This window comes from Acinonyx jubatus, chromosome X, assembly GCF_027475565.1.
Source record: "Acinonyx jubatus isolate Ajub_Pintada_27869175 chromosome X, VMU_Ajub_asm_v1.0, whole genome shotgun sequence".
In the NCBI taxonomy this organism is placed as follows: domain Eukaryota; kingdom Metazoa; phylum Chordata; class Mammalia; order Carnivora; family Felidae; genus Acinonyx; species Acinonyx jubatus.
The window spans coordinates 85,029,323-85,172,744 of NC_069389.1; the positions used below are offsets into that span (position 1 = coordinate 85,029,323).

The following is a 143,422-nucleotide window of genomic DNA, read 5'->3' on the forward strand; positions in this document are numbered from 1 at the left end:
GCCTGCTGTTGGTGCTTTTCACTGCAAAGGAACATACATGCAGGGTAGGCAGGGAGGATGCCAGCGGGGGGAGAGGGAGGAGGGAGGGCTCTCAGCCAGAGAGTTCCATCATGTCCACCTAGTGCCGTGTCAAGACCCCACCAGCCACCTGAGCGTGTTCTCCTTGGGCTGCAGGGGAGAAAGGCTGTGGCAGGGCCAAGAACAGGCTCTGAAGGCATGAGGAGGAAGGGGGGGCAGGTTGGTCCTTGGGATCAGAATAGCTCCCTCTGGCTAGGCTTAAAGTGTCCCCTCCCCCCTCCTGGACCACACAGGCCCAAGGCTTCCAAATGAGCTCACTGGGCCTTCCCAGAGGCCAGTGGATTATGGTGCCAGATGGGCCTGAAACAAACCACCCAGCAGAGTGCTGCTGGGGAAGAAAGGGGCCTCAGGTCAGGACCAGCACTGGGCCAGCCAGACGGGAGGTGACAGGGAGGGAGGCAGGTTCCCCGAAGCCTCTTCACTCTAAGAGGGAGGCCAGCATCTTCTCGGCTGAGCCCCTTCAAGTGAGGACTAGCAAAAGCCCTTGAATCAAGAAGAATGTGGATGAGACAGCTAAGCGGTTTCCCTCTCTGCCTCCCCCCTCCTCTCCAAATCCCAGAGCTGGAAGGAGCCAGACAGTGGAAGAAGGGGCGGGGAAAGAAAGCGTAGGGCTTGCCATCAATCTCCTGCCCCACAAGCTGCGTGGTCATGGGCATCGCTGGCTCCAGCTGACTCCCCTGGGTGGGAGGAGGGGGGGCAGGGAGCCAGGTGTGTGTCCTGGCCAGGAAGATCCCGGGGGGATGGAGACACAGGGCAGTGGCAGTCGGGTTCTGGGTCTTAGAGCCAGGACCAGGGCCAGGTCAGAAGGTTGGGATGCCCTTCCAGGGGTACCAAGAGACCCGTCAAACCAGGGAGAGTCCACCTCTGAATGGAAACTGGACAGGAGCCAGGCTTCGTAGAGTCCTCTCTATGGTTCCTCTGCTGCTTCTCTGGTTTCCCGGTGCCTGCTTCAGCAACTCCCCTCCAATGCTGGGACTTCTCACAGCTCAGTCCTCTCCCCAGAGGTGGGTGCAAATCCCAAAGGATATTGTTAACTAATTTCAAAGGCCAAAGATCTGGTCATGCCAAGATGCGAGGGTTATAAAGAGGAGGGAACCCCAGATCAGTTAGCTCGCAGTCAGAAATGCCTGCTTCCCAGTTCTTTGAACTCTCTTGGAAAGAACCACACAGCCTGGGAGAATGTTGCAATTTAGTCATGCCAGTGGTCTAAGCCAACCAAGTAATTTGGTGAGGGGGAAGGAAAGGGGAAGGCACCCTGCAATTGGAAGAGTTTCTGAGAAGTGCCATGGAGCTTGGGTTCCCCTGCTGGTGAGGCAGTTCTTTTTCAGGAATGTGATCTGGCTTGGGACTGGGTGGGTCTCTGCAGGGGCTTCACTGCAGGAACTTTTCAGTTGGGGTTTTCTTGGTGGGGGGAGGTGGGGAGGGGGGGTGGGGGGAGGCGGGGAAGATGGGGAATGCAGGAGAGAAGGTTGAGACAGAGAAGAGAGTTCCCAAACAAGCGTCTACCAGCCCTGGAGAAAGTTCCTGAACCAGATTCAATGTTTAGTCCCGCTCAGATGTAGTGGCTACTTAAATTTTGTTCAGTAGCTTAGAAAATCTACAGGCTCCTTCTAAATTTAATTGGTTTACTGGATTTTAAAAAAGTACCCTAGTTGTGTGTTCAGTAAGCAAAGAATCCGAATTCTGTGAGGGAAGGGGTTCAGCAGATTAACAAGTCTCATTCTGATTTAGAGTTTGTAGCCTGCTCAGTTCAAGCTCCTACCCCCGGGGGAGCCACGACCACTGCCAACAGGTAGCCCCTGGGACCTCAGGGTCTTTGAAAGCCTCTAAGCTGTTGTTCCAGTATGGAGGGCAGAGGTGGAGGGAGGAGTACAGAGGAAAGAGAACAATTCCTCCTTGATTGTATCTTGCTTAATGGTTTTCCCACCAAAGAGCACTCATTTGTCACATTTAGCTTCAGGAGGTATGACAGGATGATCCACCCCTCAGGCCGGGGCCTATAAAAACCAGGAATTGGCACCTGCAATCTACCATTCTCTACCTTTACCTTGTCTGGCTCCAGCTAAACTGCCCCTGAAATGCTGACTCCTGCTTTGTCCATGATGGAGTGAGCTTTTAACAGGGTAGCATGGTCTGTAAAGCTTCTTTTATTCAGAGCTGCATAAAATGTTGGAGGTAGTAGAGAGCTAGAAGGGCCAGTGGAGGAGGAGGGGGGAAGACACTGGTGGCTGTATGTGAGAAGAGCCCCATGAGTCGGCAATAGGCCGGAACCTTCCCTGGGTGCCATCTCCAGTCACACCCAAAGAATGGGCCTGGCCAGTCCAGATAGTTCTCAGATGTGGATCTCCAGTAATCAGCTGCATGGGTAACCATCTACCCATGTGGTGTGCTTTGAAAGCCTCCACAGCTCCCTTCCAACCACACAAGATGTCCTCCCTGCTTTGCCATCATCCCTGAAAATTATTAACTGTGTGTCAGGTCACTGTCCTCCGAAGACCCTTGTTAAGATGTACATTTGTTTTTTTTGTTTTTGTTTTTGTCTTTTTATGGTCTGAGAGAAGTTTTCATATATCAGATTCATTGGCTCCTACCTGTCAAAAGCAGGTTTACAAATAAACGGGATCCAGGGCAAACGACACCTGAAGGGAAGGGGAATGAGGATATGTTTGCAACAAGGTGGAGCATAATGAGCTGGGTTGGGAGTTATAATTGCTCAGCCAGGGAGAGAGGACTGGGTGGCCCAGGGAAGAAAGCAGACAACTGGCACCCGTTATCCCTGTAATCCGGGTGTCCATGTGTTCTCCCATGCCCTGAAGAGGGAAATAAGATTCCTTCAAGATCCATGCCCTTCCAGATCTCCGCATCCCTGGGGAAGGCTTCCCTTCTGGTTCCTCCAACCCTAGGCTGCAATCACCCAGTTCTCCTGAAGGAGTTCCATCTATACCAGTGGAACAACCTACACCTTGGTTGCTCATTCAGAATCACTTGGGGAGCTTTAGAAGCTTTGATGCCAGACCCTTCCACAAACTAGTGAGGGGAGGCCCCTGGGGCATCTCAGAGAATCTCGTGTGGTTCTAATAGACAGCCAGCATTAGGAGTGCTGGCTTAGACATTCCACTTGTTGCATCTTGTCATGCCAACCAAAATGTGGAGCTTGCCGTCTTCCTTAATTCTCCCTTCCCCCCACAAATAACCATTCTCCCAAGGAATTGTGGGTAGAAGGGCTTTAGGGGGACAAGGAGTTTGCTCACAGCAGCACAGACAATGTAAAATGTGAGGTCAGGGATCCCAGACCTAAGGAATCCTTGGTCATTTTCCCAGCCAGACTCTACCCTCTCATCCTGTTCCCGTTCCCCTCTCTTCCCTCTGTTTACTCCTCTCCTGTCTCTTCCCTCACAACCCAAAGTTCTGTTCATTTTCACCACACAGCGTTACGCTTTCTCCTCTGTTGCCTTGGCGCCTGCCTACCCAGGCTGTCAAGGCAAGCAGCTTATCAAAATCTTTCCCTAAAGACAGTCGCAGTTCTCCCCTTGGGAGGGATGCTAATGCCAGCTGGTGAGATGGTTGAAATTTCTCCCAAGATCCACATGGTTTTATCAAGGACCCCGGATGGCCTCATCTTTCTAGCTCCACGGGCTCAGAGAACCATCACAGAAGCAAGCTCTGCTATTTCCACCCAAAGAAGCAGGGCCCACATCTTGCAGGGGAGGCCAGAAGTTGGCAAAGCATTTGAAGAGTGGCTGTCTGTGTATCCACTTGAGGGAGTCTTTGTGTACTTGTGGGCGTCCAGCCCTTATGGCTAATATTCAAATTTGGCCCGTTTGCAGACTCACAGGACTTTCCCAAGTGCAGAGAAAAGCATCCCTGATGTATGACCTAAAAGAATATATACTGTCACTACAAAAGCACTTTGAGACAAACATGTGACATTTTATTCAGTGGACATTTACTGGACATCATTACCTGCCAGCCACTGGGCTTAGGTGCTTTGGATTTGGTGGTGACCTAAACCCATGTGCCTGGTACTTATAGTCTCGTGAGTTCTAGCAATTTCTTCTTTGAGCTCCTCTTTTTGAACTAAAAGGCAGTATTTAAATTTTTTTAAATGTTTATCTATCTTTGAGAGAGACAGACAGAGCACGAGCCAGGGAGGGGCAGAGAGGAGACACAGAATGCAAAGCAGGCTCCAGGCTCTGAGCTGTCAGTACAGAGCCTGATGTGGGGCTTGAATTTATGGACTGGGAGATCATGACCTGAGCCAAAGTCAATCAACTGAGCCACCCAGGCACCCCTAAAAGGCACTATTCAAAAAATAAACCAACAAACCAACCAAACACTAAGCTCTGAGTCAAGAGTTTCTATGCACTGGAAATTGTCCTCAGCAAACAGGTGGCTTTCTGTATATGGGTCTGAACACATTATTTCCTTTTTATGTATGTGATATGGTAATGTTTAAAAGGCACTTCGTGTGTGTGTAAGCCTTTTATAGGCCTGTCTGTGATTCCCAGACTAGACTGTGAGGGTACCTTGACTCCTGAAACTTTGCTTCCCAGGGCTTGGTCAAGTTCTCAGACACTGGATCACTAGCTAGCTGGCTAACACCTGTCAGTGCTTAGGATACCCCAGGCACCAAGCTCGTCATTTCACATGCATCATCTCATTCTGTCCTGACAATGGTGAGGTAACTAGAGTCCTCATCCCCATTTTGCAACTGGGAAGACTGCTGCTCACATCCGACTTGGTAGCAGAGCTGGAATTCAAACCCAGGACTGTTTGACCCCAAAGCCTTTCAAAACTCACTGCCTCCTGGTGCTAACCACTAAAGCAGGGAAAGCAAGCTCCCTCATCATTAATAATAACCTCATCATCATGATCATTGTCATCCTGTCATCATATCAGTGATCATTTTTCAAACACCTTCTTTGTGCCAAGCGCTGCTTTTAACAATAATAAAAAGAAACAATATTAACTGCAATTCGTAGTTATTGAGTTCTTGGGGCACCTGGGTGGCTCAGTCGGTTGAGCATCTGACTTTGGCTCAGGTCATGATCTTGAGGTCCATAAGTTCGAGCCCCACATCGGACTCTGTGCTATTGGCACATTTAATTTTTTTAATGTTTATTTTTGAGAGAGAGAGAGAGCAAGAGACAGAGCGTGAGTGGGGGAGGGGTAGAGAGAGAGGGAGACACAGAATCTGAAGCAGGTTCCAGGTTCTGAGCCATCAGCACAGAGCCCAACGAGGGGCTCGAACTCACAAGCCGTGAGATCATGTCCTGAGCCCAAGTCGGATGCCCAACTGACTAAGCCACCCAGGCACCTGCCTCCCCGCCACCCCAATTTTTAAAAAATAGCTATTGAGTTCTTATTATGTGTCAGGCACTGTCCTAACCATCTCCTAATCTTTTCTCGCCATATTGCAGTGAGATCGATCCCATTCTTAGCCCTATTTTAGAGAAGAGAAAACTGAGGTTTTTAAGCTAGTGTTGTAGCAGAGCAAGGGTGTAGGTACGCTGACTCTGTCTGATTACAGAACCTGAGCTCCTGTGCAGTACAGCCTCCCACGTCAGGGGGTGCCTGCCTTTCCTGTGTTTTCCAGTTTGGGAGCACTGTCTGCCACTGGCTTCTGATAATTGGAGAGCTCCCTCAGATCCATCTGCCAACTGGGGGGTAGGGACTCTTGGAGTAGCAGATCACTATGAGCATGAGCAGACGCCCTTCTACATGAGCCAACAACCCAGACCCTTCAATCAGGTAGCCAATGCCATGAGCATGAGAAATCTGCCCAGAGAGGGCCTCCCAGCCGAACACTTTGCACAGCAGAACTTTGGGGAAAATATGTAGCAGAGGTCTTTGTGTTTTCTCCTCCTCATTCTACCGGGTCTGATTTTACACAGTGTTTATTTTCTCCTCGTTGCACCTCCAGGGCAACCTGCCCACTAGCATCTCTTGTTGATGCCTCCTTCTTCCTCCTTGCCTCAGCTAACCCCTGAGTCCCTTACCTCCTGTCTACTCTCAGTGTTATTTTCTTATCACCCCATTTCATTCCCCTTTTGAAAATACCTTTCCCTCTCTGCTCCAAATCTCCCCGCTTTTCCCTGCTTTCATTTCAGCTCAAGCCACATTAAGGTTGTAAAGCATTTTGGAAAAGAGTGGGTATGGCAGGATGGCAAATAGAGCTTTATGGCATTTTGCTCTTGTTGAGCTCGGAGCCTGAAAACCAACAGCAATTCATAGCCCTGGCATTCCTTTGTCTGTGCAGGGCTATTAAGTAGCCCTAGATGAGGTCTATGGCCATGACCCACAATGTCTACTTCTCAGATGATGCAAAGTCACTCCAGGTAGAGCAGTATTAGTTTGAGCAGCACTTCTCAAATCGGCTGCCACAGTACCCTGCGTGTGAAGATTAATAGGTACCATGGAGAGAAAAAGGGTTTCCGAGTACAAATGAGTTTGACAAATGCTGGGTTTGATAAGCTAAACTTTACTACAGGGTTTCTCAGAGCCCTTAACATACTAGTGGGAATCACGAGTCCCCAAGAGGACATTTAGAATCTTGCCACCCAAAGTGTGGTCCAAGGATTGCAGCATCGGCATCACCTGGGAGCTTGCGGAAATGTACAGTCTCAGACCTCTGTCCCACACTTTCCAGGTTCCAATCGGCATCCTCAGATCACAATCCTTAAATTTTGAGAAGTGCTGATTCCGAGTACCCTCCATTTCTCAACTTTTTTTTTTTTGTCAGTAGAACACTTTTTGGGGCCTCTTCTGTGACTTGTGTTCCCCACAACATACTTTGAGGGAGAGACTAAGGCTAGAAAGGCCTTCATAGGAATTTCTCACTGTCTAGAGACTGCACAGAAAGACATTAGCCAAAACAGCATTTAGGAATTGGGGAGCTGATTCATTATATGGTACCCAAAGACTCATTTTACAGGAGTTTTCGGGTCTTCCAAGCCTTGTGTTACCAGAAAGTCTTCCCATGGCCCCAATTGACTCATTTCCCCAATTAACTCATTTCCTGGGGGCATTTTAAAGCAGTACCACAGTTCCGCTGGTTTGTTCTGTTCTCTGGCCCAGATCAACATGTTCGCTTCTGAAACCCAGCAGCTCAGGATCCGAACCTCTAAAGAATGCTGCATGGTTGGTCCCCTGCTATAGAACATTAGAAAGGCAATTGTATAAAAGCTGGGCAACTTTTTGGTCCGGTGTATTATGTTCACTTAAGCTGTCATCCTTTTTCTTTCAGGCATTTAAGCTGTTGTGCCGAACATTACAAAAACGCTAGCTATTTTGTATTCCAATCTGGCGACTCATTTGGGGGCATTGTTAATATTTTATAAGAAAACTCTCATTTTTTCTTCCATTCACATGTGTGATTTTCAAGTGTGTTCCTGCATGGCGTTCATAAACATGATTTTTATTAAGTCCGGGGCTCCATTTTTTTTTTCTCCTCGGAGAAACACATCTCCAATTTTATGTTAAAAGTTAAATGGAAAATAGTCTTTGATATGTGAAAATTTGATTTGCAAGAAATTTGTCCAGGAGGCAACCATACTGTAGAGCAAGGTGCTGCCATGCCCAAGCTCTGGTTGGTGGCCCCCAGGGCAAAGCTCCCAGCAGTTGGCAGTCGGCAATCAGCACCTTGTCAGTGGCCACTCTCCATGGCTGGCCAAGACTGTCTGCCCAGAGTGCAGGAAGAGGAGGTGACGTGAGCAGCAGGATGGCATGTAGGGATGTGTGGGAGTGGAGAAGACATACACCATTAGGCCCCTCAGGCTGGAGGGCCTGCTGACCCCAGAGGTTTTGCACTCTGGGTTTGGAACCATCACTCTGATCTCCCCCGCCCTCCTGCCCGGGGCAGAAGCAACAGAGTAAGAGGGAATGGACTCTGGAAACACCTTTCTATGCTGGTTCAGAAGATCCGAGGCTTCATCTGAATTTCCCAGTTGCTCAGTGATGCTGGGAGCGCTACTGTTTAGAGCCCCCATCAGTTTAAAGATAAATGCAGACCCACCCGGAAAAGGTACCCATTGATGCCAGTGTTCATCCCAACCTCCCTCACGTTACAAATGCCCATTTGTGGTGTTAAAAATGTAGGACACTCCCCACGATAGTGATTCTACTTGATTTTTTTTTCTCTTTACTGATGATCTATCATTGATATATTCAAGAATTTTCTTTGCAAGAAACCCATAGGCCTTTTAAGGAAAGGCACACAGATTGTTCTCTATACTTTATGCCTGGGTGTGAATGAATAATCGCAGCTACCATTTCCTGAGTGTTTACTACGTGCCAGGCACTCAGCTCAGCATTTTACATGCAGTATCTCATTTAATCCTCATAAAACCTTACTTCTCCATTAAAAAAAATCTTTTTGGGGGTGCCTTGGTAGCTCAGTCGGTTAAGCATCCGACTTCAGCTCAGGTCATGATTTCGTGGTTTGTCAGTTCGAGCCCCATGTCAGGCTCTGTGCTGACAATTCAGAGCCTGGAGCCTACTTCAGATTCTGTGTCTCCTTCTCTGTCTGCCCTTCCTCTGCTCATGCTCTGTCTCTGTCTCTCAAAAATAAATAAACGTTAAATTTTTTTTTTAAATAAAAATATATATATTTTTTATTTTAGAGAGAGAGCTATAGAGAGAGTATGCATGAGGGAGAGGTGCAGAGGGAAAGAGAAAGAGAATCTTTTTTATTTTTATTTGTTTATTAAAAAATGTTTTTTAAATGTTTATTTTTGAGAGAGAGACAGAGTTTGAGCAGGGGAGGGGCAGAGAGAGAGGGAGACACAGAATCCAGAGCAGGCTCCAGACTCTGAGCTGTCAGCACAGAGCCTGATGTGAGACTTGAACTCATGAACCTCGAAATCATGACCTGAGCCAAAGTCAGATGCTTAATTGACTGAGCCACCCAGTCGCCCTAAGAGAGAGAATCTTAAGTAGGCTTTGTGCTCAGCATGGAGCCTGATATGGGGCTCAATCCTATGACCCTAGGATCATGACCTGAGCTGAAATCAAGAGTTGGACGTTCAACCGACTGAGTTACCCAGGCACCCCTCCATTTTAAAAATAAGGCAATTGAGGCTTGGAGAAGTAGGTGACTTACCCAAAAAAAGTCACAGCTAGTAAGAGGTGGAACCATGAGGCCAGCCCAGATCTGGGGGCTCCCAAGTTGTGTTCTTTATTCCTCAGGCTGGGGGACTGGCTTTGATGGCAGGGAGTATTGGAAAGGCTTTGAATTCTGAGGGGGCAAATGGGCTTCTGCAGAAGCAAAAGGACCAGGGAGTTGAGGAGTGGCAGAATGTGCATTTGCCTCATAATTTTGCCTAGAGCTAGCCCTGCAAGCTGACCAAGGTTAAGGTGGCCCTCATAAACCACCCAGAGATCTAATGACAGAGCCCACTCCTGGATCCACCTCTACACACACAGCTATTCATTTGTATTCTCACAGACAAACTTCCAGCAGCACTGGACCTCCTTCACAGTCCTTGGTCACTCCAGACACACTCTGTCCCTGGGCCTTACACATGTTTTCCCTTGTGCCTAACAGACTCTTCCCCCAGATAGCTATAGAGCTCCCTCCCTCCCTTCCTTCAAGTCTTTGCTCGGTTGAAGAGCACTGAGGAGTCCCCTGATAACCCTCTTTAACATTGCAAACACTCATCCAGAAACTGTATCCCCTTACTTTCTTCATTTTTCTCCAAAGCACTTATCATTCCCTAAAATATTAATAATTTCACCTGTTTGTCCGTTTATTGTCATTGGAATACAGGCTCCATAAGGATGGGAATTTGTATCTATTTTGTTCACTACAGTATCCCTGGTGTCTAGAAACCATGTCTAGCACATAGTAGGAGCTCAATAAATATCTGTTGAATGAATGATGAAATATGCAGATAGCTTTAAACATGGCTCCCCACCTGTATTGATTCTACAGAGATACATAGGTTCTTTGAGATAAAACCAAAGGTGAGGTGCCTGGGTGGCACAGTCAGTTAAGCATCAGATTCTTGATTTCAGCTCAGGTCATGATCTCGGGGTCATGAGACTGAGCCCCATGTCGGGCTCCATGATGAACATATAGCCTGCTTGGGATTCTCTTCCTCCCTCTCCCTCTGCTGCTCCCCCCACTTCTTTCAAAAATAAAATTAAAAAGTTAAAAAATTAAAAAAATAATGAAATAAAATAAAACCAAAGGTGAACATATAAGAGAATGAGTACCTTTGTAGGGTGAGAGGACACAGGGAGTACTCCACGCACAAAATGCCCATGTTTCTCAATCTGGCTAAAATCAAGGAACCATATGGTGGACCTCTCTTGACATCAGTTTTACTTACTCTTTGTATCCATTGATTGAGAAACACAGAATGACCACAAACTAATATAAATGTATGATATTTTAAAATGGATTTTGTTAATCATTGTGACACCTGCCTAATGTTTGGAATATAGCAATACATACATGTGTGAGATGTTTTAGGATAGTGCTTAAATGTCTAGTCTCTGGCACCTGTCAGCCAGGGTTTGATTTCTGGTGTTGCCACTTATTACCTCTGTGATATTGAGCAAGTTGCTTAAGCCTTTGTTTTAGTGTCCTTGTCTGCAAAGCAGGGCTAGTGATATACCAAGTTCATAGAGTTATTACAAAGATTCAATGAGATACTGCATGTCAAGCTCATGTAAAGAGTCTGCCACATAGTAAATGCTCCTCAAATGGGAACTGTCATCATCATTGTCGTCGTCGTCATCATCATCATCATCATTATCATCATTGGCTATTGATTGACATAGCCACAGGCGATGCTTCATAGTGTACGGATATGCATCCCCCTTGCAGTGCTCTGCAGTCTCCAGGGTCCTGGATCCATAGTTCTGGGAGCCGGTATGGTAGACACTAAGTGGTTTTGACAGTCAAAGAAGAAGGGTTGACCACTGGGTGAATAGGGGCATAGGCATGGTGAGACTGGGAAGGTAGACAAGAGGGAGAGTGTGTATCTTGGAATGGTGGCTCAATGCACACATTCAGAGAGGAAGCCAGCAGCTGCACAGGAAGCCTTTCAACACTTCTGAAATCCCAACTTAGCTAAAGGTTGCTCAGGAAAACAGACAAAGATAGTTATTACCGAATAGCCCTGTAATTTTAAAGTGTTTTGTCATCTCTGAGTGTTAGCTCTTGGAGAGTGGTGAGGCTGCTCTGTTCTTCACCCTATTTGGCCTTGCATTCCACAGAATTCTGAGTTCCAGATAGTAGCCCATTAGTGGCAGATTGGGTCTAGGTGACCGGAGCCTTTTCTCTGTGATATTTCTCCGCTCATCCGCCACCCCCAGATGGGGACTCCAGAAAGCTGTTTCTGAGACAATCTTTGGGGCTGCAGCACTAACAGCAACCAACTGTGGGTAGCTGAGCTGAGAGCAGTGGTGGGTAACCAATGAGTACAGGTACTGTCCGCCATGGTGCTGGATTGCTATGCCCTACAGAGCTGGAAGCACAGGGCAGATTAATCAGGGGGTCCACTGAGACCTGGTGGTTCAAGGGATCAAAAAGAAGAAGGTCAGGGATGGAGCTCAATGTGGGGGGTGGGGTGAGGAGAAGTGGTCACCCCCTGAAGCTAAACATGATTAGACAGGAACCAGTCCACCCATGGAGAGAGCATGCAAGCTGTGCCCATAGGCTGACTGATTTGATGAGAGTTGAGTACCGTCTGTGATTTTTTGCTCAAAATGGGCAATTGAGCCAATTAAACCTTCCCAGGGAAGAATAGGGAACCCCAGCTTTCGGTTTTATTTTAGGAAGCTGATCTTTCTGGAAAGACAAAAAACCCCAGTGGCACTTGGCAACATGCCACAGGGAGGCCTCTTCTTCTTGACCTTCAGGTGGGAAGCTCCAATTCTTGTGCAAATCAGGAATTTTTGTTCTCAAACCAAGGATCTTAAAAAGGTAGCTCTGTCAGTCTTGTATGAATTGGCTGGGGCCCCTTTCTCATTTCTCCTGGAAGCCTTGACTTCATTCTTGTCATCATGCAAGTGGACAATTTGTACCTGTCCAGCCCTTTCCTGGACCTTATGGGGAGTTCTGCTTTGGGGTGTTATTTGCATAGACAAATGCAAACTGGCATCTGTCAGTTTAGCACCTCAAGCCAACGAGCCGGAGCGGCGATGGGCAACCTTCTGGGCAAATACCCTGGATATTGGATTAAAAAATGACAGTGTCAAATTGGGGCTAATTTGCATAGGCTTATCAAGTTAATTACTACAATGTCTCCAGGAACTTGAAAATCTTTGAATTCTTATGCAACCAGAATGCTCAGAGTCTGTTGCTATGAAACTTGGAGTGTAAATTACCATGAATACCATTAATCTGTTCACCAGGAGGTTAATTTGCAATTTGTTGGCAAATCACATGTGGGTCTTATAGCAAGAGTGTGGGTGGTGTTTTTGTGCCAACGTGTGGCCCTGTCTGTGTCTCTGGGGGTGTGTGCGCGTGTGCCTGTGTGTGTGCATGTGGCATTAGGACCGGCACTCTGTGGGAACGCACATCCTAGGTTTTCTCACTGCTTGCTAGGTCTCAATGGGCTCTTCTGGCACATCCTGGGTCCTAGGACATGCGCTTTCAGGGTTGGAGGGCTGTTGTGCCGAGCAGTCTTTGACCCAGTGCCAGCTTACAAAACATTACCTCCTCCTGAGACAGGATCGCAAAGGTATCCATTAATGCTTTAAAATCATCTGGCTTTTCTGAAAGATGCTCTTTCCCCTTAATGGCTCTCAAGTTGTTTTTGTGCGCAGGCAAGTTACTCCTGGCAAAGGAACTCAGATCATGTAGAGGCACCAGGGCAGGGATGTCGCACTGGGGTAGGACATGGTGACAGGGACCACACCGGGTGGGGGTGGAAGGAGAAGACTGCTGAGCAGAGCCAGGAGGTTTCCATGGCTGTGCCCAGTTACTGTGAATGGGGGGAGAGGCAGGGTGGATGATACAAAACTTACCCCAGTTGTACTGGCCGGCTCCCCCACGAAAGACCGGTACTTACAACAAAGTGAGAAAAATCCCCTCCTGACTTAGGCAACAGGCTGTGAGGTGTGACTGAAGGGGCGCTGGAATCCCTCTCACCTGGAAATACCTCCCAGCTAGCCTCCTGGGGCTGGAAATCCCCTTTGGACAGAGGCATCAGAGATTCAAATATGCTGCCTGGGAAGAAAGACCTAGTGGGACAGCAGGATGTGAAATATCTCAGTTTTGATGCTCAGGACGGATCTGCCCAGGAAGTGCCCAATGCTTTGGGGACACCCTGAACAGCCTTGGGGATGGAAGCCTGTGAGTCCATCACAGTGAGGGGCTATTCAAAGGAACAAGGGCATGCTGAAAGTTGGGGAAGGCTCTAAAAACAGCACATCCACTTACCCCACAGGTGAACCTTATAATAATCCTGGGGAGGGCATAGAGAATTTGTGATGTGGGTTTGAATAACTCGGTGGCTGGGGCGGGGGTGGGCGGTGCACACAGAAGCAGATTTAGGAGGTCTACAGGGAGCCAGAGAGCCCCAGAAAATGTGGCTGGGATGATGTCCTCTTGAAACTTTCACTTCCCAACATCCCCGTCAATCAGCATTTCCTGAGTACCTATACTTGTGCTGGACACTGGGAATACAGTGGGCAAGATATATGCCTTGCCCTGCCCCCCAGCAAGCTCACATTCTAAGGGAGGGTAGACTTTTAAATCAGCTCTGTCTGGGAAGGCAGATCAGGCTCAGAGAGGGTGTCCCAGAAAAGGTGACTTGAGCTGAGGCCAGAAAGATGTGTAAGCGGTTGCCAGGTAGACAAGGTGGTGGAGGGCATTCTGGGTAAAGAAAGAGCAAGTGTAGAACTATGAAAGCACTTTGTGCAGTCTCCACAAGCAGGGTAAGACTGCCTTCTCCCTAGAGAAGGAAATGCCATCTTCCTTAATAAAATGTCACCCATAACTTCCACGATTGGCCCTAGAAGGAGACCTTTTCAGCAGGGAAGAAGCATCCATAAGATTCACCTTCCCCTGTAACTTTGACCCATCACAGGGGTCTTTTAATACTCCACGGTATTGTTTAGACCAGGTTGAAACTTTTCAGACAAAACCATATATTAAATTTTTTAATGTTTATTTTTGAGAGAGACAGACAGACAGAGACAGAGTGCTAGTGGGGAAGGGGCAGAGAGAGAGAGGGAGACATAGAATCTGAAGCAGGCTCCAGGCTCTGAGCTGTCAGCACAGAACCCAACCTGGAGCTCAAACTGACAAGCTGTGAGAGTATAACCTGAGCTGAAGTCGGTTGTTCAACCGACTGAGCCACCCAGGTGCCCCCAAAACCATATATTAAAGGCTAGGGGATGACAAAAGGGATGCCAACTTTTGTTGAGCACTTTCTCTGAGCCAGGTGTTATTCTAAATGTATATGTACACATATACTCATTTAATCCTAATAATAACTCCACAAGGTAGGCATGGTACTATTATTACCATTATGCCCATTTCACAGATAAGGGCCAGAAAGCTAGTCTAGACAGTTTGCCCTAGAAAGTATCATTCAGTCATCTTTGACTGCCCGGGCCCCTGGACCTTCCTCTCAGCCAACCTCCATGGGCCAGAGGCCACCTACAAGTGCCCTCCCAAATAAGTGCCTGGCCTTCCCTCCTCTCACATTGAAGAGGCAGTGGAGAAGAATGGGGTGGAGGGATCATATGCTCAGATGCCTCCTGGGCCAGACACAAAGGAGTGAATGTATTCACTAGGGCAAGATCAGATGTGTGCCCAATAAATGTTTCGTTCTCCTCTTTATTATTCTGTTAATAAAAACAGTACCACAACCGGACAAGAATGATTTTGAATGGCAACTGACACCTGGCCCCCTGGCTAGGGTACGGAAGCAGTGGTGGGGACAGGGGTGACCTGGAGAGATCCCATCCCTCATCCAGAAGAGGCACTTCTACTTAGCTCCAGCTGATCATGGCCAGGTGGGACTTTAAAGGCCCAGGGATGCCAGATAGCCAGAAATCCAGATTCTTACATGGAATCTGATGATTTTTAAATGTTAGCAATGAATCAAAAAAATTTTTTGAAAACACCATGCAGGCCAAACAAAACACACTTGCGGCCAGGTGACCTTCTGGCAAGTAACTTGACCTCTGGGGCCTGGACTCTCTAATATATAAAATAGGGGTAATACCACTGCGTATGCCATGGGGTGAGTATGAAGATTAAGTGAGGTAATATAAGTGAAATACCTGTTGGGATGATTATTATTCCTTGGGAGTTCCAGTCTTTTACCTGAGGAATATCTCTTTCTAGGTGACAGGAAAGTCTCTGTCCTTCACCTCCAGAGAGGCTCCCTGCCTTACTCAGGGAATTTAGCTCCACCCTTGCTGGCAGAAGATTCTAAGGCTATGCTTAAAACACAGCGATTGGCCAACGTGTATACATATGGGGAGGGGGACGCATTTCTTTATTTCTACCCTTTAACACAGCATACTGGGTGCTGACTGATTTACCAAGCCATTCCAGGCCTGGGGAGGGGCTGAGAAGATGTATAGAATGATTTCCTTCAGGCAGAAAGGAAGCAACTGAGGCAGGGAAGCTAGGCCATTGTTCACATGCCAGCCTACCTTCAGTTCTTTCTGCGGATACCTCAGGTTCTTAAGAAAGCTCTTGGCTGCTAAAGCTTTTACAACCTCATCTTCCTTTCAAGCTGTGACTCTCCCCCTTGGATGCAAATTAGAAACACTTGAGCAGCTTTAAAAAAATTACTGATGCCGAGGCCTGACCTTCAGAGACTCTGTGACCCCTCACACAATCTTAAGCAAAACTGTATATGGGTGTGTGTGCACATGTGCACTTTTCTGGGGACTTGGTTGGGGCCTCAGAGGGCAGTGTCCACAATGAATGGCATAAACGTGTGGGGTACTATGGGGAACAGCCATGACCTTCTCAGCCATCACACAGTATCCATCCAGGTAGACTGGCCTTCTCACCTCTGGGAGCCCCAGTTTCTTCTCCAGTCCCAAGGGGCTCAGTAATCAACACCTTCTGTGTTTCCTCAGCGGTTGTGAGGATGTACCAAACCACTAAAGCATGTACAAGAAAGGCCTTTGAAAAAGCCTAACCCACTCTCCACAGGGGAGGGCCTGTTATTACAAGGTTAAGGAGGGTGTGGGTGGAGAGGTAACAGAGGCAGCGGGAAGCAGCAGTACACGTCGAGAAAAGGCCACACATTAACAAAGCAGCTCCAAATGCAAGCAAATTAATACAGGGCCCAGCAAGAACAGAACATTCGCACCGCAGGGACAGAGCACCCATTGGAGCAGCTAGGCCTTGGCAGGGGGAAGGAAGAAGAATGGCACAGGGAGGGGAGACAGGGGCCAAGTGAGGGGGGTTTTCAGTGGTAGGGAGGCTTGCTCTGGCTAAGAGAAGAGAAGGGGTCAGCCACGGAGGGGAAGAAAATGTGGTGAGTACCCCAAGTAGGCCTGGGGAGCAGGCAGGAGCATCTGAGAGTGTCTGGTGAAGGGAAACCAGTGACGGGTACAGAATCAGTGCCCCCTTCAGGTAATAGTAGGAGGAAGGGTCCCTCCAACCTCAATACATTTGGCTTCATCCTATGGTAACTGGATCCAAGACCACAAGGCAGAGAGGGTCACCAGGGAAGCTGCTACTAACTATAGGGCCAGACCCTCCACTTCTTGCTGCTTTTTCTTTCTTCTCTGGAACAACCAGGACCCACCTGACTCAGAGGCAAGGAGTGGAGCATATGTCAATTCAGGAAGCCCTTGACACATCTTCATAGAGAAATGGTCTGGAAAGGGGGAGGGACATTGGACTAGACCAAAATCCTGGCTGGGTGGCTTAGTCAGTTGAGCATCTGACTTTGGCTCAGGTCGTGATCTTGCGGTTCGTGGGTTCAAGCCCCACATCAGGCTCACCGCTGTCAGCCTGTCAGCGCAGATCCTGCTTCAGATAGTCTGTCTCCCTCTCTCTCTGACCCTCCCCCACTTGCGCACGCGTGCTCATTCACGTGCGCGCGCTCTCTCTCAAAATAAATAGTAATGAGAAAAATATTGTATTGCCTGTATGGCTCAGGCACTGACCAGGAAGGATGAACAGCCCCTAGAACTAGAGCAGCATTCTAGAGGGCCCCTACTAGCCAGGCATTAACCCTCTGGTTGCTGGATCAGAAGGAGGTGGGGACAGTTGGAAGGCACTGCGGGGGGTGGGGGGGAGAGTTGCGGGGGGCGGGGGTGGGGAGTTGAGGCAGCAGCTGTTTAATGATCATTAAGTCACGAATGTAAAATCTGAGTAAGTGTGATAGTGGTACAGGTGTTCACTGGTAATGTCAGCCCTGATCCTGGGGCAGCTGGAATCAGTCCTGGAGGTCATAGGGGATTAACATGCAGAGAGCTACTGCTGGGGATTTGAGGGTTCCTGTCTGCAAGCTGGGGTGGGGGCAGTGAACAAATTCTCCCTTTGTCCCCCGGCCAAGGTGGGTCAGACGCTGGCTGCATTGTTGAATAGCAGTGCCTGGGTCATGCCCATAGTGACAATCCTTCATACCTGTCTAGCTTCCATGCATACGCAATGCCATGCCCAATGTTCTCGAATGAGGGCCCATTCTAGAGGAAACATCAGTCTATTTCAGTGCTATTTAGCCTAGAATCTGAGCCTGACAGAATAGGAAGGGACACTACAAATCTGCTCTCCTTCAACTTAAGGAGAAAGTGAGATCTAGAGAGGGAAAGTGTAGGGCCATACATCTAATTAGCTCCAGAGCTGGGATGAGCAGCAAGATGTCCCTGCTCCCAGCCTGGTGTATTTTCTATTGCTTTCTTTGCTATTATTCCAAGTCTTCATTATCGTCAAGGGAAGATGCCAGAATATCCTCAGGGCCAACCATACCCATAGGTAAACATGATGTGATCAAATAGGTCTCCTCAATTGCCTGTCACTGTGCCTGAAATTTCACCATCGGTGATTCTTTCCTTTGGATCTTGAAGCTTTCCAGTCTTTCTGGGGGATATAGGTGTGGGATTTGTTGACAGTCCCGGAGAGAAAGACTTTGTAAATTGGACTCAGGTTATATAGCTTGGGGAGAGCAGCAGCAGGTGGCCGGGGGGAGGGGAGGAGGGAGAAGATGCAGGCTGAGGTAGACATGGGGACTCAGGGCGAGGATCTGAATCCAGGGCCCAGGCCACCCTGAGTGGGGCAGAGGAGTATTTGATACACCCACACCCAAAGCATCCATCAGCCTGGCTTGGGTGCCCAAGGAATCATTTTCCCGGGAGACAGTACTGTAACCCGAGGGGCCTGAATCACTGGCCCACTCTGGGGAGAAGGACAGGAGAGTAAGGATAACATCAGGCTGTCTGGAGTGGCCGCGGGGGGCACTTTATTAAGAGGAGCAGCCTGGGCAAGATGGATGTGACAAGGGAATCTATGAAGACATTGAGAGGAACCTCAGCTGCAAGAGGGATGGGCTCCAAGACTGCCAAGGGAAGTTAGGTGTGGAGACTGCCTGTTTGGCGCCTACCCCCCCGGGACCTGCTGAAGGTGCCCTGGCCCAAGGCTAGGCTCCTTTCTGTTGCTGCCTCTGACTTCCATTCTGGTTTGGCTCCAGAGCTGTGCAACGCAGCCCTAGGCTTGGCTGGCCATGGTGCCCATGTTCCCTATCAGTTGTAGCACTTAATTATCAAAGGGGCTTCAGGGTGACAGTCTGGTGGGAAGGCAGGAGAGGAAGGAAAGAGGCTAGCAGGTTTGTCTGGAAAGGGTTTGCCTGGCAATACCCTGTGTTTCTTTTAAGTATGTGTTTACTTGGGGGTAGCAAGAGGTAGGGAAAAGTGCTTCTGGAACTTTGGTAATTAGCATAGTGTTATAATTTAGATTGTAGGTCTATTTGGGGTGCGGGGCTTGTTGGGGTGTGCTGAGCCAGCTGAAGACCCTCCCAGAGACTTCACTAGTTCTGTTGTAGATCTCAGCCAGCCAGGCAAAGCCAGAACCCCTAACATCCCCCCAAAGAGAGTATCCGCCACCCTCAAGGCCACCTTCTGCTGTCTGATATAAGTCCCTTGCTTCCTAAAGGGGTGTTGCTGGAGGCCTCAAGTGGTTTCCACCCAGACATGTACAGTGCCGGGTTCGGTGGGCTCTGGTGGTGGGCGGGGGGAAGGGGGGATGCTAGGGTTGCCAGGAATTAGAGACCCAGAGCCAAGACTGTCCCCTGGGACCACTCAAGTCCCCCCAAACAATATGCCTGGCTTAAGGCCAGGCCATCACTAACCTGAGTGTCATGGGCACTGCTGAGGGAAGATGATATTTCACAGAGCAGAGACTCCTGCCCAGGTGAGGATCGGTGATTCAGGGAAGATGGAATTCAGTGCAATGAATTTGGGAAAGTCAGCCAGGAATTCTTCTAAGCTTTACTTCCCAGCAGCCCCCCTCCCACCTCGGAGATGGACTAATCCCTGACATTCGTCTGGTGGCTTTATACTTTTCAAAGCTCCTTCACATCCATTTTGTCCACTGAGCCTCACAAACACCCCCATGAATTAGGGCAGGAAGGTATTATTATCCCTGTTTGACCAACAAGAAAACTGAGGCCTCAAAAGGATACATGACTCATCCAGGGTCACACAGCTATTCAGCCAAAGGGCTGGGACTTAAAATACGTTTCCTAACTTGCAGTACTGTGTGCTTTCCACCTCCCATGTGTGCGGACGCCCCTACAGAATCATGGAAGTGCCCAGCACCCAGCATGGTGCCTGGCACATGATAGATGCTAATAAATATTTGCTGAACAAATGACTGAATGGATAAGCAGGAACAAGGCAGGGGGGAATACAAACTGCTCATTTTTTAATGATCAGAATGGAAGGGCAGGAATACTCGGTTGTTTCATCATTTTGACCAGAAAGGAAGGAGTAAGAGATCTTTCCCATTTCACAGATGTCATTGTCAAGGCAGGAAGATGAAGGTAGCTCCCATAGGGAAGCCACAAAGCTTAATCTCCCCACAGGCTGCTTTCTACTCGCACTTCATACATTTTTTTAATGTTTATTTATTTTTGAGAGAGACAGAAACAGAGCGCGAGTTGGGGAGGGGCAGAGTGAGAGGGAGACACAGAATCCCAAGCAGGCTCCAGGCTCCAAGAGCTGTCAGCACAGAGCTCCAACTCACCAACCCACCAACCGTGAGATCATGACCTGAGCCGAAGTCAGACGCTTAACCCTCTGAGCCACACAGGTGTCCTTCTACTTACAGTTTAAAGAGGAATGAGTGGTGTGGACCCTCACTCCAGGACCAGGAAGGAGTCAGATCAGCCCTATAGGAAGATCACCCTCCCCACCCTGTCCCTGTGAGCCTCTTCTCTCCCCGTGTCCCCGCCAGAGGCTCCCTGAGGTTCTGCTGTGGGAGGGGTCTCTGAGCTCCTTTAGGGCCTCTGCACCTCCCCCCACTTTGATCCTTCTAGCATAACGCAGACAGACCTCACAGGCTCGGTGCCTGCCTCCTGTATGGCACCTGGACCAAGACTAATTTTCTGTACCTTCTTGTGTGTCCCACAAGGCCTGGCACATAGTAGGTGAATGGTCTGGGGTAAAGAGGGATGGCCACTCCATGGCACTAGGCACTGCAGTCAGTATCCAGCCTCCTGAGGTCCCCATCTCCACCCTCATCAGCAAACTGGCCTGGAGTTGCCACTCGTCCCCAGTGCTGTCAGAGAAATGGGGACACGGGAGGTGGAGACGCGGGTATTCAAATGTTGCTTTGCAGCAGCACGAAGTGGCTCCTGAGGCTGGCAGCAGCGGAATCTGAGATCCCACTGGGGTCGAAGCCGGGCCCCACCACTTACTGCTTAGCCCGCGTATCTGGGATGATTTGCTTTGCTCCCCTGGACGTCGGTTTTAATTTCTGTCAGCTGGGGAGGATGCTGGGGTGAGAGAATGGATGTGAAGCCCGGGGACCGGCACCGAGCGCTCGCTGGATTATCCGCACGGCCCCTCCCTGGCTCCCCCGCGGGGCCCGGCCAGGGGGGACGGGAGGCGGGGGCTCCTCCGCGGCGGACTGTGGGGCGGGCGCGAGGCAGCAGACGCCGTGTTTACCAGCGGCCTCGCTAGTTCGCCACCTCAGCCGCGGCTCTGGGGCCGAGCCAGTCGCCTCCTTTTTTAAGATTCTGGTCACAGCAGGGGCTGGGTTTCTAAGGCAGTCGTGATCTTTCTCTTTCTACAGACACCGCTGTCGCTCTGGTCGGCGCGGGGCACAGCCGGGGGCAGCGCGAGGGGGAGACGGCGACGGGGTTCCCGGGGCCGGGCAGCAGCCCAGCCCCGGCCTGGAGAGGGCTCCGACAGTAAGTACGGCGCTCCGAGCGGCCGGGGGTCGGGCTCGCCTGGGAGGAGGCCAGAAAGCGGGGCACCTGGCCGCCGAGGCTGGAGTCTGGGGGATTTGGGAGGTCGGCAGCCGAGCGCCTGCCCCGCGCCCCCCCGGACCCCCGCTGCCGACCCCTCCGAGTGACTCCGGGCGGTGCGGGCACGGGCCCCTGGGCCTGGGCGCGCGCCCCCTCGGCGCAGTCGGTGGACGGAGTTGGCGCGTCGGGAGCCGACCTCCGTCCGCCCGGCCGGGAGCCCCGAGCCCCCAAGGAGCCATTCCGGGCGTCGGGCCGCCGCGGCCCCCTTCGCCGCACCGCCCGCGAGGGAACTGGAAGATGAGATGCGCGGGGTTGAGGGTTTGGACGCCGTGGAAAAGTGGCGGCGTGAGCGGGAAGTTTTCCGCTGGAGCGGGGGGAGCGAGGAGGGAGAGCAGGAGCAGGGAGAGCGGGAAGCCGGGAGGCAGTCGTTGGCGAGGGCAGACAGAGGTGACCCCTCCTGGGGCCCAGGCCCTGCCCTCCCCGCCGCCCGCTACGCCCATCCCCCACACCCTGGGCGAGGAGCCCCAGCTCCCGGGCTTCGAGACGCCTGCACCCCCTCGCACACACCCCCACCCCGGGCCCCAGCTTCCCCAGGGCCCAGCCGCCCTGGCTGGCCTGCCCTGCTGCCCTGGAATGGTCTCAGCGTTCACGCAGCATCGCGGGACTTAGAAACAAGACCACCCTATCAGGTGGTGCATTACTTGTAGAAACCTCAGCAAATCGGGAAATGCTGGGGCATACCTGTCACTTTCTTTTCCTGAGCTGTGTAAAATTCAAGGGCGGGGGGAGGGGGGGATGGCTGAGTTCATAAGTCACTTAGCCTCCTGCTCAGAAAAGACCCCCATCTCCCTTCTGCTCCTCTGCCCCCAGTCACTCTTCTTTGTTGAGAACACTGATGATCACAGTAGGCACATTGCTTTTGTGCCAAGCATTGGGCTAACAAGCTTTTAGGTAGCAGTAAGAGTCCGTGTTCAAGAAGAACAGTAGCTGGCACTCACTTGGGGCTTTCTGTGTGCCTAGCACATGTAGTATATTTAATCTTCACAACAAAGCTGTGAGGTAGATCCTCACATTAGCACCATTTTACAGATAAGGAAATTGAAGTGATGGAAACTGAGAGGTGGACAAGCCCAAGGTCCCACAGCAGGGGAGAAGCAGAGATGGGATCTCCACCCCCCCCTCCACTGTTAGCCATGAGAAATGTTGTGAGAAATTGGCTTTAATGAAGTTGTAGAATGGTTTGTTTTCCCTACAGAAAAAGTTTATTTATTCTGTAGATCGGAAGTTAGAGCCCAAGGTCCAAATGGATTTGAACCACCTTCATTACATTCTGTGGAGAAAGGCAAACCCAGTGGGCTGTAACAGGACAGTGGGTCCTGTTAGTAAGTGCCTAAATAGAACAAAGATCATAATCATTGCTAATAGCTATTATCGATGGAGCACTCACTTTGCATATTTAATCTTCACGGAGATACTTTTAAGTAGGTACTATCATGAGCCCCATTTTACAGATGAGGGAACTGAGACTCTGGAGGTTGAGTAACCTGTCACAGAATTGGGATTCCAGCCCACATCCCAGGCTGGAGCTAACCTTTGGCAGATTTGTGCAAGAGGCAGACGTTCCCCCATCACCTACCTGAGCTGGGCCCCTTGAGCTGTGCCCTCCCCAGCCAGTTGCCCAGAACTCTGCACCATTCCCTCCTTTCCTCAGCCCCTGTTTGCATGAACAAAGGGATCTTACAAGTTGTAGAAGAAAGGGCTTCCCAGAAAACATGCGGCATTCTGTGTGGATTTGGGTTTTGTTGTTGTACTAAGTGCCGTGCCTGCAACATCAAGAAGTTGTTCTGCTTTATAAATTTTATTAATTAGACAAGTGTCTGGTCTGCTGGCTTGGAATTGTTAATCCAACATTATGGCTCTATCTGAGTACCTCTGCTAGGAATTATTTTCTGAAAAGTTTTCAGAGCCTTGCTTGCAATGCTGAGCAAAGCCATCTTCCCACCTTCTGGGGAAGGAGAGGGGGCTTGTGTCTTGGCCAGGATTTCAGTAGTAGGAAATACTGCTAACGCTTGAGTAGTCTTATTGCTGTCCTACTGACAGTCAGCCCTCCTACCCCCAGGATGGTCCCTGTGGGGTGAACAGAATGTGGCCAGGTCCCAAGGGGAGGGGCTCTTCTGTGTCACATGTGGCCCTGCGGGGGGACTCCACCACTGGCCCTGGCCCTGGCCCAATAAATAGAGCTGGCTTCAGTGGGCCCTCTTCAGTATGGCCATACTAGGGCATGTGAGTTTTGTGACTTTGGTCTCCATTACTGTGGATGCATCTCAGTGCATCTGCTGGCAAGCTACCCTTCCCTTTTCTTTCTCTGTTGTGAGAGGGGGGCCTTCCATGTGTAGCTTTTGGGCAGTGCGTAGATGTATGGCTGGTAACCCCAGCGCTGGGGTGTGTCCCTAGTCATCAGTGTGGCCTCCCTGAGTGCCCCGCCACATCTCCGAGGCCACGTGAAAGGAGCCAGTAGGTAGCACAAGTCCTCTGCCCTCATTCCTGCAACCAGAAATTGAAGATTCCCTTCAGTTTTGCCTGAATTTGTTCCATTATTTCTTCTTTTCATTGCAGAGGCTTAAACACCTAGAGGTTTCCCCCGTTCCTATTATTCGTTTGCTGTCAAATTTGACATTCCTTTCCTGGAAGGTCCTTCGCCTTGACCATTTGCGGACTCCTATTCACCTTCACCACTCAGCTTAGTTGGGGGGACGGGGAGGGGCGTCTGCTGGAAGTCATGGGGGTGGTGAGGAATGGGCCCTCCTCCGGAGCTCTCATAACATCCTCTGCTGCCCCTTGTGTTTCCAAGTGACACATGGTTTTATGTTTGTTCACACACCTGGCTCCCACCTCAGACCACAGCCTCTCTGAAAGGGAGAGACGGGGCCTGTTTTATCTTCATATCGCCAGTACCCAGCACCATGTCTGGCACATAAGAGGTACTTGGTAAATTTTTGTTGCATATACGAATAAATGCATGAATGAATGCATCTAAACTCTGGTGGAGGGAGCCCGTGACTCAAGCAAGGGTCTCTGCTATTGTTCCCCTTACAAGCAAGGAGATAGGAGCGAACTAGCATCATTCTACAATCGAGTCCCAGCTCTGCAGATTTTAATCACTGAAAAAAATACAAATACACTGTAATGCCAAAACTTGAATGCTTGGGGAAGGGCTTTTATGGTTAATAGAATGTTCTGGGTAACTGAGGGTTAGGCAAAAAAGCTACACACACACACACACACACACACACACACACACACACACACGCCTTTTTTCCTTACACTTCTTGGTTCTTTCTAAAATGCCTGGGTCTGGTTTTCTACCTTAGTGAGTCAAGTCTGGGGTCCATCGTTGAATCCGTGTTGCTGAGGAGGGAGCCTGCAAGTTCTCAGGATCCCCTAGGATTCTGTCTCCCCCAAGTCTGGTTGGAGAGTAGGGTGCGATCTCCTTAGCACCCCCACCTCCACCCAGAGACAAGCCCACAGGCCCTTAGAAGTTTGCAAATTTACTGCCCTTCACCTCCAGGAAACAGACAGCACCCCCTTACCAGCTAACAACACAGGTGAGGTGCAGAGTGTTTGCGTGCTAACTCATGCTCTCTGATATAGTAACTCAGCACTTGCCCTTGCCCTTGGCTTTTATTCTTAGGTAGAGAGTTCACCAACCTCCCTCTCCCTTTTCTGATTCCATAAGAGCTTCCTTTTCTTTTTTTAATGTTTATTTATTTTTGAGAGAGAGAGAGAGAGAGAGAACACACACACACACACACACACACACACACACACACACACACGAGTGGGGGAGGGGCAGAGAGAGAGGGGGACAGAGGATCCGACTGCTGACAGCAGTGAGCCTGATGCAGGGCTCAAACTCATGAACTGTGAGATCACGACCCAAGCCAAAGTCGGATGCTCAACTGACTGAGCTACCCAGGTGCCCCAGGATTTTCCTTTTCTTTAGGAAAGACCTTATAATTTGTTCTTCTCTCTCAGCCGAAAGATGCAATCAGGCAGGAGAGAAGGGGTCTCGGCCTGAAGCTGTATTTGGCATCTCTGGACACCTCCAGACAGGGTGATATGAGTTTATCAGGCCTCTGCTCACATAGCCTCTTTTGTGGAGTTGCTCTTGGCCTGATTTCTGCACTGCCCCCACCTGGGTACTCCTGGATGGACATCTTGAAGATAGAGCACAGGGAGGAAGCCGAGGATTGCTCCTGTCTTCTCCCTCACCAAAGGTCAGCCTGGTGCCTGCTGGGCATGGTGCCTGAGCTTCAGGTTCCACCTGCATTGTGTCAGGCAAGGAGGGGGCAGATGGGCATCTAGGCAAAGCCATGGGATAGATATGCCTTTCTCTCTCCAGGAATGTCTAGACTGGCCTGCCCATCTCCTCCTAAGCTCCCCAAGGGGCCACTGGGGAGAAGACCTCTTGCCCCAGCAGAACCAGACATGAGAGAGAGGAAGAGAGAGAGTAAACCTCTCAACTTCCCGCTTCCTAGCTAACCTCTCCTGGCACCCCCCTCCCTCACTCAGGCTGTTATCTCCGTGCCCCTGCCATAGCCCCCCTGCTCCCTTCTGTCTCCAGGCCTGCTCTCAGTGCCCTCCCTCTGGACTGGCCCAAATATGGCCCCTCCTCTAGAAAACCTTCCCCTGCTGCTTCTGGAAGTCAGCAGAGGGTGGACAAGGGTGAAGTAAATAACTTCCAAGGTCCCTGCCAACTCTGAGATTCGGCTGTTTGACCAGAGTCAAGAGCTGGGGGCATCCTAGGCTGGTGGCCCAGGCTGTCAATGCCTGACAGCCTCACGGAGAGGAGGGAGACTACACAGCCAGCCAGCCGAGTAGGCCCTTGTTTGGCTTCAGGAGGCTTTGCTGGGAGCCCTGTATAGCCAGAGCCTGCCAGGCAGCCCCCAGAGGGGTGCTATTTGAGCCCTGGATCTTTGGCTGCTAGAGGCAGCTACTTGTTGGGATGTTCCCAGCAGCTCCTGCCCACACCTGCTCCCCCTATCCAGCCTCCAAGCCTTGTTTACAGTTCAGTCCTTGGCAGACTAGAGGCTAGGATCCAAGAAGAGAGAGAGATCTGGGTGGCCAGGGACCCTCTCCTGGCTTAGCATTCTGTGCCAGAGCGCTGAAACCCAGCCTGGCCTCCGAGAGATGTGTTCACTGAGGGGAAGAATTCAGGCCTGCTGCTCCCTTCCATGCCAACTCCACTTTTCCCATCATGACCATTCCCTCCCAGCTTAAAGAATTCTCTCCCCTCCCTATTTTCTCCTCTTGATCTCATTCTCTTTCCCAAGAATAATACAGCCTCTGGTCGCTGGGGGATCAACCCAGGTCAGGATGGCACCCCAGGTGTCTTCCTCAGGCTGTTTCAAATGTGCCCTTGCTCACCACGTCCCTATCTGTGAAATGGGGAGGGCCATCGTGGTGTCAGTATGGCATAACCACAGTGCCCCTTCCCAAAGAGCTTGAGCACCCCAAGTCCCATATCAGAAGGCTCTGATTGTCATGTGACCCTTTTGCAGCTGCAGGAGACTGAGGGCAGAGCTGGGAGTGGCCCAAGGGCATTTAGAGAGCAGGTGAGGCACTGGAGTGGCCCCCAAAGAGCCAATACAAGTTGGTGGCGTTGGTGGAGTTGGTGGCCATGGGTTCTCTGTTGGCCTCATCTTCCTCAAGCCTGCCCTTTGTCCTTCACTGTCTCTGAGGCCCTCCTCTTGTCTCACGTCTCTAATTCTGTGTTTTTCTCTGCCTCTTGTCATGCCCCCACCCCAGCTCTGTCTGGCCCCCTTTCCCACTCAGCTGGCTTCCCCTCAATTCCTCTCTCTCTTCCCCTCTGGCTCGATCTCTGCCTCTGCCTCCCTCGAGAAATACTTGGTGTGGTACATGGAAGGTGGGATCAGGGGTGCCCAGGGCTCTCTGGAGTGATGTGACCCCTCCTTTAAGCTTCCGTGAATATTTCCTTGCTCCTGTTCGCCCTCCCTGCCTCTGCCGGTGACAAGTGAGCAGGGGCTAAAATACAAGGATCTCCTCGCTAACTCCCACAGCTCAGTGGCAGCAGCTTCAGACCTTGTGACCCACAGTGCCATATGGCATCAGCCTCACATCTGGCACAGTCCTCACATCTGTCACTGGGCTAGCAGCCCCAGAAGGAAGGGTTTAGGAGCGTGTCTAGGCCCATTAGACAACATGTCTGAGTCTATTGGATGTGTAGCCCCTGAGGGGAGAAGTAAGGAGGATCAGGGGGGTGGCTTCCCAGAGGGTCCTCTGCAGCATCTGCTCAGAGGCATCATCTGAGCATTGGTCTTTTGTGAGGTGACTCCAGGCTTCCAGGTATTTGTGGAAGGACAGATAGCCTCTGGCTCTCTACCTTCCTCCTTGTGACCTGCTAGAATAGGTGACAGGTGTTCTCCATCCCAGCCCACTGGGGAACAGCAACTGTTTGGACAACCAGAAAATGAATCCAGACACAAGCAGGTTTTCTAGAAGATGCCTCTTCAGGCTCAGCTGAGGAGGAAGTTGCAGGGCCATGAAGAACTGGATGGTAATAGGGAGGCAGCCCTCAGAAAATAACCAGATCTAGGGTGCCTGGGTGGTTCAGTTGGTTAAGCATCTGACTTCGGCTCAGGTCATGATCTCAAGGCTCATGAGTTCGAGCCCCAGGTCGGGCTCCTCACTGGCAGCACTGAGCTCGGTTGGGATTCTCTCTCTCTCTCTCTCTCTCTCTCTCTGCACCTCCCCACTTCTGCTTTCTCTCAAATAAACTTAAAAAAAAACCGGATCTTCTACCCAGTAGGAGACTGCTAGGAGTGGGAAGGGCTATCCAAAGCCATCCTGTCCAACCTCCAGGCCTCTGGCCGTTCTGAAAGAATTATTTGTCCTTTAAAGAAACATTCTTTTCCTGAGAAGGAATAAGTGTTAGATTTCTCACCCTCATACCCCTAAAAGGACAGGAGCCATGCCAGCTTCCATTTCTTCTTAGATCGTAGCTCTCCTATACTTTTCCTTTCACTCCATTTGCTCCCCACCTTTGTATTTGGCCAGAGATGTTGAGGGGTTTCTCCCACCAGCCAGACTCCCCATCCAAAAACCTGTCTTTCACAGGCTGAGACAGAACCAGTAGGCATTTGATAATGAATTTCATGGAGTGGCCTAGGGATCATAATTTGTATGCCTCAGAATCACTCCTACCCAGGCATCCATCAATCCATTTAGAAAATATTTATTAATCACCTGCAATGTGCCAGGTACCATACTAGGTGGTAGAAACGCCATGTTGAACAAAAGGGACACAGTCAATACTCTTATGGAGTTTCTAGACAAATAATCACATAAATGAATATATATCATGATGAGACTCCTGAGGGAAATAAACAGGCTGTAGTGATGGGGATAACCAAGGCAGAGTTCTCAGGGAAGGCCTCTGGCCTCTGTGAGGAGGCGATACTTAAGTGGGGACCTGAAGGGTGAAAGATCAACCATGTGGAGAATGGGAAAAGAATTTTTCAAGCGAAAAAGGAATGCCAAGTGGGAGGGCCTTGAGGTGGTAGAGAACTTGATGTGTTCAGAAATGGAAAAAAACACCAGTGGGGCCAGATTGTACCAGGCAAGAGTAAGAATAGCTTAAGAAGGGTTTGGCAAGGAGGACAGGAGGAGATCACACAGGGTCTCTCGCAGGCCATGAAGGAAGAATTTGGATGTTATTCACTTGTAGTGGGAGACATGTGCAGGGTTTTGAGCAGGAGGAGAGCAGCAGGATCTGATTTGGACTTTGCATTATCTATACAGACCAGACTGAAGTGGGGGCAACCGTGGCCTCAGGGAGACCAGGACGGAGGCATCTGCAGCAATCCAGGGGACGGATGGTAGTCACTTGAACAGGGTGATAGCCGTGGAGATGGAGAGTGTTGGTCAGATTGAGAAGGAACAGCAACCAAGACTTACCAAGGGATTTGCTGTTGGGGGTGGGGGTGGGGGAGTGGTGGTGGAAAGGGAGGGACAGGACTCAAGAATGACTCCAAGGTTTCTGGCTTGAGTTATTAAAGAGATGATGGTACCATGTACTGAGATGAGGAAAGCTGAGAGAGGCCTAGACTGGGGGGCTTGAGTTATTAAAGAGATGATGGTGCCATGTACTGAGATGAGGAAAGCTGAGAGAGGCCTAGACTGGGCCTAGACTGAGTTCAGTTTTGGACATGTTAAGTTTGAGAACTCTGTGAGACATAAAAGCAGAGATGACAGAACAGATCGTTGGAATATAAGAATTTGGGAGCTCACAGAAGAGGTGTGAGTAGAATACAAATTTGGGATCGTGTGCATACAGGTTGTATTTAAAGCCAGGGGACTGAGGAGGGGCGCCTGTGTGGCTCAGTCAGTTAAGCATCTGACTTCGGTTCAGGTCATGATCTCGCAGTTCATGAGTTCAGGCCCCACATTGGGCTCTGTGCTGACAGCTTGGAGCCTGGAGCCTGCTTCAGATTCTGTGTCTCCCTCTCTCTCTGCCCCTCTACCGCTTGTACTCTGTCTCTCTCTCTCTCTCAAAAAAAAATAAAGATTAAAAAAAATTTTTTAAAAAGCCAGGGGACTGAGGAGACCACCTGGAAAGAGAGCAGAGAAGGGAAGGCCTGAGACTGAGTTGGGAAGAATGGCAATATCTAGTGATTCAGTAGCAGAGGAGAAGCCCACCAAAGAGACGAAGAAAAAAAAGTGGGCAGAGAGGTTGTTGGAGACTCAGGAGACCATCACAGAAGTCAAGAGAGAGTACTTCAAGGGAATGGCCAACTCTGTCCAAAGCCAGTGAGAGGTTGAGTAAGATAAAAACTGAGAGTTGACCTTGAAGGCCATTGATGACCCTAACAAGAGCAACTCTATGGAGTGATGGATGTGGAAGCCAGATTATAATGGATTGAGGAGCAAGGGGAAGATGTCAAAGTGGAGACAATATGTGTGGAAAACTCTTGAGCAGTTTTTATGTGATGGGGAGCAGGACAAAGGGACAGTGTAAGAGGACTGTGGCATGGAGGGAGGTGGTTTCAGTTTTTCCTCTTAAGGATGGGCTATTTCCATCAGCATGCTAGCATGATTCTAGAGAGGCGGAGAGATCGATGAGTTACGGAAGAGATTGAATGCCCAAAGGAGCAAAATCCTTGAGAAGATGAGAGGGGATGGTACCAGAGCATAAATGAAGAGATGTGCCATTAGTAGAAGAAAAGAAACATACTCCATTTTAATTGGAGGAGAAAAGGAATCCAGGGTACAGGTGTAGGCGGGGTGGAGTATAGACTCAGTGATGGTAAGATGAGGGAAGGAGCTCTCACTTGATGGTTTGTGTTTCTTCAATCACGTACGGACAAGGTCATCAGCCGAGGCATGTTGGGACCAATGGAGAGATGCAGAAGATTGAGAAAAGAGGAGGAATTATGAAATAATCACCTTAGAGAGTGAGAAAGTGGTGGCCAGACAGCACTGTGGGCCCACACCAGGTTTGAGACCGTGAATATAAAGTGAAAGCCTTGGACTCCACCATGTGTTTTTTTCTCCAGCTGCCTTCAGGTACTTGGATGCAGGCACAGAGAATGCATATGGTTGAGGTCATTGAGGAATGAGGTTTTGCATGGCAAGAATAGCAAAGGACAAGGAAATAAGGGAGTTAAAGGCAGGTGCAAGAGAATGGTCATAATGGTAGACCAGGAGCTCTAATTTGGACATGAAGGGAAACAAAGATAAGAAGGAGCTTCAAGGACAGTAAGAAAGTAAATACGGGAGGGGTGCCTGGGTGGCTTAGTCAGTTAAGCTCAGGTCATGATCTCGAGGGTTCATGGGTTCAAGCAGCGTGTCAGGCTCCATGCTGACAGTACAGAGCTGGCTTGGGATTCTCTGTCTCCCTCTCTCTCTGCCCCTCCCCGACTCTTGCTGTCTCTGTCTCTCTCAAAATAAATAAAGAAACTTAAGGAAAAAAAAGAAAGTAAATAGGAGAAAGGTTTCAGGAAGGCGTCTCTGAGGAGGTGACATTTAAGCTGAGACCTGAATGGAACACAAAGAATGGAAGAAGAGATTTCTAGGAAAAGGGAATCCCAAGTGGGAAGTGAATAAGTGATCATGACGCTCTAGTTATTTCTGCAGTGGGAGTCCCATGGGAGGTAAACTGCCAGGATAAATGGGATAGGAGCAAATGGCAGGTTGGCGAAGGAGACTGGGGAGGTGGTGCAGTATCTGATGACCACCCAAAGTCTAGGTGTGACGATAGAGCGAGTAACCGAGTGAAGTGGGGGAAGCAGTTGCTGAAGGCCTCCCCATAGCCATGTGCATGTTCAATTCACTAACAATGATATCAAGAGTATGCAGTGGGCACAGCCATTTGGATGGTGGTTATCAAAAAAGAAAAACAGAAAATAGTAACAAGCGTTGACAGGGATGTGGGGAAATCAGATTTTGCATTGTGGTTAAGAATGTAAAATGGTGCAAAGCACCTGGGTGGCTCAGGCATCTGACTCTTGATCTTGGCTCAGGTCATGACTTCATGGTTTGTGAGTTCAAGCCCCACATTGGGCTGTGCACTGGCAGCTTGGAGCCTGCTTGGGATTCTCTCCTCCCCTGCTCTCTGTCTCTCTCTCTCTCTCTCTCTCTCTCTCTCTCTCTCTCTCTCTCTCTGTCTGTGTGTGTGTGTGTGTGTGTGTCTTCAAAAATAAACATTAAAAAATCTTTTAAAAAAGAATGTAAAATGGTGCAGTCACTGTATAAAATGATAGAGCAATTCCTTTAAAAAAATTCAACATAGAATTACTATATGACCCAGCAATTCCACTTGTAGGTATATACCCAAAAGACAGGAAGGCAAGGACTCAAACAGATAACTATGCACTCATGCTCACTGGAAGCTTTATTCATAATAGCCAAAAGGTGGAAACAACCCAACTGTCCATTGACATATAAATAAGATGTACCACACACATACACATGGAGTATTATTTAAACTTTAAAAAGAAGAGAATTCCAACCCATGCTCTCATACAGATGAACTTTGAAGACATTATGCTAGGTGAGATAAGCCCATTAGAAAGGGCCAAATGTTGTAGGAGTCCACTTACATGGCTTCCTAGAATAGGCAAATCCATAGATATGGAAAGTAAAATGGTAGTTGCTAGGTTCTGATGGGGAGAGGGGAATGGGAAGTTGGTGTTTACTGGGTCCAGAGTTTCACTCTGGCATGATGAGAAAGTTCTGGAGATAGATGGTGGGGATAGTTGCACAACAATGTGATAAAATTGATGCCACTGAACTGTATGCTTAAAAATGATTAAAATGGTCAATTTCATGTTATGTATATCTTACCACAATAAAATAAGAATTGGAGTAGATGGGAAGATCACATGTGACCAGGAACCAAAGTCCTCAGTGAATGTGGGGGGACTACTCAGGAAGTTGTAGATAGCAATGGCGGGACAGAAAGGGTGGTAGGGGTGGGTGGCAGGCGTGTTCCTCAAAGGAGCAGGATTTTTTGCAAAAGGAAAGAGGAGTAGTGGCTCGAAGGTGGCATTGGCAAGCACGGAGAACACCTACCCCACGTGCAGGTCTTGAAGGTCTTGAGTTTTGAGCATGAAAAAAAAAACCAACTTCCATTTGAGAGGGCTGGTGGGCAAGTGATGTCCTCAAGGAATAAATCAGACCTTCGTTGGGAGAGGAGGTGAAGGGTACTTTCAGAGAAGAAATTGTCAACATCGGAGAATTTGCTGTGCTCCAGAGGGCAAAATGGAAGGGTTGGAAGGGACAAGAGTGGCATTAGTGTACAAATAGACCACTGTGGGGAGGAGAGTCTGGGTTCTGAGGGGTTACCAGAGGTGAGTGGACATCTTTCTGGTGATGACTGAAATTAACAGGCACATGGGGCCTTATGAGCTGAGTCTCCCTTAGGGGAGGGTGGACTCAGAGGTGTATGGGAAGTCAGTTCTGAGGACTGGGTCTCACAATGTGTCCCCTCTGATGAGGTGACTCAAGGGAGGCTGCTTTGACAAGACAACACAGGGACGCATCTCCATTCACTTGCATAGAAGCAGTCTGCTGAAGCCTCCCACCCCGTCTCCTCGTTGCCTGCTGGGCATCTGCTCAGTCCACAGGTTCTTGGCAGAAATGGTGTAGGAGGGGCACCTGGGTGGGTCAGTAGGTTGAGCGTCAGACTGTTGATTTCGGCTCAGGTCATGAACTCAAGTTTCATGGGTTTGAGCCCCCGTGTCAAATCCCACATCCCTGTTTGGGATTCTCTCTCTCCCTGTCTCTCTGACCCTTACCCACATGCATGTGCATGCTCTCTCTCTCTCTCAAAATAAATAAATAAACTTAAAAAAAAGAAAAGAAAAACGATGTAGGAAGATTAGCCCTGGAGTCCCACAGACGTGGGTTAACATTATGGTCCCACCACAGTGTGTACAGGTATATGTCCTGGAACAAGTTGCTTAATCTCTCCTCCTAAATCTCAGTTTCCTTGTCTGTAAAGTGGCAGTAATACTGCCTCCTTAGAGGTTGTTGGACAGTGCCTGGTGCATAGTGAGTCCTCAGTAAATGGCGGCTGTTGTTTTCTGCACTGTCCGCTCTTTCTTCGTGTTCCTCGCCTTAGTCCCAGATGTCTCGCGTACTCAGGCTGTCCTTCTGCTGACCAAACTCTTCAGTAGGGCTAAGTAGTGCCTAATCTATCCAGATCTTTCTCTCCTTTTCCCTAATGCAACCTTACTTGTCTTACTTCATATCCATTTAGAGCCTTCCCTATTTTCTTCTGGGATAAATTGGATTCAGCCAGTGAGTCCTTTGTTGGCATGACTTTATGTGTCCTTTTTCCAAGAAAGCATTTGTATTCTAACTGGGGCCTTCAATGACATAACCCAATGGAATAAAAGCACCTCAGTCCTCCCTCCTGATTGTGGCCTTCCCATTGTCTGAGAATAGTGATCTTTAAGATCCCTGTTTCTCCAAGTGTGGTCTGCGGACCGACAGCATGGGCACCACCCTGGAATTTGCTAGAATCTCAGACCCTACTCCAGACCTACTGCATCAGAATCATTCTAGCAATGCCCCTAGGTGATTCGTATGCACATTCGAATTTGAGCAGCATTGCTGGAGTAAGAAGCAGCTAGCCAAAGCAAGGGCTCCTTTATAAGAAGAGTTTGTGTCCAAGCTCCTTACAAGAGGACTCCCAGAACAGCTGCTTCAGAGCCCCAGGGATGGGGCTCCCATCCCCAACACCAGGAATAGATGGCATCTCCTGGGGGCCCAGCTGCCATGCTGGATCTCTGGAGCGTCTGGGAGAGTCAGGCTCCTGTGATTGGAATCAGACAGCTAATTGGCCCCACAAGGCTCCAAATCCTGCCAGTTGTGAGGGGAGGGACAAGACTCCCCAAGGAGCCAACCAAACATAAAGAAAAGGGAGCTAAAGGCAAGGAGGGATGGAGAACTAAAAGCTGATGCCTGGGAATCTAGCTGTTACATTTCTATCTTCCTGCCCAGAAGTGTCAGGGAAAGAGCATTAGCTCAGAATCAATCCATCTTCTCAGTTCTCTTGTCCTTTAGCCACGTCCTGCCTAGCAACAGTTGACAGTAGGAACTCCAGCTACCAGTCTCTCTCTGGATGGCAGGAGGGATCTGTTTAGCCCACAGAGGAACTGGTGTCAGGGCGTCCACAGAGAGCCAAGTCAGCTGATAGTTGGACCAGGAAAAGAGCTGCCTGGGAAATGAGGGGACAGAGTCCATCGTGGGGTGGCCTCTTGCCGGCAAGAAGTTGCTGGGGGAAGGGCCTGGGTTTGGTGTGAAGCTGGTGAAGTTTATCTGCAGCTCCCTTCCCCTTGCTCCTCCGGCCACCCCGAAAGAGGCTACCAGTAATATCACCACCTCTACATCTGCATGATGCGTTTAACCTTCCAAAGTGCTTCTGTAGCCATTATCTCATTTCATTCTCCCAGCAACGCTGAGTGAACAGGATCAGAGACATGTTAATTAGGACGTGGGCAGGCCTTCCAGACTCAACCAGGACATGGGGTGCTGCTGGCCACGGGCTTGGGCCAGCCCTGTGGTGAAGACTGAACAGGGAGAGGGTCCAGAACCCTGAGTGGCTGTGGGTGGGGGTGCCAGGATTGTGGGCCCCCTCCGAGAGATTTGGTTCCAGCTGGGCTGCTAATGTGCTTAGCCTCCATGGGTCACTTAGCCTGGAGGCTGGGAAGGAGGAGGAGCAGTCACCAAGCCTATTTGGCAGGATAGTTAGAGACTGGGAGGAGATAATGGATGTGAAAGCACCTTTTCTCAGATGAGGTAATGGGTGTAAAAATGAAAAGAACCACTTGACTATAAAGTGTCGTTATTGTTAGGCAGAAGAGAAAGGCGAGGCTTTTACCCAGGTCACTGGAGTGGGTGCAGGGACACGTTTAGAGGCCTTGGGCACAAAGGGATCAGAATAAAGGCATTGCATGTGCAGGGGCAAACAACAGAACATAGCAGGTCCCAGAAACAAAGCTGGGGCGGGGGAGGGCCACAAGCTCTGGCTGCTTCATCATTTTGCCCAGGGTTGCCCTGTTCGAGGGACCAAAACCCAAACATCTTTCAAAGGTAAATTGCCTTTTTCCCCCCAGGAGGGAAGTCACGTGCTCCGTGGACAGCTGAGCTCCCCTCTTCTGTCACTGGTTGCCTGCATTGTCACTCCCAAGTCTCCAGGCACTTAGCAAATTTCAGAGAGACTGAGCTCTAGTCACTGAAAGATGCAAACCCCAGGAGGGAAGGGACAACTTCCATTTGCATTGTAAAATGGCCTTCTGGGCTGTTAACGGAGGTGTGTCTTCCCTGACCAGAGACACTTGGGAAGGCGCAGGTGAGGAAAGGGCTGCTTGCAGATTCAGGGGAGGATCTAGTTAGGGACAGTTAGCTCAGCTCAGTTAGGGACAGGCCGGGGACGAATGTGTTTTAGACATACCCAGAGACACTTCTGCGGCTGTAGGAGAAGCCGTTGGGTTCCTTGGGGAAACATGGAGGCGCCTGTGGACAGAGCTCAGCATCTTGTCTCCCTTCCCATCACTGCCCTTTCCTGGCCATCCAGCACACTTCCTGCCTCCTCCATGGGGCTCTCTGTGGCTTCTCTACCCCCTTCTCTGAACACACAAGTTAGACCTTAATTATGGACTTTCTATGGTATTCTCAGTTACCACTCTAATTGTTCAGAGTTCATCTCTCTTTCCTCCCCACGCTAGATTGGAAGCTCTTTGAGGGCAGAAGAGACCTGTAACTCCTGTGTCCCTCGAAGCTCTGAGTAGGCACTCAATAAATACTTGTTGATGGATTCACATGAGTCAAAACAATAAAGCAAAAACACTTGTGTCACAAAAGGCTCTTAGCTTATTGGTTCCTCTGGTTCCAGGAGTGTTTATCTGCATCATTATTGGCTGTGCCTCTGGCCCAATGGGAGACTAAAGTATGCCCAGATTCAGAAAAAGAAAAAGGTAGCAAAACTGAGGCTGCAGTAGCCAGGGGGCCCTGAGCTCAGGACAGTGTACCGAGCACTTCCACTTGTGCCTGGATCTTTCTGGCAAGTGTCCCTGCTCCCCACCCCACAGGCTGCACAGCCCCATAGGCTCTCATCCTCTGGCCTGCCCTAGCTGTTGTTCATGTCAGAAATGAGCTGGTGTCACCCCTAAGAAGAAGCTCATTCAGTGCCAACGAGATTGGAGACAGGAAGCAAAGGGCTCATTTCGGAAGCAGCCCCGGGGGTGAGGCAAGATGGTAGCCACAGAAAGATGTTCTCTGGCTCCCTTCAAGGCCGAGCTCCTGCCTGCCACCAGGGGCAGAAATGAGAGAGGTACCAGCCTGAGGCCACCCTCATCAAGGCCCTGTCCTTCAGGGATGCCTATCTAGGATACCGGCCAGCCATGTTCCAGCTTCTGAATGACTTTCCATTGAAAAATGACCACTTGTCTTACCAGCAGGAGAGGGAAGGAGCCAGTTTCTGAATTTACCTTCAGGGGGCCTGACCTCATCCTGACCAGCCCCTTCTGCCTCCATAAGGGGTACCCCGACAGACACACCCCAAGCCAGCTTGGGTGCAGCCAGTGTTGATGTGACTGGACTTAAGTAAGCCATGGTCTGTCTTCCTTCCTGAGTTCTTCTATGAGAGAGACAAAGGTCCCAAGTCTGTGAATTTTCCTTTTGTGCAATTACTCAAAATCTCCCACCCCCTGATAAATAGTCCTCAAGTCTCATTATTGAATTTGTGTCCTGATAAACAACCAACTCACTTGAAACCATTTGCAACTGAGGAATTTGGTATTCCTAGCCTGCCAACAATCCCCCTCATGGTGTCAGAACCTCCCACTTCTTTTACAAACCTTATACTAGTTTGATTAATTGTCTCTTGCCCTTCTGTGTCTTGTTCAGAAGGGCCCTGCCGGGAATCTGAATTTTTGAGCATACACACAGTGGGACTAGTGAACTCAATCCCATTTGTTAGACCAGAAAGCCTGGGGGCTGAGCGGTGCCTAGGCAGGGAGGTAAGGTTTTGAGTCTCTTGACTCTGTTGTCTTCTATTCCACCTCCACCTGCCCTGCGTGTTGGCCATCCTTCCCCTTTTTACCTCCTTCCCTGCACCTGGCACCTAGTGCCCTCTCACAAGCTCCATGGTCCCCATGCCCTCACCCCTCAGGGCTCTTCACTCGAAGACTGTGCTCAGAACCATCTTTGCTTGCAGTCCACCTCACCCTGGCCCTTGCTGTAGAACCTTCCTGAAGTCCTTGTGAAATTTTCCTAAACTTCAACGACTTCATTTGTGGGCATCGGGAGAGCCATCTGCAGTCTCTCACAGGTATTGGGGCGGCGATTTTTCTTCTCCCGGCTCATTGGGGTTCAGGTCCTCTGGCAGCCACAATACACAGCTCCCCTGCTTGCCCATAGGAGCCATTTTCCAGTTGTCCCATTAACTGAAATAAGTTGGCATTACGTACAATTGTGTACAGTGATGGTCCTCAGCATTAGCTCATTTGTTTGTGTATGCCATCTAAATAGTTTATTCTTATATATGGTCTAAGGGATATTAAAGTTTATAATTGCACAAGGACTTCATGAAGGTGTATTCTGAAATGACTTTGCCTCCCTTCCCCACTTACTTGCCTGTTTGGTGGTCCCTTCCTCAAGGTTTTGGTTTCCCTTAGGGAGTTACTAGCCAACTTAGTGGGCAATGCTAGTTAACTTTCATAATAACATATTTGCATTTACGCTCCTTCTAGAGAGTCCCCATACGTTGGAGGAAAGGGCTGAATCTAATGTCAAGTTCTTGGCAACAGCTTTTTTCTGTGGGCTCTGGCCCTGTAGACAGTGGCTTTTCCTTTCTAGACGTATCTTTCTTCAGCCTGAGATATGAGGCCGCCATTGCCTCTGCTGGTTCCAGAGGACGCAGGAAGCTAAATGTGTGAACTCTCAGGTGCCATGGCCAGCACCCTAACCAGTGTCCCTCCCAGCTGGCTCTGAGGCTTAGTCGCCTTTGCATCTTGTTTTGCTCCCATCTTCCCCTTCCCTCAGTCATGTGATGCAGGAAGAGAGCGCAAATGATATGGAATGTGAGCAGCTGCCAGCAGAGACACTGCGACAAGTGACCATTCACCGAGACCCTATATATGGCTTTGGCTTCGTGGCTGGCAGTGAGCGGCCTGTGGTGGTGCGGTCTGTGAGGCCAGGTAGGTGTTCTTCAGAGTGTCCCCCTGGCCCTGGATCCTATCCCCCAGCACCCACTCATCTTCCCAAAGAACAGAGCTCCCCAGCTCACTGTTGTATTCCCCAGGAATTCACAAAGAGTGGGCAAAGGCTTGCCAACTAATAACCGTGTGAGGGAGCTGGGCTTTGAGAATGATTGACGCAAGCCATGGAGGCTGTCTGGGGCCTAGACAGAGGCCACAGTTTATGGTTTAGTAGGGTAGGACCTCATTCTTAATAAAGCCTCCCTTTGCATAGAACCTTCGTAAAAGAGCCAGACTGCCTTTGGATGAGAAATACCTATTCAAGTGAATTCAACAAGTATTTATAAATTGCCTACTCTAAGCACAGCAAGACTATAGGGAAAGTATAGGACACAGTTCATGTCCCCAAGAATCTAGCCATCAGGCTGTGGAGACTGCTACACAGTCATGAAAAAGGTCAGCCCTTGAAGACTGGAATCAGGATACAGGCCATAGGTGGGAGAGGAGGGGAGAGGAGAGCGAAATCTCCAAATACCACAGTGGCAGTAACAGCAGCCACCATTGATTAAGAACCCATTTTGTGCCTTCATCATCTTGCTTAATCCTCACAGCCAAGCCTGCAAGGTAAGTAGTCATTCCCATTTTGCAAATGAGGAAACTGAGGCATAGAGGAAAGGAAATGACCTGTCCAGGGGCACTCGCGGAGGAAACAGCAGAGTCAGGACTTGACCCTGGGCCTGTCTGATGCCACACGGGAGAAGCAGGGCTTGAATGGGACCATATGGGGCAGAACACGGGAAAGCCCCACCTGAACTGTGGAATCCTGCCATCATGAATGAGATGGGAAATGGCCCAAGCACTGTTTTGTTCCACATCTGCTAGGCATTGACAGAAAAGACAGACAGAAAAAAGCTTTATTCCTGGCTTGCTGGGCCTGAGGCTTTAGATGTTTACAACAGTTTCTCGCTCAGTCAAGAGGAGCAGCCGGAGTACAAACTGGTCTAGCAGAAATTTGATGAATTTTTCAATCCTCAAAGGAAAAGAAAAAGATTTTTGTAAGCTCCCTTTTCAACTAGAGGGCATAGAGAAAAAAATAAAAAATAAACAATTCAGTACAGGAGTTCGTGGCTGACCTAAGGCTCCCAAGTCAGTCATGCAGTTTGGTGGAAAGGCTTTTGAGTCTCTGATCAGAAATCAAATCTGTCCTGGGTAGGAGGAATCAGAAAAAAAAAAAAAAAAACTGAGTAACAGACCACCAGGAGCCCCTGCTTTTAACTTCAAAGGAGACAGGATTTACAGGGCCGAAGGAAGCCCCTAAGCCTAGAAAAGGCAGTCGGCTTCAAGCCGTATGAAAATGAAGAGGCAGAGTTGGAGGAGTGGAGAGAAGGAAAGCCACAGGCAGGAGCCACAGAAAGTCATGGGGTTGGCAGGCACAGTTCTCTAAAGATGTGGGCTGATTTAGAGAGCTGTTTCTGGCTCCGGTGGCTCTCACACACAGAGGACTTTTTGGTTCTGTACTTGAGATGATAAGATACAAGACAAGGAGCATCCTATAGAGAAACAATCGCTATTCAGCAAGCCAACAAACCATCCATAAGAGCAGTAGAGTTGAGTTCCATGAGGACCTCTTCCATTAAAAGGAAGGAAGGGAGGGAGGGAGGAATAAGTGGCCTCTACGAAAAGACTGGCATTTTGTCAGAAGTAGGTAGAAGGAATGAAATGAGTTGAAGGGATCGCCCCTTTGGAGGATAATAACTCCCATTTATCGAATTCTTACCAACATCGATCAACTGTTTTTTAAGCGCTGTACATTCATCATCTCCTTCATCCTCCCAACTGTTCTTGTGATGTGTAGTCACTGTTATTTTCCCATTTTACAAATGAGGAAAGAGAGACTCACAGAGATTAAATGTCTCGCGCAAGGTCACACAGCCAGTGAATTGCAGATTTGGAATTGGAGTTCAGATTGGGCTGGCTGCACCACCCCGTTCCCTGCTCTTGAAGCCACTGTGCCATCAGGAGACTTGGCCTAGTGGGTTGAGGGCCAGTGCAGCTGGAGTGGTGAGTTTGCTCGTCGAGCCACATAGCCACCCTCAGCACACAGGCCCCATGCTCCTGAGCCATTGGGCCATGCTCAAGTGACAGAGTTGTTTTGTATGTTCATGCTTCTGGAATTTGCACAGCACACTTCTTTGTAGAGAGAGGGAACAGTTGGGATCCTGCCCTTTGCAGCAGACACAAACAAGAGTCAAGGCTGGTTTGAGAGTGGGACACATCAGTAAATATTTCTTTTGGGTTTGAGTGGGGCTGGGCCTGACTTCTCATTCCAGCTGAATCTCTGAAAAGCTTTTCTCCTTGATCTTGGCTAAACACCAGAGGCAATGCACCCTGTGGCACCTCTCTACCCCCACCCTTTACTCCAACCAAGGAGGTAGGGCCCTCAGACAAGTCTGCCTTCTTAACCTCGGCAGTAGAGATGGGAAGGAGAGAAAGCAAATTTCTGACTACCTGTGATTTAGGGTCTGTGCTTGTTCCCTTATTTACTAAAGAGCAGCATCTCTCAGAGATGAAGGAAAATAAACCCTTTGGGGGTCTTTTAGTCCATCCCCCTGTCTTCAGGCAGGTGAATGCCTAAATCATTCCAGACCAGTGAGTATGAATGTTGCTCAGGTAAGAAGATTCCTTCTCACACCTCCCTTCATCTATACCAGCGTCGGTAGCCTGGACGTCATTCCTCAGGCCTCAGCTGATCCCTCCTGGTGAAAGGGAAATCCGTGTCCCTCTTTAGAACCAGGCCAAGAAAGCACATTTATTAACCTTGTCTGAGGGCCAGGCCTGGGCTTGGGACCTTCTGGTAGCACACCACTCCCAGCCACAGGAGGTCCACGCTATACTTGTTCTTCAGTCTTCTGCCCTGTGTCTGGCACAGGCAGCAGTGGCATGAACAATAATTCTACCACCAGCCCATGCATCACATACTGTTTCCTACATACTTCAGGACTCGCTTCAGCTCCCTCAGGCACTGGCAACTCCCACCCAGACCTGCGCTTTCCCAGCAGTGGCTCCAAGCCCTCATGCCTCTCTCCTCTCCTCTGCAGGAGGCCCCTCTGAGGACAAGCTCCTGGCTGGTGACCAGATTGTGGCTATTAATGAGGAGGACGTGAGTGAAGCCCCCAGGGAGAGGTTCATAGAACTCATCAGGTAACAGGGGCCTCTTGGGCCTTGGCAGGTAGCTGAGCACTGACCCCTCCCCTGTCCCACCGGTGGAATATGGGCTCCCACAGTCCTCTGGCCCTGAGAGGGAAGCCCTTCAGGCAGAGAAGCCCTAGCCAGGGCTCCTGGCTACCCAGGACTTCAGGGGCCAGCCCTTCCAGGGCTTCAGGGTCCCTCACACTCTCTGGCGTAGCCTTCTCCAGCGATGTGAACAAAGAATAGCTTCCTGCAAGAGCTCACCTCACCTCCCTCCACCTTACCACAGCCCTCACCCAAACCCCTTGGTGTTTGATTTACTGTGCAGTGGGACAGACCAGTTGAGCAATGAGAACCAAACAACCCATTAAAAGAACATTCTGAGATAAGCCCAGTGTGAGCAAGACATTGTTTCTCACTTCTCCATGCCCTCCCCAAAGGAAAAGAAAATCTGAATCTCTGGCCGATGGATTTGGGAAGGGAACCTGGCATTGTGTATTTTGCTCACTGTGTGTGTGACCTGTTAGTGCCTTCCACAGATGGGGGCAAGTGAGAGAGAGAAAAGAGTACCAGGGGGACCACAACCATCTGTACATGGAGGTAATCATGTTGGCGTTTCCCCTTCCTCACCCCTACACGTACCATACATGCATACCATGCATACCACACCACACATGCACACACACACACACACACACACACACATACACACACACAAACCATGAACACTACATACCATATACACATACCCTACACAAACCATGCATACCACATGCCACACACACCATGCACACCACATACCATGCACACACACCATGCATAACACATACCATACACACACACCCTACACCACCATGCACACCACATATCACACACACACCCTACACAAACCATGGACTCTACATACCGCACACATACCATGCACATTATATACCACATACCACACACACAAACCATGCACACTACATACGACACACATGCTGTGCATACCACATACCACAGACACACCATACATAACACATACCACACACACAAGCCATGCCTACCACATCACACACACACACACACACACACACCAGGCACACCATGTACCACACACACAAACCATGCACACTACATACAACACACACACGGTGCATACCACATACCACACACACATCCCACACAGAAACCATGCATACCACATAACACACACACACATACACACACTGTACACACTCCCCTACCTCATACTCCCACCACATGCACACATACACACCACCCACATGCCCCCTTGCATAGATGTATTGATAAGGAATAAAAGGATAGAGGTGCTCTAAAGGATACCTTAAAGGATAAAGGCTCTAAATTGCATGGGTTGTCTTCATTTTTGGTGACCTTGGCTGTCTCCTCCCAAATGGAACCATGTGCCTCCCCCCACCTCTCTCTGTGCCTTGTGTAGTCTACTCTATGTCTGCCTCCATCTCCTTCAAGCCCTCCTGGTTTAGAATGTTTTTCATCCCACTCATCTTTCTTGTTCACCAGCGCCCCTCCCTCCCCTTCAAAGGCGGACCTAGCACTTGTATATGGGACAGCACCCTCTCACAAGCTCTGGAGGCACTTGGAATACCCCCTCCTGAAGTCCAGAGCAGGCCTTCCTTGACAGGCTCCCCTCCAGCTCATATCTTGGAATACATCTGGTCTCTAATGACATTTAGTTTGTCTCTTCTCCAAGTTCAGTTGTCCATTGCATCCCCCCCGCCCCATTCCACCCTTCACCCTCCACCACCACACCAAAATTGAGTAAGTCCTTTCAACCCCATGAGGGCATGTTGGGGTTCTTTCAACCTGGCCCTCCAGAAGTCCTTACTTTGCTTCCAATGAATATCTTTGCACCCTAGAACATGCAGCCCCATTTTGTGAAGGAGTCTAGAGCTCCTTCGGGATCAAGACAGAGCTCATTTATTTGATGACCTTGGGGGCTAGCAGATTTTTATTATTTCATTCCTTCAATGAATATTTGTTAACAAGTGTCTGCTCTGCGCCAGGCACTGTTCCAGGCACTGAATACACAGCAATGAATAAGATAAAAATCCCATTGGAGTTTACACGCTAGTGGAAGGAGATATACCTTAACAATAAACATGATAAATATGTAATTGTACAGTATGCTGGAAATTGATGAAGGTTATTGAAAAGTAGAAAGTGGATCAGGGCAAACAGGATCCGGGAGTGCTGGGCACAGGGATGCTGATGCCTGGCCAGGGGGCACCTGGGTGGCCCAGTTGGTTAAGCGTCCAACTTCCACTCAGGTCATGATCTCACAGTTTGTGGGTTCAAGCACCCTGTCGGGCTGTCTGCTGTCAGCTCAGAGCCTGGAGCCTGCTTCAGATTCTGTGTCTCCCTCTCTCTCTACCCCTCCCCCACGTGCGCTCTCTCTCTCTCTCTCTCTCTCTCTCTCTCTTTCTCAAAAATAAATAAACATTTAAAAGAATTAAAAATTAAATAGCCTTGCCAGTGAGAAGGTAAAAACTGAAGAAAGATTTTAAGGAGTGAGGGTGTCAGAGAGAAAAGAGCCAGTGCAAAGGCCCTGAGGCAGGAGTGTATCTGGTGTGTTTGGGGGACAGGGGAGAAGCCACTATAGGAAGTGGGGTAAAGAGGGGTAGAGTTGTAGCCACTGTAAGGACTTTGGCTTTGTTCCCCCATGAAATGGGGAAATGTGGCAGGGGCTGGGGCAGACTCATCACATAATCCGACTTACACTCTGCCCTACCCTGGTCAAGAGACCAATTTTTCTGTGGTGTTTTCTGGAACACAACTCCTTCCTTCTCCCCGGAGCTCCTCAGACCCTGGAGTTGATTCATCCCTGGACTCTGCCTCTCCAAGTTCCAAGTCCGTGCATGGGGAGGGGGGCTTGGCCTTTCTTGAATACCTAGAACCAAGTGGTCTTGACTCTGCTTCTTGAATACCTTTTTTCCCCAGAAACATGAAAAAGCCCAGCAAGGAGAGGGGACATTCCTTCAAGGCAAACTCTTTCCATTTCTTCCAGCTATTTTGAAGGATTATGTATTCCCGGGAGAGAATGTTCATACCTCATGGCCTGTCTGATCATTGGCATAAGGAAGAGTTTCAAATTCTTCACCCTTTTGAATATTTGCTATCTGGAGAGTCTTGGTTCCATCTGTTGCTCCCTAGCTCTTAGTTTTTGGTCCTTCAATTAAAACAAATCTGCTGAGTATGAGTCATGATAGCCAAATGACCTCCTTTGGGGTTTTCCTTTGAATTTCTCCTCTTGCTTAAATACCAAAATGCCAATAATCATGGTACATGGTTCCCGGGACTCAGACTGTGCCCTTTGAGTGCCATAATTCAGGCCTTTAGTTTTCCTTGAGAATTTTCTCTTCTACAGCTAAAATTGCTCCTAAGGTTTGGGGATTTCTACAGAGAGAATATGAGAAGGAATATAAAAAGAAGGCCTGAAAAATGAAAGCCCCAGAGATAATGGTAATACCATCTACAGATGCCTGCGTGAGCCTATATGGATGCTTTACGCCGGCCACCACAAATGATGGGAGGCAAGGCAGCCAGGCAGATACTCAGAGCGCCCTCTGGCCTAATCCATATCCCTGAATGCAGCCCAGGGGAAAATTCTGGTGTTGCTTCTTGTGCCAGATGAATACCTGGTGCATGATACACTGCTCTCCTGTTCCTTCTTCTCTCTGTAGGAGCGCTAAGGAATTCATCGTTCTTACAGTTCTGCACACTCATCAGGTGAGTGAGCCTCTTTGCCATCTGCCCTTCCTCCTGATCAAGATGAGAGAATCCCATATTGGAAAGTGACAGTGATGCGAGGGCGGGTGGAGGGACATCCCAGAATCAACATGTTGTGAGCCGGAGATTTAGGAGTGACCTGAAAGCATACCTTCTGAACATCTTATCTACTTTCACATTCAAGGCTTGAATTCTGAAAGGTCACACAGTGCTATGTTCTGCCCTGTGCCTTGTGCTTTACCTCACTTAGGCCGCTCACTGCCCCCCTGTCCCAGACAGATTTTCTCCCTCTTTTTTGGCTGTGTCCCATCAAAATTTACCTGTCCAGTGTCCAACCCCCATGAAGTCCTTGCCGATGGTGGGTGCTAGCTAGCTAGCTTCATCCATTCATCCATCCACCTACCCACCCACCCATCCATCCATCCATCCATCCATCCCCGTATTTACTAAACGGCCTACAATGTATGAGACTCAGCACTGAATGTGGGGAATTAAATATGAAGTTGGTAGAAAGTACAGTTGGACAAACAGGTTCATCTTTGTCCTGGCACAGTCACTAACTGGCTGTGTGACCTTGGGTGGGTCAGTTTCCTTTTCTGAACCTGTTTCCCCATCTACAGATTGAGGGGTTTAGACTAGAATAGTGTGTTCCAAACTCGACTGATCATAATAGTCACAGGAGTGCTTATTAAAAGTAAAAATCCCAAGCCCCTCTCCTCAAGAGTTGGATGTAGAAGGCCCAGTGTCCATTCCTAGGTTACATTCTTATAGTAATCTTAACTTAAATGCACAGACCCGGGTGTAAAACTCTTATATGCAAAACTCAGAACCTTTCTTCCACCTCCAGGCCTAGTTGTCCCTTCTCAGTCCCCCAACACTCCCCTGCCCTCCAGCACTGATATCCCACCCCAATGGCCACAGGAGAGGTCACACCTGTTGGGGTGGGGGGCATGAAATCAGGAGAGCCTTCACAGAGGAAGCTGCATCTGATATGGACCTCTAGAGATTGGGGCAGGATTCCCCCGGAAGAGACAGAGGGAAAGAGTTTCCAGAGACAACGTTTCTGTGCAAAGACAGAGATGGTGCGCAGGTGCAGAGCATGGGCTCATGTGTTGGGGACAGAGTTCAAATCAAGCTCTGGCTCTAACTGCCTCTCCCCATGGCCCCCAGCCATCTTCTGTGTCAGTGTGAACTTCACACACACACATTTATGCATGCACGTTCATATTCTCTTTCTCTCTCCCCTGCCCCATATATGCTCCCTGGCAAATAGGCCTTTCTCAATTGCCTTTCTCAATTGCAATTCTCCTGTATCTCTGGGCAGACATGTTCCACCCCTCAGTGGATGTAACTGGTAGAACCCTTCCTCCCTACCTTACTGCACAGGTACAATTGCCTAGTGGGCAGTGGGCAGTCATTCCCCACTCCCCAGTCTCCTGTCATGAAATGGCTACCAGTTCTCCCCAAAAACTATGCTTGTTGTGTTTTATCTCTCTGGTTAGGGACTCATTGTGGGTTACTTTGTTAGTCTGATCTCCTCAAATGCCATCTCCTTATAGAAGCCTTCCTTGACTACCCTTTTTAAGGTAGCATTGACCTGTGACTATCTGCTGATACTGCATAATTTTTTTCATCAGTACTAAAATATTATATTTTTTAACTCTTTATTTGGGAATAATTATAGATTCACAGGAAGTCATGAAGCCAGTACAGACATCCCTGTGTACCTTTGACCCTATTTCTCCCAAGGGTTGCATCTTACATAACTAAAGTACCATATCAAAACCGGGACATTGACACCAATACAATGTGTGTGTATGGTTCAGTGTCAGTCTGTCTGTTGGTTCATGTATCCACCAGCACAGTCAAGATACTGGACATTCCTATCACTAAAAAGACCCCTCACATTGCCCTTTTACAGCCAAACTCACCCCCCCCCCACCAACCCCAATCCCCGTCAACCACTAATCTGTTCTCCATGTCTGTAATTATATCATTTCAAAAATACTATATAGGGGTGCCTGGGTGGCTCAGTCGGTTTAGCGTCTGGCTCTTGATTTCAACTAAGGTCATGATCTCACAGTCATAAGATCAAGTCTCGCGTCGGGCTCTGCACTGGGTGTGGAGCCTGCTTAAGATCCTCTTTCTCTCTCTCTCTCTGTCTCTGTCTCTCCCTCTCTCTCTCTCTCTCTCTCTCTCTCTCTGCCCCTCTGCCCCTCTGCCCCTCTCCCCCACTCACACTCTCCTCTCTAAAATAAAATGAAAATTAAAAATGTTATATAAGTGGGATAATATAGTATGTAATCATTGGGATTGGCTTTTTTAACTCAGCACAATGCCCTTGAGATTCATCCAAATTGTTGCCAGTGTCAGTAGTGTGTTCCTTTTTATTGCTGAGTAGTAGTCCATGGTGTGGATGTCCCACAGATTGTTTAGTCCTCCATCCAATGAAGGACATCTGGGCTATTTCCAGTTTGCAGCTAATACTAATAAAGCTGCTATAAACATCCGTGTACAGGTTTTTTTGTGAGCATAAGTTTTTATTTCTCTGGGATAGATGCCCAAAAGTGTGACTGCTGGGTTGATACATTAAGTGTATGTTTGTTAGTAAGCTGCCAAACTATTTTCTGGAGTGGCTGTACCATTTTACATTCCCATTAAATATCATATATATATATGTGTGTGTGTGTGTGTGTGTGTGTGTGTGTGTGTGTGTATGTATATATATGTATGAGATATATATCTTGTTAGAATGTCGGCTATGATATATATATATATGTGTGTGTGTGTATGTATATATATGTATGAGATATATATCTTGTTAGAATGTCGGCTCCTCAAGGATAGGGACTGTGTTTTGTTCACTGCCATATCCCCCAGCACCCGGAACCTGCCAAAGAAGGAATAAGGGAAACCCAGCTTCCAGCCATCACAGCAGCCTAAACTAAACTCAAGTGTCCAACCTTTGGTGCCGAATGAAGAGCCTAACACTCCCTCCACCTCTGTTCCATCTCTCATCCCAGTGCTCCTAACACCCCTTTGCCCTCTAGATCTCATGTCCCCACTGTCCTATCCCATGGCCTCTTTGCTATGACCAGGCTGCTTTCCTTCTCCTCCTGGTACATATCTTAGTTCTTACTACCCTGCAGGCTTCTGTCCTCGTACTAGTCCACACCTCTTCTAGTACATGTCTGTTTCCTTTAAGACCTTGCTTGAGACCTTTCCAAACACCTTTGCCTTACTAACCTCAATAAGAGTCTCATTTGTTCATCCATTCAGCAAGCATTTATTGAATGTCTACTGTTCCAGGTGCTCTTCTAAACTGGGAACATAGCAGTACATGGGAGAAACGTGGTTCCTACCCTCATAGAGCTTACACTCTAGTATTGGCCTCGTGCTTTCTAAACCCTTGGAGCAGAGACATGAGCACGTACACACAGGGGTGATAGTCAAAACAATTAACCTGTACAGTAGGAGCCATTCGATCAGAATGTAAGCCAGCCAGAGTCTTGGAGACCTCCTACTGTGCCAGGCATTAACTGTTCAGTTGACCATTTGTAAAGAGGTCCCAGGGGAGAGGTCAGGTGGCACCCAGGAAGCTTAGGGCAGTGGCTACTTACCAATCAGTGTGAAAGAAACCCTGAATATTTTACAACAGGTATGGCCATACCAGTGTATCCCAACTGAAGGTCAGCCTTACGTATGTGTACAATCAACCCTCATTATTTGCAGATTCTGTATCTGCAAATTCACCTACTCCTTCTAATGTATTTGTAACCCTAGAATCAATACCCACGGTGCTTTCCTGGTCATTTGCAGACGTGTGAAGAACATGAAAACATTTGAGTCTCCCAATGTACACATTTCCAGTTGAGGTCAAATAAGGCAACGCACTGCCATCTTGTTTCAGCTGTCACACAGAGGTATCCAGAATATAGAGATGGCAGGGAGCAGTGCAGTGTAGTGCAAGAAGCTCAGTCTGTAGAACAGTTGGATGGGATTTGAATCCTAACTCTGGCACCTGTTAGTGGGGCGGCCTCAGGCAAGTCACTTAACACTTCAGAACCTCATTTTCTCCTAGTGAAATAAAGAAAATAGAAGCTACCAGGATGAGTTGTTTTTAGAATTATAAATCATAATCTATGTGAGGTACACACACACACACACACACACACACACACACACACACACACACATGCATATTTCCCCTAAGGAGCAACTGTTCAGTATTCATTAGTTCAGTGTTCGAGGTGAGTTTATAAAACGTAACTACCATGAGTCACAAAAATGGACTGAGAAAGAGAATCTTTTCTCTCAAGTTATAATGAAAGTTTATTGACAACTCCCAGCATATGTTCAGCGTGGTAGCCCTGCATCACAGAACATAGTACTGAGTCCACAGTACTCAACGTCTTATGGTTGCATGGAGACTGCCGCCTCTTACCAAACTCTCATCTTGTTCAAGCTTGATTCCCACTTCTTCTAGGAGACGGTTTCCCAGTAGGTCCAGCATGTGGCCCAGGAATCTTTATACCTCTAAGGCTCTTCCAACTTGTACATTCCTTGGCTGATAAGGGTGGTTCTTGACCCTGGCTATACATTAGAACCACCTGAGAGGCTTTTAAAACTATTGATGCTCAGCTTGTAGCTCTTACCAATTGAATTAGAAGCTTTGGGGATGGGACCCAGGTTTTTGTCTTTTGAAAAGGCTTCTGAAATGATTCTTATGTAGCCAAGGTACATATCAAGAACTACTGATGTAATATGAACTCTTTCAGATGACATTTTTCTTTTAATGAAGTGACTTTTATGATGGCAGACCATGGGGGTATTTGAGGGGAGTGGTCACAGCAGTCCATTCCCAGGGCCCCTCAAACCATACTGCATTAGATAGCCACTTATTAAGCCTATATGTATTTAAGGGTGTTCCTTAATCTTCAAGTGACCAACTATCCCCATGATTGACTAAATATGTATTAATTTTGGTACCCTTAGACCTTGGCACATGGTGTGTCCTCAATAAATATTTTAAAAGTACTTTGTTGTGACCTAGATAAAGAAAGTAGACAGTCCCTTCAAATGAAACTCTAGTGTTATGGTACTGAAGACTTCCCTGTACCCAACAAGCCAGGATCCCGTTTCTTGGGGCCACATGCCCAGAAAAAAAGGCCAAAATAATGGGCACCTACTGCAGAAGAACTGGTTTTCCACAGAGCTTCTTGAGGTATAATGCTTAGCAGATGGTAGGTCCTCAAACCATATTTGCTAAAATTGATGAACTAATTCATTATGAACCTTAGCAGTCAACTACTAGCTCTTATTCTGTGCCTACTCTATGCTTGGTGCTAGGAGTAGACATAGTAATATAAAATGCCATCTCTTCTTTTACAACCTGGCTGAGGAGGTGAACGCTGGCAGTATGGATTACCAAGGAGTACTATAGGAAATCCAGGGAGGGGACTGGAGGAATCGGGGAAGAATTCAAGACCAAGACAGAATTTGAGCTGGGCTTTAGAGATGGCATTTAGCTAAGCAGGGGGGATGCTAAAGGGCAGGCAAAAGTGGGAAACAGCACAATGTGCCCAGGGAACTGGGGGCAGAACCACCTGACAAGGCCATCGATGGGGAATAAGGGTCATGTGTGGCTTGCAGGGGGCTTTGGAAGCCAGAGAAAGGCCATGTTCACCTCCAGGCACCAAGTGCAGGAAGGAAGACCCTGGGTCCCTTATCAGTAGTCAAGTGAAACCAGTATGGCCCTCCATTGTCCCAGACTCCCACAGTGCTATGGGAAGTGCTTCTAAGTGGGCTCAGGTGAAAGGAGCCAATGAGCCAGCAGAAAGGAGAATCGGGAGGCTGTCAGACCTTCGGGAACCTCTCAAAATCAAAGTAGGGCCCTATCGTACACCAAGATGTTGGGCCATATACCTGACTTTGAACACAACCCTGAAATCTGTATTAATAGAGCCACCAAATTAAAACATAGTCAAAGTGTCACCAGCTGCTGAATGAAGTCCTGGGGGAGAGGCAGACTCTCTCCTCTATTGCTTATTCCACCGAGCTGCTGGCTCCATATTTGCTTCGAGGGGCTTCACAGTGGCCCCGGAGGTGCTTAGTAATTCCAGTCCCATGTTTCAAGCCAAAATTCATTTTAACCAGCAAGGGTGCCTGTTGCAAAATGAGACTTCCAACTGCTTGAAGGAAAAATGGGATCAGTGAAGAGCTCAGATGTCCCAGCTTTAAGGTACTCAATTAATCTATGCTTAATGGGTTAGGACATTTTCAACAATATAAATTCTGTGCCTTATGTTCCTAGAGATTCCGACTTTTTAAGTCTGGTGTGGGCCTAGAAATCTGTGGTTTAGCAAGCACTCCCCAGTGATTCTTATCATCAGGAAAGTTTTAGAAACAGTGGGTGAGTGCATGCTAATGAGTTAGCGCAGGAGTCAGCAAACTTTCTGTAAAGGGCTGTATAGTAAATATTGTAACTTTGTAGACCATACATGATAGTTGCAAAAGCAACCACAGACAGTAATACATAAGTGAAGATCACAGCTGTATTCCAATAAAGTTTTATTTACAAAAACAGGTGGTGGGCAGGATTTGGCCCATGCAGGCTGTAGTCTGCTGACCCCTGAATTATGTTCATTACTCCTCCCTGGTACCACATTGGCATTTTGATCAGGGCCTTCCCAATTCTCAATATTTTCTTAAGTTTTTATTTATTTATTTTGAGAGAGAGGGAGAGAGCCAGCAGGGGAGGGACAGAGAGGGAGAGAGAATCCCAAGTAGGCTCCACACTGTCAGCACAGAGCCCAATGTGGGGCTCATACTCACAAACCATGAGATCATGACCTGGGCCGAAATCAAGAGTTGGACGCCCAACCAACTGAGCCACCTAGGCACCCCCCTAACTCTTAATATTTAAATTCAAAGGAGTGACCCTAGCATTAAGAGCCTCAGTCCCCGTAGCTGAGCTTCGAAGATGCTTTGGAGCAGGGAGACCTTTGAGAGCACCTGCAAGGTGTATCACACTGCAAGGCAGACATCACCTGTGTTGAAGCATAAGGCTAGCTATGACTCCGTGACGTGTAGCAGAGCCCAGCTGGCAATGAGTGAGTCACCATCAGTGATCAAGGCTGAAGACTGAGAATAGGATGGATTCTTAGAGACTGACAGGACAAGGGTCAATAAGGAATGAGGCACGAACAAGCTGAAAATAGCTCTACCACGGACACCGGAAATGATTATAATCCCTGAAAATAATGGGCCATTCCACTTCCTCCTTCATGATTTTGCTCCTATAAATATATAAGTCCTTTGTTTATAGTGGTATCTGTAGGACAGGATCCAATCTGGGACTTTTGGTAAGGACCTCAAGGAGTCATTCCCTCACCATAGGTGAAGACACAGAAGGGTACCAGTTGCGGTTCTTCATATGCTCAAAGGTCAAACCAGAGCCACTGGATGAAAGATCCTGCAGTAGCTCTGGAAAACAGTGTGGAGGTTCCTCAAAAAACTAAAAATAGAACTACCCTATGACCCAGCAATTGCACTACTAGGAGTTTACCCCAGGGATACAGGAGTGCTGATGCATAGGAGCACGTGTACCCCAATGTTTAGAGCAGCACTTTCAACAATAGCCAAATTATGGAAAGAGCCTAAATGTCCATCAGCTGATGAATGGTTAAACAAATTGTGGTTTATATATACAGTGGAATACTACTTGGCAACGAGAAAGAATGAAATCATGCCATTTGCAGCAATGTGGATGGAACTGGAAGGTATGCTGAGTGAAATAAGTCAGAGAAGGACAGCTATCATATGTTTTCACTCGTATGTGGATCTTGACAAACATAACAGAAGACCATGGGGGAAGGGAAAGGGAAAAAATAGTTACAGAGAGGGAGGTAGGCAAACCACAAGAGACTCTTAAATACAGAGAACAAACTGAGGGTGTATGGTGGGGGTGGAGGAGAGGGGAAAATGGGTGAATGGCATTGAGGAAGGCACTTGTTGGGCTGGGTGTTGTATGTAACCCAATTTGACAATAAATTATATTCATTAAAAAAAAGGAAAGGATACCCAGCTTCAGCTGGCTGTGAGGAATAATCGCCAACCCAAGACTCAGGAAACCTGGGTTCTAGTTTCAGCTCTACTACCAAATTATTTTGGTACTTGCAGTAAACCATATCCTCTTCCCAGGACTCCGCTTCATGTGTGAAAATGAAGGGTGGATCACATGGCCCATTCGGGCCTCTGGAGATGCCTCGTTCCACACTGCACAAAGGCATGCCATCACAGATGATTATAGAGAAAGGAGGACGTGACTGTCGGGTAGAAACAAAAATTTCACCTGCCTCCCGTCTGTGGCACCTCAGGTGGAAATTTGGACTGCTGTGGAGTCTCCCTGAACATAGCCACAGATCTTTCTTTCTTGCCCCTTCTCTTTTGCTCCTGCTGCAGCCTGCAGCCCCTGCCCAGGATTTAAGCACTAAGCTATGCAACACACAAAGGCATTTCTTGACTCCCATGAACAATCAATACTGTAATCACCCTCTGCAACGATCTCCAGCCCTGGATTTTGTTGTGCTACATCATCTGCTGCCAACAAACTATCTCTGTGCCTCAGGACGGGAAGCCTAAGGTTCCTTTAGCTCAGTGGTTTGTGCAACCTTAGCTGCATTTTGAAATCATTGGAAATTAAAAAAAAAAGTTACCAATACCTGGACCTCATCCCCAGGAATTTGATGTCATTGGTCTAGGGTGGGGCCCGGGCATTAGGGGTTTTTAAAGCCATTCCACTATTTCTGCCACACAGCCAGGACCAAGACCCACTGCCTGAGGTCCTACTGGACTTGGGTTGAACAGGTGGCTTTCTGCAAACTGCCCTCTGTGGGGGATGAGATTGCTGGCTCAGGACGAGAACACAGCTGAGACCAGGGCCCAAGACCTGATGAGGACATTTGTTTCTGGTGTGTCTTTATCTTAGGGTCCGGCCCTCCTGTGGCTGCTCTGGTAAATGAAATTCAAATGCAGTGTAAATGGCAGAAAATAGCTTCATGTATTGCCTTACCAGCTGGCAGGGCCCTTCAGGGCCTTAATTCAAAGGGATTCTTGATTGTGGGATGCACAGGCTCCATGACCGAGCTGGTAGGGGAGGTGGTTTGAAGGAGCCCCAAACCTGATTCCCACCGTGGTCTTCCTCATCTTAGTAAGTGGCAACTCCATTCTTCTAGTTGATTCCTTTCTTTTTTCTCACCTCCCACATCCAATCCGTCAACATATCGTCTTGGTTCTATCTTCAGAATCTATCCAAAATTGACTCACTTTTCATAAGCTCCATTATTACTACCCTAGCCCTAGCCTCCATCCCATTTTAGCTGTATTATTACAGGACACTCTGAACTAGTCTCACTACTTTGGGTGTAACCCTCCAGTGGAGTGAAATCCAAAGTTCTCGCCATGGCTGACCAGGCCCTACATTGACCCAATGCTCAACTGCCTCTCTGAGCATACCCCTCCACCTCCACCCCGATCATTCTGCTCCAGCCACACTGGGCTCCCTTGCTGTTCCTCATGCACCCCAATCCCACCTCTGAGCCTGTAATATTCTTTCTGCCCAGGAGGCTTTTTCTCCACATATCCTTATGGCTGGCTCTTTTTCTCCACATATTCTCATGGCTGGCTCTCCCTCATTTGCTTCGGGTCTCTGCTTCAACATCACCTCCTGTGCGAGGTCTTCCCTGCACATCCTGACTAAAATAACACCCCCATCACTCCTACCATCACTCATACAGTCTCTTGTATAGTCCCTCACCCTGCTTGATTTTTCCTCACAGTCCTTATTTGCTACCTAAAAGATATTTATTTGTTTATTGTCAGTCTGTTCCTACTTATATGGCCTTTGAGGCCAGGGAGCTTTGTGTTGTTCACTGCTGAACCCCTCATCACCTGGAACAGTGCCTGGCACATAGTCGGTCCTCCCTAAACTTGTCACATGAATGATTAAAGGCTCCCGAAGACATGAGGGTTCCCCTCATCTAGACTTTCCTTGAATTTCCTTGAATCATTTTCTATAATCTCCTTCCTAGGGGCAGGGCATATCTGGGAGATGAATAAGGTCATTTCTGTAAATCCTTCAAGATGCTTGTATGCAGATGTAATAAAAACCACCATTTAGGTATATCTCACGTTAAGCAAACCAAACATATAATAATTCAGTGGATGTTATTGCTAAAGGATTTTGGCAAACTCCACTAGGCCCAGAGTGTTAATAATGGGATTCAATCTACCCAAATTCAATTCATGCCCAGCTTTTTCAGAACACACCAATCATAGAAGGAAGCACTTAGCACATCGCCTTGCACCTAGTAGGGAATCAATACGTATTTATTGACTTATTGATCAGTAAGGCAAAGCATGCCCGTACTGAGACATCTTAACTCCAGTGTGGCAAAGGTCAGGTTTTTCCCAGGGATAGAGAACTCATCAGCCCTCTGTTCTTTTTCCAGTCCCCCAAATCTGCCTTCATCAGCGCTGCGAAGAAGGCCAGGCTGAGATCGAATCCTGTGAAGGTCCGATTTTCTGAGCAGGTGGCAGTTGGAGAAACAGATGCAGTAAGTGCAGCTTTTCCGCTCCCTGTCCTTGGCCCTTGGCTAGAATCAGCCTGACCACGGAGGTCTGGCTTTGGAGCAGGTGCTTGAGAGTGGGCAGCATTACGAAAGGGCTGGAGGGGAGAGGGAGGACCACAGGGCTCCAGGCTGGTTGTAAGATAGGAGAACGCGGCATCCAGAAGAGCCCTGGGCACTGTGGGGCGAAGGAACCTGTATCACTTCACTCAGGCCCCTCGTGGTGCTTAGAGAAATTGCTGTCCCTGGCACGATAGCATCCACTCAGAACAAGTGCTCCACAAACATCTTCGGGCTATTTTATAGAAGCAGGAAAGAGGTGGTGGTTTTCTGAAGATCTGGAGCAAGAGTGGCTGGTGTAATTGAGCTGTCTTCGCATTAAAGTAATCCTGCCACGGCACGTCTTGACTAGTGAAGCAGCCTACGGGAAATGATACAGACTCTCATTGTCACGAAGCTTTTTTTTTTTTTTAAGATTTATTTATTTTTGAGAGAGAAAGCATGCAAGCAGGGAAGGGCAGAGTGGGAGGGACAGAGATCTGATGCGGGCTCTGGGCTGACAGCCCCTGGCCGACACAAGATCATGCCCTGAGCTGAAGTCGGATGCTCAGCTGACTGAGCCACCCATGTGCCCCCCATCACAAAACTTTTATTAGGCACCTTCTGTGTTCCCAGTACCACATGGCATGGAAAATGAACACCTGTTCCCTGCCACTGGATACCACTGGGTAATGTTGGGGCAGGGCGGGGGACAAGTAGTTCAGATTGAGATACATAGAATCCCCCATTGGGTGGTATGGTTTCAAGGAACAGGTGATGCTTGACAGCCCATGCTATGTAGCTGCCCAACTGGGAGAGTCTTGGCCAGCCTGCAGTCTTTCTCACTGCTGTATGGGGTTTACATGAGCCGAGCTGTCTGCTCCAGATAAGCAAATGAGAAGAGGTGGATGGAGAGCAGAGAGATATGTGTTAAGCAGTCATGGATTATGGCCACAGCCACCCAGGAGTCTGCAGAAGTCGGTGATATCCAGGTGCGGGTGGAGAGAGCCAGAGCTAACAGGCATTTGTGTGCTTTTGCAAGCTTTTGCAGGCAGGGCTCTCAGGGGGCCTGTGGCATTTATGTACGGAGGCACAGCTACACTTGAGAAAAGCCAGCAGGCCCAGCCTGAGTGGGGAAATCAGTGGGGCACCAGGCACTTCTGTAGTTCTTTGAAGCAGTGCCACTCAGAAGATGGGATAGAGGACACAGGTGTCTTCCATGTCCTTTTCCCCAACACTCATCCCCAGACTCAGCCTAGGCCCTCTTCCATCCCTGTTCGAGGAAGGCTGAAAAGCCTGGGAGCCTACAGAGTCCCACTGGGTAAGCCGTCAAGTAATTGGAGGCTGGGCTCCATATGAGTCCTAGCAGAAGAGGTTAAAGAGAAGTGGGGGGTGGTGAGCAGAGAGACGAGGCAACAGTATCGAGTCCCTACAGATCACAATGAATAACACCCTTAGGTCCGAGCCACAAAGGAGACATTTGTGCCCTGAACCCTTGAAAACCCAGAGCCAATGCAAATTGGATTTAGAAAGCACAGACTATCCCATCTCAGCATTACAGAGTAATCAATCAAGACCTGGCTACCCAATGAAAACCTCCCTACCACCTCCCCCTTTTTCCTCCCATCTCTTCCTCTCCCTTCCACTCTCCCCTCCCCACTCTCCCCTTGCTCCACTATGACCCCCCTCTCCATAAGTCTCAGCTATCCACAGGTAGGATCAAGCCCCCACTCCAGACCAACCTGAAAGCAAAGGCCCTGGAGTAGCTAGGACCCGCCCAGGGTTACTTCTGTCGCTCCTGGACCGACCACCAGGCACAGTTTGGGGCTCTTGTCTGAGAGAGAGAGAGAGAGAGAGAGAGAGAGAGAGAGAGAGAGAGAGAGAGAGACATCAATCTTCCCACTCTGCTGTACTCAGGAAATTACCTGATGTCACAACAACCCCTACCTCCCACGCCACCAGTATGGACACTAGCAGCCTCACCATTGGTTGGGACCTAGGGAACTCCAGGCCCAGGTGACTCTGGGCTGTCCTATCATCCCTTTGCCTTGGTGTTCCAGGGCTTTAGTAAGCAGCCAGAGCAAAAATAAATCCCGTGGGCGTTCCTTGCCAACTCTATTTTTAAGCAAAATCAATTAAGTAATTATCTGAGTCCAACCCCAGTGTGCTAAATAAAACCTGCCACTGCCAACTGTCATCAGCCTGGGGATCCAGGGCCTCAGGGCTTGGTAGGAGCAAGGCATCTCAGGATCAGTGAGAGAACCAGGGAGTCACACTTTCCCAACTTTATACCCCATCACTTCCTACCACGATTTGACTCCTGGCTCCCCACCACCACCAATCATACCCTGACCCAGGAGGGCTTGCTTGCTCATTTTTCCATGCTGTCCATGACGGTCCCTAGGTCTGGACTGTCCCTCTGCTAGCCTCTCTTAATAGTCTACACCTACCATCTCCTTTGAAATCAAAATCTAAGTCACCTCACCTAGGAAACCTTAACTATCTTATACCTGTTGGTTTGTTTTCGGTCTTACAATTGTTCTCTAGTGGATTCGTGTGGGTGTTCACAAGAGTGTAAGACCAGACCCAGCCCTCTATTTCTGTCTGGGCCTCATGGGGCTTAGCATAGTGCTGGGCATATACTAGAGGCTAAATGAATGCCCACTGAATTAAGGAATCTAGCCATCTCATGCAGCTTTTCAGTTCCTATAGAACTGGTGATGGCCCCGGGAAATGGTTGGGTTCTCCTGATGATTCTAATCATTCAAGTAAGCACATATTAAGCACCTATTACTCATATATTCAGCAGCCATTCATTGAGCACCAACTGTATGCCAGGAACTCTGCTCAATGTCAGAATTACAAAGATTGAATAGGACATGGATGTGCTCTAAGTTCACCATTTGTGAGAGACCAACATTCTTCAAAAATATGCTAAGAACATTGAGAGAAGTATGTATACGTTGCTGTAGGAACACGTGGGAATACCAGGTCCAAGCACCTGAAGAGTTGGGACAAGACTTTACAGAATTTGTATTTAAGCCAGGTTTTGAAGGATGAGTAGGAGTTTGCCAAGGAGGGAAAGAGAAAGGCAGAGAGAACAGTCTTTATTTAACAAATATTGAGGGGCGCTTGAGTGGCTCAGTTGGTTAAGCTTCTGACTTAGGCTCAGGTCACGATATCACAGTTCATGGGTTCGAGCCCTGCATCAGGCTCTGCGCTGGCAGCTTGGAGCCTGCTTGGGATTCTTTCTCTCTATACCTCTCTCTCTGCCCTTCTGCTGCTCACGCACACTCTCCATCTCAAAATAAATAAACTTTAAAAATAAACAAAAAAAACCACCACAAATATTTATTTACCTTTTAGCACTCTACAAATAAACACCCGGGCCAAGAATAATTTTGCTAAGAAGATATCAGCTGTTCAGAAATGGGCTTTGGGGCACCTGGTGGGTCAGTTGCTTGAGCATCTGACTTTGGCTCAGGTCATGATCCATGGTTCATGAGTTCAAGCCCCACATTGGGTTCACTGCTGTCAGTCTGTCAGCACAGAGCCCACTTCAGATCCTGTGTCCCCTTCTCTCTGCCTCTCTCCCACTTGCACTGCCCCCAAAATAAATAAATATTTAAAACAAAGCGGCTTTACCAGAGGTTCTCAATCAAGGTCAATACTGCCCACTCTCAGAGAGCTTTTGGAAATGTCTAAGGATGTTTTGGGTTATCCTGACGATTTGGCATGCTATTGGCATTTAGTGTCTCATGATCAGAGATACTAAGTACCCTGCGGGGAGTGACACAGTCCCTGAACGATGAATTGTCAGAGGTAAGGAGGGGTGAAAGAGCAGGATGGGTACCTGCACCAGTGAGACATGACTCTGGAGAAATAGGTAGGGCCAGGTCAGAAAGGACATAGGAGATCATGGGGGACAGGGAAGGGCAGAAAACAAAGGCATGGATGTTGAAGTGACCTCAGTGTGTGAAGAGTCTGGCGGAAAGGGAAGTGTCAGGATATAAGAGCAGGCCAGTGAGGGGGGCTCCTAAGGAGGCCTTCCATCTGGTCTTTAGTGATGGTCTCTATGGACCAAGCACCACTCAAAGCTGTGGAACTTGGAGCCATGGTAGAATGGGGTGGGCTGTGACATCAAATGAAGGGTGAACTTTTGATATGGCCCAATGTCTTCTTGGAGCATTTGGTTCTGATCTGCATGTGATGTGATCATCGGTCTGTTCTCTCCTCTGTCCCTCCGTCCTTCCATATCTTTGGCTCCCCGTCTCCTTCTCTCCCTTCTCTTCCTACTTATACCCCTCCTCTGGCTTCCCTCTGCCTTCTAAATGAGCCCCTCTCCTTGACCTTTCCCTGCCTATTCACAGAAAATGATGAAGAAAGAAGCTCTTCTCCTCATCCCCAACGTCCTGAAGGTTTTCTTAGAAAATGGGCAGATCAAATCATTCACGTTTGATGGCCGGACCACTGTTAAGGTAATTACAGAGTGTCCTGTCTTGGGTCAACATTTGCCCTCTCTGGAGCATACAGAGCTGCTGGTTCCTGGGTTTATCTGAGTCTGCACAGAGTTGCGTCTGGAGCAAGGTGGCCTTTGAGCTTCAGCTTCTGGGAGCACCAGTCTGCAAGAACACACAGCCCTCAGATGAGGGTGTTGGGGGAGGGGAGAATTTGAGTGCCCAGCTGTGTGTGTGTGTGTGCGCGCGCGCGTGCACGCACATATGCGCAGAAGCATGGGTGCATGTGTGTGTACACACCTACTAGTGGATTGCTTTGTGTCCATGTTACACCAGGTCCTTCAAGACTCTTAGGAGCTAAGAAGTTTGAAGATTATTAAACCATTTATAAAGCGAAAGTGATTTATATTGCTACAATAACATCTACACACATTTACACACAGAAATCAACAAACACAATCTCTTGGGAGATTAGCTTAGCCATGCTTTGCTTTTTAAATAAGAACCAGATCTTAAACACTAAACCAAGATTTGAAACGTCCAGCCACAGTCCCGTTGGCTCTTCCTTTCATAGGAAGAACAATTACTGAGCTGTGATTCTAAGAGCTCAGCCAGCCTCAGCCAGCCGTCTAAAAGTTGTAGCGATTCCCTTAGTGCTGAGGAGCAAAGGCAATGAAACGATTAACCCCCAGGTTCAATTCTTATCTGGGACAGAAATAACCACTTCCGGTTTTTTCTGGACTCCTTCCAGAAAGAGAATGCCATCCCCAGAATGAATTTGCATACAACCAATGGAATAGCATCTGCCCAGAAAACCCACCTTGGCTCACAGGTGTCCCGAGGTCCCCATGCTGAGGCCAAGACAATTCTATAAACAAAGAAACCTCAGGGCCAAGAAACTTCCCTGAGAGGAATTATCAGGTGGTCAGAATTGGCACTTCTCTCCCAGACAGCTTTTGGCAATGTCTGAGGGGATGTGGGGTCATCCCATGATTTGGCGTGCTGCTGGCATTGAGTGTCTCTGGGCAGAGATGCTAAGTGTCTTGCAGGGAGTGAGGCAGTCCCTAAAGATGAAGAATTGTCCTGCCCAAAGTGCCGGCAGCACCCAAGTCACAAAACACTGGGCCTAACCCGTGTTGATGGAACTGGAGTTTCTTTGGAAGGCTTCGGCCTGGTTGGTTCCCTGGAGGCATAGGACTGAAATATACTTCTTAGGGTCTCCTGGGATGGTCTCTTGCCCATTGAAGATCTCGCCTATGGGAGGGACATTGAAATATAACTAGGCCACTGAGGGGTGTCCAGATGCCCCACTTCCAGATGTGGATATGTCTCTGTGTTGGAATCCTTCTTGGTGTTCATTCATGGGTAGGTATGCCCTTTGGAGACCTGCCTCTGCACTGAACAATTACTCCTCTTTTATCCCCCTTGGAGGCTTCTTCGAGCATTCTCCTACCTCACAATGACACCGCTGTTGTTGCTTCCAGGTAGTCCCAGCCTTCCAGGCCAGCAGTGTCCCCTGGCTTGTGATCTCACCCTGACCTCAGGGAAGGTACACTGGCTATTCATTGGAACTTGGACAGGCTGCCAAGCCATTTATCCCTGAGAGGTACCTGGGTGAATTAACAGCCTGGAATGTGAGCTGTTACACTTCTAATACCAGTTGGCAGTCTCCAGCTTGGCCATCCACAATCCCAAATGCAGCCAAACTGCAAAGAAAACCCCATTTGTCCCTGCCAGAGCTCCAGCAACACTGGCGCCTCTGTGACTGCTTGGATGATACAAAGAGATACTCTCAAGTACCCACCAGTTTCCAGCCTAACATCTGAATAGCTAAGCGTCATTTCCTGTTCACTGAGGGGCTTGTTTGGCAACCCCAGCTGTAAGGGAGCTTCACGTTCCCAAGCCTGCTTCCTTCTGGCCTTGGGGAGCTGAGCTGTGCTGACTCCACGAACATGCATACTGAAGCCCTGTGTGTGCTGAAGTCCCAGCAAATAGATGGCAGAAGTCTCAAAACTGACATTTGGGCGGCCCCCAAGGATATGTTTCCAGACATCCTAATATTAAAAGTAGGGCAGCAGAGCAGACAGAGCCCAGAAGGAGTCAGATTTATGACTGTACACAAGACACGTGACAGTTTCTCTGCATGGACACATTTCTCAAGTTGCCAAATTGATCGTCTCTGAAAGCCAGCAACAATCAAAAATGAACATCCTGCCAGTAACTCGAGTCATTCAATTTAGATTATGAATCCAGAAATATTCTTTTTAATCACATAATTGTGGCTCTCGGTCTTGTTAATTCTTAAGTAAAGAGTTGATAAACAAACTACAGTGAACATTCTGACTTATGTAAGGTGAGGGAACAACCAGCACAGTGTCTTCCTTATTCATTGACTTGCTTAGTAAGCACTCAGAAAATGTGTTGTTGAATGGAAGGAGAAAAGGAGGGAGGGAGGGACATGACCTTCTTTTGTCATATGCCTGGCTGGGCCAAGTTCAAAAACACCTTCCTCTACCCCCTGCACCTTTTGGTGTTCCCCAGGGCCCAAGTACTCATGGGTCACTCTCCTTATCCTGGAGAATGCATGGGCCACTATAAAGGCCTGTGTCTCTGGCCACTCCCTAGCCTCAGCCCCCTCCCCAGGACCATCTTTCTTGGTGCTCCATCTCCCTCTTCCATGTTTGGTGCTGAGAGTGGCTTAGAAATGGAATGTATCTCCCTCTCAAGGCTCTTCTTTTCTCTTCCACAGGATGTGATTGTAACATTACAGGACCGTCTTTCCCTGAGGTACATTGAGCACTTTGCTCTTGTCCTTGAGTATGCCGGGCCAGAACAGAACCACAAGTTCCTGCTTCTCCAGGACAAGCAACCCCTGGCTTATGTAAGTAACTCCTTTAGCCTGGCTCAAGAACTTTGCATGTGGCCTCTACTAGAGAAGAGGACTCCAGGCACTCTCTTTCTGGAAAATTCAAAACAATTTGCTCAGCCGGATCCCAGAAGTTATGGTTCACAGTGAGGTCTATACTAACCACATCCAGCAGGCTTTCAATGATATTCCTCATGACATAAGAAGGGCATGAAGATTGTTAGTCCTGTTCTCTAGTGGGGAAGGTGTGGGGTGATGGGTCACTGCATGGCTCCCGGAATGCTAACATGAACAGCAGTGTCAACCATCCTGTGTCCTGGAAGCCCTGCCTCAGAGGAAATGTGGCCTTCAGATGAAGGCTTTAATATGAAAATGTCAACAAGTGGAGCGTACTGAGACCACTGAGGGCAGGACAAGTGTGGGCTGAGAATGGGCTGAGTGGGGCCCAGAATGGGCAGCATGTCACCCACATCAACTTCCAAGGCAGAGTAGGAGAGAGAGAGAGAGAGACTGGGGAAGCTGGCTAGCATTTCACCAACGGCAAATCACCAAGAAGAGTCAGAGAGGCCAACCAGGGCCAACCAGTGTTCCCAGAGAGGAGGGGAAGGAATTGGAGAGGGACCGTTGGGGAGGAAATGCCTACATGGAAGCATAGTAAAAATCAAAATCAGACACACACAAAAATGAAAGGATGTTATGAAAGAGAAATTCTTCAAGTTTAGCTCTCAGCCAAATGCAGTCCAGAGACTCCTCCTACGTTCCCACCTGTGAAGGGAAGATTAGTAGCTTGGAAGGGGGGCCTAAGCACCTCCAGCCTCTCAAGAGGCCTTTTGAATCCAATTGGTCTCTTTTGCCAAATGGGATTTTAAACTTTTTTATTACAAAAAAAAATCTCAAACATACACAGAAGTAGAAGGAATTGTATAATGAATCCTCGTTACCCAAGGCAGCTTCAGCAATTACCAATATATTACCAACTTGTTTCACCTGTACCTCCAAATGGGATTTTAAATCTTTGGTTTGGCTTTTAATCAGCAACGTACCCTGCTTGCAGCTGAGCCGCTCTGCAAGGTAAAGGCATTGGCCCCACAGTGAGAAAAGAGTCAGAGAAGTTCCCAGGAACCCTCTCTTCCCACCTCTTGTCTTGGGCCTTAGACCCAATTGTTGATGAAGGCCATGTCCTGGTTAAGTGATTCAAAAATTCTAGTCCCCTTGGACCAGAAGGGCAGGCAAGACCTTTCCTCTGAGGATAATTGGAAAGGGCCAGGTGGGAGACCATGATAAGTAGCACCCTACCTCCACCCCAAGCCCCACGTTGAGGGGTCACCCTGCTGGCTCTCTTTGCTACAGCTACTGATTCCCAGGTGTCTTTTCCTCCCACCTCTCATCCTGGTGTTCAGGTCGTACAGCGGACACACTATCAAGGAATGAAATGCCTCTTCCGAATAAGCTTCTTTCCCAAAGACCCCGTGGAACTGTTGCGCCGGGATCCTGCTGCTTTTGAGTACCTGTACATCCAGGTAGAGTCTGATTGGGGATAAACAGACAGACAGACCAGTGGACTAGCAAGCAGTCAGGCTGTTCTGCCATCACTGTGAAGTCGCTATGTAAGTTATTCCAACCTCCAGGTAGCCCTGAAAGCCCTTTCCTTTTCTGCTACCATCGTAGGCCATGGCCAAGTTGTTTAGCCTGGTGACTGGAGCCGGCTGTGGCTCAAGTCCTGTCTCTCTGTCTAGACAGATCTCATCAGTTTTTCAGGAGCAAGCAACCCAAGGAATTCTGTCAATATCACCGGATCCCAAGGTTTACTGAGCCCACTTGGGTAATAGGGTGACTCAACCCCCAATGCCTAGCTCCATTAAGGAGATGATTCCGAATTCAGTTCATCCAGAAACATTTGCTGAACACTGACTCTGGAGCAGGCCCTGTGCTAGGTGCTGCCAATCAAGGTAAACAATAAATTGTCCTAGCTCTCTGGATCTCATAGACAGACATACGCACAAATAAATCTAAAACAGTGGGACAGTCCTGTAATGATGGCAGGGTACAGTGTCAGTCGGAGCAGCCAAGAGGAGGCAGTTTGCCAACTCTTCTTGGATGGAGGATAGTGGAGGCTTCACAGAGGAAGCAATACATGCACACTCTTAGCCTTGAAGGACGAGTAGAAGTTTGCTGTGTACAGACATGGAGTGGAGGGGGCACATTCTAGGCAAAGGGACTTGCAGCTACAAAGTCTTGGTGGCATGAAACAGCATGCTCTGATGAGACAACTATGAGTAACTTATTTACCTGGAGTTCAGAATGTGAGGTAAGGAGCAATAAGAAATGAAATGGGAGAGACGGGAAGCAGGTGGTGAGGGGCTTGACACGTCATGACAGGCACAGGCTTCAAAGTGATTTAGACCTGTGTTTTAACAAGCTCTCCAAGGGATTCTGATGCCCATTGGAGTTTGGGAACCACTGTTTTAGGGCAGTGGGTCTTCACTGTAGCTGCACATTAGAATTATCTGGGAAGGTTTGGGAAAAAAAAAGTTCTGCTCCACCCAAGACCAAATCAAAACATTAATATTTTCTAAATCCCTCAAGCGATTTGAATGTGTAGCCAGGGTAAAGAAATTCTGCTGTAGGGTGGGGGTACAGAAATGTTGAAGGGAGAGTAACCTAGTCAGATGAGCAAATTTGAAAGGTTACATAGTGCCGAGGAAGTACACCAGCTAGGGAGCTGTTACGGTTATCCAGAGGAGAGATGATGGGGACCAGAACCAGGGCAGTGATAGATGGGGTGGGGTGGGATTCAAGATATAATTAAAAGGGAAAATCAATGGTCTTAGATTCAATGAGTGTCTAGTGGAGGTGGTATCATTCTCCAAGTTAAGGAATACAAGTAGAGTGGGTTTGGGAAAAAGATGAGTTCATTTTGGGGATGTATTGAGTTTTAGGTGCCCATGGAACATACAGAGTGCTTGAGGAGAAGAGAAAAATAGGCTCAAAACTCATCTCTGATGATGTCTGCGATAGCGACACCTGAAGATGTGCTGTGAAACATCATGGTTGCCCTTCTAGCTATCTAAAATGTTGGGAACATTTCTCAAACAACCTTGGGCTCCCAAACCAGTGCTCTAGGGGGCAATGAATTGTGGTTCCTCTATGAATTTTATAAGGTTAGTTCTCATTTCTTTTGGCCTTAAATTTCTTCTCCTGGGAGTCATTTTTAATTCCAATGATTTTGGAATCTAGTGTCAAGACCATGTCCACCCTCTCTCTCCCCTTTGTGATAATATGGACTTCACCTGTAATTCCTTCTTTTTTATATTGAACAGCCTTATGGAGGTCTCATTGATACACAAACTGCACATATTTTAAAAACATTTTTTAATGTTTATTTATTTTTGAGACAGAGAGAGACAGAGCATGAGCGGAGGAGGGGTAGAGAGAGAGGGAGAAACACAGAATCCGAAGCAGACTCCAGGCTCTGAGCTGTCAGCACAGAGCCCGACGTGGGGCTCGAACTCACGAGCTGTGAGATCATGACCTGAGCCGAAGTCAGACACCCAACCGACTGAGCCACCCAGGCTCCCCTAAACTGCACATATTTAAAATAACAACTTGATAGGTTTTGACATATGTTTATACCTATGAAGCCATCACCACAATCAAAATACTTAACATATCTGTTGCCCCCAAAAGTTTGCTCAGGCTTTTGTGTAATTCACCACCCCCCCATTCCCAGGCAATCACTGACCTGCTTTCTGTCACTATAGATTGGCTTGCATTTTCTAGAGTTTTATATAAATGATATCATACAGTCTGTACATTTATTTTGGTCTGGCTTCTTTCACCAAGTATGATTTTGAGACCTATCCTTGTTTTTGTGTGTACCATGACCCCATTCCTGTTCATTGTTGAGTGGTATTCCACAGTATGGATGTACCAAAATGTTTTTATCAGTTTACCTGCTGGTGGACTTTGGGGTTGTTTCCAGGTTTTGGCTACTACAAACAAAGCTTCTACAAACATTCATGCACAAGTCTTTGTATGGCACATGCTCCCTTTTTTCTTGGGCAAATACCTAAGAATGGAATGGTTTGATTGTACAGCAGATCTCTCTTTAATTTTTTTTTAAAAGAAACTCCAATACTGTTTTCCCAAGTGGTGGTACCATTTTCTACATTCCCACCAGCCATGTATGAGAGTTCCAGTTTCTCCACATCCTCATCAGCACTTGGTATTGTTGGTATTGTTTTTAGGCATTTAAAAAAAATTTTTAAGTTTATTAATTATTGAGAGACAGAGCATGAGCAGGGGAGGGGCAGATAGAGGAGGAGACACAGAATCCGAAGCAGGCTCCAGGCTCTGAGCTGTCAGCACAGAGCCCGACGCGGGGCTCAAACTCACAAACTGTGAGATCATGACCTGAGCTGAAGTCGGACACTTAACTGACTGAGCCGCCCAGGTGCCCCAGTTTTTAGGCATTTTAATAGTATGCAGTGGCATCTCGGTGGTATCTCACTTGCACTTTCCCAATGACTAATGATGTTGAACATCTTTTTGTGTGCTTGTTTGCCAACACGCATCTTTTTTACTGAAGTGTCTTTCCAAATCTTTTGCCTGCTTTTTTACTGGAGTTGTCTTCTTATTAGTGAGTTATGAGACTTCCTCATATATCCTGGATACGAGTTGCTTGTTGGATATGTTATTTCTCCCAGTCTGTGGCTTCTCTTTTCAGTCTCTAAACAGTGTCTTTCACAGAGCAAGTGTTTGTATTTTGATGAAGTCCAATTTCTCAATTTGTTCTCCGACAGATAATGCTTTTATGGATCATGTTCATGATGTCATATCTATAAAATCTCAAGGTCACAGAGATTTTCTCCTATTTTTTTTTCTAGAGTTTTATCATTTTAGTTTTTACATTTAGGTCTGTGATCCATGTTGACATAAAGTTTTTAGGCAGTAGAAGTTAGTGATCAAATTTCTTTTTTTTTTTTTTTGTATTATGGATATATCCAGCTGTGCCTGGACCATTTGTTAAAAAGACTGTTATTTTTCCACTGTAGTACCTTTGCACCTTTGTCAAAAAGCACTTGTCTATATACGTGTGGGTCTGTTTCAGAACTTTTTATTGATCTACTTGTCTATTTTTATGTCGACATCACACTCTTGATTATTGTAGCTTTATGAATCTTAAAATCAGGTAGTGTTTATCTTTTAGCTTTGTTCTCAAATAAGAACACTCTTTGGTAATTCTTGGTCCTTTGCATTGAATTTTAGAATTAACTTGTCAATTTCTACCAAAAATCTGCTGTGATTTTAATTGAGATTGTGTTGAATCTATAGATCAGACTGGGGAGAATTGACATCTTACTGGGTCTTCTGACCCATGAACACAGTATATTTCTATATTTATTTGGGTCTTCTTTAATTTTTCTCATCAGTATTTTCTAGTTTTCAGTGTACAGGCCTTTCACTTATTTTTACAGATTTATCCCTAATTATATATTTTTGATGCTACTGTAAATGGTTTTGACTTTTAATTTGAATTTCCAATTGTTTGTCATAAGCATGTAGAAATGCAATTGGTTTATATATGTTGCTCTTATATCCTGCAACCTTGCTAACTTGTTAGTTTTAATAGGTATTTTATAGATACCATTGGATTTTCTACATAAATGATCATGGATGAAGCATTCCTTTTCCACTCTCTCCTATGCTGTAGTGATACCACTGTGGCTCCCTAGTACCTTAGTTCATCCTGGTTTAACCTCAACAAAATGAGCAACTGATCTAACCAAGGCTGAATCAATAGCTAGGACTCTAATTCTCAGGGTTTGAGGGCTGTCATACCCTTGGCAAGTAGCTCCAGGGGACCCCCTTTAGGATAACATAGGGAAGAGTGACTCATTTTTGCTTTTAACCTTCAGACCCCAAGGAGCAGAATATCTGTCCCATCCCTGCAATCCATATCTCATCCTGGGCTTTTGGGTTAGAGCCCTATGGAGAACTCTTCCCAGGGTCTCTCTTTATTACCATCTGAGCTAGTAGAGGATCCCTGTATGACTGGGGAATGCATTTAGGCCTCCAAGAAAAGGCAGGAAGGCCTCTTATAACAGGAGGAAGGAAATAGAGTGGTGCCATGTGTCACTTTTGCAGTGACCTAGATGTTCTGCCCATTTGTGCCTAGCCATTGTATGTATCTATCATTGAGAAGCCTGTCCAGTATCTGGTGGATGAAGCAAATAGTGTCCCTGAGACTTAAGTTCCCTCTGTTGCCTTTCCCCCAAGGGCAGAAACCTCCTCCTCCCCTTTACCTAGGATGTCTTACTTGACACCATGATTTTTTTCTGGGACTCAAGGGAGTAGATCAGGGGCGAGGTGGGGGGGGAAGGGAACATCTTTTTAAACTGATAGGTTTGGACTGCCCTCTCCTGCAGAGTCGGAATGATGTTATCCGAGAACGCTTTGGAATGGACCCCAAGCCGGAGATGCTTTTGGGTCTTGCTGCCCTCCACATCTATATCACCGTCTCAGCCACTCGACCTAGTCAGAAGATCTCGCTCAAGAATGTGGAGTGAGTTCTGCCAGGGCCCTTCAGGAAGGCGGCAAATCACTGTAGAGGGAGAAAGTGCAATGGTTGAGCTATGCTATGCTTTTCTGGAACAGAGGGCCTGGGGTGGGAGTGAGAATTGGAATTCCTTACACCTAGACTGTGATGCCTTTGAGCTATAGCTTCTGCTAGAGAACTATGGCCAATGTGATTCTCCTGCCCCCATCTCTCTTTTTCTCGCAGGCTCCTTCCCTTCCTCTGACTCTCAGATCCAATTCCTGCCTTGCTATCTTGCTTTCTCTGCCCCACTTTATGTCTCTCTCACTAATTTCTTGCTTTTCTTCTGATTTTAGGAAGGAATGGGGCCTGGAACCCTTTCTTCCCCCCTCCCTCCTACAGGGCATCAAAGAGAAGAACCTCCGGAAATCTCTCTCTCAGCAACTGAAGGCCCACCAAACACATCCTTCCAGCGGCACCAAGGTACCCATTGTCATCCATTGGGTGCCCTCCTCAGGCCCTAGTGAATGTGGGGGTCTCCTGTGTGGTTTCCCAGCAGGCCTGGCCTCCTGGGGACCCTCCCCACTGTTTTTCAGTTGGGTACACAGACAGCTTGGCTGGATATGGGCGATGATTATGGAGAGGGATTTTTCCCAAACCTGAGCCACCTCCAGAGACAGCTCAGAGGCAAGTCACTGAGAGAGCCCAGGATCCTCAAGGCAAAGGGACCAGGATGCAGGAGGAGGCAATTCTTGGATCATTCCACCCATTTAGTCAGTGCTGATTGAGCACCTGCTGTGTGGACAGCACTGGACACTGGGGAGGCATGTTTTCCACGGAAATGACTGCTCCATTCCTCATTAGCTTTCTAATTCATCAGTCCTGCCATAGGGAATTCTGGGAGATAGAAGCACAGCTTGGTACAGCAAGGCCTGGCCTGGAGAATGGGTAACTGGGCAGCCTATGGAAGGCTCACGTCACTGCCCTGCTCTCCTACACATTCTCAAATGCCCTCTGAGGGACTCCCACCCCCTGCCCCTCTAGACCTGAAGGTCCCAGGCCCTTCCCAGTCTGCTGGTGCTTCCTGCCCAGGAGGCTGGAGGGTGGTGAAAGGCACTAGAATCAGCACACAGATGTAGACACAGGACACAGTCGCCCCCATATATTCTACCCATTCTGGATTCCTTGTATCACCAACTAGCTTTTCTTTCAAGATGCAAATTTCCCCAGAGAGTTAAGCCATTCCTACCTTGCTGTACATATTTAATCAAATCGTTTTTTTCTTCCCAGAGGGAGAACATCAGTGCTCCCAGCCATCTCCTCAGCAAACATTTTTTTTTTAGGACCCCCACTACTTGGGCTGGAGACAGAAAGATGAAGAAGGCCTGCCTGCTCTCTGCCCTCAAATCAGGCACAGGCTAGTGGGGAAACACGACAGTCACAGCACACTGCGACAGTCAGTCACAACATGATGCAACAGGCATGGGGGCCCTGGAAACACGGAGGAGGAGGAACACCCAGCCCAGCCTTTGGGAGGTAGAAAAGGCCAGAAATGGGTGCATTTGATGCCAGAGCTGGGTCTTGACAGACAGGAGTTTGTCTAGATGAGGGGGAGGTAGCGGGGGAGGAAGACTTTCCCAAGCAGGCAGATAGATCCATCTGTACAAAGCCCCAGGGATATAAGAGAACATTGTGCATGGAAAGAAATGCAAATAGTTCAGCAATAAGCAAGTACAGAGAGTGCAAGGAAACATGCCTGGGGAAGGGGACAAGAGAGAAGGCCAGAGAAGCTGGCAGGAGCCAGTTGTGTGTTGGAGCACCTTGTGTGCCATGGGGAAGGGCTGTACTTCATCTTGGGGTCATCAGGGAGCCACTGAAGGATTTAAGCAGGCAGCTGATCTGATGACACTTATGTTTTAGGCTTCTGCCCTTAACAGCAGTGTGGAGGGGTCGAGTGATTGGAGTATGGATAGTCTGGAAAGGAAGTTAGGAGGCACAATCAAGGTGATGGCTGGTGGACCTGAGGTGATAGGACGAGGGAGGAGCCCAGTGTGACACAAGTTTCTGGCTCTAATGCCTGGAGGAAGCTGGTACCACTGATAGAGACTTTTCTATGAGGGAATGGCAGAGGAAAGAACCCTGGCTGGGGATGGCCCGTACCAAGGTGGCAATAGGGGATCTCAGGACAGAGATGTAGATGAGGCAGGGTGTCAAGAGTTAGGGAAAGGTGTTAGGATTATCCCAAGAACAAAACGAGTAAGCTGGGTTTTGAAGGCCCAAGGATCAGGAGGTAGGAGAAAGGTTTAGAAAGGGAGACAGGATACTAGAGTTGTCCAAACTGGAACCTTCCAGCAGTTTTTCTGAGGGTGTCCTCACACTCCCAGTGTGGCTTGCTGACTAGTCTGAGTGGTGCCTGTCCTAAGATGTTGACTCTCCTTCCTGAGAACACAAGTTTACTTTTCCTGTGCAACTCAGGCTTCTTATGTTTCTGGATGGGTTGTTTCCACAGGGCTCTGCAATTCAGGCAAAGCTCCAGTATCTTCGAATTCTGAATGAACTTCCGACCTTCACAGGCGTTTTGTTCAACACTGTGGGCCTGGTCAGTGAGGGCAGTTGTCGGGAGGGAACCCCTCGTGTGCACTTGGGCTTGGGTGGGGGGCAGGAGAGACTCCACTACAGCTTTAGGGTGGCATTCTCTGTCAGCAAATACTTCCAAAGACTTTCCTGCCTCTTCCTCCTCTTTCTCCCTCTCCCTTCCCGTGGTGTTCTGGTCCTGCCTCTGGTAAAATGGTAAAGTAGGAGGCCATATTTGTTTACGATATCCCTCCATGACCCTTCTGCATCCCCTTTCCTCAATTTCAGGGGTCAGCAAACCTCCTGCATAAAGAGCTAGTTAGTACCTATTTTAGGCTTTGCAGGCCACCCAGGTCTCTGTGGCAACTATTTAGCCACCATTGTAGTGCAAATAGAGCCATAGACAGTGCATAAACAAATGAGCATGGCTGTATTCCAATATCTCTTTATGGGCACTGAAATTTGATTTTCATGTGATTTTCACATGGCACCAAACATGGTTCTTTTGAGTTTTTTCCAACCATTTAAAAATGTAAAACGCATTCTTAGTTTCTGGACCATACAAACACTGGCGGTGGGCCTGATGTGGCCCCCCACCCCAGGCTTTCTGAGTCTGTGTACTTCCCCCTACCTGCCCAGGGCCCCCACTGCAGTAACATCCCTCTCTATAGCGGGGCACAGCTGGTACCCCCCCAACCTGTGCCCCAGGCTAATTCACCCTAGTGAGCTGTGGTGAAAGGAAATTCAAATCATTTTGCGGACTGCATCCAGGTGCTTGTCATGCTCTGGGGAACACGCTGTCATGTTCGTGGGGCACACTGATGGAAAACCGCTTATCAAAGTGTCTAGAGCAGACGTAAAGAGGTTTTTTGGGGTGATGCTAATTCCAGGGAATGGGCCAGCAGAGGGCCGAGGCTTGATGGTGCCCAGCAGCCTGTCAGGACCACTTAAGGGAATCCAGCCCACCAGGTGCAGAGGTAGACATTTACATACTTGGATTTGCAGATCCCTGAAAGCCTACTGCCCCCTCCCTCTACACCCCCCACCCCTGCACATCCCCTCTGCCACTGGGGCCATTCCGCCATTCCTTTGGGTTAAGACTGCTGGAGTGCCAGTTAAAAGGCAAATAGCTTCTTAAGGAAGGAGATGCCCCCCACACTCTCCATCCCAACCCTGCTATTAAGCACCCAATCAACTCCTTAACACCTTAGAGTGAATGGCAGTTTTGCTTTTGGCACTAGGTGGGAAGCGCGAGTTTAAGTGGCTCTTGGGTAGGGAGGTAAAGAGGAAAACAGGATGCCACCTATTCAGGTAGAGCACTGGGTGGGGTGGGGGGGTTGCGAGTGACCTGTAGCAGCAAATGGAAAATCCCTGGAGATTGGTAGGAAGAAGATGCTGCAGAGCTTTAAAAACAAAGCTCACAATTTTGCTAGAGCCAGCCTTGCCACTGACCACCTCACTCAGCCTATTGTGGAGGCTAAGATGTCCATTTAGACCAGTGACCTGGGGCCCTGCCCTGGGAACAGAAACATCCCAGACCATTTTCCCCTTGAGGTTGTCCTCCTGTCCTGGCACTAAGCCTCAGATGTTTCCAGACGTCCCAGCAGAACCAGTTCAATGCCTGTTTTCTATTTCCTCCCCCCTCATCGGCCACCTCCTCTGCCCTCCTTTCGGTGAATGCTGCCCTCCACGCTTGGGTACCAGGATGAGAAGCAGTCAGCCACCACTCTTCTGGTGGGACCCCGTCACGGCATCAGCCATGTTATCGACCTCAAAACCAACCTCACCACTGTGCTGTCCGAATTCAGCAAGATCAGTAAGATCCAGCTGTTCCGGGAGAACCAGGGCGTGGCCCGGGTGGAGACCAGCATCATGGATGCCAAGGTAAGCCCAGCTTTGAGGAGCTACTTCTCTCCAGGGACAGGCCTTAGGAACACAGGAAGAAGTAAAGAGCACTTGAGCCTTTTCAGTGAGAGCTGGTGATTCTGAAGTGGTTCAGATCCAGGGTCCCTTTAGGCTCATCTTTCTTTCGTTTCTCAACCCTGTGGGACATGCTATCTTGACCACACATTAGGGTCAGCCAGTGCTGGAGAAGGCTGGGAAGTGTCAGATCAACCCACAAGAGGTCTTCAGCAGAAGGCAGGGGAATTGAACTCAGAGCTACCCCCAGGCTGTAGCTTCCCAATCTTTCTTGTGTCACAGCACACATAGAAAATGACATTCATGTGGAACAGTGGGATAAATAGTCCATCCCACAGACTCTGGCCTCTCTGGGCCCTGCCTGGCCTCCCCAGAGACTGAAGAGATATGCACACACCAGTTGGGGAGCCCTGCCATAGGCATACACACTTGCAATCGTGGAGGAGGAGGTATATGAATATATGGACAGACCCAAGGAAGCCTGGGAAGATGGGGAACAGGCCGAGCCTCACCCACATCTTACCTCCCAAAGTCCAGCTCTTCTGGAATCTTAGAACTTTTCTCATAGATCAGCTCCTTCAGACTGGCAAGGAACTGTTGTTACCTGTGCAGAGTCTGGCCGCTGTGGTCAGCCACCCCCTCCATGGCTCTCATGTTGAACACCCAGTAACCAGTTGCGGGGCGGGGGGGGGGGGGGGCAGGCCTGCCTGCCAGCTGGTGGAAGCTATTAGAAGAGGTGCAATTTTCCTTTCTTAAAGGATTTCCCACAGGGAGATGTTGTTAGCAGATTAAGAGATGGAGTGTTTGCTGTTTCTAAAAGAGCAAATTACTTATTTTTGTCTTTGTGAAATCCAGAAAACTTTACTATGTTAATTTTTCCACCTGTGATTCCTAGTATTCCCATTGGTTTAGGAACCTGCCTGGAGCTGATATCTAATTGGCTTGTGGCCACTTCCTCAACCAATGATCTTGCCCTCCTCCGATGTTGTTAGGTAAAAAGCCAAATGGACAGATAGGGAAGGGACAGGAAGGAGCAGAAGACATGCAGGGTAGATGTGGCTTCCTGAGAAATTTAAGGACTTTAAAAGAGAGAAATAGCTTTCCAAATGAGTCGTCTTCTATGTTGTAAAAGTGATTGTCAGCATTGGCTGCACAATTGAATTTCCTTGAGAGCTTTTTAAAAATGCAGATGCCTGAGTCCTGTTTCCAGAGACTGTGATTGAATTAATCAGGGTGCAGCCTGGGCATCAGGATTTATCTACTTTTCAGTTCCCCAAGTGATTCTGTAGGATAGCTGGATTTGAGAACCACTGACTTCTGGGTCCAAAGCTCTGGGGGGCGCCAGGCTGAGCAGGGCCAGATATTGCCTGAGTGAGAAGCACTATTCTCATTTCCAGGAGCGATCCAGCCACAGGTCTGGGCCTGAATGCTGCCCAGGAGAGACCACACTCTTACTGGGGAGACTAGACTCACAAAGACACATGACCTGCCTTAATAACACAACATCAGAACATGTGTGGAGCTCTGGAATCAGACAGACCAGGTTCAAATCCCAGCTCTACAGCTACCAAGCTGTGTGGCCTTCAAAAAGTGTCTTAACCTCTCTGAACACTGATTTCCTCAACTGCAACATGGAATGCCTATCTCCAAAGGCTGTCGTTCAGGAGTAAGCGAGAAAACGTAGGTAAAAAGTCTTAGCACATTACCTGATACACAGTAAGTACTCAACCTGTTATTTTTTTCAAAAGCAAAACAGCAATGAAGAAAAGTTAATAGGAAGTAAATTTTGCAGGTAAGTATGGTGTGGAGCATAGAACAAAAGAATAGGAAGGGGTTAACCAGAACTGGCTTCCCACAAGAGAGTGTTTTAAGCTGGATCTTGAAGTGATAGGCATGGATTAGCAGAGAGAAGTGGGATGTGTTCACAGGCAGAGAGCAAGCATGGAAATAAGCAAGCCATATGTGCAGGTGGATAAGCATAGTTGCTTGGCTGGAGAGGAAGATAATGAGAAAAAAGATTGGCGAGATTGGGGGTGGGCAGACCAAACTGGTTAAAAGCTTCGAAAAGGCAAGGCTAGTGTGAAGCCAGGGAGGTGAGGAGGGGATCGTGGCACTAGTGCCGGGGCAAAGTGATAAGGTCAGGGCCTGAGCTGGAGGGACAGCAATGAAAAAGAGTGAATGTGAAACATACAGAATCACTAAGCGTGTGCATCCGTATGCCTACACATGTTCCTCTCTTGCATATGCAATGCACCTGTCTTATTATACCTAACCCTTATTGCCTGCTCCCTGTATCCTGAGTACACTGAAGACCGGGGCTATGCACATGGCATGCAGCACACAGAGGGTCCAAATCATGGGTGAAAGGAGAGGTGAGAGACCACATTATGGGATAAACGGGGCATCACGTTGGTGAATGGAGAGGGGCTAGGAGAAGGTTGCACTTTGCTGAGTGGGAAACAGCAAATGGATAGGTAGATGAGGCAAGCACCAGGTGTTGGATAGTTCAGCTATGCCCTCCTTTAAGCAGGTAGATACAATGCATATGAAAAAACCACGGGAGAATTATCCATTTTGCATTGGAATGTTTCTGCTAGGCAGAACAACAGCCCCCTCCTAAACATGCCCATGCCGTAATCCCCAGAACCTGTGAATATGCCTTGTTATATTGGGGGGGGGGGAAATTAGGGTTGCAGGTGGAATTAATCATCTGACCTCAAGAGAGGGAGATTAGTCTGGATTATCCAGGTGGGCCCAGTGTAATCACAAGGGTCCTTATAAGTAGAAGAGGGAGGTAGAAGAGAAGGTCAGAGTGATGTGGTGTGATATGATGTGATGTGATGTGATATGATGTGATGTGATGTGATGTGATGATGTGATGATGTGATGATGTGATGAGATGATATGATGTGATGTGATGATGTGATGATGTGATGATGTGATGATGTGATGTGATGTGATGTGATGTGAGAAGGGCTCAGCCCAACCTTGTTGTCCTTGAAGATGGATGAGATGGCCATGAGCCAAGGAATGTGGGTGGCCTCCAGAAGCTAGAAAAGGCAAGGAAACTCATTCCCTCCTAGAGCCTCCAGAAGGGATGCAGCCCTGTCTACCCTTGATTTTAACCCCGTGACCCTCGAGTCTGATTTCTGACCTCCAGAACTTTAAGAGAACAGATATGTATTGTTTAAGCCACTGAGTTTGGGTTGATTTGTTACAGAAGCAACAGGAAACTAACATAAAGGTGAGATTCCTTCAAGTAGGGAACCCTCATACCCTGCATTAAAGATACAGTTTGACTGATAAATGTTCTGCCCACACCCAAGTTTTGTTACATAAGATCAGATGCATCTGTAATCAGAGATGTCTGCTATGTGTATCACTACAGTAGGTCAGTGCCCTATGAAATAGACAGGATGGTATTTATACTTTTCACAGATAAATCAGCAGAGGTATGGTCGACAATATGGTGATGGGAGAAAAAGAGGAAGATTGAGGGAGAAAAAAAGATCCAGGCTTCCATTTGACAGTCATTTAGTAAGAACTTACCTTTGCTAAGAAGCTTGCTAAACCCAATAGGAGATACAAACATGAAATGAAAAGAAAAACATGGCTTCTTGCCCTCAAGAATCTTTCTGTGCTGTAGGAGAGAAAGAAGTGTGCTAATACGTGGCTTACCAAAGAAGGTACCATTAGAAGAGGTACCAAGAGTGTATCAGAGTACAGAGGAGGGCAAAATTAAATCTGGCTCAGGGATTAAGGAAGCTTCCTGGAGGCACTCCATATCAGCAATACCTATGGTTACTGAGTGGTGCCTCTCTCCATATATGTGCACAAAGGGCAGGATTTGGGGGGACAGGGTCTGGGAAGCTTCCTACTGGAGAATGGCTTCCCTGGGCTCAGTAGGAGTCTATCCTTAGGGTCACTGTCATGATGGAGCCAGCTCAAACAGGTGTATCCCTCCCAACACTGCATTCAGTAACATCACATCGATAAATTGGAAGTGGCCATGGCTTAAATATATACACTAGGGAAACAGGCCAACACTACAAATCAGGACTTCACAGAACTGGTTGTTTAACGTTTACCAGTACGCCACTGCATAAGGTATACTGAAGAATATGGAAGTTAGAAACCAGACTTGGCTCGTTTCCTCCTAGATATACTGCTCTGTTCTGGGAATATTCTTGAAGGGCCCAGTGAAACTAAGATTATTCACTCAAAGCAGTGGTTCTCAGCTCTGACTGCATGTTAGAATCATGTATGGAGATTTAAAAACCACTGGTGCCTGGGTCCTTCCTCTCAGACCATTTAAACCAGAATTTGGGGGGGGGGGGTGAGGCTGGGGTATATAGGTTTTTCAAGCTTCCCAGGTAATTGTAGTGTGTGCCTGCTTGAGAACCACTGCCTTAAAGTGATATTCTGCCTAGGGGCACCTGCGTATCTCAGTCGGTTAAGCGTCCGACTCTTGGTTTCAGCTCAGGTCATGATCTCATGGTTTGTGAGTTTGAGCCTGGCATTGGGCTCTGTGCTGATAGTATGGAACCTGCTTGGGATTCTCTCTCTCTGCCTGTCCCTTTCTCTCTCTCTCTCTCTCTCTCTGTCAAAAATAAACTTTTTAAAAAAGTGATAGTCTGCCTTGTCTCCAAATTGGCTGGTGATGCCCAATTAGCCTTCCCCAGGGCCAGGGAGGCAAGAACCCTAATGTACTAGTCCCTTGGGATCCAAGGACCATCACCTCATTCCCTTGCCCTTCTGTATCACCGGATTCCCATCTTTTTCCTGTTTTCATAGATGCTACAGTGAGCTGAGGCCACCCCAAGGTCAGTCCCCTCCCTAGTCAGCATCCTGAAGTGGTCTTCGAGCTCCCAGCACACCCTGAGCACCCGAGGAAGAAGATGGGGCTGGAACATATCAAATTAAACCCTGTTCTACCTTCTCCTGGCTGGCCATGCCTCCAACTCCATCCTCCTTTTCCCCTTTAGCATTTGAAGATGGCCTGGGCACATTTTGTTAGCTCTCACTCTGCTTACTTGCTCTTAGTGGGGTGAACAAGAGGCAGTATGCAAATATCTTTCTCCAAAAGACAGTAGTCTGGGACTGAGGCACCACTGGGCCATTACCATACCCCATTACCACAAAAGCACATAAGGGGGAAAGAAACCATCAAAGGAATGTCTCAAGGGATCTGTCGTGGCCCAGTGTGTCTCCCATTCTCGTGTTTGAACTTTATGGCTCTAGCGCTGTCTGTAGGGACAAGTATTACATTAGACGTCATGATCATTAAAATCCTATTTAAAACAAAATGTTTTTGAAGGTTTCTAAGAAAACTCATCCAACCTTTTTGCTTGCCTGCCTTTGATTTGATTTTTACCCCTGCTGGCAAAAAGCGCATCTGTGCTCCTTTGACAAGCTGCCTTTGGCCCATGCTGGGGCCCAGTTGGCTTGTGTGGGCACACAGAGGACTGACTCCTGATGTGCGGTGCTGAGCCAGCTAGGGATGCGCTTGGACCTCTCTGTGCATAGGGTTGTGCCTTCGTGCTGTTTCATTACCCACACCAGGCTATATTTGGGGTGAGAAATAGGGAGGGAAACTGAAATGAAGCCAGACAGGTAAGTCAGTCAGCCAGTTAGTCACTCTGTCTCTGATATGTCCATTAGCCAGGCAGCCGGGCAGCTAACCAGTCAGGATGTCAGACATTCTGCCTGTCTTGCATCCAGTTTGTCAGCCAGGGCATCAGTGAGTCAGACTGCTCTGCAGCCAGCTCGACTGTCTGTCTGTCCATCAGTCAGTCAAGCCCATCAGCCTGTACTTTGGTCAAATGGAATGTCATCCTCTCCTCAAAGAAGCTCTCTCCAGCTTCAGAAGCCAAATGAGTCACACGAGCACACGTTCACACCCACCCACCCACAACACACACCGATCCAGGACATTCTCTGTTCTGATAACTGTCTGTACTTTTCCTTCAAAACGCTCACCACACCTTCCAATCCTATTCATCTGTATGGTTATTTGGTTTGTGTCTTATTTCCTGTTAGATTATAAGCTCCATGAGGGCAGGACTTGTGTGGGCCCTGTGCTGGCATGAATGGCTGCATCTATCCATGAGTCGTGAGTCATCATGGCCGTCCATGAGTCATCCAACCAGCAGGTAGCAGTTTGCTGGGTAGGCAGAGTGGGCCATGGGGGCATTTCAGCCAGAGAGAACAGCATGGGTTAAGATATGAAAGTGGTAAAAGAACATGGCATCTCTGGAAAACTGTAAATAATGTGTCATTGCTGGAGCATAAGGAAAAGGACAGGGATGGGAGGAGGGCACAGGCAGAGCTAGTGGGAGATATGCTTGGAGCTGTAGATTGAGTCCAAGTCCTAAAGGGTTTTGTGTAACACTAGAAGGCAGTAGGTTTTATGTGAAGAGATACTGAAAATTTTAAGGGAGAGTCATGTTTTAAGTTTATTTATTTATTTTGAGAGAGAGAGAGAAAGCACAAGCAGGGTTACAGAGAATCCCAACCAGGCTGCACACTGTCAGCAGGGAGCTTAGGCAGGGCTCGAACCCACAAACTGTGAGATCTTGACCTGAGCCAAAACCAAGAGTCAGATGCTTACCCAACTGAGCCACCCAGGCACTCCGGGAGAGTCGTGTTTTAGAAACCCCGGGCAGTGATATGGAGGTGAAGTAGAGTGAAGTGGGTAGAGACTGGAGGCAGGAAGGCCAATCAGGAGGCTACTGGAAGCCCTGAGGTTAGTGTGTCCCCACCTTTTCCATATCATGAGAAGTGCCACAATTTGTATGGCCCACTAGAACAAACTGATGAAGCAGCTTGTGGCCAGAGGCAGCAGGACCCAGAGGCCGAGGGGCTCAGGATCCCAGCACACTTGTCACCTATTCACAGATATCTCGAGAAGTTTTGGTATTAGAGGAAAATGATGCAGGCTTGAAATAAAGCTGTGCAGCAAGAGTGGCCATGATGTCTGTGAACATTCTTGAGGCAAGCCTAGTGAGTCTTGGGCCCTCATAGCAATGTTGGTAGCAGCTGTCCACACCCAGACCTCTGTGTATCCTTTTGTCATTAGTGGCAGGGGACAAGGCACTCTCCCCCACACCCATTCCATTCCCCTTCTGTCTCTTCTTTGTTGTACACAAGGCTGACCATTCTGTTGTGACCGAGAAATGTCCATTAACTAGAAATACAAACACTCCTTCTGTCCCTTCTTAATAATGACTTGAAGGGTATGTTAACTAACTGGAGTTAAAATAAAAACTTTTAAAAAAATGACCCAAAGGTAACATCTTATGCCTGGTCCCTTTCTCACTGGAGAAAGGAGTCAGTTGCTCCTCAGGGTACAGGTGGTTCCTTTTCTTCCTGATGGCATTGAGTGATCTCTCTAGGAGCATCATTAACTCATTGCCTGTTGGGGTAAAATCCAAATGCCTTATCATGGCATGCAGTGTAATTGGATGTAAAATAACTAAACAATTCAAGATAGGGTTCGACTCAGCACAAGACTGTGTAATACAGACATAGCAGTGTAGGAGCAGTGAGATAGGAAAAGAGTTCAAGAGGGAAATAGGCTGGAGATGGTGATCTGGGGGAGGCTGTACAAGAAGAGCAAGCCAAAGAGAGAGATGGAGATGGTCAGCAGTTACAGAACCAGAACCCAGCATCACAGAAGCAGAAACGGAGGGAATTTCCAAAGGAGAAGGGGATCACTGCTGGCAAATGAAATAGGAGGTGTGAAAATTAAAATGAACAATTGTATTTAGCTAGAAAGAAGCTTCACTCCTACATCAAACTAAACATGACCCACTATTCGTTTCTGTACATAAAGTTTTCTTAGGACCCTGTCACACCCACTGTTTAGCTCATGGATTATCTATGGCTATTTTCACACTATAATAGCCAAGTTAATGCAACAGAGTATATGGCCTACAAGGCCTAAAGTATCTTATATATTTGCTGTCTAGCCCTTTACAGAAAAAAATTGCCAACCGCTGGTCTGCATAAACTAAAAAATATTCAACTTAAGCTCTATGTCAGGATCCTGAGAGACAGCAAAGAAAACTTGTGCAACTTTATTTAAGAGGTGAGCTGGTTTGGATTCAGAATTGTGCCCCAAATGATAATCCAGGCAAAGAAGGCTATTCCAGTTGTGACCAAGTTCAAATAAGTCTTCTATGATTTTCCTTTTTATGGCCACCTAATCACCTCTCATCTGGACTGTTGCTGTAGCTACCTTACTGGTCAGAGAAGGGATTCACTCCATCCTAATTCTCTTAGCTCTTAATGCCTGGTCTGGGAACCCCCAAAAATTAAGGTGAGTCATGGCCCCATGGCTCCCTCTCCAGCCAGTCTTTCTCCCCTATCCCAGCAGAATGCCCCTATGACTGACTTCAGTCTGACCCAAACTTATTTTCAAGCCACACTTTCAAAATCATAATACAGATATTGGGAAGGTTTCTTAAAAAGGTATTATTTTTTTTTTGGTTATGTCTCTCTTTTTTTGATATTTCAGTGCAAAGTCTCTGAAACAATCAACCAGTTAGCCCCAGGATTAATTTGACTGATTGAAGGACAAAAACAAAAGTCAACAGAGTATGCTAGTATTTCCCAAAATAGGTTAAAAAAAAAAAACAAAAAACTACAACCCCACCACCATGAGATCTTCTATGAAAATAGATGGTTTTGGTCAAATAATTTGGAAATGTTGGAATCCTAAAACCCCCCTGTTGACGTTTTGCAGTGCATGTTCCTATTTGAAAGGGCCTGAGCTCTCTGCATAGCTTTGTTTGACCCAGTGTTTCACACACGTGCTTAACCAAGGAACTGTTTTAGGGAACACCAACTAGCATCTTGAGGACACCTTAGGAAAGAGGGGAGAAGGGCACCTGGGTGACTCAGTTGGTTTAGCATCAGATTCAATTTCTGCTCAGCTCAGGATCTCACAGTCATGAGATAAGGCTCCACCCTGAGCATGGAGCCTGCTTGAGATTCTCTCTGCCCCTCTCCCCTGTGTGATCTCTCTCTCATGTGTGCTTTCTCTCTAAAATTTAAAAAAAATAAAGAGGGAAGAGAAAGGAGGTCTGAGCAGGGCTGCAAACCAGAAAGGCCTGAGCCCCGAAGGTACAGTGAAGACTTTGCTGCACAGAATGTCCCTGTCTGGAAAATTATTCTGGGCAGAGAGGGTTATAGAGATGAGCTAGAGATAGTTTGTGCATTCAGGAACTTTCTATCAGGGATGTTCCCCAGTCTAGCCAGGACTCCCAGGTTCACCCCACCTCCCCTAGCCGGCCCACATATCTCCCAAGCCCCAACAAACACAAATATAGCCACGCGGCAGACACATGATATTGGATAATTTTAGTTTTTTTTTCAGTAAAGGTAGTTCATTAAATGTGTAATTAAAGGCTGATTTAATTTTGATACCTGGGTATGAGTTTAGTATAAATAGATTCTCAAATCAGAAGAAATGATCTGTCAGTCCACACACCTTGATTTTGGGCTCAGAAAGTAGGATTCCCATACCTCTGCCAGTCATCTTTTCTTCACTGTTATCCTCCCAGACCTGCATCTGCCCCGCTCCTTCCCACACCCTCATGTTACTTCTTATCTCTCCTGCAGCCTCTGGTGCTGCTGATGGAGTGGCCTGAAGCCACCAACTTTGCCTGCCTGATTGCGGGGTACTGCCGTCTCCTGCTGGACTCCAGGAAGATGGTCTTCTCCAAGCCTGCCAGCCAGCCTCTTCCACCTCCAATGATCAAGGCAGGTAGGGTTCAGCCTCAGTTTTCAGTATGTCAGAGGCCCTTTGCACCCTGGACACATGGAGGGAGGAGCTTTGCTGCCTTAGGGCTCACCCCATTCCATCAGCACCCAGTTTCCCAGGAGCCAGCGCTATACCACTGGATCCCCCCTGGCACAAGCCAGTGGGAAAGACAGCTGGCCTTCAGATGGGCCTGTCCCACAAAGGATGCCCATGACAACACATTGCGATTGAGTCAGTGAATGAATGTAAGATAAAAATAGCGAATAAGGAATAAACAGGACCAATCAGAGAATCACACTGGATCTAAGGCACAGCTTTAGAGGTACAGTGATCTAGGGAGAGATGCATGGGTGTTCTGGTTTAGGGAAAGTGGAGGTTGAAAGTGAAGATAAAATCTTTCTTTTGTTCACCATAGCAGGGGTCGACAGAGCTGCCCAAAGTTAAGAGGCCATGGAAGACTGGGGTAGGAAATTCCATGCAGGTGCAGAGTACAGTCCAGCAGGAGGCTTAGAGATATGAGGGGATGACCATTAAGAACAAGGTCAAGTACGGCCTCCAAACACAAGGCTTCCCAGTTAGGCAACTCACTGCAGCCACCCCTCGTACCTGTCCTGGGGATACCACAAGCAGGGGCCTTGGGAAAGATCAGCCCAGTCCAGATAATTCTGCCCAGAACCAAAGTGGCAGGAGAAACAGGTGCTTCACATATTAGACCTAGGGCTCACGTACACGCAGTAGGCACTCCCCCAACCCTGGCACCCAAACGTCATGGTGGAAGCTGAGACTGACCACCTAGCAGTCACCCTCCTCACATGCCAAAGCCTCTCCATCCACTTGCCTTGCAGTTGGCCATTTCTTCTCTGCCCAGAACTGCAGTGTTCTCACATCTCATCTAGATGGAGGAGTTTTAGGGAGTATAAGCCCACTCCCCATGGATGCCCCAGCTCCCAGAGAGCTGTGTAACCCCCCACACCATGTCACCTCATCGTTTCTTCCTCGCAAACATCATGACAGGCCCTTGTTGACATCTTATAACATCATCCACGGGACTTAGAAGGCAATCCCCCAAACATAGACTGGGGAAAGGATGGGTGACCCCAAGGCATAGAAGGAGGCTCCACATGGAGAAGCAAAGGGACTGACTAGGAATGAGAAGGAGCCAGGAGGCCATGTTGCAGCATGTCCCCAGGGAGAATAGCTCCGAAGTGGACAGCTATATGTATCACCAAGCCTGTGGATGGCCAAGTGATGGCAAAACCAGTGTTAGCATTGTCCATGTCACCTGGCATCACTCCCAAGTAAATTATACCTTTGGCTGAGCTTGTTAGGGGGAGAGAGAGGGAGAAGGGAAGGCAGAAGAAGGGGCCCTTTGGGGGATCAACTTTCAGAAGGCCCCAGAGATGACTCTGTAGTCCCACCTGCCTTCCAGAGGGTTCTGTCACTCCATCAGCCAACACTGTCCTTCAGTATTTCTCTTTCCACAGGGATAGTGGCACCAAGTGAGGGCACAGGGTTCCTGTTCCCCCCTCAGTCTCACTGAACATACCCTGGGATGCATCCCTGTGGCTTTGCCAAAGGCCAGTCAATTTCATTGGATTCTCTGGAAGGTGTTGCAGCCTGGAAAGAAGGCTTCTACAAGTGCTATGCATGGCTTTAGAGCCCCTCCCTGATTCCTGAGCATCCCCCTTGTGGCCTGCAGCATGATGGCGGCTCAGCTACCTCTAGCACAGTGCCTTTCGCCATGCAGGAGCTGGATGGACCACCATAGTATTCCCTTGTTTGTACTGCTTCACCTCCCCAGGGGTGTGGGTCCATGCCTGGGCCCAGTACTTGGCCTTTGGAACTGTTACGTGCTGGGTTGATGACAACCACCAAGTACTCTGCTTGTAGAGGGCTGGTGTGCGCATCTGACCCCGTGGCCCCAAGAAAGGGAAAGGGGGGACTGTGAGGGCACACTGGGGAGCCCTCCACCCAGGTTACAGTGCCAGGCCATCAGTCCATCAGTTCCTGGTACAACGTTGAGATATGTTTCCTCCCTGGGCCCTCACTTTCACCCCAGAAAAGAAGCCCCAGTGCCCAGTTGTCATTTAGCAAAGGGCTATAGGAAACAGGCACCCTTGCCAGCCTCATCTGGGCTTTTTCCTCAGGGCCAAAGCCCCAGCCCACTAAGGGCCTGATCTCTCTGTCCAGATATATTCTTGGCCCACTGCTGGATAGGCTTAAAGGATGCTTGTTTAACCAGCAACTCGAAAGAGAAAGCATCACTTCTCACTTGGAGGCCCAGAAAAAAAGGAACATGGGGACATGGAAGGGAAGGGATTACTTCTTGGGCTTTATCAGTAGTTTCCCCAAAGTACGTATTTCACTCATTCATCCAAAGTCTATTTCTCAGTTACTCATTATATACCAGGTCCTTGCCCTCACAGAGCTTACAGTCTAGTGGGGGGAATACAGACGGATGATTAAACTGATATTATCAATACAGTAAGTGCCTTTGGATTTACATAGGGGAAACTCCACAGCCACAACAGAAGAGCACCTGGGCTTAAAGACACAGCTTAGAGAAAGTCTCAGGCAAATGCCAGTTCTCACCTGTATTGGGCCGTTGGGAGATCCAGAGGCAACCATCTCTCTCCAGCCTTGAGCTCCCCCGTATCATGGGGAAATCCAGGAAAATAAGGCTTCGGGGCCCCCGTTGGAGCCACAGTCATAGATTTTCCCCCCATGGTTAGAAAGCAGTGTGGTCTGGTATAGTAAATGTTCTGAAACAGACCCACACATATATAGATAAGTGCTTTTTGACAAAGGTGCAAAGGTAGTACAGTGGAGAAAGGACAGTCAAAGCTGGTTGACTCAGTGTTGCACTGACTCTATGCATGTATGCATGCGTATACACACACTGCATATATTTGTGTGTATGTGTATGTGTGTATACACACTGCATATATTTTTTAACATAGCTCCAGTTGGATCACCATCCTGTTCTTTGCAAGCATTTTTTTTAAAGTCAATCTTCTGAGTGGCTGAGTACAGAGAGCTAGACTAGGACATCCCCCTTGGGGAAAGCTGATGAGCAATTTACAGCAGATTTGCAATCTGAGAGGCATGCTGTTCTAGCCATCAGCCAAGCGCACCTGGCTCTGCTTGCATTTCTAACCTTCTGTCTGGAGGAGGTCTGGGCTTTTCCAGACATATTTTCTCCTCCGCATGGCCCTGTGCTGCTCCTTGGATCTGGAAATCACAGTCGTTGTCAGCCTGGTGTTGGGAGATGTGTTAGACCTACAGCCTTTGTCAGAGAGGAGCCACCACCTGCTTATTGGACATGCCCCTGGGAGCCACCTCTGATGTCAGCTTATTGCCAGGCTGGCTATGCTGACTGTTCAGCTGGCTCATAGGAAGTTAGCACCTGGTGCATGGCCAGGACCTGTGGACAGTGCCTGAGAGTAGAAACCACCTGAACTGCTACTTCATGCTAGTGGCTTAGCACTGCCCTAGAGCGCTTCTTCACCAAGGCTCAGAGGGTCATTACATATTATTCCCCCAGCCGATCCAGAGTTCCCTGGATATAGCCACTAGGGCCTGAATTGAACCCACTCAACATAATTACATTGACTCTATATTTAAAGGGGCAAGATGGTCTATGGAAATCAGAAAGGGCTTAGAACCTGAAGGTATAGAGACTTGGGTTCTAGCCCCCGCTCTGCTATATCTTAGCTGTGTGACCATGAACAAATTCCATAAACGGAGTCTGTTTCTTCATCTGCAACCTGAAGATAACAGTACCTAACTCAGTAGAGATTTGACAGGAGTATGTGAGAGAAGACTCACAAATTTCTTTTAAGCACAGAGCATATTTTTGGCTCTTTTTATAACAATTGAGAGTTCACTTTGTGCCCAGCACTGTGCTTTTTTTTTAAAGAATATAAACAGCTTCATTGAGAAATAATTTCCAAGCCAGAAAATTCACCCATTTAAACTTCACAACTCAGTGTTTTTGAGTATGTTTAATATACTTACAGGGCTTTGTACCCATTGCCACAATTTAATTTTAGAACTTTTGACCCCTCCTAAAACAAACTCTGTACCCATAACACTCATCCCCTAGTCCCTTCCTAATCACCACCCAGCCTTAAGCAGCCATGCATGAACTGTTTTTCTGGGTCTATAGCTTTGCCTATCATGGACATTTTGGATAAAAAGAATCCTACAATATATAGTCTTCATGTGGTTTGCTTTTTTCATTTAGCATAATGTTTTCAAGGGTCATCCGTGTTGTAGAATATATCAGTACTTGTTTCTTTTTACAGCCAAATATTCCATTGTGCAGATAGACCACATTATGTGTATCCATTCATCAGTTGGTGGGCATTTGGGTTTCCTTCATTGTGGCTATTATGAATAATAATGTTATAAACCTTTATGCATGAGTTTTTATGGAGGCATATGTTCTTGTTTCTCTTTGGCACACAACTAGGAGTGGAATTGCTTGTCAAATGGTAACTCTATGTTTAACTTTGAGAAACTGCCAAAGTGTTTCCCAAAAGGACTGCACCATTTTACATTACCATCCACAGTGTTGGCAGATACAATTTCACCATATCCTCACCAACATTTGTTATTGTCCATCTTTTTTTTTTATATCCATTGTAGTGGATGTGAAAAGGTATCTCATGGTTTTGATTTGCATTATCATAGCTGATGGTGTTGAACATCTTTTCATGTATTTATTAGCCATTTGTATATCTTCTTTCATGAGCTATCTATTCACATCCTTTGCTCATTTTTAAATTGGCCTATTTGACCATAAACATGAGGGTTTATTTCTAGACTCACAATTCTATTCCATTGATCTACGAGTTTATTCTTAAGTCAGTACCACTCTGTCTTGATTACCATTGCTTTGTATTAAGTTTTGAAATCAGGAAGTGTGGGTCTGCCTACCTTGTTCTTTCTTAATATTGTTTTAGTTATTCCGTGTCCTTTGTGATTCCATATGAACTTTTGAATTACCTTGTCAATTACTACAAAAAGTCCATTGGGATTCTTATAAGGGGCTGTGTTGAATCTGTAGATCAGTTTGGGAAGTACTTTCATGTTCACAATATTGAGTCTTCCAATCCATGAATATAGACTGTCTTTTAATTTATTTAAACCTTCTTTATTTTCTTTCAGAAATGTTTGCAGTTTCCATTGTACAAGTCTTGCACTTCTTTTGTTAAATTTATACCTATTTTATTCTTTTTGGTGCTGTTATAAATAGAATTGTTTCCTAATTTCATTACCAGATTGTTCATTGCTACTATATAACAATACAGTTAATTTTTGTTCTGTCCTTTATCATGCAACCTTGCTGAGCTTATTAGCTCTAATAATTTGTGGATTCCTTGGGATTTTTTCTACAGAAGATCATGTCATCTGCATATAGAGATAGTTTTACTTTTCCTTTCTGATCTGGATGCCTCACATTTCATTTTATTGTCTAATTATCCTGGCTAAGCCTTCTAGTACAGTGTTGAATAGAAGGGTTAAAACAGAAGTCCTGGACTTTTTATGATGTTAGGGGGAAAGCTTTCAGTGTTTTACCACCAGGTATGATGTTTGCCATGGGTTTTTCGTAGATAATCTTTATCATGTTGAGGAAGTTCCCTTTTATTTCTAGCTTTTTGAGTTTTCTCATGAAAGGGTGGTAGCTTTTGCCAAATTATTTTTCTGAGTCTATTGAGATGATCATGTAGTTTTTGTCCTCTATTCTATTAACATGATGTATCACATTAATTGATTTTTGGATGTTAAACCAACCTTGAATTCGTGCAATAAATCCCATTTTGTCATGGTGTATAATGCTTTTTATATGTTGCTGGATTCAGATTGCTAGTATTTTGTTGAGGAACTTTGTATCTGTATTTACAAGAAATATTGCTCTGTAGTTTTCTTGTGATGTTTTGTCTGGTTTTGATACCAGGGTAATATTGATGTTATAGAATGAGTTGTGAAGTGTTCCCCCCTCTTCTGTGGTGTGTGTGTGTGTGTGTGTGTGTGTGTGTGTGTGTGTGTGTGTGTGTTTTGGAAGGGTTTTGAAGAATTTGTAGAAATTCTTTGAGCATTTGGGAAAATTTGCCAGTGAAGCCACTTGGGCCTGAGTTTTATTTTTAGTAGGGGTGGGATGAATACCTTGTTTTCAAGTTTAATTTATTTATTTTGAGAGAGAGTATGGGCAGAAGATGGGCAGAGAAAGAGGGAGAATATCAAGCAGGCTCTGGGCTGTCAGCACAGAGCCCATATGGAGCTCAAACTCATGGAACTGTGAGATCATAACCTGAGCTGAAATCAGGAGTCAGACACTTAACTGACTGAGCCACCCAGGCACCCTAGGGTGGATACTTTTAATTACTAACTCAATTTCTTTTCTTGTTATTGGTCTATTCTGGTTTCCTGTCTTCCTGAGTCAGTTTTGATCATATATTTCTAGGTATTTGTCCATTTCATTTAGGTTATCTAATGTTTTTGGTATAAGCTTACTTAAAATATTCTTTTATAATTAAGTCCATATCTGTAGAATCAGCAGTGATGGTCCTCTTATTCCTGATTTTAGTAATTTGAATCTTCTCTTTTTTTGCTTGGTCTCTACAGCTAAATGTTTGTCAATTTTATTGATCTTTTCAAAGAACCAACTTTTAGTTTCATCGATTTTCACAATTGTTTTTCTGTCCTCTAAACTTTACTGTTTCTTTCCTTCTGCTTGCTTTGGGTTTGGTTTGTTTCTCATTTGCAAGTTTCTTAAGGTGGAAGGTTAGGCTATGGATGTGAAATCTCTTCCTTTTTAATGTATGTGTTTATAACTATAAATGTGTCTCCAAACAGTAATTCAGCTAGATCCCATAAGTTTGGGTATGTTGTATCTTCATTTTCATTCATCTCAAAATAGTTTCCAATTTACCTTGTGATTTCTTCTTTGACCCATTGTTTATTTAGGGATGTTTTATTTAATGTCCACATATTTGTGAGTTTCCCAAAGTGCATTCTATTATTGATTTCTAATTCCCTCATGCCCCCCCAACACATACTTTGTATGATTTCCTTTCTTTTAAATTTATTGAGGCTTATTTTGTGACCTAACATATGGCCTGTCTTGGAGAATGTTCCAGGTGCACTTGAGAAGAATGTATATTCTGCTGTTGTTAGGTGGCATGTTCTATAGATCTTTTTTTGCTATGTCTACTTAGTTTATAGTTTTCTGGGTCCATTACTTCCTTGTCGATCTTCTGTTTAGTTGTTCTACTCATTATTGAAGGTGAGGTATTGAAGTGTCCAGTTATTGCTGTTGAATTTCTCATTTCGATTCAGTCAGGTTTCGCTTCATGTGTTTTGGGGCTCTGTTGTGAGATGCCAGCACCACACTTTTGTGATGGTTGTGAACTCTAGTAAACAGCAACACTGACGCACTGACCCTGTCAAACTGGAAATGGAAAGGCATTTTGAAGGTTTGTTTTCTAGCATCTCAACCACCACAATGAAGGATAGGGCAATGGTTAAAACCATGGGCTGTTTAGTCCCGCAGACCTGGGCTCAAATCCAGGCTGCATTTAGGACTCAGGTGACCTTGGATAAGTCACATAACCAAATGGATCAGTTTCTTGCTCTATAAACTGGGGATAGTGACAGCACCTGCCTTGCTGGCTTGCTGTGAGGATTAAATGGAATCGTGTGTGATAATTTTATCCGAAGTTAGTGCTTGCTTGCCATTTGCCTCTCTATCTGCCGATGACAAAATGAATTGGCATTGTCTGAGTACATCCTCACAGATAACATGGGGAAGGGCCCCCAAAACAGTCTGAGAGAAAGAAGCCATTTAGAGAAAAAGCATTCACCATGGATAATTCTCGGATGTGCACACCTACCATCATTAAAAGCTGTTGACTAGAACATTTTACCCCACATATGTGTAGCAAGCAGGCTGGCCCTGCGTGAATACAGAGAAGTAATGTGTTTGGAGGAATTGTAAGAATGCTCCCCCCACCCTGCTCCCACAGACGCACATCCCCACATATTTCCCAAATACTTCACACGTTCAGAGATGGCCCAGAACGCTACTAGTAGAGCTTTATTCTTTTCGGGTCCTTCCTTGACAGTCCTCTTTGAAATGCAAATTTCAGGCATTGTGTAAGGGCCAGTTCTGCATCTTCCCACTAAGGCAGTAGTAACTTGTCAGATGTATTTCCTTCCTGCTAGAAGAGATCCAACATAACACAGGAGGAACAGAACACTGGGTTGGCAGGGGCACGGGGGGAGGAAGGGGTGGAAAGGCTCTGGGAAAGGTGGGGACGGGGGCAGAGACACTTCTGGGGGGAGGGACATAAAACAAATTACACTTCTTTAAGTACAGTTACAGCTGACTTTCAGACCAGACATACCCATGTTAAGTAAGAGTCCAGCAGGACCCAGATACCAAGGTGCTCAGCCCTTCCCCGGTCACCCCATGCCAGTTTCCATTTCAGAGGCGATGGGGCTGTTAGCAGCCCAGGCCATTCGATTCTACTCACTCTACTCTCAGGGGCGGCAGCAATGTGGCTTCCCCTTTCCCTAATCTCTAGCAGCCAAGTAATGCTCTCTGTCACTGCCTGCCATCCAGTTGCACACCAAAAAACACCAAGGGAGCTCAGCCACCGTCCTCAGCACCACGGCTCATCTGTTGATTCTCTTTCTGGGTTTAGATTACATGCACAGCGCCCACCGCCCTGTCACTGGGGGCCACCTGGGGAAAAAGGAGAGTAGTTATGTGGGCAGCGTGGGCACCAACCCCAGGAAGTCGAGCCGCTGCACGCCCCCACCTGCCGACTCTGAGCTTGTCAGCTTTTGCTACCTCCACATGCGGGAACAAAGGAAGGAGCAGGAAAGCCGGACGGATGTCAATGAGAACTTAATTTTCTTTGAGGAGAGCAGGCCCCGGACCAAGTCTGACCCCACATCCAAAAGCTCTGGCCAAGGTTACGAAGTAATCCCTGATGACTTTGATGCCGCCAGCCTAGACCATGAGCCTTGTGCCAGCAGGGCCCGGTCCTATACCTTGGACAATTCCCTTGGGGCTGAAGCCCTGAATTTCTACTGTGACTCTTGCAAAGCCAAACTCCAGGAGCAGCTGGACCCTCCCAAAGGTGGGAGGCCTGGCTCCTCTCGTGACAATATGGTAGACTTGATGTCCCTTCCACCCCCCGGGAGTGAGGAGGAAGAGGAGGAGGAAGATGAGAGCACTTTGCTGTTGCCTGCCATTGCTGCCCCACCTCCTGGTTTCAGAGACAACAGTTCTGATGAGGATGACCCCAAGCGCCGGGCAGTCCAGAGCCAGGAGCAAGGACGCCACCTGCGTGGGCTCCTGTACGATGAGATTCCAGTGACACTGATTGACAGCGTGCAGACCCGGACAGTCCGAGATCATGCCCAGGAGCTAGATGATGCCCTGGTGTCCACTTTGCAGGCTCTGGAAGCCCTGGCAGCCTCAGAGGATGGACCACACCCCCCACCCCCACAGACTGCAGGTAATAGCCCGTTCCTCCTCCCTCTTGCCTCCCTTTCCTTCTCCTGACCAAGCAGGGCCAGCAGGTGATATTGCTTCTTCCCAAGCAGAGGTTAAAGCCATCGTGGTGTGCCAGGGCAGTGGATGGCCAGAGGTAGCACAGATAGGGTCAGGTGATCAACAATGCTGCGTCAGGGGCCGGCTGCTCAGCTCCAGCTAGAGCTCTGGCTCTCACCATTCCATCTCTGGAAATGTCTTGCAGATGACCCCAGGGATTGGAGCCGTGATAGCTACGGAGCCAGGCCAGGATAGAGGATCAGAGCAAAATTGTGAGAGATCTAGAAGATAGTTCCCTCGCACATGACTGGAAGAAAAACAAAATGACCAACTAATCACCTAGTGACCTGGGATCAGGGGAGCCAGGAGCCATCACTGCTCAGGGCTGAGGTCTTGATCTTGCCTAAGAGCATGAGCTCCCAGTCAGATGCACCCAAGTTCTGGCTTCTTCACTCACTTTCAGTGTGACCTTCAGCAAGGCACCTTACCCTCTCTGAGCCTCACTTTTGTCATTTCAAATGGGCTTGGTAACAACAGCCATATCATGTAGGGTTCGTTGTGGGCATTAAATGAGATCATTCGTGCAAAGCACTGCCTAGCATATAAGCATCAATCCATAAGTAGTAGCTGTTATTAGCAATTATTTGGTGGGAGAGCCATGCGACACGCATGCCAGTCCTTCTTATGGACACACGTACAATGCGTCTTGTAGACCAGCATGCGTGTCAGACATGCACCCATATTCACAATGCACACCTCCATACACACACACCTTCAAAAAAAAAAAAAAACAGGTAAATGCCACAGCGACAGAAAAGGCCCAGGGAGGAATAAGGCACAAGAGAAGGCATGTGAAGCGGGGGGAGGTGTGCACAGAGAAGACAAAGAGATTGGGGTCAAAGGCAGCCTGGCTGACCAGGGAGAGTACCAACCCCTACCTTTTCTGTATGTAAGGGCATCATCCTTGGTGTTGGCAGCCCCCATGTGTTTAGCCCCCCCGGGGCCAGCATGTCTCTTGGCTCCTGAGTCTGGTGATCCAAGCCCTCACTGCTACTAGACTAGCCCCTGTGGTCGCCAGAGAGAGGACAAGTGCAGGCCAAAGGGCCTCAGCTGCAAGGCCTGGCCAAATGACGAGGGCCAGATAGAGAGGGACGTGACTTTGCCAGCCCTCTTCAGGACAATTAACAAACATTTCCTAGCTATTGAATCTAAAAATAGTGATGATTAGCATGTTGTTCTGCATGTGATGTGCATGTTAATTTGCCTTTAGACTGCCCAGCAGATATTCTCGGTGCCCCTTTTGTTGCTTTTTCGGATTCCGGCCCTTCATAAGCTCTCTCCCAGCTTGCCTCCCTTTGCCCCTCCTCTCTACTCCTCCCACCCTTGGCCCAGTACCGTCCCCCCACTGCCTCCTCCCTGCCCCCTGCCACCTCCCCCAGGTCTGACTGGCTTTCCCCAGCTTGAGATGCTGCTGGCTGCCCTTGGCCCCCACAGACTTTCTACATATGGCTGGAAAAAAGACTCGATTGGACTAAGTGCAGCAAGCCCTCTCCCTGTCCCTCCAGGTCTGATTGTGCTGGCCACAATCACCCCTGAATCATCGCTGGACTCAGGCCATGAAACCAACTCTTCGGAGCTCACAGACATGTCGGAGATGATGTCGGCCATGAAGCAGCACCAGAACACCACCTACTTCCTGGCCCAGCACCTCAACAAGGATAGCCTCCTGGCTCGCAAGGACCTGCCCTTCCGGATCCAGAGCTGTTCAGCGCAGGCTGTACTCACGGCACCTTACTCTCTCGGGCGCCCAGATCCCAACCCATCCCTGCAGCCAGCGGTGACAGGCCAGAGTCCGGGCCCCCCTGGCGCTCGGAGGAAGCTGCCCCAGGTGGAGTCGCAACCACAGCGAGAGCGAACCTACACCCTGGCAGTGCACCCAACATTGTCCCCACAGCTTGGTGAGCAGAAGAATCTGAGCCTGCTGTCCCCAGTTCCTGAAGACAAAGGGCCTGGCCACACTAGGGCAGGCCTGGAGATGTCACTGAGGGCTGCCACGCCATCCCTCAGTGACGAGCAAGTCTCTGAGCTAAGGGAGAATCTTCCCAAAGAAGTCAGGTTGAGCCCCAAGCTTATCCTCGACCCAAAGGGCAGCGTGACCCCAGCTATCATCTCAGCTGCCCTACAGCAGGTGGTTCACACTAAGAGCCTCCCTGCCCCTGGCGGGGCCCTGGGGAACCCTCCCAGCAGTGGGGAGAGAAGGCTGGAGGCCAGCATGGGGAGGCCAGAAGTTAGCATGATGAGCGGTAGTGCCAGTAAGAATCTGAAGTTCAAAATGAGCCCCAGTGCTCCAGAGACGTCACGGAATTCCCAGCAGCAGCTGAGCCCAGAGGTCTCCTCTGGCTCCAGGGTGCCTGCAGGCAGCCGGGGTGACAGCCTGCATCTCTCCCCACAAGAGGACAGGCTGCCTGTTCAGAGTGTCCCGCCTAAAAGCTACCTTTCCCGAGCGAGTCGAGAGTCACTGAGCAACCCATGCATAGGGGAGGTGGCAGGCAAGGCTGGGCCCGAGGGTGCTAAGCCTGCCCTGCACAAGCTGGGCACCGTCTCCAGCCAGGGGGAGAAGGGGCAGCTGGAGAGCATGCCCCAAAGCAGCAAGATTGAGGAGACCAGCCTGGTGCCCCGAGCCGGCTATGCCATGGCTCTACAGAGCCCCAGCTGCCAGCCGCGAGGCCACAGCCCCAGCAGCCAGTCCCGAGGCCAGAGCCCCAGCTGCCACCCTCGAGGCCAGAGCCCACTGAGGCCCCAGGCTGCCAGCCGGCAGGTGAGCACCATGCCCTCCAGGAAGCTCGAAACAACCCTGGATGGAGCCCACTCAGCCCCCGAGGGCCCCGCAAAGCCCAAATCATCCCGAGGGCCCTTCCGGCTCCGCAGTTTATTCTCTGCCACCTTTCCAACTCGCCAGAAGAAGGAGACCGACGAGCGGCAGGCCCAGCTGCAGAAGGTGAAGCAGTATGAGCTAGAGTTCCTCGAGGAACTCCTAAAGCCGCCGAGCCAGGGGGAGCTGCCAGGCACCGAGTACCTGCAACCCCCAGCCCCAGGCCGCTGCAGCTGCCAGCTGCGCAGCAGCCCAGTGCAGCAGGGGCCTGGCATGTCCCGTGAGCAGAGGCGCAGCTGTGACTGCAAGCGCATCTGCCGGGGGGGCCGGCCCCAGGCCCCCCAGACGCCAGTGCCCGGCCTCCGGGGGAGGGACAGGGACAGGGTCACCCCGACCCAGAGGCAGCCAGAGGCTGGCCCAGGCCTGAGCCTCAACAGCCCCACCACTGTCGGGCGCATCCGCTCCACCAGCCTGGAATCCCGAGAGTGCCGATCGGACCCCGAGAGTGGTGTGTCCTGCCTGACCACATGTGCCTCGGGGGGTGAGTGCCTGGGAGCTCCCAACTACAGGAAACTGATGCGCCGCTACAGTATCAGTGAACTGGACCAGGGTGACAGGGCCTCTCTGACCTCGGACATCTATCCACACCCACCCCTGGGCATGCTGCCCAGGGAGGCCAAGGAGGTAGAAGCAGGCCTCCCCTTAGGCCTGGGTCCCAAAAACAAGTCACTGGAGTCACTGACCCTGGGAGACCCCTCATACGTCCAGGTCGCCCCTGAGACCAAAGGCCCCAGACAGATGGCAGTGTTCTCGCTGCCAGAAGAGGTGTACCGGAAGCCTGCCGATCTGGACGAGGACAGTGAGGGCAGCAAGTGCTGCTCTATCCGCTACTGCTTCTATTACCGCAAGTGCGATATGGCAGATGATGCCAGTGATGGCAAGGACGAACTCTCCTACTCCATCCCAATGAAGATTCTGCCTGGCATGAAGCTGGACGAGCAGGTGGTGCCCGTGGTGAGCAGGACCCTGCAGGTGCTAGATGCCGCCACCTGCAGCAGCAGCAGCCCTGAGGCCGCCCACACCCAAGAGATTGACCTCCGGGTGTCCACCTTCGAGGGGAGCCTGGCCAAGATCAATGCCCTGCGGGCCCATGCCTATGGCCTGCCTGATGGTTTCCTGGCTGCCCGACTGGACACCAACGAGCTGCTAACGGTCCTGCGGCAGTGCGTGGCCAGCCCCGAGGCCCGCGCCCCTAAGCCCTATGTCTCTCAGATCTCTGAGTACAAGCTCGAGCTGGCTCTCAAGTTCAAGGAGCTCCGGGCCTCCTGCCGCCGCGTGGCCAATGTGGACAAGAGCCCAACCCACATGCTGGCAGCCATCACGGGCAGCTTCCAGGTGCTGAGCAGCCTCATCGAGACCTTTGTGCGGCTGGTGTTCATCGTGCGCTCTGAGGCCCAGCGCCAAGAGCTGCTGGCCAAGGTCGAAGAGGTAGTGAGGAACTACACCTTCCTACTGCGTGCCGCTGAGGAGTCCACCACCCGGAACCTTAACCAGCAGCAGCAGCAGCAACAGCAGCAGCAGCAGCAGCAGCAGCAGCAGCAGCAGGCAGCAGCTATAGGGGCGGCCACAGGGCACCCACCGGGCTCCCCAACGTCAGCGACTGTTATGAGCACATTCACCCGCTCCTTAAAAACCCTTATCAAGTAGGGCATCCGCCCAGGCCTGCCCCTCCTTTCCCCAACCACAGCCCCAGGTTTAAGCTTTGTGGTCTTTGCATCTTGTGGTGAGTGTATGTGTCTGCTGGGCCAGTCAGGGTCTGAGAGCCTTCAGTCTTTGGGGAGCGGAAACTCCCCGGATTGAGGCTGTCTCTGAGGGCTCCGGGCAGCCGCCACCCTGGGTATCCTCACCCCTTCCCTGGCCTCTGGTCGTCACTGTGAGGGCCAAGGCCCCTCGTCACTATGCCTGCCTGCCGCAGAGCTGTATTTTATCTCTTCTTTAGGGCTGACAGGTGACATCAGGCTCACCTTCCTGCTCCATTTTGGGGCCCCGGGGAGCCAGGGCCTGAAGCAGGCAGGCCCACAGGCCTTGAGCTCCTCCTTGCATCTGCTCCCCTCTGGGGAGCAGTGGCAGTAGCACCAGGGCACAGCGCCCAGCGGAGGGGAAAGGGCACTCGGCCCAGATGTGCCCGCCCACCCTGGGCTCACACTCACTCGGCAGAAGCCACCCTAGAGGGCCTGTGCCCAGGTGGCAGGTCTGCAGAAAACAGCTACGCGGGCTGTTTGTAGCCAGCCCAAGAGGCTGGCAGGCTTGGGAGCCCTCGCCCCCAGGCCCAGTAGCTCCACACCAGCCATCCCCAAAGTGCCCTGTCCCTCACTAATGGGCAGGGTGGCTCAGTCCACTAGGGAGCAAGCATCTGGGTTCACCCCACTTGTTCTGGGTAAGGTACCTGGTGAAAATGTCTGCCCTGGGGAGACCCAGCGCAGGCCTCGGAGCCCGCCCGGCCCAGCCCGGCCCAGCGCAGAGGCTGTTGCCACAGGCGTGCGGTTCCTCTCTCAACATCTACCAGACGGACTGTCCTTAGGAGTTTGACTTAGCTACGGATTGGGGATGGGGGGTGGGGGGAGGGGGGTGGGGGGAGGGGTGGGGGGGTGTCGATGACTATATCTTAAACTTCTGGAAGCTAGCGTGATATGTTAATCCCGAGTATATGCTTTTGGCTGTGTATTGACCCTGTGGATTTGTCTCTCTAAGAAAAGAAGCTGAGCGCCTTACCCGGTGCAGTCCTGCACCTCTCTCTCTCTCTCTCTCTCTGTCTGTCTGTCTCTCTCTCTGTCTCTCTCTCTGTCTCTCCGGAGTCATCTGGAAGGGAATTCACACTGTTTAGCATCCTCCTTGACACACATCTACTGCTGGCGCCACCCACCGCCCCCTCCCCCACAACCTACCTGGGAGTGAAGACACGGAGTCCCTACCAAAGGTCCCCCTGTAGGGAACAAAGAAAGCCAATGTTTCTTCTGTATAGATTGCTTCTTGTCCACCTCTCCATACCTCCCGTTTGCCACACACTCGTGCCCTGTGTCTGCCTCTCTTTCATCGTTACGTGAGAGGTTGGTGTGAAATCTCTCATTCTTACGTGAGTTTTATAAAGATGTACACTGTGCTTAACCCCTGCCCAGCGCAATAAAGCCCCCTCCCCCCCCACCACCGAGTGGTAATTTCTCCTGGCAAGGATTAGGGGAGCTCCTTCTGCAGGAGCCAGCACCCCCCTTCCTTGTTTTTCCTCCCACAGGACCAAGTTGTTTAATGGGCCAGAGATGCAGCCAGTGGGGAACCCCTTTCCCTCCGTGACCACTGCAAGCCTGAGCGCTGTCGTGGTCTTCCTCTTCTCCCAACTTCTTGATCCTGCACCTTTGCCACTCAGGCCCTGCCTGTGTCATTTCACCGCCATCCTTTACCTCTCCCTCAGCCTCACGGAGAGGACACATTTTCTAATGTCTGTATATAGTATATATACTACATAAAATATATAAATTATATATATATATACTAATTTATGTCTTGTTTTTCAAACAAGAATGATTAAATCTATTCATCTTACTATCCCACTACGTCTTTGCAGTGCCTCTTTGTGGGTGTCCTTGTGTCATTGAATTCCTTGTTGGTGGCGCACCCCCACTCACTGAGAGCTCTCTCTAGCTTCTGCTCCCTTCTACCTGAGCCCCAGTGAGCGATGAGAGCTTAGGACCTTGCTTAGAAGCCTCCTGTCGGTGGTCACTAGAATTGAAATACTGTGTACTCCTTTCTCTTGACCCTGGCCATGACCTCAGAGATGAAGGAGGCAGGGGGCGGGGTTGGGGGGGCGCAGAAACACAGTGCACTCTGTGCATAGCACACCTGGGAGTATGCCTGGGAGTTAAGGAACAGACAGAAGGGTTTCTGGCCAGCTCTCAGGGTGGAACTGGGAAATGGGGCTTCTTCCTCTGAAATGTGTCCAGTTGCCTCAGAGTGTAGCTTGACCGCCTTATTATTGTTGTGAATCCCTTGTGATGCCCACTGGCAATTTATCGGAGGGGTGGAGGTGTTTCAAAAGGATAGGAACAACAGGACCCTAACCAGGGATGGCCTCTCCGGCTTTTCAGAGAGTTATGTGATGGAGAGAAATGATTTTGCTTCTCCTGCTCTCTTACTTTCTTCTGGTAATCACAGGTCCCCACTAGCCTATGAGGCACGTTTGTGCCAACTAGATAAATGTTTGCCCTGCCATACACATCCCCATGTTGAATTAGAAAGAAAATCATCCTCTGGGTGATGCTAGCCCTGTGGGCACATGGCTTCATCATCTCAGCTCCATCCAGCCCCACCAGCCTTGTTGGCCGGGTACACAAATGATACAACCGTGTACTGCGGCCCTGAATAATCACTTCCAAAGACTAGACACAGGCCCTCTTCTCACGTCTGCACAGGTCATGGCCCAAGTGATTTGGGAGTGGAGCACAGAGGAGAAGTCAGAAAAAATGCAGCGAGAGCTCCCCTCTGCATGCAGAAGGCCCTAGGGGGGACAGGCCTAGCCACAGTGACAGAGCTCCTCTGGGAGTTCCCCACCAGGTATACTATCCCACAACCCCAAGGCCGGGACTCAGTGGAAGGCAGTGCCAATGTAAAGTGAGACTCACTACTACTTAAAATTACCTAACTTGACAGTCCAGAAATTTGGGGTCTCCCTCACCCTGCACCACACTGGTAGCTCCTTCTGGTTCTATACCCTGGGAACCCATCTACACAGTACCCTGCACATAGGGCTTCAATAATGATTTGCAGAATGAGTGAGTGTTGCATGAGATGACCGTCACGAGAGAGCCTTCCCAGACCTCTGTACCTCGTGAAAAGGGCCCTCTGCCCCCTGGAAATAGCTAATCCAGACCAGTGCAGCTGGATGAGGCTGGACAGCCTGGCCTCCTATCAAAGAAGACGTCAGGTCAGTCATCCAGTGTCCCATTAACTCAGTGGACTTTCACAAACTACTTTCCGGAAGCTTTGGAAACTCTCCTGAGGTGACCAGTGGTCTCCTTTTCTGTGGACCCAGGACCTCTGTGCAGTATCCGGAAGCACTGGGGGAGGCCATCTTTCCACCAGGGTCTACTTGCCATCTTCGGCCTGAGCCAGAGCCTGATGCTGGTGCTCTTCAGCCACCCCCTACCAGACCTGAGTCCCCAGAGCCCAACTCCTGTTTTCTGGCTTCAGTCAATTAAAGGAAAATGGGGGCGCCTGGGTGGCTCAGTCGGTTACGTGTCTGACTCTTGATTTTGCTCAGGTTACACATGATCTTAACAGTTCGTGGGATCAATCCCTGCATGAGGCTCTGTGCTGACAGCGTGGAGCTTGCTTGGGATACTCTCTCCCTCTCCCTCTCTGCCCCTCCCCAGTTCATGCTCATGCATGCACACTCTCTCTCTAAATAATTTTTTTTATAAAAAGGAAAATGGGTTCATGCTGTTGCCATGGACCCAGGATGACCATGGTCCTGGCAGAGACACATTTTTTTCAAGCTGTTGTCAAAGCACTATGGATAATAGGCAGTTTCATCAGAAATGAATTGAAAGCTTGCTCTCTCTCTCTCTCTCTCAAAATAAATTTAAAAAGGTGGGGGGGGGGGTGTTGTGCCTGGGTGGCTCAGTTAAGCTGAGCAACCAATTCTTGATTTTGGCTCAGGTCATGATCTCACAGTTCATGAGATCAAGCTCCACAATGGGCTCTGTACTGACAGCGTGGAGCCTGCTTGGGATTCTCTCTCTCTCCCTTTTTCTCTGCCTCTCCCCTCTCACTCACTCACATGCTCTTTCTTGCTCTCTCTGTCAAAATCAATTTAAAAACGTAAAAACAAAAGAAATTAATTGAAAGGACCTGCCTCAACCAGAACTCCTTCTGCCAAAGGGGCATGGGGAGATCAGCCACCAGCAGTGGGAAAAGGCATCAGTGTATATCTTAGGCTCAAATTCCTGCAAACAGCAGCTAAGATGAGAGGAAGAACTATGTCCCATTCCCCATCCTGTAGGCTGGACGCCAGACTGTGGGTGTGCATCTGGAGCAAGGAAGAGGTCCTCCATGGAGTCAGAGGAGGAAATAAACCAAGGGTTCAGTTCTGGGCCCTAGAAAAATGGGTTGAATTCCAAGCAGGTCTCTTCCAACAACCTGACCTGCTGCAAGCCACTGTTAGGAGAATTATGGAGGCCAGTCTTCTCACCCATGTCACCAAGTCTTTGCGTGTTTCCCATACTCCCAATATTATGGGGGCATGCTCTGACATTTCCAGCTGTAGGTTCTGGACCCACCACGTAGGAAGGAGTTTAGTTTTAGCTCCCCAGCCCTCCTATCTGTGATGTCTGTCTTTCTCTCTGGGTGTTGACCCCTCATTCTTGTTTTCATGGCTTCAGCTAAAAGGAATCGGAGTCTGCACTATGTGGAGAGCCTTCTACAACACCGAAAAGATGATCCCTGCCCTTAAATATGCAAAAACAACTGTGTGATCACTTGCCATATGCCAGGCACTGTGCTAAGTACTTTACATGCACGATCTCATTTAATTTCCCTAGCAATCCTTTGAGAGAGGGACTATAAGGAGCGGCTGGCTGACTCAGTTGATGGAGCATGCGACTTTTGATCTCAGGGCCGTGTCCTCACCCCGAGGACAGTGTAGAGCTTACTTAAAAATATACATATATTTTTAAAAAGCTTAAAAGACAGAGACTATGATCATATCTCAGAGGAGAAAACCAAGGCCTACAGAGGTTAAATCACGAGCCCAAGGTCACAGAGCTGGTAAGTGGTGAGCCGGTCAGTGTTCAAACCTATTCAGGCTTTCAACTGCTACCCTATAGAACTCAGCCCAGCCCCATCTTTGGGGCAGTTCCCCTGAAAACAGAGGCACAGATGCAGCCACATTCATCAAATGATGGCCTGTAAAAATGCTGTTCGGCATCCAGGCAGCATGTGGGTAACAAACAGGTCATTGGTAACTTTCAGGAGTGAGGTGTGGGATACCACAAGCCCACCTGCTCCCCTCACCTCTCTTTGCCAGGCTGTCCTAGTGTCCCATGCCTCTCAGAACCTGAGGGTTGGAGTGGTATTTATGCATAGAAATTTGTGTGTAGAGCAGTGGGTCCAAAAAACTACCATCAAAATTATGGAACACCCCCCCCACCACCATTCTCCTCAAACTACAATCTGATTCTCCCAGAGATTTGGCCCATATTCCATATGCATGTGCATTTTTCTCAAAGATTTCAGAGGAAATTGGGGCACCTGGGTGGCTCAGTCAGTTAAGTATCCAACTCTTGATCTGGGCTCAGGTCATGATCTCATGGTTGGTGAGATTGGGTCCTGTGCCAGACTCTGGTGTGACAGTGTGGAGCCTGCTTGGGATTCTCTCTCTCCCTCTCTCTGCCCTTCCCCTGTTAGTGCTCTATCTCTCTCCCTCTCTCAAAATAAATAAATAAACTTTTAAAAAATATGGAGAGGAATGCAAAAGTTGCATGCCTCGTAAAGAAAACATATTTCAGAGACACTTGAGACTTGTGTCTGATACTTCTGGCTACATTCCCGTGCCCACCTACACAGTGTTCACTATCCTCTACCACTAGACATGCTTTGGTGGAAATGTTGGACACACTCAAGGCCCATCAGGTGAGCTAACTGCTGGCATGGGCCCTGAGGGTAGGACATCCAGGACTGGCCTCTGTGAATCTGGGCACACAGGTAGGGATCAGGCACTTTTTCAGGAATAAGAGACCTGGCATGACACAGTGCCAGGATGGGTTGCCAGGACAAAGTGGGGTCAGCCTCCCTCCCTCCTAGCCCCTGCCTCCAATGTTGCCTGTTATACCCTTTAGCAGAGGGTCAGCCCCAAAAATAGATAGGGGAGCCAGATTGCCTACAAGCCTGAGATTTTGGCACCTGCAATGAGCAAGGAATTCAGGGAGGCCATGTGGGCTAAGTGGAGTGGTTCCCCAGAATAAGCACTCAGTGCTATTTTCAGCACCGCCACTGACTTGCCATATGATGGGGTCCAAGTCATTTTACCTCGTTGTGCCTCTTCTCTAAAATGAAGATGACTGAGTCTTCAGCCTCTCTCTACGGCTCGGAGGACTAATGAGGTGGTGCTGAAAAACCAGCTATAAAAATCCTGCATCCTAGCTGTATGAGCTTAATGAGAGCAAATGGAACTGCCCCCTTTGCAACTGATTCGGAAACTAATTAAGCTTGCACCAAGAGCCTGGAACCAGAAGCCCGGTTGCCTGTTTCCTTCAAATCGTGGTTTTTCTTGGTCAAAGCCATCTGCCGGTCAGTCCCCATCAAAAGGGATATGCAGGAGCCCCATCTCCCTTGGACCTTTGTTTTCAAATTGGGAAGCCCACCCGCTACTTCAGTGCAGAAGCCCTGTCCTGCAGGGACACGCAGGTGGACCCAAGGCTGTTCTTGGCCTTTGGCCAATTCCCTGGTTCATTTCTCTGACATCCTCCTATCCCGTCTTTGTTCTCCTCCTTGCTAGAAGCAGCTATAATTGAAGGAGGCTTGAACTTCTGATTTTTCTTCAACATTGAGGCTTAGCTCATAGGAAAGGGCTTTCAACTCCAAACTCTTAGCCAGCTACCCAGTGGCAGCTTGGAGTTCTATCTGCTGTGCCCAGTGTTTAGTTCTTGTGTGTCCCACTGCTGCCCTAGCTGTGTGCCAACTTATGGCATCATGCCAACAGCAACAAGAGAAATGAATTTCAAAGACTCCCAGGGGAGGGGGACGGTTCAGCTACCAGGATCATGGAAAAATGGCTTAGGAGGCAAAGTTGGCCTTACTTCTTACCCCTTGGTGGCCCTCCCTACCCCTTTCTCACCAGGACATCCTGGGTCCTCATGTGTTCCTCTGGTTTCTCAATGCTCTACTTGCTGACGACCCACCTACCCTCCCTTCAAATTGACCTCTTCCCTCACTCCCTCTCCCCAAGCAAAAACCATTATTATGAGCATATGTTAGGTTGTAAGCCATCTGATTAACAAATACAGCAATTTGTGTTATGCCTAAGGGTTTCCTGCAATGTTACATATAGTCATATCCAATAGGGATGCAATGAGTCTGATCTTTTAATTGGTATGCATGCTGTGTGACCTTGGTAACATGGCTGTTGGAAATCCCTTCTCTCAATTATGGGATTATGACAGTGGGGTGTGTCCAAGCCACTGAGGTAACACCGTTCTCTTTGCCTTCTCTAGAACCCAAATCACTCAATTCCTCAGCTTGCCCACTTCTAAACAAAGGAGCCCATCTGCCCCTCCCTGAGGATAAATCTGCAGTATGGGCTAGCTGGTTTGCAGTTTCTTAGGAGTGGCTATTAATTCCTGCTTTCTAGTATGATTTATAGGCAAAAAAAAAAAAATGTTCTAGGACAGTTGCAGGACTCTTGGCCACCAACGACAGAGGAATTGGTAGGAAAGTGAGAGCAAGGACCAACATTCTTGACCCTTTCCAAACCTGGCATGGCAGGAATGACTATTCGTACAATGACCCCAGGGACCTGAAAAAAATTCAAAGAACCAAGTAGAAAATGGACTGATGTTCCCCCTGCTGAACACCAGACACTAAGACTTAGATTTGACTTGCAGTTTTCACAGCCCCAAGCCCATGCTTCCTGGTCTGTCACAGAGCTGCAAGCAAGAGCCGTACACCAGGAGCCAGAAGACTTTGGTTCTACTGGAAGCTCTTCCAAGAACTAGCTGTGTGACCTTGGACATTCACTTCCTCTGAGTATCAGGTTCCTGCTAAGTAAATCCAGTGGGTTGAACTAGAGGGCCCATCAGCTTTTCAAAAACACATTTTTTCTACATTCTTTTATGTAAGCATTTCTTTTAAAAAACAAAGGCAAGTGTTTCTAGCATCACCCAAACATTTCCCAAATCAGTAATTAAACCGGGAGGACGTCGAAACTCATAGCAGTTAAACACCAGAGCAAACCACAGAGCCCACTTGCCCCTGCTGGTTTTTATCCAGTGCCATTCTGCCAAGGGATGGTTGAGGGGTCGGGGGGTGCTAACGTCTCCCATCTCTTAAATCTGTAGATGATTCTAGCTTCCAGGGATACTGACTTTGAACAATCAAGGCTGCATTAGCAGGAAACCTTTAAAGGTGACCTTTAAAGCCCTCTTCTGTGTTTATAAATGAGACACCCACCTGCCATGAAAACCCTAGGAGAAAATGCATTTAAAGGGTCCGACCAAATCCTACTTAAGGTGAACCAGCAGATTTGCTTTATGAGATAAATCTTCTGAAACAGGACTAGTTTTAAGATAGACTTTTGTTGGGGCACCTGAGTGGCTCAGTGGGTTAAGCAACTGACTCTTGATCTCGGCTCAAGTCATGATCTCACGGTTTGTGAGTTCCAGCCCCACATCAGGCTCGCTGCTGTCAGCACAGAGCCCACTTCAGATCTTCTGTCTCCTCTCCTCCTCCACCCCCATCTCTCTGCCCCTTCTCCACTTGCACTCTCTTTCTCTCAAAAATGAATAAACCTTAGGGGCGGCTGTGTGGCTCAATCAGTTAAGCAACCCACTTTGGCTCAGGTCATGATCTTGCAGTTCATGGGTTCAAGCCCTGCGTCAAGCTCTGTACTGACAGCTTAGAGCCTGGAGCCTGCTTCAAATTCTGTGTCTCCCTCTCTCTCTGCTCCTCCCCTGCTTGCTCTCTGCCTCTCTCTCTTTCTCTCAAAAATAAACATTAAAAAAATATTTTTAATGAATAAATCTTAAAAACAGGTAGACTTTTGTAATAAAATCATGATTTACATATATATCCTTTCCTCTTTCAAAGGACTCCTACATCAAATCCTTTTGAAAAGCCATGAATACTCACCTCCTAATTGATCTTCAGTGCCAATCCAGATCTTCAGTTCAAGTCCTTGAGTGTTTAAAATGCATCCACTCCAGGGCAACTGGATGGATCAGCCGGTTAAGTGTCCCACTTCGACTCTGGTCATGATCTCACAGTTTGTAAGTTCGAGCCCCATATCGGGCTCTGTACTGACAGCTCAGAGCCTGGAACCTGCTTCAGATTCTGTGTCTCCCTCTCTCTCTGCCCCTCTCCCACTTGCACTCTGTGTCTCTCAAAAATAAATAAACACTAAAAAATATCTCAAAAATAAATAAATAAAATAAAATGCATCCACTCCAAGGGTCTATGCTAGGGGCTATGGGAGATACATGGTCTCTGCCCTCAAAGAGCTTGCATGCTCACTGAAGACACAGAGAATGTGAGTCCAGGAGTTCAGGACCCAATGGAAGGGCCAACTGGTGAACTCAGTGGGGCTACAGCACACTGGGAATTCTCTACAGATGCTATGCGCTTTGCAGTGGCCTTTAAAGCCCTCTGCTGTGCTTATAAGTGAGACACCCACCTGCCATCACTTTGGCATTGAATGAGGAGTTGGCTGAAAAAGTGAAGGCGGGGTATGAACGATGAGGACGGGTCACACTAGCCTCCCAAGGGAAAACTCAGAACATAGGCCAGAGACAGAAAAGAGAAAAATCTTTTGAAAGAACTGCTAATGTCTAGCAACAGCAGGAAAGGTTGCTTGAAGAAGACAAGGAAGCTCGTCGAAACTGAGGCAGGAAATCCCATGTGCTGAGATTGAAGTGGCAGGCCCCGGAAAGGAAGGTTTTGTTGCCACTATTTTCTTGAAGTCCTGCAGGGTTTGGGAGGAGGGAATGAAGTCTTCTTTCTCTGTCTGCTACTCAGGTAGTCATTTTTAAGTCTTTAAAACTCTATGAGGAGAAGGGCTGTGCTTTATTCATTTCTGTAATCCAAAGGCTGAGTGCTGTACTTTGCCCATAGTTGCTGCACAAGAAAAATGCCTGTAGAAGAAATGACTGAGCAAACATATGGATGAATTTAGATTCTCCTATAATGGCTGGGGTCTCAGAAGGAGGCAAAACCAGACCTGCCCTACAGGGTGGGGGAGGGAGGGGGCCCTTTCGGTGAGGAGGGTGTTTGAGCTTTAATCTAATGGGTCCAGAGTTCTGTGGTCTTTTATCTGGGGAGAGGATCCCTAGTGTTCATAAAATTCTTGAAGGGGCCCGTGATCTCCAAAAGGTTGAGATTCACAAACAACGTTTCTCCAAACTCTCTTGTTAAACCCTATAACTAGTGGCCCAATTGAGGACATTCCTAACTTACCCTCCCAACCTCGTTTGCCTGCCTCCAATCTCTTCCCTATTATTCATCCTATACAGATAAATTTACTTAAAGTACAATTATGATCATGTCATTCCCTTAATCCCGAAAGATAGCTCCCCCATCACTTGCAGAATGAAGTCTCAACATAGTGCCTCAACAATAAAGTCTCAACAAGCAGGGGAGGGGCAGAGAACGAAGGTGACAGGGAATCCCAAGCAGGCTCCACAGCCATCAGAGCAGCCTGATGTGGGGCTCAAACTCATGAACCATGAGATCATGACCTGAGCCAGAGTCGATGCTCAACTGACTGAGCCACCCACGTACCCCTACTTCCCTTTCCTTAAAACCTTTCTCTGCTTCCTCACTTGTGCTTCAAGCCTGGAGAGCCTCTTCCCAAAACCCTCCCCATTCCTCAGCCTAACTCATGTACTTCCACCATGCAGCGGTGATACTGTTTACCACTGAGTCCACGTATCACTTTGTTTGGGTCTTACGGCTGATGTCTAGTTATACCTCCAAAATCCATTTTCCTCTTCTGCCTGGGTGCAAAGCCACCTAACAAGATATTTCCTAGTCTTTCTTGCAGTTAGGTGTAACTTGCAACTAAGCTTTTGCCATGTGACAAACCTCTTGTCAAAAGGATATGACAGAAAGTGAAATGGACAAATTCCACCTGACTTGCTTAAAAGGAAATCCCTTCCCTGGACCTCTTTCTTCCTTCACATGAGCTGGAATGTGGATGTGCTTATGACCTTGCATGGAGCATAACTCTCCCACTGGCCTAGAGTGGCCAGCATGTGATGTAAGAGAGAAGTTATCCTTCTTATTTGAACCACTGCATTTTAGGCACCCCTTAAGTACCCCTAAGCCACAGCAGAGGCTTCTCTATGGTAGTGTATTAAATTGTACTGTGGCTTATAGTTATTTATATAAATGTCTCATTTTCTCTACTAAGAAACCAACCCCTTGTTGGTTTCCCTGCTTCCTATCTTTCCCCCTACACTCTATTCTCAGCTGAGGTGATTTATTTATTTATTTATTTATTTAAAGTTTTTATTCATTTATTTTTCAAAAGACAGAGGTAGCATGAGCAGGAGAGAGGCAGAGAGAAAGGGAGACAGAATCCCAAGCAGGCTCCATGCTGCCAGCACAGAGCCCAGTGCAGGGCTTGAATTCACAAAACCATGAGATCATGACCTGATCTGAAGCCAAGGGTCAGATGCTTAACCATCTGAGCCACCCAGGCGCCCCTGAGGTGATCCTTTTAAAGGGGAAGTCAGATCATGTCAAAACACACACACACACACACACACACACACACCAAAAACAAAAACACCTTACTCAGTAAATGCAGAAATCTTTAAAATGGCCTACAAGGTCCTACAAGGTCCATGATCGGCAGCCCCTCACTAATCGCCCTTATCTCACAGGCCTTATTTTCCATATTTTCTCTTACAGGTGTGCCCCACTTCCACCGACCCAACAGTCACTCTGCATCAGACACACCAACCATTTTACTATTCCACAAACAAGTTAGACACTCTCCTGCCTTGGGGTCTTTGCACCTGCTTTTCCCTCAGCTTGTCCCAGATATCAACATGGCTCATTCCTTTATCTCCTTCAGGTTTTGCTTCAAATGTTATCTTCCCAGATAGGGTTTCTCTGACTATCCCACTTAAAATTATACTCTCCCTCTCCCCTACTACAATCCTGGCACATTATCCCACTTCCTTGCCTGATTTTCCTCTACAGCACTTATCACCATTTGACATATTATATATTGTCTTTATTTACACATTTATTGTTCAAGAATATAAGCTCCATGAGAGCAGGATTTATTTAAAAATTTTTTAATGTTTATTTATTTTTGAGAGAGAGTCAGAGGATGAGCAGGGGAGGAGCAGAGAGAGAAGGAGACACAGAATCCGAAGCAGGCTCCAGGTTCTGAGCTGTCAGCACAGAGCTCAATGTGGGGCTCGAACCCATGAACCATGAGATCATGACCTGAGCTGAAGTCAGACACTTAACCAACTGAGCCACCCAGGAACCTGAAGAGCAGGGATTTTTGATTGCTTACTGCCATATTCTCAGTGCCCAGGACAGTATTAAAAGTATTCAACTGGGGCACCTGGGTGGCTCAGTCGGTTCAGCGTCTGACTTTGGCTCAAGACATGATATCAAGGTTCACGAGTTCGAGCTCTTTATCGGGTCCTGTCCCCCACTCTCTCTGCCTCTCCCCCACTCGCATGCATGCACATACACCTTCAAAAATAAACATAAAATTTTTTTAAGTATTCAATATGTATTGAATGGATGAATTCCTTGGGCCCTAATAACTTCTAGTCCCCTCAATGCCTAGCACAGTGCTTTGCATGCCATAAAGCACTCAGTAAATATTTGATGAATGAACTATGATGGAAGACTACTAATATTCTGCCTTGAAGTTTGCTTCCTTCTCCAAGTACCCCTATACACCTGGACCTACATTAAATTCCTGAACTCTTAAAAGTATGACAAAGTGTCAGTAGGAGAGGTCCTCCATGGACACTGCTGAAAACGGCAATAACAAAGCTAGAATGCTGCTTTGAGTATTTTCTGCCTTTGCCACTTGGACAAATCCCTTTGCATCTCTGGGTCTTAGTTTCACCATATGTAGGATGAAGCTAGGAGACTAGATGATTTCTGAAGTCCGTTCTATTTTTACAGCTTGTAGTTATGGTGCTCATAACTAAAATTGTATGATTCTAAAATTGTATAATTTTTCTCTTCCAACCTGTGATTGGAATATGCTTACTGAAAATGTGGTGTCAGAATAAAGGCCCTCTTTGGTCCAATTAGCAAGCATCATCATAAAAATAATAAAACGTGGTGTAAAAGTCCATATTAGCAACATGCAGACATGACAGTGAGGCTCCCATGAGGCAGATAAGACCAAAAACTAGGTATTCTGATTCCTTCAGGGTTCTTTATCTCAAGTCCCATACATATATTTAATTTCCTCTCCTTTCCAAGGGTTAGATAAATCAGATCTTTATCGGCAAGATATTTTGGAAAATCCACACTCCTTTACTTGTTTGAACACACTTGGTCTCAGCATCCGAGACAAAACACAACTTTCTCTTGCCGTGTCTCTGGATGATTGAGGTGACATGTCCTCAGTCACTTTCCCCTTGGGACTTGTCTTCCAGGCAAAGGCAACACAGTACAGTTGCAAAAGGTAAGCATGCCCTTTTAATGCACCTGTGGTACGGGTGTCTCTCTGTGATGTAAACGTGCTTTAATTCAGCCCTATCCTTATAAGGAGATAAAAATCACGTTCAGAAATATGCAAACTCTTGTTCAGAAACCTCCCCTTCATTCTGACAAACTGGCTGCCATCCTGATAAACAGATTTTCTTAAAAGGAACTGTAAACCAGAGCCAAACTTAATTTCTGGCACTGAAGGAAAAAAAAAAAGCGTGTCTGATTTCCCGCTTGCGAGAAAGATCTGGCACTATGCGTCACCAGCATCCCTGCACTCCCCAATCAAACGTGGTTTCCTTTGGCGCTCCTGAGCCAGCTCTCGCCCACTGCCTGGCTACGGGGGCGGGGCTATACCTTAGCCTCGCCCCTTTCGTGGCCTCCAGCCAATACCTGAGACAACTGGAGGCAGGCAAGAGCCACAGTGAGGACCCGCCCCTCGCTCCCGTTCAGCTAATCAGGGCGGACGGGGTGTGGATTTCTTTGCTGACCCCGCCTTCCTGGCGGTGGGCAATTTAGAGCCGCACGCCCGGCGGGAATGTAAGATGGCGGAGTAGCAACGCGAAGCGGTTTGGACCTGACTCTGTGGGCCGACTTCGGTTCCGGTCTCGGCAGCAACAGTGATCGCTGAGCAGAGAGTGCCTAGGGTGGTTGGACAAGATGCCGAATATTAAAATCTTCAGCGGCAGTTCCCACCAAGACTTATCCCAGAAAATTGCTGACCGCCTGGGCCTGGAACTAGGCAAGGTGGTGACTAAGAAATTCAGCAACCAAGAGACCTGGTAAGGACGAAGTTGGGACCCCAACCCGGGGCGGCAGGGACCCCGCTTGGAAGGCAGAGAGTAGGGGGATGGGGCCGCCGCGTGAGTTCTGAGGGACCGCAGGGAGAGGGGGAAGGGGAAGGGGCAGCTCTGTGGCAAGCGTGCCCCACGGGCTGTTTCCGTTATTTTACCTCTCGCGGGAGGGTCACGTTCATTCTCACCGTGAGGTGGGGTGGAGTCAAGATGGAGCATGAGGCGAAGCTGTCGGGTTTGAAGTCAAGGGCCGGAGGACCCAAGGCGGGGTAGTGGCTGCCTAGAGCTACGGGAAGGGAAAGACGCTTAGCCTCGGCCAAGGGGACACGTGGCTTTGTCGCTTCGCTGTTGAGCTATCCTGACTGGACTGGGTTCACTTTAACTCTTGGACCAGCTTGCTTGGGAGAACCTTACTGCGTAATAAGCCCTCCTGGTGTTTCTTTTAGAGTCTAAGAAGCAGCTTTTCAATTCGAAATGGTGTCGGTTGGATTTCGTTTTGAAGGAAATTGACATTATGTACTGAGGGCGCCAAAATGATTACTAAGGACTTCCCTTGGATTGGCAAGCGTTGGCTTTTCACATCTTTAGAATCGGAGCCATACTTAAGTTAAATCTAGTTGATCAAATAAAGTGATGCATTAACTCTGCATCCTGATTGCCAGCATCTCAGCTTGAGCCATCCAAAAATTTGGGGGAACCTTAGTTCTGGAATCCTTGACCTTTCCCAGTGCGGGTACTGGTACAGATGATACAGAAACGTATTTTTCAGTAGCAAAGTCCCTCCTGAACTCGTCCACTCCTCTTAGCGCTGTTGTGAGGATTTTAGGAAACAGTTTTCATCGCAGAGTGTTAAGATAATGGAGGAAAGATAATACAGTGGAAGACCGGAATTGCATAGTACATTGCAGCTGGAATTTTTTTCATTGCCTTGCTAATTAAACGTGCTCCCTCCCACCACTCCCAACCTCCTCCTGCACCTTGGGGCCATCTTAAAAGATAACTTAGTTATTTCATCCTTTCAGTGTGCCTTCCACCTAAATGTAGAATCTTCTGGTTCTGATAGGTATACTTTGTGTTTTGTGGTCCTGTTGATCAAATCAGAGCTGGGCCCACAGTCTTACGGATGCAGTCATCTAGTCAGTCATCTAGTAAGGGGAAAGTTTACACCAAGTCTAATGGTCAGTTAAATTAGTTAAGGTTACTTTCAACATTTTTTCCTAAATGCTTTTTTTTTTCCTTTTTTTTTCTTTCTTTAAACTTACTATGGAAGTGTAACTCCCCTATCCTTTCTAGATCTGCTTATAAAAGCATTCATCTGTAGTGGACAGCTTCCTTCTGGATACTTGATTGTTGTACTGCTGGTTGTGATGCAGATGATAGTGCAAACACTGACACCATCTGTAACTAGGCAATACCTTAGTCAGAAGAGGCTAGCCAAGCTGCTGTCTTTAGCTTTGACCACACCATTATGACACCCTAATAATGAAACCATACAGGACCAGACATTGCATGTGGCAATACAGGTGGGGACAAGAATGATTTTCATTTACAGGGGTTTTTTGCCCGCCTTAGAGAACTATGGTTATTAAATCCTCTTCCTACACTTCTAGGAAAAATCCAAAGACCTTATTTTTCTTTGTGTTAACCCTTCACCCTCTGTCATAATGCAATACTCTAGAGCCTGCAACTATATTGGGAGAGGGGGAGAACGAGAACAATTCAGTGTTCTGACCGATCTGGATTCATCAGCAATCCCCATCTATTTCTGAAATCAGGCTGGTTTCATTTTTAAACAGCTGGACAGAGGCATGCTTGGAAACATTGGTTAAGATTAAGCCCAATGTGGAAAATGGCTGACTGGTTTGGTTTCCTCATTTCAGGCTTAATAGCTTTTTGGTTCCCTAGGTGTTCTGAAATCTTCATTGAACATAATTGAGTATGTTGCCCGTGGAGCTTCCCTCTTCCATCCCCCACCCCCACCTTTGGCTCTTCTGCTCTGTAGAAATGGTAACTACTGCCCTGTGTGACTCTTGGGCTCTGAAGGGCATAGACAGAGCAGCTCAGTGGGTACTCTGGGTCATCAGATGGAGAACTGCAGAGCCCATCCTCAAATGAGACAGTTTTGCTATTTGGCAGAGTCACAGGGGTTGGTGCTCTCTCAAGCAGAGTGGCGTTACTTCTCGACTCAGGAGCCTCCCTTGCTGTCCAGTTACACAGGAAACATACATATAGGTGGGTGTATTGCACACAAAAAATAAGAGAGATTAGAAGCTCAGGCTCTGGAATCAGAGAACCTTCATTTGAAACCTTAGTTTTTCTTTGCCTCACCTGTAAAGTAATAGCTACCCATAGAATTATTGTGAAGATTAAATGAGATAAATTAGAACATTGTCCAACCCAATAAATGCACAGTGGATGTTGGTAAGCAGTAGTGGTGATGGTATTGCAGAAACTACAGAAGAGGACAAAGGGGAAAAAAGACCTCCCAGATAGTGCCGCCACCACCCAAGATCAGCTGTTCACATTTTGATTTATGACCTTCCAGATATTTTGTATGTTTATGTACTTTTCCAAAAATGTAAGGTATCTATGGCTTTCATCACTTAGCAATATATTTTGATTAATTTCTCCCCTTAATATTTAGTCTACATGGTTTTAAATAGCTGTTCTGGTCTTCTTACAGTTTTACCATAATTTTAGATAACTGAGTAGTAGATATTTCCTGTTGTTGACTAATGCTTTTATATGAAAACCTTTGAACACAAATCTTTGTCCATTTCCTTAGGACAAATCCCTAGAAGGGGAGTTACCAAGTTAAGGGGTAGATGCCATTTTTCAGGCAACTGATAACATGTTACCAAATTGCCCTCTAGAAAAGTTGACCCAATTTCTGCTCTTGCTCTCTAGAAAAGTTGACCCAATTTCTGCTCTCATCGGCAATAATCAAAATAATAGTAATTAATGTATAATGAGTGCTTAAGAGGTGCTAGTTCCTATGCTAAGTACTTTATACATTTCTAATCCCCTCTACCCTGCTGAGAAGTTACTATCCCCATTTTATGGATGAAGGAACTAAGATTCAGAGGTTAAGTAACTTGCCCAATACTGGGTACTATTGCTTACAATTTTTGTTGATGGAGTATCTCATCTGGCTTTTAAAACTTATGAATAAATTAAAGTTTTTGATGTTTTTTTGATTCTCTTCAATATCAAGAAATAGCTTTGGTTTATTTGGTTACTGTGGATAGGCTCAGAGGGGGGAGGACTTTAACTTTGATTGTCCACGATTTTCCTAAGAACTTTGGTTAGTTAATCCCTTGGTTAGTTAATCCCTTGCATTTTGCACATGCCAATGTCTCCATCTAAATTCTTGAGATTTTCTTAAGAAGACTATCCGCCTTTTAGATTTCGCTTTATTTCCTGTTGTGTTTCTTAGCATTCCATGCTGGTTGGATGCACTGATGCTAAAGTAAAGATAAAGCAGAAGCTGTTTTTCTCATTGGATGGACATAGCCAGCCTGGCCTTGCCAGAAGATTGGGGGAATGATTGGCCCAAAGCCATTTGGAGAACATACCGTTAGTAGCTAGAGGGAGAGAACATGGAGTGTTACCCTTTAAATTGCTAAACTAGGTCTTTCCACCTGATAAATTGCATTAAAAGCAAACAGGTTTTAGCCACAGCTCTTCTACCATCAATCACTGCCTAATTTATCATCTCTTAGACTTAGAGGAAACCATAGAAATAATACTAAGATTTTTTGAGGAGTCACTGAACTATTGATTGACCAAGCTGTATAATAGGAGTATAGTTTGCAGGTATTTTAAGGCTTTCTGAAAGTCTGTACCTTATAATACTACTGGAGGGGCAAGATTGATCTTGATTAGTGAGATTAGAATACACAGTAAAATAAGGCAGTGTCCTAGTTTTACTTACACTGCTTTATTTTGCATATAGTTAAATAAATAAAATTTTCAAGTTGCTAGATACATGTCTGGTCATAACACCTTTCTATGCTTCAGGATTTAGTCCTAAATTTGGTTTTGGGAAATGGCTGAACTGTTGGTTGACTATCATCGGGTAATATGATAACACAAAAGTGTTACTAGCAATTGTGTTGGGTGGTGAGCTGGTGCTTTTATAAAAATTATTATTCAAACCTTATGTGATGTTAGAGTATGATTTTTAAAGGCATACCTCTGCTAAATCTATGTATGTAACAAATGGTCTCTCATGTTTAACTTGGCAGTGATAATTTAATTTTATAATTAATACTTTAGCTGCTTTCAAGAAAGGATTTGAAGTGTTTCATGATAGTCACACGATTTGTTAAAGGCTTCAGAAGCCTTCTAGAACAAAGGCCTATCATAATTGTGCCAAGAATTTGGCACAAGGTAGTTACTGCAGTCTAGTGTTACTTTAACTGCATCCCTTGGCTTCCTGGTAGCCAAAGGGATAAAGCCACTTGCAGTGGATTATGTAGTTTTTTTGTTTTTTTGTTTTTTTGGTTTTTTTTTGAGAGCGAGAGAGACAGAACAGCATGAGCAGGGGAGGGGCAGAGGGAGTGGGAGACCGGGAATCTTAAGCAGGCTCCACACCCAGTGAGGGGCTGGATCTCACCGGTTGGATCTCACATGGTGAGATCATGACCTCAGCCAAAATCAAGAGTCAGATGCTTAACCAACTGAGTATCATGAAACTCTTTAGATACATCCAGGCACAAAATTCTAGGAATTTCATGGGTGGGATCCTTAAATAATGATATTGAGTAACATAAGGAACAATGTAAACAATTATTATGGGTGTTTTTAATATTACTTCTGATAGTTTAGGCATTTGTAAAGAGAGATAAGCCATCATGTGTTGTTTTCTGGTCTTACTTGAAAACAAAGCTTTGGAATAGATAATTAGCCCTTCTCTTAGCCTCTTGGAGCTTTTGTTTAAATTCCTAATCAACACCACCTGGTTCTGGGTTGAGTGTATGTCTGGACCACAGATGATATTCTGTGTTCTTGACTGGAATAAGAGCCATAGGCCTTCCATATCACATGTAGAGGATAGAGGTGACTTTCTTGGAAATCAGTGTGCCTGACCTTTGTTCTCCCCCAAGGAAATGGAGATCTTCCTCAAGGAGGTGAGGTATGGGGCTCACCCCACACCTGTGGGCGGGATTAAATTTTTCTTGAGTTTTGAAGTTGCACAGGTATTTGAAATACTTGGTCCAGACCCCGGAGTTGTGCACCATAAAACATAGAAGGGACTCTTGTGGACTGGAACTTCTTAAAGGGTGGGCAGTGTTAGTGAAGGAGATCTGAGAAGTCCCTTAAACACCGCTGTCTCTTGTTTGGGCCTACCACAATGAGTAACCTGCAGAGCGCATTCTCCTCCAGGAGGTGTGACTTAGCCTTGTCCATTGTGTTTTTTACATTTTTAGTATATTTTACTTATCCCAGTATATCCAAAAATATGATAATTTCAGCACATAAGCAACTTTGAAATTGAGATACGTTTTGCTTTTGTTTCTCCCACCTTCACAATAAATAGAATGTGTATTGTATGCTTGTAGCACATCTCAATTCAGTTCCTCTGTCACTAGTGACATTTTAGGCGCTCCATAACCACACAAATCCAGTGACTCCCAGATTGCTCAGTGCCATTCTAGGACCTGCACTTTGGAAAACATGGGAGTTACTCTCACAGAAAGTGCTCCCTGGCTCCCTCCTGCTTGTCCATTTGAATTTTGAAGAATGTCTTCAGAATGTAATTTTGGCATTGGCGTAGTTAAGGTTGCCAACAGACTCCATTGTTTTTGTTTTTTTTTTTACTCTTTATTTATTTTTGAGAGAGGGAGAACACCAGCAGGGGAGGGGCAGAGAGAGAAGGAAACCCAGAATCCCAAGCAGGCTCCAGACTCTGAGCTGTCGGCATGGAGCCCGACACGGGGCTCAAACTCATGAACTCTGAGATCGTGACCTGAGCCAAAGTTTGGACGCTTAACTGACTAAGCCACCCAGGCTCCCCCAGCGTCCATTGTTTTTTAAGGCTGACCTTGGTGATTAACAGATGTCAACTTGGCTAAGCCGGGGTCCACAAAATTGCTATATCATTTATTCTGTTGCCTCGGTATCAGTATTTCAGGATCCTGCTGCAAAAATCTTCGTAGCTGTCGTATTCTGGTGCTCCCAACAGGTTGTATGTAGTTCCACCCAAAATGAAATCTCTGCCAGCTGTGTATCTGTGAAGAGGGTATGAACAGATTTATCAAAATCTTTTAAAGAAACATGTTGGACCCATTGCCTCTAGTGTGAAGTGAGTTACTTTGTGAGGAATGATAGAAGTCCGTCTTCTAAATTTTCTCACTAGTACACCTGCAGAAGGTTCACAGTATCTTGAGTGGATACCAAGAGGCATCCTAGTCCTGCCGGATATTCATTCATTCATTGTTTGTGCCCTAGAGGCACTGGCTAGCTGGGGATACAGAAGAGTGCAACAAATCTGGTCCCTGCCTTTGTGGAGCTTATGTTCTAGTGAAAGAGACAGGCAATAAACAAGTGTTTACAAAATAAAGTGATAACAAGTTATGATAAGTGTTTTTGAAGATAATAACTAAAGTGGTGAGGGAATGACTGGGGAGGGTCACTTTATTATGAAACATTTCAAACACGCAGAAGTAGAAGAGTATAGTGGTTTCCCCCAAGGTACCCATCACCCAGTTCAGCAATTCTCAATTCCTGGTTTAATCTTGTTTTCATCTGTTATTCCCCCTTCCATACACACCCACAGTTACTTTGAAACAAGCCTAGATAGTATATTGCCCTTGTACATTTTAGTAACCACAGTCCCATTTTCTTGCCTCAAAATGTTAACAGCAATCTCTTAATATCAAATACACAGTGTTCACATTTCCCTGCCTCATAATTGTGGGTGCTTTTCTTCTCTGTTTGCTCGAATTGGTTTGCAGACAAGGTCCATATATATATTTTAATTGGTTGATTATTTTTAAGTCACTTTTGATCTTTTGCTTCTCAGGAAGTCAGTTTTTTTGATAAGAGGGTCAGAGGAGATACTTTGATTGAAGTCCTGAGAAATAAACCAGCTAGTTGTAGGAAGAGCATCCCAGGTAAGTGGGAAGAAGTGCAAGGCAATGATGTGAGCAGGGAATGTTAAGGAAGGCCATGTAACTGATACATAGTAAGCTAGGGAAAAAATCTTTTGAGATGAGCTATCTCTCAAATCAAAAAGCCCAGAGTTTTCCAGATTCCCTCACAGTATTGCACAGTTTCTCAGAACATTATACAACTGGACTAGGTTCTTTGACCTAATGCAGAAATGCTTTTGTTTTTAGCTACATTTCTGTGACTTCAGCTTTCACTGAGGGCCACAGTTAATGCTTTATTTACTCAAGTATGTACAAAGCATGATTATGCGCTTCTGTGTTCAAGTCAAATTTTGAGATAGTTGTAGATCCACAGGTAATTGTAAGATATGATGCCAAGACGTTCTGTGTACCCCTTACCCAGTTTTCCCAAAGCTCCCAGCCATAGTCATTCCAAACTAGAGTTTTCTTGCAAAACTGTAGTGTGACACAAGAAGCAGGATATGGACATTGATGCAGTCAAAATACAAAACCATCCTGTCACCACAAGGCTCCATCCTGTCATAACCACACCCACCTCTCTGTATTTTCCTTATGTTGCCTTTGTCTGGTTTTTTGGTGGCTCACTACTACTGGCCTTGTAAAATGCATTGGAAAATATTCCCTCCTCATCTGCATTCTAGAAAAGATGGTGCACAATTCGTGTGAATTCTTCAGATGTTTGGTAGAACTCTCTAGTGAAGCTGTTTTTGGTCAATCTTAGAGACATCCATTTTTAAAATTTTTTTTTAAAAGTTTATTTATTTAAGCAATCTCTGCACCCAATGTGGGGCTCGAACTCACGACCCTGAGATTAAGAGCCGCATGCTCATCTGACTGGGCTAGCCAGGTGCCCCAAGGCTTAACCAGTTTTTTAAATTCCCCTTCCCCCAAGAACCAGCTTTGTGTTTCATTGGTTTTTCTCTATTGTTTTTGGTTTCATTGATTTCTGCTCTTATGGTTAATTTTCTTCTGCTTACTTCAGGTTTATTTTGCCCATTTTCTACTTTATTGATATTAATTATTGAGCAAATCATGCACTTTTAACATAAGGATCCCCAGTATAAAATACTTCTTTAATTCAGTGCCTGAAGAAGGTTTATCTCCAGATATCCCAAACTAATGGGTTTTCTTCTTTGTTCTGGCTACCAAGAATCTCAGTTTCCCTGTTCTAATTGGTTTCTGGTTTGATTTTTACCATTTGCTTTTATTTGTCTTGCTTTACAATGTAAACTAACCCCATTCTTTTTATTTTTTATTTTTATTTTTTTAATGTTTATTTTTAAGAGAGAGAGAGACAGAGCGCGAGTGGGGGTGGGGCAGAGAGAGACGGAGACCCATTTTCCAAAGCAGGCTCCAGGCTTCGAGCTGTCAGCACAGAGCCCGATGCAGGGCTCAAACTCACCCATGGGGAGATCATGACCTGAGCCAAAGTCGGATACTTAACCAACTGAGCCACCCATGCACCCAACCTCATTCTTTTTAAAATTAATTGTTACTTGAATTGGAAAAGAATAAATATAACTGTCTCCCTATATTAGTTGCTTCTGGCAATGGAATTCTCTCCTGTTGAAGTTTTTCTCTTGATCAGTAGGAGTTATCCACAATTCTAACCTACTCCTGGTTGATACACGCTATGTAACACACACATGCACGCGCGCGCAAATACCACCACCTCACCTACAGGATTAATTGGGGGAAATGGTGTTGCTCTGAGGTGTCACGGAGGTTATGATTTTTTAATTATAAGTTATTCTTGGTAACAACCCAAGCATGGATATTAAAACTTTCATTTTATGGTTAAGTGTAGCCCTACTCCATAATTAACTTCCTGTGGAATATTTTTTAAACAAGACATACTAATTGGAAAGAATACAGTTCGCATAAAATGGAGGCAAGGACCACATCTGTTTTATTCTCCATGTGTCCCTGGCACTTAGCACAGTGACTGGCATATGAACATTTACTGTTTGTTGAGTGAAGTGCCAATATGGTAGATGTGGTACTGGCTTCCATAGAAGGCATCGTTATAGAACAGTAGTGTGATTCATTCCTCACATGATCTCTCTACTTTTGTTATATGTGGATTGTGACAGTCACAGGCTCTGTATCCAATTTGCATGCACATGTCCTATTCCTATACGTAATGAGACACAGGCAGCTCACTGAAATTATGGTCCGGTTACTTGTAAGTTCTTTAGGCAGGCTTTTTCATGCCGTGTCTCATGTAACAATAGGTAATATTTGTATAGTACACTGGCGTAAACTGAGGCAGTAAACTGCTTCTGGAACAGGGGCGCCTCCTGGGGATCTCCCAAAGTCTGAGGGGATCATGTGCAGCTAGAACTCATTAATAGCATACTAGTAGGGAAGTTATACTTTTTAGGCTGTACTGTCTGTAGAAGTGTAGTATGGTGCTTTAAAATCTGTTTTTTGTTTTCGTTCCTTTCTCATTGTAGTGTGGAAATTGGCGAAAGTGTACGTGGAGAGGATGTCTACATTGTTCAGAGTGGCTGTGGTGAAATAAATGACAATCTAATGGAGCTTTTGATCATGATTAACGCCTGCAAGATCGCTTCAGCCAGCCGGGTTACCGCAGTCATCCCATGCTTTCCGTATGCCCGGCAGGACAAGAAGGATAAGGTGGGAGCAGAATCTACTTTAAAAAAAATTTTTTTTTGTTTTAATCAGAAGAAGCACATGCCCAGAGTCACAAAAAAAAAACTTCCTTAATTCTCAGATACATATTTAGAGGATATTGTTGTTTTTTTTAATCACATTCTCTTAGGTATTACCCAATGTTCAAAACAATTGACATGTGATTGGTTTATATAAATCAACATCTTTGTAGTCTGTATTTCTTCGTCATACATCTGTGACTCTCAGCTCACTGTGACTTTTTAATTGTATCAAGAGGACTAAGCACCAGCTACCGTGGAGTAGAATATTTTTTAAACTGGTAGATCCTCTGGGACCCTCATCATAAAACTTGAAGTCAGTTACATGAATACCTGGTCTCATTATACACATGCACATCTCCCCTTATTTATCTGGTATATTAGAGGTTAAGGTACATGTATAAAACTTTGCAGGTCTGTTCTAACAGTCAGTGCCCAAATTTTACGTACAATGTCTGGGAGAAGGCCAGACATTTTTATTCTGAGACTATAGTGCTCCTATAGAGTATAAAGGGCATGGGCTTTGCTAGTTTATCGTGCAGCAGGTGTGTTTATCTGTCATTTAAGGAGGTTGAAGTTGTTGGAATATTGACCTCAAGATGAGTAAGCAAGTGGTATAATTTGCACAATAAACTAGAATTTCCATTCTGTGATCTGTCTTTTAAATTTTGACATGTTAGATGCAATACAGGTTTGCGTATGTATGTGTCAAAAGAGATTTTAATAATTCTTGTGAAAAAGATTTTTTAAGTCAGCCTAGTTTGAATAATTGAGCATTAAAACCCTTAAATAGGCTGAAAATATGTACATTAAGAAAACAAAAGGTAGGAAGGTATTTTTCTTCTCTGAAATATGTATCCTGATTTGGAAAAGTGATATTCCACTTAGTATTTGTGCTAGATTGCAATTTACTCATATAGTCAATGGCCATGGCACTTGCTATGAATTTCCTGGTAGCATGGTGCCGTAAACATAGTAGGTGCACAGTAAGCAAATGTTTCTTGAGCAAATGAATTGTTTCTCAAAATGGCTTTTTGGTTTTTTGTCCTTCTTCTTTTGTCCCCTCCATTTAGAGCCGGGCTCCAATCTCAGCCAAGCTTGTTGCAAACATGCTCTCTGTAGCAGGCGCAGATCATATTATCACCATGGACCTGCATGCCTCTCAGATTCAGGTATCTGAAAGCTAAATATTCAGCATTAGAAAGCAGGGGGTGTGGGGAGGAGAGAGCTTATAATGCTAAGAGTGCACAGAAGCAAAAACCTGCCCAAAGACAGCTTAAATAAACTAGACATCGACATCATTTTAAACATCCTCACCTTAAGCATTGTTTACCATCTCAGTCATTTGGAGTGGTTGGATAAGGGAGGTGGTCTGGTATTCTGAGAAGAACATGGACTTTGGGTTCAGACCTAGTTTGAATACTGGCTGACACTTACTGGCTTTATAACCTTGCACAGATTATTTAACTATGAACACGCACTGCATTGTTATTGTGAGTATTAAATTTATGGTATAAATGCCTGACTCAGGATAGGTGCTCAGTAATTGGGAACTGTTTTTGTCATCATTAAATTTAGAGCCACAGATATCAGAATCTACTTTCTAGCATAAACACAGAGTAAGGGGAACGCAGCATTCCTTTGTATTTTGTACTGTTTAAAGGGACTTTCAAATCATCATTGGAGGCTTATGGCAATCCAGTGAGGTACACAGGGTAGGTGGTTATGACCATTTTTTAAACGTGTTTTTATTATTTATTTTTGAGAGAGAGAGAATGTTCATGCACATGAGTAGAGGGACAGAGGATCCAAAGCAGGGTCTGCACTGACTGCAGAGAGCCCAATGTAGGGGCTCAAACCCACGAACCGTGAGATCATGACCTGAGCCAAAGTCAGACACTTAACTGACTGAGCCACCCAGGCGCCCCTGATTATACCCATTTTATCGAAGAGGAACAGATTTCTTGAGAAACGCAACTAATCTGTAGCAACTAGTATTAGAACAGAGATCTTTTACCAGTTACTCTCTGTGACCATTTATTATAAATACATTCCACTAAGTTTACGTATCAAAGCGTCTTCTAACTGGTTTAACAGTTAGCTTTTGCTCCCTAACAGACCAGCCCAACATTTGATGGAATAAGGCAATAAGTATTACCTCATGGGTCTCCACATTGACTGGGCAGTCGCGGTATTGGCTGAACTTGGCCGTTCTTCCCAAGGGCTCTTTCATGGTCCTGTAGTCAGTTGTGGGTTAGCTGAAGTCAGGCCTTGCCCCTCTTGGCCAGGACTCTCTTGGCCAGCCCAGGTTTGAGAAGCCATTTTTAATCTGCTACACTGAGCATGCCTTCTAATCAGTTTGTCACAGGAAGGTATTCTTTGGGCCAGTTATTATCCTCTTTGTATTAGTCATTTATAAATCGAAGAGCACAAAAAGAAAGCAAAAGTGACTCAGCTTCTTTCTACAGGGCTTTTTTGATATCCCAGTGGATAATTTGTATGCGGAGCCAGCTGTCCTGAAATGGATCAGGGAAAACATCTCTGAGTGGAGGAACTGCACTATTGTCTCCCCCGATGCTGGTGGAGCTAAGAGGTACGGCCAAACTGTGCATTGTTCTCACAGTACTGGGGATATCTTTCAGACAGCTATGTCAGAAAGTTGACATTTTTCTAGCAAGTGACAGTTTTTAAGTTCAGTTGACCCTTGAACAGCATGGGGATTAGGGGCATCGACCTCCCCACCCCCTGCCCCATGCACTCCAAAATCCGCATATAACTTTTGACCACCTCAGAACTTAACTACTAATAGCCAGCTGTTGACCAGAAGTGTTACCAAAAACATAAACAGTCAATTAACACACTTCGTATTTTACGTGTGTTATAGATAGTATTACAACAAAGCAAGCTAGAGAAAAGAAACTGTTGTTGAGAGAATACATTTACAGCATGGTACTGCATCAAGAAAAATCTATTTATAAGTGGACCTGCACAGTTGAAACCCATGTTTTTCAAGGGTCACGTATATTTCACAATGGGTGTATCAGTAGCTGGGACACGAGCTGGACATAGTTTTACTGACCTGAGTCACTGCCAGAAAGTGACAGAAAGACAAGGCAGCCTAGAGGGGGTCCTTAAGTAGTTGCAGTGTTGTAGGCTTGACTGAACCGCATTAGTAACTTGGCACCACAGAGCTAGCAAGCAACACCACTGTGAACCCATCCAGAAGGCTGGGAAATTGGGGTTTCCAGTGAATGGCACCAGCTATTGAACCATGTGCTATTATTGGACAAATAGGCTTTCACTCCCCTCATGATGCTGTTGGTTCGACCCGTGTTAACCCTGGCATTGAGACATTAAGCAGGAGGGAAAATAAAATGTGGTAACTTTATATTTAAAACCAAGACCTTAACATTTTAAACAAACTGATTGCCAGGCATTGCCAGTTTCAGTGCTTCACAGCTCACATGGTGCCAACTAAGAGCTCTTGATTTCCTTAGTGGATCACTCATTAGTAATGCATTCAAAAATCTGACACATGTTCTTCTTGTTGTGGAAATCGAATGAAGAGGCTACAAAACACAGATGATTGGGGAAAGCTAATTCCAGTCTTTCTAAAGGCCATTTAAATCTTCAATGACTGTTTGTCCACAACCTCTTTATTTCAGTAACTCCAACAGAACTGATAAGCTGAGCACTTGAGTTCTGTTATCCAGCCAGATGTGTGGCTCTGTGAGTCTCATGTAATCGATAGTTATTATCTGTAAAAGCGACAGAGCCGAAAAAGCATCCCCCTAATGGCAGTTGTCAAACTTGTCTTAACTTGTTGGGCATTATTTTCACATCTTGCCATGGGACTTAGAAAATAGTCGTGCTTGAAACAAATAATCAAGCCAAGATCTTCTTTCCAAAGTTGGGTATAGGAAAACTGCCTTTAGTAGGTGACTTATTGCCACATGACCACTCTGTGTGTGTGTTTTTAATTCTCTTTCCATAGTGGAGGATTTGCTGAGTGAGTAGCTATCAGTTTGGTCTTGGCAGGGTTTTTGGAGTAGGTAGAGGTCCCTGTGTGATTGTGGTTTGCACAGAGTTTTCCCCTCCATGGTGTAGGGAGTGACTTTTTCCAGCCCTTCCTGCTTTGTCAGTCACTGATTTTTTTTTTTAATGTTTATTTTTGAGAGAACGTGAGAACGCGAGTAGGGGAGGGGGCAGAGAAAGTGGGAGACACAAAATCCGAAGCAGTCTCTAGGCTCTGCCCTGTCAGCACAGAGCCTGATGCAGGGCTAGAACCCACGAACTGTGGGACCATGACCTGAGCCAAAGTCAGAAGCTTAACTGACTGAGCCACTCAGGTGTCCCCTGTCAGTCTTTGATTTTGTTGGCCATGGAGTATGGGCAGTCTGGGATGCTTGAGCTAATTGAGCATGCATTTGTCTTGGATGAGTAAACATTCCAAGGAGATTGGTTATTCTTATGTTCTATGCCCACACAATTCTAGTAATGGGGAACACAAGGTATGGTTCATTTAGATCAGGATACATAAGCTGTTCAGGTTGTGGTTTGGATCTTGCACGTTCTCTATTATATGGTCACAGGCTCTCCCCTGTCCAGCACAAACTCCGTTATGTGACCATAGGCACAATGGAAATCAGATATAATGCTCTGGTTGTATCAGTGCTGCATTAAAAAAACAAGACCTGGGACACCAGGGTGGCTCAGTCACTTGAGCGTCTGACTCTTGATTTTGGCTCAGGTCATGATCCCAGGGTTGTAGGATCAAGCCCTGTGTGGGGCTCTGTACTGAGCGTGGAGCCTGCTTAAGATTCGCTCTCTCTCTAAAATGAAAAAATAAAAACAAGACCCAAACCACAGGCTTCTTCACGCACGATGATGGCACAGTGGAGCATGGACCTACATGTTACTGGAACAGCGTGCTGTCATTTACATGGGATGGATTTCTGTCTGAGTGAATTCTGTGGTACTTTGTCATCAAAGATTTGTCTTCTGTGTCACTTTATAGTTTGGTTTATGTTATTTTGTAATAGAAAAATAAGACATTTTGATTTGTTGGCAATCCTTCGGGCTGTCCAAGCAAGATGTCCCATTTTCCTGATTAATTGGTACAGTGTTCCTTGTAGTGCTCCTAAAAGGAACATCCAAGCTCAGTGCCCATGTACAGTTGACACTGACAGTTGGTGGATCACTGGGGGTAAGCGCAGTGAGCGCACAGGCACTGGAATGGGCTGGGGACTTACTCCTCTCCTGTCAGAGGCTCAGGTTCATTTCTCATCACATCCGTGCATCCAGTTGGGACAGTCTGTGCACCCCCGGCATTAGCTAAAGGAAGTCTTCTTTCTCTTCCCTTCTGCTGCCAGTCTATTAAATGAATGTGCCTTAGCATCCTTCTGCTTCCCAGGACCGGTGAGGCATCTGGCTCTCCCCTGCTGTAAACCGGAATTAATTATAATTGAAGTCTGACTAATCTCAGGATACAGATGCATTAGTCTCTAAAACATGCTTTGTGACGTTTGCCTTTGAGAAGCCAGTCAAGTAGAGTTGTTTTCTTCCAGCCCCAGGAACAGTTTGGTTTCGAAGAGTGGTCTCCCTGAAAAACAAACCCACTGTTTAGTCCCTGTGTTGGCATCTTTAGGAGACACACACACACACACACACACACACACACACACACACTGTTTGAACTGTGAACGCGCCGCTGTCTTGCAGAGTGACCTCCATCGCAGACCGGTTGAATGTGGACTTCGCTCTGATTCACAAAGAACGGAAGAAGGCCAACGAAGTAGACCGCATGGTGCTGGTGGGGGATGTGAAGGATCGGGTGGCCATCCTGGTAGATGACATGGCCGACACCTGTGGCACGATCTGCCATGCGGCTGACAAGTGAGTGCCAAGAGGTGGTGGGGCCAGTGGTTAGGAGTGAAAAGCTAACTGCTTGCTATCTGCAGGTGAATTGAGGGAGATGAGAACTATCTTTGGGAGTTTTTATTACCCTAGGCTTGAATTGCAATATGCATCAATTGATGAATATTTTATTTTTCCTCCAGATTCACTTAGTTATTTTTTTCTTACTGTGCTCAACTATATAAAACATAAATTTGCCACTTTGACCATTAAGTGTACAATTCAGTGGCGTTAGATACATTTGCAGTATGTGCAACTATCACCGCTGTATTTCCAAAATGTTCTTATCACTCTGAATACTCTACTTTTGATAGTTTTTTTTTTAATTTTTTTAATGTTTTATTTATTTTTGAGAGAGACACAGAATCTGAAGCAAGCTCCAGGCTCTGAGCTGTCAGCACAGAGCCCGACGCAGGGCTCAAACTCACGAACTGCGAGATCATGACCTGAGCCCAAGTCGGATGCTTAACTGATTGAGACACCCAGGCACCCCCTTGATAGTTTTTTTTTAATTTTTTTTTAACGTTTATTTATTTTTGAGACAGAGAGAGAGGGAGACACAGAATCTGAAACAGGCTCCAGGCTCTGAGCTGTCAGCACAGAGCCTGACTCAGGGCTCGAACTCACAGACCGCAAGATCATGACCTGAGCCGAAGTCAGACGCTTAACCGACTGAGCCACCCAGGTGCCCCGATAGTTTTTTTTTTTAAAGAAACAAATTAAGGTAGAAATGTATAGGCCTGAACAGACAGGACTATACAGTTGGCCCTTGAACACAGATTTCAACTGTGTGAGTCCACTTATTGTGCTTTTTTTTGATAAATACAGTAGAGGACTATAAATGTATTTTCTCTTCCTTATGATTTTCTTAATAACATTTTCTTTTCTCTAGCCTATTTTATTGTAAAAATACAGCATATGGGGCGCCTGTTGGGTAAGTGTCTGACTTTGGCTCGGGTCATGATCTCATGGTTCATGAATCTAAGCCCTGCATCAGGCTCTGTGCTGACAGTGTGGAGCCTGCTTGGGATTCTCTCTCCCTCCCTCTCTGCCCCTCCCCCACTTGTGCACTTGCTCTCTCTCTAAATAAATAAAACTAAATAAAATAAAAATAGAGCACATACTATAACATGCAGAATATGTCTGAATGGACTTTATGTTATCGATGAGGCTTCTGGTCAGCAGGAGGGTATTAGTTATGATTTGGGTGAGTCAAAAGTTGTGCTCAGATTTTCAACTATGGGGGTGGGTGGTTGACACCCCTAACCCCCATGTTGTTCCAGGGTATACAGTATTTTCCTATTTATATTTTACCTAAGCCAGAAACCCTGGTCCTACCTCTTGACTGTCCATTTTAGTTGCTACCACCTTCATTCATGTTATTTCTCCTCTCTTGCCTGCACTGTTCTAAACTGCCTTCACTCTGTTCTGTCTGCTGCTGGTAATCAATCTCTTACCTCCCCAGTCTGTCTTCTCTCACACTGCCTCCCCTCTTGCGAATCTGTCTAAAACTAAGGCTAGATACCATCACTCCTCTCCTTTAAAACCTTAAGTGGCTCCCCATTGTTTATAATCCACATTACTGTGGACAGCATAGTTTTTCATGATTTTTCCTTAACCTCTGGGTGTCTGTGCCAGGCACAGGCCCTGGCATATAATAGGGGCTAAGAAAATATTTGTGTGCTTAATGATTGCTGATTTGGATCCTGGAGTATACATTTATAAAACTCATTTCGTCCTTGTATTATTAAGGTAATGCTAATTGCTGTAACAGATCAACTCCCTGAAATGTCAGTTGGTTAATGCGATAGTTCTTGTTTGTGGTTTAACTCCAGTGCAAGTATTCCTCTTTTGGTTTTGTAGTGCCACATCTTTAACATAAGGCTTCCAAGATTACCTTGGAAGACATTTCCATTTTGGCCAGCCAGAAAGGGAGAAAAGAGCATGGAGAATCACCCGTGGAAGATTTTTTTAAAAATCTTTTTTTAATTTTTATTTATTTTTGAGAGAGAGAAAGAGAGCATGCGTGGGGGAGGGCCAGAGAGAGAGGGAGACACAGAATCTGAAGCAGGCTCCAGGCTCTGAGCTGTCAGCATAGGGCCCAATGCGGGGCTCGAACCGTGAGATCATGACCTGAGCTGAAGTTGGATGCTTAACCGACTGAGCCACCCAGGCACCCCACACATGGAAGATTTTTATAAGCCCAACCAGTTGTGTACGTTGTATCTGCCCACATTCTGATAGCTAGAATTAAGGCATATGGTCATTCCTAACTATGCAAGAGATACTGGGAAAGGTAGTCCAGCCGTGTGCCCAGGAAAAAAAGGAGATGGATTTCCTTGAGCATAGCAGTCTGTACCAGTCTCACTATGTTAATCCAAACCTATTCAGATCAGTTCTTAGTCCATATATTTGTCTTTGCTGTGAACCGAATTGTGTCTCTCCTAAAATTCATATGTTGTGGTTCTAGGCCCCCTAGTGCGATGATATTTGGAGATGGGGCCTTCGGGAGGTCACTAGGTTTAGATGAGGTCACGAGGGTGGGACCGTCTCATGATGGGAATAGTGCTCTTGTGAGCAGAGACACCAGAGAGCTGATTACCCCACGCATATGTGCACACAGAGGTCACATGAGTGCACAGTGAGACAGCGGCTGCCAACAAGCCACAGGGAGAGGCCTCAGGATGAAGGTCACCCTGTCACCACATTAATCTTAGGGTTCCCGGCCTCCAGGACTGTGAAATAAAGTTCTGTCTTTGAAGGCACACAGTCTGTGGTATTTTGCTATGGCAGCCCAAGCTGACTAATACACTCCTGTCCCCGAACTCAGGTCCTGTGGTGACAGGTGAGATTAATCCAAAGCATCTCTGCTTCTTCCTCTAGACTTCTCTCAGCTGGAGCCACCAGAGTTTATGCGATCTTGACTCATGGAATCTTTTCTGGCCCGGCCATTTCCCGCATTAACAATGCATGCTTTGAAGCAGTAGTCGTCACCAATACCATACCTCAGGAGGATAAGATGAAGCATTGCTCCAAAATACAGGTAAGGATGCAATTCTTGCAAAATACTCTAAGTATTTATTTAGGAGGTGGTTTCATACATTGAATTGGGTGTCTACGTTCTGAAGCCTCCCCGCTTTGCTCTTAAGGGCTCAGTCTGTCATCAGGATCTGTGGTCCAAAAGTAAGAAAACAAAATCAGGTTTAAGATTCAAGTTGCTAGATGCACCTCTGGAGGATGGAGCGCCAGGGATGCTACATTTCAACAGACTGTCTCAGTGATTGTGATACCCGCTCACATTTACAAGTCCTTGCTCTGCAGTATGTGTGTCTCGCTATTAACTGTTGGCCCCTGCAGACATAACATGAAACCTTTGAACCAGTAGTACACCCCTTAGGATGGCAGCGTTTCTCAAAGCATGCTCTGGAAACAAAGTTCATTACCTATGGTCCTTGTTAAAATGCAGATTCCTTTGCTCCATCTGAGACGTGCACAACCAAGAGGTCCTGGGGCCACTGTTTTAATTCCCCAAGGAATTAGACACTAAAGTTCGAGTACTGTTGTATCAAAAGAACAAGGCCTTGCTTAATTAAAGTGTACAGTAGTCCATTCGCTTTCTGAAATTAATATGTAGAATTGGAGCATCCATGTCCTTCTTAAGGATTTTTTTTTCCAGCTTAAATGGGTTTTTTTTTTTCATTCCTAAGAATTTGTAAATGTCAACCCACCACCACCTTGGTGAGTCTGAGTGAGGGGTTTTCCTCCATTAGCACTTTGACTCTTTCCTAAGTGGTGATACTAAAAATACAACGCAGAGGAGCACCTGGGCGGCTGTCAGTTAAGCGTCTGACTCTTGATTTCAGCTCAGGTCATGATCTCACGGGTTTGTGAGTTTGAGCCCTGAGTCGGGCTCTCTGCTATCAGGAGAGCCTGCTTCAGATCCTCTATCTCCTTCTCTCTCTGCCCCTCCCTGACTCATGCTTGCTCTCCCTCTCTCTCTCAAAAAATAAACGTAAAAAAAAAAAAAGGCTGCAGAATGGCTGGGTGTGGTTCCCAAAGGGAAATAGCACAGTGCAGCTGTTTTAAGAGGAAGGACCCTCACAGGTCTGCTCCTCAGTGTCTACAAAAGGGTGCGTCCTCTGTCTGGGTGTTCCTAACCTGCCGATTTTCTCACTTTCCTAGGTGATTGACATCTCAATGATCCTCGCAGAAGCCATCAGGAGAACTCACAACGGGGAATCCGTTTCCTACCTGTTCAGCCATGTCCCTTTATAATAGAATTACTGCTGAGGCTTTTTACAAATAAAGTGAACCCCGCTCCTTGTTCTCCCTTGGCATTTGATGAAAAATCCAGCAGAAAACCCAGCTTGCTCCAGTGTAGCTTTCCACACCCCACATCAAGTATATTAGCGTTTCTCCTAAATTAGAGAAAGACGGATTGAGACTCACTGCTGGGATTTCCTTCCTCCGTTGTCTCATTCCAGCTTCTTGGATTCTGTGAGCCTCGCAGCTTTGCAGCTTTAACCACAGCCAAACTGCTGCAAGATTGCAGGCTTGAGAGGGTGTTGTGTTGTAGGGGTGTTTGAAGTTGATGAGGGAAGCTCACACTACTTTGCATGTGAATTCATCAGGGTTTCCTTGGTTCCGAACCACTGGTGACAAAGCCGAACCACTGGTGACAAAGCCGACCCAGTTCCCATCCCCCAACCCCCAACCTGTGAAAAGCTCTCAAAAGTCTATGCTAAATTACAGCAGGAACCCTAGGCAGCCCCAACCCAGCTCTGGTTGCTGAGTCCTGTAAAGCAGGAGCCAGTGGGCAGCTCTCTGGTTGGGGGCGGGGGGAGCCTGAGGGGTGGCAGCACACAGGGCAGTGAATGCTTCTTGGGAGGAAATAGCCTGATCCTTCACCCCCTGCTTGGGGACTGTGTCCCTTGGATTCTCCTTTGTACCTGTTCCTTTACATTTGACTTGACCTTCAGCCATCTTGCCCTTTCCCTGGCCAAATAACCCTCTCAGGCCCAAATGTTCCTTGTACTACAGTCTTCTGGAAAGCAAACTTACCCCCTGCTACGTGATCTCTAACATTTACATGGGATTGTTTCTGCTGTAGCTTAATCTTCCTGAGCCCGCTACCACCCTGGTAGTAGGTTTTAGGTGGGGTCGTAGTGCCTTTAGATTAATTTAAATATCTCATTTTCATCTTCCTCCCATTGATTTGGCCTCTCCAGTGACCTGAGATTTCTGTTAAAAAGGTTGATGTTACTGTTTACTGTCTCTTGTAGAGGAAACTAATAAAGTGTCTTTGTGTGATTGTGGATCTGTATCATATCTGTACCGGTCTTTCTGCCAAAGGTTTGGTCTAGGTGTCTTACGGCCCAGTGATCACTCTTCTGTGCTTCCAGACTGTCAGTTGCATTGTTAAGCCAAGAGAAGACCTTGGCCACAGTTTTATCCAACCTTCAGACCTTAAGATGTCTGGGGTGTGCTAAGAACTAGATACAACGTGATTCTGTGCATTGTATCTGAATTACAGCGCCTGTGAGGCCTGCTGGATCTCTCGTTCTTATTCCTGGGGAATAGGAATCCAAGTGCTTTCTCAGAGGAAGAGTGTAGTCTTTATAATTTATTCATTTTGGAACCAATTTTGCCAAATGTAACATTTCTCTCCATCAGTAGTTGATACATGTGTGGCATTTAATTTCAGGCCTTCTAATTAAACACTGGGGAAGGTAAATGTGTACAATTGAATGAATGCTAACGCATTCTAGAAGGTGAAGGGATTTTTTTTGGTGCATCATCAAATCAGGACGCTCTTTAACTTCGGGAGAAGCCACATGCTTCTTGCTTTTGTTTGCTCTGGTTGTGCTTTATGTTGAATAATGGGATGTTGACTTTACCATGAGTGTTCTGAAAAAAAAGGGATTCAAAAGGGGACTGAAATGAGCTATGGAGTGTGTGCCTCTGGCCCGCTAGCCTTCTTTCACCGCAAGTGCTCTGGGAGAAGCTGACGTGGAGAACCAAGTGCCCTATCCTGCCGGTCACAACTTCCTGAAGCATTGGACCCATTGATCAGGGCTTGCTGCGCCATAACTTTTGGACTCTATTGTGGGCCCCTTTGGGTAATCCAGTTCCTAGAATGAGGTTTTAAGGTCATTCAGGAAAGGCCTTCAGTCCCCACCTGTGGCCCCTGTGCCTGGGGGAAGGTCAGTATTCAATTCCCCGTGACACTCAGCAGAGTTCCATAAGCACCTCCACCACCCTTCTTTTTGGGAGAAACCCAAGGGTCCTGGATGGTAAGTGACTCCCAACTGGGGAATAGCAGCAGGAACAGACCTGGTGGGGTGTAAGGAGGAGATACCGGAGCTGAACAGAGTTGCAGCCCGATCACAGTTGGAGCTATACCTGTAATAGGTGTAGGACTGCTTCTGAGCAAAAGGCATCACCAGGTTCTCTACATCCCTCACCTCCCACCCTCAGAACCAGAGGAAGGGAGGTTACTTGGAACAAGGCTAATCTCATTGAGTCCCCAAGCTAAAGATTCAGTTCATCTCAAACTGGGGACTGCTGGTCTCCTTGCCAGATTTGGAAATAGAAGCATTTTCTGCTAGAGTTCATTTTGTTTTAGGTTTTTGAAAATGTTTACTTTTAGGAGAGAGTGCATGAGCGCAAGCAGGGGGAGGGGCAGAGAAAGAGGGAGACACAGAATCTGAAGTGGGCTCCAGGCTCTGAGCTGTCAGCACAGAGCCCAATGCGGGGCTTGAACTCACGCAGCACAAGATCATGACCTGAGCCAAAGTCAGACGCTTAACTGACAGCCACCCAGGTTCCCCCCTGCTAGAGTTCATTTAATTTGACTATTAATAACATGTAGCCCTTGACCTGAAGTTTATTAGGATCATACAAAAAGCCTGAAATTAAGAAAAACGCCCCCTCTTAGTGATCTTGCCTCCTGCCATCTCCCTCTTACTAACTCTTGGTGGAGGGGTGGGGAGGGGAAAAGGCTTCTGGAAAGGAATCTGGTTATTGGCGGCACCTCCCCCACAAATAACTCTAGAAGTGAGGGTGAAGGAAGAAAGTTCTGCGCTGTTGGTGGGCCCACCACTCAAGACTAGGGACCACTGAGGGAGTAAAGGTCCTGTTTGTGAAAATAGCCATTACATTTGGTGAGGAGATGGAGTCAGCCTCCTACCTTTCAGTCTGCACCCCTAGTCTCCAGCCAGATGCCTCTTCAGTTGAAGGGCTCCTGGAGCCCTGAGCCCCAGCTTCCTCTGCCTCTGGTCTCCCCTTGCCCTGCCTTTGCTGGGCATTTTGTCTTTGTTGCCCTTGATGATGCTTCTTGCCACCAGTGCATACACAATATGACCAAAAGAGGTTTGGCTGGAGGAGCACCATGCATCTTGGGAGTCCTCTAGGGATGCCAGAGCACCCCTCCCCCATCACATAACTGGGGTCGCCAGTCATACATTACTGCCCGCTCAATGGCTGCCAGTGGGAGAAGAGGATTAGAGTTAACAAACCATGGGGGCAGGAACATACTGGAAGTTAATTCACACCTCATTTTCAGGCCAAGGATTGACCTTGTGCCTGTTAGTCATTTGCTGCCTTTTGCCAACTGCTGGCTCCCCCGGAAGACTGTTCTTACCAGCTCATCCTTTTGCAAGTGATTATCCCAAAGAATACACCATGATATCTCTACCCTCCCGCACACACACACTAGTCATTGGCCCCTCGACACAGCTGCTCGGAACAGGTGGCTCCTGTCAGGTCACGGTTTAAAGGCAAGAATGCTACAGCTAGACTCCCCCCACCCCTTGTGCTTTACTCCTGCCATGTTTCAAGGTCTGCTTCTCTCTTGCAGATCTTTTTTCTACTAGTCTGAGACTCCTTGTTGAAGAAGAAAGCAAATTCTTCCCTGAATCCTGATAAAGTTCGATGCTCCATAAACTCTTTGATAAAACCGTTTCCTCTAAGTCCCATGTTTCAAAGCATAGTTATTTACAACTGTAGGGGAGCTAAGAGAGCGACAGGCATATTCAGACCCGGACAGCCTGTGGTAATGATTGTCTAGTTCTCTCCATGGCCCCGAAGATCGCCAAGGGAAAGGGCTTGTGGGGGCTAGATTCCCCCCACTCTGCCCTTCCTGAGACCACTCTTCTGTCTAAGCACAAGGGGCTACGAGAAAGAAGACACTCCTTCTCAACCACCATCCCCTCGCTGCCTCTCTCTCCTTCCTGGGAAGGCCCAGATGCCCTTAGCCACTGATGTTACTTTTTTTTTTCAAGTGAGCTATACACCCGATGTGGGGCTCAAACTCACAACCCCGAGACCAAGAGTCATTCATAGGCTCTACTGACTGAAGCAGCCAGGCGCCTCAGCCTTTGATGTTGCTAAGTAGTCTTGCCATGAAGCTTCTTAGGCCTGCTGTTCTTTTGGAGGATGTTCCCTTGGTTTTTCATTCACAGAATGAAGGGGAAGAAGAGACAAAGGGGCAGGGTAGCTCTCTCCAGCCCAGCCCTTGCTCACCTCCCCAGCCCCAGAGACCCTGAAACCTGGCTGGCTCCTTGCTGCAGCTTCAGTCCATGTGGGTGTGATCCTCTTTGTTGCTGGCCTATTGTATGCCCCTTGGTGACAGCCTACTGTCCCTGCCCATGCCCTAAGCCACCAGAGTGAGACTCTTCTCCATCTTTCCCTTTCCTGAGCTCTTTTCCCCCAAGATAGACCTCCAGTAGCTCAGCTACCAACTATAAAATTACAAAGAGGGGGAGGGGAAAGCTGATTTGAAAGCAAAATCAAACCGTGCAGTGTGGCAATAGGCCTTAATCTCATTTTCCTCCACCCGGCTTTGTGTTTTCAACTGGCTCGCATCTTTTATTTTTCAAGTCTCCACTGCCACACTTGGCGTGTCCATTCACTGCTACAGCTGGCTCTAGTTGTTTCATCCATATAGTTGCCACAAACCCACTCACATCTTGTGGTTCTGATCCAGGCTTTGAATATAAGACAAAAGAGGGCATCCAGGCTTGACCAATCCATTTTGCCTGGGCAACACACAGAGCAGAGTTTTTCTGCCTCTGTCATGGAAATCAGCCTGGAGTCACACTACCCAACTTTTCTCCTCACCTTCCAAGTTCTTGGGGTAGGGCCTCCGGTGACAAGGTGGATGGGGACTCTGTGGTGCTGCAGGGGCTACAGCCAGGCAGGGGAGGAGCACCATGAGGAGAGGGCCACCCAGTAGAGGTTGAAGCCTGGCTTGAGGACACTGCCCTCTCTGGTCCCTTTCCTGCAGCTATCACCTGGCCCTCGGGCCCTGTCACTACAGACAAACTGCCACTAGGGGGAGCCAAGCAGAGGCTGGAGGGAACGGGCACCTGGGAAAAATGGCTCAGGGCTTGAGACTCCTAAGCCCCTACTGGTCCTCCAGGTCCCCTCTTCCCCTTAATGTCCCCAGCAGCCAGGGAACAACACGGTGCCAAATTCATTCAGCACACGACAAGTTGCACAAAGTGTAAGTACATAGCTCCGTGTCTTTTCATGAACCAAGTGCTGTGCCAGATGCTAGGAACACAGAATCTGACAAGGTCCCCCACCTGGAGGCACTATGGTCTAGGGAGGGAAACAGGGCATTGGTGTGATAAGGGTGACGATGAGGCAAGAGCAAGGTTCAATGGGAGCACAAGAGGTGAGCAACTCAGTCAATGTTGGGAGTCAGGAAGACATCCTGGAGAAAATTATTTTGACTTTTGAAGCAGTTGATTAGAAATTGGCTAAAGGCGGAATGGGGAGAAGGATTTTTCAGGCAGACAGAATAGCATGTGCTTACCTGGGCACCCAAAAGAATGTGGCAGGTGTGTATGTGCGTGCACACGTGTGTGTTTGAGAGTAGGATGGGGAGCTGTGACCAGGGATGGGGCTGGTGAGACCAGACCACAAAGGATCTTCTTTTTTTAAAGTTTATTTATTTATTTTGAGAGAGAAAGAGACCGTGCGAGCAGCGGAGGGGCAAAGAAGGAGAGAGAGAATCCCAGGCAGGCTCCATGCAGTCAGCACAGAGCCTGACGTGGGGTGTCACCTCATGAACCATGAGTCAAGATCAAGAGTCAGATGATTAAACCACTGAGCCACCCAGGTGCTCCCAGGAAGGATCTTATAAGTAGAGCAACCACACACCTATGGTCCCGGTGTATTTATTGATAGCGCCCCCTTTCACTCTCAAAAATGCCCTGGTTTGGATAACAATGCAAGCCTATAATATGGTAACCCTACTTGTAAGACATGCTAAAGTGTTTGAACTTTATCCTGGGAGCAAAGAGGAGCCACCCAGGGGTTTCGGCAGGGTGCTGCTGACTGGATCAGAGTCACTCAGTTAAAACAGAATGGCAGTGAGGTGAAGAGTGGATGTGGGGTGGGCAGCAAGCGTGAAAGAGGAAGTGCAGGTAGGAAGCCGTGCAGTTGTCCGAGGGGAGGATGAGGGCAGCCGAGGTGAGAGAAGTGCTGGTGGAGAGAAGACCAATTTACAGTAGATCCGGGAGGAAAGTGCCACAGAACTGGGTGACATTTTGTTTTAATGTCATGATTGAGAGAGGAATCCAGGACAACTTCCATTCTTCTGGATGAGTGCACGGCGGTCGCTGGTACTGTGGACTATGGGGATGATGCTGAAGTCTGGTTGTGGAATTGCTCAGTTTAAGGTACCTGGGACACCTCACCAGGAGGACTCAATGGGCAGCCATGGCAGCCAGCAGAGAAGTGGCCGTCAATACATTTTTGCCCAGATGCCATCTCCAGACAGTCATGAAGCGGTGGGGCTGGAGACCAGCCTTGAGTACTCTGGGTGTGTGAATCCAAAGGACAAGGAGAAGTAGGGGAGGTTATGGAACCAAAAGAAAGGTGGGAGAACAATGGAGAAAGGTAAAAAGGGTTTTAAATGCACAAGATAAAAATCTGGGCTACAGGTTACTTAAAGGGGGAAAATAAATAGAAGCCAACAGAAGGTTCTAAAAGAAACGAGTGGAGGTCTGTTGAAAATTATAGACAGCCTAGGGCAGCATTACAGACAATTTGGGAAACATGCCTGTGAAAAGCCTTCACTCATAATATGTCACTTCATCACAATGACAATTATTTCAGTATATTTAGGAGGGATACAAAAGTGAAGGAAGAGCAGCAGTAGCAGGTTAACTAAAGAAGATCTACAGTAACCGTTTTAACAGGTGCAAGGCCAGACTTGGAAGGCTACATCAGCAACCCAGATAGGGAATAGCAATCAGAGGCTCATCTAAAGGGGGACAAGGGCTTCAGAACCCTGCGTCCATGCTGAACAGACTCCCTATGCTTTATTAAATATCAAAATATTTTGAGATAATTGTAGATGCACATGTAGTTATGAAAAATAATAGAGATACCAAAAGCCCTTCACCCAATTTCTCCTAATGTAGGTAACATCTTGCAGAACTGTAGTATAACATACAAACTGGAAGTGATTCACTGATACAAACAAGATATAAACAGCACGATTCATCACCACAAGGAGCCCTTCATTGCCTTGAAGAGCCACAGCCACTTCCCTTGAACCCCAGCACCCTCATTAATCCCTGGCAATTAACTCATCTATGCTCCATTTCCAACATCTTATCATTTCAAGAATGTTGTATAAATAGAATCATACAACATATAATCTTTTGGCTTTTTCTTTAAACTCAACCTGATTCTCTGGAGATTCACCCAAATTGCATTTCAATAGTTTGTTCCTTTTTAGTGCCGAGTAGAATTCCATGGTATACATATACCAATTTGTTCAACCATTTATCCATTGAAGGATATTTGTGTTTCCGAGCTTTGGCTCTGGAGAATAAAACCATTATTGACACTCATGTACTGGTTTTTGTGTGAGCCTAAGTTTTTAATTCTCTAGGATAAATGCCCAGAAATGCAGTGGCTGAGTCGTATGGTAGTGGCACGTTCAGTTGTTTGTTTTTTTTAAGACACTGCCAAACTGGTTTCCAGAGTGGTTGGACCATTTCACATTCCTACCATCAATGTGCGAGTGGTCTGGCTTCAAAACCTCTACAGAAACGTAAAGATGAATGGAAATTAAGATGGATACACAAGCGCTTCAGCAAGGCTTGATGTTGAACTGAACAAGTTTTTCTCCTCCTCATTCTTGAAGCCTCTCCTCTCCTCTTCACTTGTTTTTCTGTAGAATCCTTCGTTTCAGGAGCTTGATATGGATATTGACATCTCCCTGACCTCAATGTATACTTAGTAATGAGACTGGGATGGCCGGCACCTGCGCTAGTCTAGTCGTGAGACTACCTCGAAGACATGATGAAAGTAGCTGGCAGCACAACAGCACATATTAGATTCCTATGAAAGCTGCCCAGATCCTGTATTTTCCTATAAAACCCCTCAGCCTCTTCCTACCCCACCCCCAGGTGGGTCTACAGTTTTGAAGGCATCGGCTTTCTGCAGACTCGTTGCCTGGCAAAGTAATAAAAGTATTGTTCCTCTTTATCCCCAAACTCCGTCTTTGTGTTATATTACGTCTCCAGAGCACAAAGGTCAGTTTTCTGCAAGAAAACAAGAGTTTCTCTGCATCCTCACCAGCATTCAGTGGTGTCACTATTCTTTTTTTAAATTTTAGCTATTCTGATAGGTATGTAGTGATGTCTCACTGTGGTTTTCGTTTTCATTTCCCTAGTGGCTCATGATGTTGAACATCTCTTCGTGTGCTTATTTGCTATCCTTATATCCTCTTTGCTGAAGTGTCTGATCCAACCTTTCAAAGCTCTCTGTTTTAGCTGGCTCCCTCTGACACTGCTCCAGCGCTGGAAGGGGGAATCGGCATCACCGTTGGGGTTTGAAGTACGGGTCCCACTCAGCCTCTGTTGATAAGACCAAGTAGGGAGCCTCCAAGTTACTGCTGGATTGGGACTTCCGGCTTCCACTAGGCCTCTGCTGATACCTCCTGGCCAGGAAGGGTAGGAGTTCCTTGTAACTGCTTCCCCCACTCCCCATGACTTCTTGTGAACTCCTCCCCCCACCCCCCATGACACCACACAGTTGGAGGAGTGTGGTCTCCTTACTGCTGGGTGATGGTGAAAATCTTAAACTCTCCACTTGATCTGACACTACCCAGCCAGGAAGGATAGTGGGAATGGAAGTCTGGGCTCCCCATGTGGTCTCCACTGATACCTCAGGAGGAGGGAATCTCATTATCATTCAGCCAGATGAAAGTCCCGCCTCTCTACTCAGCCTCCTCTGAACCCTCTTGACAGGGGGTACAGGCAAGGGCTTGGGGTGCTCATTATAGCTTGAAGTCGAAGTCTCTGCTCTCCACGTGTCCTTTGTTGGCAAGGGTGGGGCCACAGTTTTTCCTGTGCTGTTTGGCTACAGTAGAGAGATCAAGATCTAAAATTTTCTGTTTTCTTAGGCTGCCCTTTTCCTAGAGAGAGATGACTTTTGCCAGGGTTCTTCTGCCTGCACCTATTGGTGTTTCCCAGTTATCAGCTTCTTCAGCTCCAAGTCTGGAATATATGAGGCAAAAAAGAAAACCCAGGAAACTCCTGATCATGTTGTTCCTTGTGTCAGAACCCCCTAGCTGCTCTGCTTTCTCTCCCTCTTTCAGAGTCTTCCATGGTTGTTTTATATATAATGTCCAGAGTTTTCAGCTCAGGTATTCAGAAGGAATAGGCAAAAGTAAGTCCACTTGATCTTTCTAGAAATTTGTATGTCTTTGAAGAAACCAAAACTTGTTGTCATATAAACACATAGGGAAGGGCACAGCTCACTAAATTTTCACAAACTGAACATACCTAGCAACTGGATCAAAAACCAGAACATGACCAGCACCCCTTTCAGTCACTACTGTCCACACTACAGTAGCTACTACCTCTGTGGCTCTTACCTGGCTGGCCTGGCAGAAGGGCATCAACAGCTGGAGACTCACTCTGACTGGCTTAAAGTCTCTCCAGTGCGTGCATGCGTGTTCATGCGTGCATGCGTGTTCGTGAGTGCATGTGCACATGCCCTCTTGTGTATAAGCCCATGGGTTTTGGCACCCAACTTTTATCAATGTGA

General features: G+C 47.4%; 2 protein-coding genes across 7 annotated transcripts; both read left to right on the forward strand.

Annotated features, from left to right (window-relative positions):
- The first annotated feature begins 20,736 nt into the window (after positions 1-20,736).
- FRMPD3 (FERM and PDZ domain containing 3) lies at positions 20,737-99,981 on the forward strand. Of its 6 annotated transcripts, XM_053201513.1 has the most exons (15): positions 20,737-21,422; positions 39,051-39,205; positions 42,304-42,406; positions 46,099-46,144; positions 56,656-56,760; positions 61,182-61,289; positions 64,018-64,149; positions 65,535-65,654; positions 70,563-70,699; positions 71,029-71,155; positions 73,182-73,271; positions 74,951-75,130; positions 84,791-84,935; positions 93,644-94,465; positions 96,066-99,981. In XM_053201513.1, the coding sequence occupies exons 2-15, from the start codon at positions 39,058-39,060 to the stop codon at positions 99,077-99,079; spliced, it is 5,277 nt and encodes a 1,758-aa protein (XP_053057488.1). In that variant the 5' UTR covers positions 20,737-21,422; positions 39,051-39,057; the 3' UTR covers positions 99,080-99,981. The 6 variants fall into 6 exon arrangements, with proteins under 6 accessions (XP_053057488.1, XP_053057491.1, XP_053057493.1 ...); XM_053201518.1 differs by lacking the exon at positions 39,051-39,205 and having other exon boundaries at positions 21,285-21,422; XM_053201514.1 differs by lacking the exon at positions 20,737-21,422 and having other exon boundaries at positions 32,980-39,205.
- Positions 99,982-113,325: 13,344 nt separating this feature from the next.
- On the forward strand, positions 113,326-134,661 carry PRPS1 (phosphoribosyl pyrophosphate synthetase 1). Its single transcript, XM_015081646.3, has 7 exons — positions 113,326-113,607; positions 123,212-123,395; positions 124,504-124,602; positions 125,899-126,023; positions 129,152-129,325; positions 132,230-132,389; positions 133,529-134,661. The coding sequence occupies exons 1-7, from the start codon at positions 113,486-113,488 to the stop codon at positions 133,619-133,621; spliced, it is 957 nt and encodes a 318-aa protein (XP_014937132.2). The 5' UTR covers positions 113,326-113,485; the 3' UTR covers positions 133,622-134,661.
- The last annotated feature ends 8,761 nt before the right edge of the window (positions 134,662-143,422 follow it).

Excerpts from the sequence above, each read along its gene's own strand:
- FRMPD3 (XM_053201513.1), top strand. The coding sequence starts at position 39,058 with ATGCAGGAAGAGAGCGCAAATGATATGGAATGTGAGCAGCTGCCAGCA. Across the intron at positions 70,700-71,028 it reads ATCTCGCTCAAGAATGTGGA|GAAGGAATGGGGCCTGGAAC; the intron begins GTGAGTTCTGCC and ends TTCTGATTTTAG. Across the intron at positions 75,131-84,790 it reads CCAGCATCATGGATGCCAAG|CCTCTGGTGCTGCTGATGGA; the intron begins GTAAGCCCAGCT and ends TCTCTCCTGCAG.
- PRPS1 (XM_015081646.3), top strand. The coding sequence starts at position 113,486 with ATGCCGAATATTAAAATCTTCAGCGGCAGTTCCCACCAAGACTTATCC. Across the intron at positions 124,603-125,898 it reads TGCATGCCTCTCAGATTCAG|GGCTTTTTTGATATCCCAGT; the intron begins GTATCTGAAAGC and ends TTCTTTCTACAG. Across the intron at positions 129,326-132,229 it reads ATCTGCCATGCGGCTGACAA|ACTTCTCTCAGCTGGAGCCA; the intron begins GTGAGTGCCAAG and ends TTCTTCCTCTAG.